Below are 113,474 nucleotides of genomic sequence, written 5' to 3'. Positions count from 1 at the left end.
TTAAAATTTTTAGATACACCTAACATAAATACACTGAAAAAGTATAAAATTTGTAAAAAAAATATTTAAAAAATTTACTAAGTATCAAAAATATAAAAACTAAAAAATAAAAAAAAAATGAAAATTCAGTACATTTTTCATATTCTTGTGTACTAAGTATCAAAAATATAAAAACTAAAAAAAAGAAAAAAAAATAAAATTTAGTACATTTTTCATATTCTTGTGTAGTTATTGATTTTTTAAAATATTTTTTTACAAATATTTTACTCTTTAAATATAAGTAAGGTACATCTAAGGTGAAGTATCAATAAATCCCAAAAAGTGATCTTATGAATTGTTTAGTCTTTCATTTTTTCTTATGAACCCAAAAGCCTTATTAAAGTGAAAATTACACAAAAAAGGTAGTCACTTGCATATTTAGATTTAAATTTTTAAGAATAAAAATGGGTTTCTCTAAATATAAAATTACACATTTGGGCAATTCGCATTATCGAGGTTTTGGATTTTCCCCCTGAAACAAATCCCACATTACAAAAAAAAAATAAAATGTAACACTCTAATGTAACATTATCGTAATATCCAATGCAAAATACTAAAAAAACTATTTGGTATATTTTTTCCAAACGTAACACTCCAATGTAACATAAAAAAAACTCCTTAGTGTATTTTTTTTTTTCTAAACGTAACATTTCAATCAATGTAACACAAAAAAAAAAAAAAAATCCTTAATGTACTTTTTTCCAAACATAACACACTAATGTAACACACAAAAATTCTAAAAAATTCCTTAATGTAATTTTCTAAACGTAACACTCACAATTTGAAATTATAGTTGATCAAAACTTATTAAGGAATTTTTATACTCGTTTTGAAAGGGTTTGAAAAATCTCCCATTCTTTTAGAATTGTTTGAAGAATCTCATATCTTTTTTTGGAGTGTTATATCTAGAAAAAGTACATCAATGAGTTTTTTGGTGTGTTACATTGACATGTTACACTAAGAAATTTTTTTAGAGTATTATATTGAAGTGTTACGTTTAAAAAAAAATACACAAAGAATTTTTTTTTTTAGTGTTACATTAAAGTGTTCCGTTTGAGTGCTATATGGGAGTGTTACAGTTTGAAATTATACATTTATCTAAAGTTTACTAACAGATTTTTGTACTCCTTTTGAAACATTTAAAGAATTCCATATATTTTTGGAGTGTTTGCAGGATCCTATGTTTCAAGTCATTTTTGTACTTCTTTTGAAAGGTTTTCCAAATAAAAAAGATTCCCATATAAAATTCATCCCAAATTTGATTATCATAGATTGTGTACATTACCTTTCTAGCACAAAAGAAAACAAAAAGAAAGAAACATAACAAGAGTATAACTGTAAATTTAATATCTAAATAATATATTAAATCTACATTTCCAAAATTAATGGGATTAATTGATCTATAAGAAGATCCTTCGGAAATGGATTATTATTTCTTAAAACAAAATTTTTAGGTAAATTTTCCGTACATTTAAAAAAATAAAAGAATTATTTTATTTTTTTAAATATTCACTAAATATAAAAAATACCAAAAATAAAAACTCAATTTTTTAAAAATTGAATCTAAATAATTAAACCAAACACAATGAATAATAATGGAGTATTCAACTTGAGATGGCTATTACGGTAGTGTCTCAAGTCTTTTGAAAATGATACTGTGTTCAAAATCGTTACATATATCATGCTTCTTGTTTTGACAGACCCTTGAACGCGACCTCAATCGATATGAGATAATTTGAGAAGTTTGTATGACATATTAAGGGAGATGCTCTTAAGTTTTAGAAGATGGAAGCTTAAGAACATAGAACCTGGACTATCAGCTGATTGAGCTTGAGCTATATATGTTTGTTTCCTCAAACATGAATATATCATCACCACTCATGCATCCCAACAAACACCTTGCAGAAGAACTTGTGATCAGCCATTAAAAACTGGTGATTAGCAAGAACTTCATTCATCCAAGACTAGGGTTTCGACTCTGTTATGCCATAGAACCCACCTGGCTATATTTCGGTCCGTGAAATTCTATCAGCTAACCATTGAAATTGCAGCCTCAAATCAGAGCGAAATGGTTTCATCCCCTTCAGGAATGGATTAAGATCATTGTTACTTATCCCCAATTCATCACTCCCTGCAAACAAATAGCCATCAAAAGTGGAAAACTTGTCATTTGGACAGGTAATCATCACTCTTGGACTGCAACTATAAAGGAATCATCGGGTTAGTGGTCAGGTCACGACTTAAACTTGAGAGCCGAGGATTAACATACTAACCTGACAATTAATTGCCGCTGCCTTTTCTTGGGTATTCAGATCACACATCTAATTGCGGGTAAGTTGGAGATTTTCCGGGGTTTGGGATCCATGGGAGAAACAAAATCCCAGCCTCCCATGGCTAGTGTAATAGCATTTTGCATTTGAAAGAGCATTTTAAATAAACTTGGAACATAACTTGAAAACATCCATTGATCACCTTGTGCATTGTGCTTTCAAATTTTTATTTTTTTTTATTTTTTTTGTGTTTTCAGAAACAAAAATAATGATTTTTTTTTTAAAACATCCATCATTAGCTTTTTTGTGCGAAAACAATATTTGATTGAAACAAAATCTTGATGTTTCCTAAAAAGTTGGGTACTTTCGAAGAATTTAATCAAAAACAGTTTTCACCAACCAATTTATAGATGTCATATAGCATTCTAATCTAATACCTTTCTCCAACCATCCTCCCAAAGGGCTATTCCAAAACTTTATCTTTACAAGATTTTAGATCAAATTTTACCCTAGAAAATTTACATTAAACACCAGATTAACAAATGCTAACACTACAGCACAAAATAGGATGCAAATGAGCAATTTAAAATCTGTAAGTTTCCCAACAAAATGTAATCAAATTCAAATAATAATTTATTACTAAATTATCTCAAAATAGCATGCTGCCTACAAGATGATCCTCACCAGCCTACTAAACACTAGCTCTCTTAAAGTCAAAGCAGCACCTAATCCTACAAAATGAATGTCATCCAACAACAAAGCACATGAAATAACAACATCCAGAGCTAACCAAATAAGGAAATAATAAAAGGTGAGCCTTTTTTATGAAATACAGGTTATTTTAAAACAAATTACCAAAACTGAAAGCAGTTCTAAACTTAATTCTCAAACCCACATTATTGTTTCATGAAATTAGAAGCTTGAGTTTGGAAAATAAGTTTGAAATTGCTTCAATTGGAAATTTTGATTTAAAACAACCTGCATAGCAAAAACTCAGACCAAAGGTACACGATGAGCATTGAGAGCAAGTCTTGCAATACTCTTTTCAAGATTTATTAGTTCTTTGAATCTTTGCTTAACAAGTACTTCTTCAGAACATCCATGACTGCCCCAAAATCCGCCTTCACTTGCACCGGTGGATTAGCAAACCTACAAGCCATGTCCGGTATATCCTTTGAGTGATAATCAATCTTCGACTGCGTAAACTTCAATCCATGTGCTGTACTCACCACCACTGTCCGATCAGTAGGACCAATTACCCCGCTATTCCTCAGCTTAATCAATGCCGTCAATGCAACCCCCGTATGAGGACATATAAACATCCCAGTCGAGTCCGCTTGAGCCATGGCATCCATAAGTTCTTCCTCGGTTGCTTCCTCGACAATCCCATTCGAATTCTTGAGAGCGAAAACCGCTCTGTCTATTGAAACCGGGTCACCAATCTGAATTGCAGATGCAAAAGTAGTACTAGCCCTAACAGCTTTGAAATCTTTCCAACCCGACTTGTAATGGAGATAAAGCGGATTAGCATTCGCAGCTTGAGCACAAACAAGCCTCGGAATTCGATCAACCAAACCCAATTCTCTACACATATGAAAACCCTTATAGAATGCATAGATATTCCCCAAATTCCCACCAGGAACAATCACCCAATCAGGCACTTCCCAATCGAATTGCTGCAAAATCTCAATCGCAGCTGTTTTTTGACCCTCAAGCCTCAAACTATTCAAAGAATTCGCCAAATAAATCGGCAATTCAGCAGTAACTTCCCTAATCAATTGCATACACCCATCAAAATCAGTATCAATACTCAACACAAAAGCCCCATTCGCAATCGGCTGAACCAATTGAGCAAGCGAAATCCGATTCGCAGGAAGGAACACAATCGACGGAATCCCCGCCGAGGCGCAGTAGGCCGACAGCGCGGCCGAGGTGTCTCCGGTGGAAGCACAACCAACTCCGACTACAGGTCGATTCATTTTTCTTAACCGATTCACCTGACTCACCAAAACAGTCATACCCAGATCTTTAAAACTCCCAGTATGACTAATTCCACAGTGTTTTACCCACAAATCATTCATGCCCAGAAACTGCTTGCCAAAACGCTCAGCCCAAAACAGATTCGAATTTCCCTCAAAAGCACTCACAATATCATCACTATCGATCTCTGGAAGTACCCATTCTTTCTTGGACCAAACTCCAGAGCCGTAAGGCCAAGTGGTCTTGCCGATGCGGGAATCGAAGAGGGATTTCCAGTAATCGCCATCGTAGCGCTTGAGGGAGGCCATGTCGTGTTGGACATCGAGGAGGCCGCCGGATCGGCTGCGGTAGACGATCTCGTCGAGGGAGTAGGACTCGGAGTGTTGTGGGTCGGGGTTGAAAGGGACGTACTTGGCGGAGAAGCCTTGGTGGTTGTGGGTGGAGCTGTGGCGGCGAGCTTCTTCGCGGATGTTTTCGTCGGCGGGTCGGCGGTGTTTGAGGTGGGGTTGTGGCGGAGATGGGGTGGAGGGATTGGAGGAGGTGGAGGATTTGATGGGGAAGTATTGGGGGTTGAATCTAGGGTTTTGGGAGGTGGGTTTGGGGTGAGGGTGGGTAGAGAATGGAGGAGATTGGAAAACGTAAGCAGCCGCCATTGTTGAGAGAGAGGTAGTGTGGGTGCTGGGAACTGGCCTGTTGCGTAGTACTATTTGGTTTGGTGAGTTGAAGTGGACTACAAACTTTGGAGAGATCCATTTAGTAGAAAAAAAATAAATAAATAAAATAAAAATAAAAAAAATTATCCAATGTTTTGCTTTTAATTTTTTTAAAATTGATTTTTTATTTTTATATTTTAAACTTTAAATTTTTTTTATTTTTTTAAATGCACCTTACTTAGATATATTTAAAAAATAAATTATTTGATAAAAAATATTTTAAAATTTTAATAAATATACAAGAATAATAAAAATATATATATTGAATTTTCGTATTTTTGTAAATTTTTTTATATTTGGAAATTTTTAAAATATTTTTTTTACAAATATTATACTTTTTAATTGTATTTATGTTAGGTGTATTTTAAAATTAAAAAATTGCTTAGGATATTAAAAAGATTCAGTGAAAACAAAAAAATATGATAAACGAAAAATTTTAATACTCTAAAAAGTGAGTTCTGAAATATAAACCAAACAAGTTGATTATTATTATTTTTTTACATATGCCAAAATATGCTCTTAAAAAAAATAAATTATCAATATATTTTAAAATTTTTCTTAAAATACAAATTATCTCATATAGTTTGAAAAATTATAAATATCCATTATCAGAAAATTTTTATTTAACCGAAGTAATTAAAAAAAAATTAACTATTCCGTTGTACAATAATAAAATTAACTAAATTATTAATAATTGAAATAAATTTATAATATCATTCACTATGCTTGGTTACCATTTTTCAAAAACACTTTTCAGAAAATTCTACATTTTTATTTTCCGTGTTTTTTTTATTTTTACTGAATTTTTTTAATATTTTGAGCAATTTTAAAAAATTTTAGACATAACTAACATAAATATACCTAAAAAGTAAAAAAAAATTGAAAAAAAACCTTTTAAAAATTCACTAAATAACAAAAATACAAAAAAAAAATGCAAGAATTCAGTACATATTTTATATTTTTATGTATTTATTAATTTTTAAAAATATTTTTTCACAATTTTTTTACTTTTTAGATACATCTAAGTAAGGTGCATCTAAAAAAGTAAAAAAAAAATGCTTAAAATTTTGAAAATATTCACTAAAACCAAAAACTCAGTTTTCAAAAAACTTAATTCAAAAAACTCAAACCAAACACACTGATTAAAAACTATTAATTGATTTGATAATTTATTCAAATATTTTTAAGAGGCTATATACATAGAGTAATGCTACACCTATTTAAATAATTACTAACAATCTTATTAAAAATATATATGTCCAAACATCATTGGTGTTTAAATATTATTATTTTTTTGGCAATCAATTACATTTTGTATTTGTTTGGCATGTCAGTTTTTTTGATTTTTTGACTATTTTAGTCATAAAAAAATAAAATATATTTTTTAGCCCAATAACACGAAACAACACATCCAATTTATAATCATTTCATTTTTCTTTTACAAAAGTTAAAAAAATCAAAAAACATATCCCAATACTTTTTAGTCCCAAATTAAAATAGTCAAAAAATTTAAAAATTAACCCACATCCCAAGCCAACCATTGCTCTCATATATTTTCAGTAAGATTGCTAATATATGTAAAATTATTTAGAAAATGATTTTCGGCTCGAATTTTGTCCCCCCGAACAGCTCGAATCCAAAAAAAATCATTTTCCATCTCATCTCATCCCCAACACTCTCTCTCCTCTCTCTCAACTCTTCAAATCCTCCATAGCCGCGATTCAACTGTTTGCAAACCCATATCATTCGAAGAAGCGATTCAACTCGTCTAGGAAACCCGTCTCTCATTTGGAGTTGCGATTCAAGGAATATGTTGTTGATGTGAATGTGGGTATAATATGATCTTCTTAGCTCATTTTCTTTTGAAATATCAGAAGTATTCTGAAAGGGTATTTCCTTCCATTTTGCTCTGCAAACAAGGCAAATTTGGTTTCCATGTTTTACTTTAGAAGTAATGCAGTGGAAGTGGAATGAGTGGGAGCATTCTACAGTGAAACTGGCATGGTCGTGGCCTGGTTTCATGGTTGTTAGGTATATTGCACAAGTCCTCTACAATTAAAAAGAAATGCAAGCGAAAAGAAGATTTGCAAACAGAATCAGGAATAAAAAATGTTACAAATCAAAGAGCTTAAAAGTAAAAATTAAAGGACATAATTAAACTAGCTTTAACATAATCCTAATGCAATTCCACCTATTCAATCAAAACTCCATAACTTAACTGTAGACATTTTAGATATTCATGAAGGGCGAATTGAAATGAACATCTCTTTGTTCTCAATATCATCTCTCCGTAACTTTTCCAAAATAAATGAGATATTTTGATGATGCTTTGATTAGCTAGTATAGTTTGTTTAGAAATAAAATTGAAGCACTGAGGTGGTTAGAAAGAACAGTGACAGGCTTTCAAGTTTTCCTACTGACGGTATATAGAGATTTTCGGATGACGAGCTCCGCAAAGTTTTTCATTGGTCATCGGTGGTCACCCAGGTCAGTAGTGTCAGCATTGGTCGATCTCAGGGGTGGTCACTCTCACTTATTCTTCTTCGACTGGTTCCTCTCTCTTTCTCTCTCCTCTCCTCTCTTTTCTTCTATTTCTCGCGTGTGGTATCAATTGACCAATGTTGCAACTGAGCCAAACATTCAAAAACCACATTTTTCAATTTCAGGAGATTCGGGGGCTCATTTTCGGGCTACATAATGGAGTTGAAATTATTTTATATGGATGTTAGGCTCAAAAGATCTTAATTATAGCCGTTAGTATCATTGACGGTATAAATTGTTAAAAGCATAAAGAAAATTTATTAAATGCATATTTAATGCGTTTCACTATAATAATTAAAAAGAAAATTTTAGGATGAATTATAATTTAACCCTTGTGGTTTACTCAAAAAATACGGAGCACTCCTATAATTTCATGTGTAACGTTTAAACTCCCTGAATTTCACACCAAAGTGCAATTTCAGATGAAACCGTTTGTTTTAACAGAGCGTGTGTTGCACGACCACAAAACCAAAATTTTCCCCCTCAACTACACTGGATAATTCCTTACCTTCTTCTTCTTCCCAAGTTTTTTGAAAACCAAAGACGTTGCTTCTCTCTCTCTCTTATCTCCCTAATTTCTCCATCTTTTCCTTTCATTTTTGTTTCATTATTCTTCTACAATCTATGTCTATCATTCTCTTAACTCGAATAAAGTTAACTTACAAATTAAAATCTATGTCTATCATTCTCTATACGGCAACAACCATCATCCTTCATCTTCTCTTTGTTATTATACATACACATACATTATATACATAGGCATACCCAATTAACTAAGCCAAAACCCAAATTGTAATGGTGGCTACCACCATGGGTGCTGTAAGAGGGGAAAGTGGTGGGTGTTGGTTGAGTGGAGGAAATGGGATGAGCTTGGTTGGTGTTTGCAACTATGGACTATTTATAAAAAGTTATGGTTTTGTTATTGACAATGCATTGCCTTTTCCTATCATTGTTTGATGTTCATTGAAGTTTTTGAAAACTGACTTCACTTTTTGTTTTTAGTTTTGGTGCAAAAAGTTATGGTTTGGGTCTACATTCTAGAGAGAGAGATGAGTGTTTGTTTGGGTCTAAATTCTAGAGGGGGATGAGTGCTTGTTTAGGTTTAAATTCTAGAGAGAAATGAGTATTTGTTTGGGTCTAAATTCTAAATACATATATGTATTTGATGATGGTATGAGAAGTGTATGGTTTGCCATGGATGAGAAAGAAATAAAATAAGAAGAAGAGCAAAAGAATACAATGAGAGAAGAAGAAGAAAATGAAAAGAATACATAAAAATTAAAGAAAAATGGGAGAGGAATATTTTGGTTTATAATGGCACTAAGAAGAAAATTAGGAAAAGAAGTGTCATGACCCGAACCCGCCCCTATGGGTTAAGGACACAACCGGCCAGTAATCCTGAGATTACCTACGGCCTCAGACCAAAAGAGACATAACCTGTCAGAGTAAAGGGGCCAAACGGAAGCAATAAATAAAAACTTTGTCCATTGAGCCGTGCTTATATGCACATCAAACAAACCATACTCAGATACGTTAATAACCCACATCAAAAGTACAGTTTCACAAAATTCATTACAGACAGGATCAACCAAAACGAGTCAACTTGTGACAGACTATTTACAGATATACATAAAGTCCTTGCCGGCAAGACAAAACATAATTACATAGCAAAAAGGCAAGGGTAGGTCTCAAGAGTGAGACGCAAGGCTGACTTCCTCAAAACTCAGATTTTTCCTAGTGGACTTCACTGGGGCTGGGTTTGGACTTCCCTTGGCTCACCTACAAACACATGAATGAGCGTGAGCGATAGCCCAGTGAATAATATCAAATGCAGAAATTACATAACAATGTAGAACAACATGTTCCAAACGGCCTTGGGCCCAATTCATACTCCTATTCATGGCAAAACGGCCTTCGGCCCATTCACTTATGTCGAAACGGCCTTCGGCCCATCCATTTCTGTCAAAATGGCCTTCGGCCCATTCATTTATGTCAAAACGACCTTCGGCCTACTCATTCATGTCAAAACGACCTTCGGCCTACTCATTCATGTCAGAACGACCTTCGGCCTACTCACATGTGTCAAAACGACCTTTGGTCCATTCATTTACATCAGGACGACCTTTGGTCCATTCATTTACATCAGGACGACCTTTGGTCCATTCATTTACATCAAAACGACCTTTGGTCTATTCATTTATATCAAAACGACCTTTGGTCCATTCATTTATATCAAAACGACCTTTGGTCCATCCATTCATTCCTGTCAGACTTTTGTCCACAATCCCAATTAACAACTCATAAAGTTTAAGGGAATAAACAATTGGACATTGACAAGCTTTCGAATAGTTATATTACTCACAGTGATCGGCTTGTGGATTTGCCCTGGAGCTTGACCCTACACATTTCATGAACACAAAAGGGTCATTAATAATTCAATCCGTTCTTTAATTCACATATTCCTCTTTAGGCCTTATTCCTATCTCATTAACTCATTTACAATGCTTAACATACGCCTAAGAGTGCTTACAAGTGAAAGAGAACGGAAAGCGAAACACAGAACGCATGGAGAAAATTCCAGAAAACAGGGTCCCCGCTCGAGCGTCAACTTAGCCGCTCGAGCGGACCCTTAAGGCCTGCAAAAGTACTAGTTGCATGAAAAATGCGCTCGAGCGTGGAATAGAGCGCTCGAGCTGAAGGCCCGTCTACAAAACTCCACGCTCGAGCGTGAGGTATCCCGCTTAAGCGGACATCCAACTCTGCAAAAGTGCTGGGAGCACGATTTTTCCGCTCGAGCGGACCTCAAAAATCTGGGTTTCCCAGATCGTGTTCTTGAGCTCCAATTCGGTTTTCCATCTACATTTCTTGCATGCAATGGCTCAAATTACACACTTACACATGCTAACATGCTACTAATACAAGATTACAACATTAGGAAGCTCAATTTCATGATTTATCTACATGCATGTCCCAAGATATCTCAAACCCATCATCAACATGCTCAAATTCAAACATTCAAGACTTATACTCCCATGATTTGTACATGCATGTGGGAGATGCTCATCATTCTCAACTTAGATGGTACAAATGGTGATTACAACATGAGCTTTAACCAAAACTCTACATGAATCATGTGTTTCAAGCTCAAACATGCAATTTCAAAGTAATTTCTTACATGCATGAGTTCTAAGACTTCAAACTCAACAAAAATCAACTCATTACATGTTCTTGATCACAAACAACCTTTGAACTTACAAATTACAAGTAAGAGTCCATGAATTCACTTACCTAAGAGCTTCAACACTCAAGCTCTAGCCAAATCTTGAGCTAGATCTTCAAGTTCCCAAGTCTTGAGCCCAAATTACACAAATCTCTCCCTTTTTCTCTCCATGGCCGGCCTCTCTCTCACCCTCAATTGTCTAACTCAGATTTTGAGTTTTAAGAGAGCTAAAGGAGAGTGCAATACAAATATACAACAAGCCCCACTAACAAATATTTTTAATATAAAATAATGGGGTACTTAATTTATCAATTTAATCAGTTTAAATTGACCAGAATCAAATTTCAATTAAATTTCACCGTAGGCTCTAAAAATTATGCCAACCACAATGGCGTAAACAATTTCGGGTTCTGTGGCCGATAAGGCCCTCAATTAGTTTTCCAAAGCAGACTACTCAAACAGATATTCCTACGATGAACAGATAAAATTTCAAACCACATATTTTCACATAGTGGAACACCAAATCATATCAAAATACATAATCACATCATGTTAAGGACCAATTAACATATTACGGAACAGGGGTATTACAAGAAGTAAGGGTAATTTAGACTTTTTAAAACTCCTGTTACGTCTATCCAAAATTGTACTTTGGTATTAAGTTTAGGGGCGTTACAAATGAAATTATAGGGGGGGCTCCGTATTTTTTGGATAAACCACAGGGGGTTAAATTATAATTTACCCAAAATTTTAATATACACTCTTCTAAAAATGATACATTATATGCACCTTTAATTATATTATTATTTTTAGTTATAACTATTTTTTTAATTATAGCATTATTTTCATTATGACTCATTAATTCTTTAGTTATGATATATATATATTTTAGTTAAAACAAATAAAATAATTTCATTTTTTTATTTCAATTATAAGATGTATATAGTACAAACCCTTACAGGGTGTGAATTTCCTAATTAAAATGGCACAATACATCATCTCTTTAAACACAACACAAAAATAACCCATTAATAACACTGCATGACAATTTTTTTGCTTCTTCAAATCACTAGTTTCAAAGAAAAATATTTAAGACCACTAATTTAGGAGCTATAGGAAAGCTCTAATTGGTAGGACCCACCTACTGATGTGATGTTTTACCTTCTTTTTTTTTTGGTTTACTTTTCCCTTCACTGCCAGCTCATTAGAGTTGGCAGTAATGCTGTTGATTTAGTGGTACAAATCAAAACCTAGTTTCAAAATGGAAAATGAAATAGGAAGTTAAAAGTTAGACCACCTAAGGGCATCTTCAACAGTGTATTAAAATTTTTATTAGATTTAAATAAAAGGTTTATTTGATATCAAATGCTTTAACAGAGGTTTTTGAAGTTTCATCAGAAAACCAGTTGGCCAGGTGGACAACGGGGTGGATGTCTTTCACAATTTTTTGCCTTGGGGTGGTCATTTGGGGGACATCCGGAGAGACATTCGGTGGTAAGAATCCAACAACTATAAACAATGATTTGATGAAAGACAAATCAATTCTCAATTTGATGAAGAATTTGAGAAATTTTAGATTTGATAAAAGATTTTGTGAACCATTAGAGCAGCAAAAAATAAAATTTTTCATCAAATTTAAATTTAATGAAGCATTTAGTGAACCATTGAAGATGATTTAACAACTTTAATACATAGGCTCAATTTGGAATGTTGGTTATAAGTGGCGTTTTGGCTTTTTGCCAAAATGTAAAAAGTGGTTTTTTTTGGCCATAAATTGATTTGGGATGTTGGTTATAAGAAAAAAAAAAATTTACGAAATTACCCTCCATAGATGGAAAATGAAAAGGTAAAAATGTGTAATTTTCCAATTGGCTAGGGATACATTGGTCATTTCATTATGATTTGACATTATAAACAAATATTAATGAAAAAAATCAAAAGTCACTTTTTACCAACTTTTCAAATTATTTGTCTAAAAAAGCCAAAAGCTTGATTAAAAGACAAAAAGTCATTTTACCATCTTCCCAAAATAAGCCATAGTATATTCTCCATCCATCGTACCCATCATACTTAAAATAAGAAATTATAACATTCACACTATTTAAAGGCCGCATCATATACCTCTATAATTATATCATTTTTGGATTTTAATTTTGATCAATTTTATTAATTAATTATAATATTATTTTAGTTATGACTAGTAAATTATTTAGTTATGCATCATGTTATATTTGATTATGATATTTTAAATTTTTTTTTTTTATAATTTTAAAAATATAAAGTTGTATCAACATTTTTTTAGTTATAAAATATATATATAGTATACACCTATTAAAAGGACATGTACAATAACATTTTTCCCTGAGTTATGAATTCGAGCCCCTTTTTGGAGAGGCTCGGGCATGAACCTCTTTCTCTCACCTCTTTTTTGAATTCTTTAATCTGGGCTATGGTACATTGTTCTCTATCAAACTTGTAGTGAAAAGTGTAATGCGGATACTGTAAATGATATCATTAATTCATAATAAAATTACATAATGTCAATTTTTAATTGTCACATATATCATTAATTCATAATAAAATTACATGATATCAAAAATAAATTATAATTTTTAAGTATTACACATGTTATTAATCCATAATAAAATTACATGATATCAAGAGTAAATTATAATTTTCAGATACTATGCATACGAAGATTAAAAGACAATAAATGATTGGATTGACATGTATCATCGTTGCATTCAATTTGTTGGAGTTTTGAGTTAAAATCTAACCCGACCCAATGGACAGCATCACAATTGGAGTTTGGGTTAAACATCTAACCCGACCATATTGACCCATACCACTTAAACACCCGCCGACTCCGTCTCGGGCCGCTTTTGAATGTCTACAATGTATTGTATAGTACATAACACACAGTACCAAAACATATTGCAGAAATGTATATAAAGCCTTTAAACCCTAAACCCTAGCAGAGGAGAACCAAACGACACTGAAAAAAGGTCTGCTTCGAACCTCAAAACAACACAGCAGAGAGAGAATCGATTCAAGACCTGTCCGATTTCAGGTCAGTTTCCACAGAACAAAGATCAAACAAGAACGAATTGGCACAACAAAACGTAGGGTTTAAGTTTGTTGATTCATAATATAACTTGACTGATAAAATTCTGAACTTTCATTACTGAATCATTAGGTTTCATATTGATCTTTTTTTTTTTTTTAAAATTTTTATTGGGGTTTGTTACAACCCTTTGTTGCTTTGAATCAGACAGTTTCTGGGTTGCAAATTAATTTAGCTGAAAGTTTGTGTTGAGGTTCGAATGGCGATTGATGGAAGTTCTCGTCTTAAATTTGAGCTCAAGAGGTTTCTCTCTCGGTTTCCCAAGCTTGCTTCTGTCTCTCGACTCAATTCGCTTTTAAAAGAGGTAATGAGGTCACTCCCATTCACCAGAAATATTCACTCTGTTTGGTTTTAATGTTTCAAAAACAGTTTTTAAGTTTCAATCCGTATTTTTTATTTTGGTCAAATTTTAGATGCACTTAAAAATAAAAAAATTTTGTGAACAAATCTTTAAAAAATGCAACAAATACAAAAAAATACGAAAATGTATTGAATTTTTGTGTTTTTAAAATACCGATTAAAAACTAAACAATTTTTTGAAAGCTTCAAAATCAATTAACACTCTCTTTGTCTAAAATATGGAATTTGAAGAATTTTGTTTAATGGTATGCAAATGGGTATGTGTAGGGACACTCATTGACAGAAGAAGAAATGGTGAGTGCTTTAGCAGAGCTGTTTCTGCACCCAAATTATACAATCCCATTAATGGGATGTTTCCGTTGTATCGCTCAGCAAATTGTGGAGAGGGCCGTGGCATTGCTTCACTTGGTACCTGATTTAAGGTCCAATTCCGATGGATCCATAGTGGAATTTGATGAAGACAAAATTTTCGGAGATGATGTGGCTGGTGTTATTAATTTTTATGTTAGAAGTGGAAGGGCCTTAATTCTTCACGAGCTTGCCTGTCTGGCCTTCTGCCGAGCCCTTGATTTGGCACCTTTTCTATTGGGGTAAGCCAACATATATAGTTTCTCTCTCCCTCTTTAACCCTTCTCCTACATGCCCATGCACCCACCACAAAAAAAGGACATAAACTCTGGTCACTGGTGCACACATATGCATCTGTGGCCAGTGGCGGAGCCAAGGAATAATTTCCGGAGGGGCAAGTATACTAATCACAATAGCAAGAAAAAAAAAATCATAAACAAAAACTTAATACTTTGCCACAACAACAAGAACTAATATAAAGTTATATTTTATTAACAAAATCGCAAAAAGTGCCAAGTTTCTAATATAAACTTTTACAATTGACCGCTACCAGTTTTCATCTTCTGAAAGTTTTGCATGATAATATCAGTACCAATGCAATCAAAAATATCTTTCTCTATGTAAATAACCAAGCTATCTTAAAAAAAAATGTGTTTTGAAGTTGTAAATGGTTGAAGTAAAATGAAAAAAATAAGACTGGGTTTACGAGAGAGAGAGAGAGAGAGAGAGAGAGAGAGAGAGAGAGAGAGAGAGAGAGAGAGAGAGAGAGAGGCATAGTGAAACATATGGGGGGCATTGCGCATTGGTAAATATTTAGGAGGGGCAAAGTTGAAGAAAAAAAAAATCTTATTATCATGCCCCTCCACTGTAGAGTTTTTGGAAATTTGAGAAGGGGCATCTGCCCCTCCACTGTCTGTGGCTTAAGCCTATTTCAGGACTAAGATGAATAATCTAAGTGAGGCCCTTAAAATTTTTACATTATAACTTTTATTTAAAATTTTTTTTCTTGCATTTTGAGATGCTAAAGTACTAATGATGTTTTATATTCAAGTTTTGCAAATATATCGACTTTAACTGATATTATAGCAGCTAATCCACTTATAATCTTATTATTTCATAAATTTTATTTTTGAAAAACTTTCTTTCTGCAAAAACAATTATTACATTTATTGTTAATAATATACGTAAGTGATGAGTGCATTTAGAAAAAAAATACATTTTCCCATATAATTCTCTCCATGAATTGAAGTCGTTTGTTATTTTAATGTTTATTTATAATTTTTTTCTATTTGCAAAATTTCTTTAAAACTTTGATTTTGAAAAAAAAATCTAAAGCATCAATATCAGAAAAGTTTGATTTTGCTTCCATTTTGTCTACATTTGGTTACTTTTGTCATTTTTCTTTTGTTCATTATTTTGATCATAGCTCTTATGTGTTTAGGGTTATATGTTTAGAGTAAGACAACACAGACACCCACACATATAATTAAACAACAAGAAATATCAAGAATGTGTATTTTAGCATTATGGGGCCCACCAGAGGTATTCTCATTTTTGGTGGTATCCTCATGTTTTCACAAGAGGTGAGCCCCGTATATTTTTGGTACTTTTATGTGTTTTAATTATGTGTATGTAACCATACTTGTAAGTTGTATGCTTGGTATATTAAAACTGGAAAAATGAGGCACAAAGCCCTTGTATATTTTTTGTACTTTTATGTGTTTTAATTATGCGTATGTACATTTACTTGTATGCTTAGTATATTAAAACTGGAAAAAATGAGGCCCTCATTTGTGCCAGGCCATAGGCGATCACCTTAGCTGCCTATTGGTTGAGCTGTTACTACACATGCAATCATCTAGGCCTCCTTTGTTAGGGTGGTAAAGAGGTTTGATACTATTTGGTTTTTGCACTAAAGATGCACTTTCACATCCTTTTTTTTGGGGGTGGGGTGGGGTGTCAAAGCAACTTGGTTATTGCTTGCTGAAAAATGCTTTTAGGCAACTAACCTCCAGGGGGAGGGGAAATCCTAAGTTGACCTGGGATGCGGTAGTGAAAATGATATGAATTTACTTAATTTAACTGAACATATAGCCCTTGATAGAGTTGAATGGACAAAAAGGATTCATATAGCCGACCTAACCCCAATTGGTTGGGACACAATTTCGTTTGGTTAGTTTGCGTTTCTAAACATTTCATGTATTTTCAACCTTTTTTCTCTTTCGAAACATTTATGAAATGTGTTTGTTTCCATGCTAGCCGAAACGATGCAACAAAATGAAATTGTATTCATTGATTATCTTAATCAAAAAAGGAAAGGAAGATGTTGGTTGCCTAACCAAGGTCACCTTTGTGGTGTATTGGTATGAAGCCATCCATGGTTTGCCAATCTTGGGTTCCACAAGTAGAGTAACTGAACTAAGTCCAGACTGTCAGTTCTGTTGTCACCTTGGTTCCATTATTTTCAGCCTTGTGTACAAGGTTCGATGCAGTGATGTATGAGAAATGATCTGATCTTGATTATTGAGGTGACTATCTGCATCTTTAAACAAGCAATATGTTAAAGCTTGTATGCAGCTTTCACATGTTATTCTATATTGGGGTAACTTTTTGCTGCTTTTATGTTATTTTTGGTTTCGTCATATCCTCAAAAAATTTGCCATCACCTAAAACCAGAAGTATGAAATGGTGAACTTGATAGGTTGTTTTGTGTTTTTGGAGCATTGTTGAACATAATATATTAGGACACGCTGGCTTTAATTTAATTTGCAATGTAATTTTCTGACTGACACGTCTCTTCATGCTGATAGAAGTCACTGCCCAAGTGTTTAATGTTCTTAGGTACTGTGTGCTTGCTCATTGAGAAGCTTGTGATTGATTTGAATCCTTTTCTGTATGATAACTCGAGTAATGTGTATTGTTTATTCTGTGCAGGTCTGTGTTAAGCTATTTTAAATTTGCTCCTTCTCCTTTTGAACGGATTATGCAGAGAAAATATGTTTCTGAGTTATCAACAATGGTATGCTAATTGTATTCCAACCCTTATGGTGTTTATAATGATTTTGTTTCTTTGCCTATTAAAACATAAGAGATGCCTTTCTTCTTATCCTCGTCTTTGGGTTTCATTCTTCATTTGTTTATTTATTTTTTAATGAAATTATACGGTATAGTAATAATATTATCCATTATTTTTTAGTTTTTCATATGTTGCCTTGTTGGTCCTTTTTGTTTTTGTTTATTTTATTTTATTTTTATAAATTTTGTGGCTTACTCTTTATTTCACTTTAACTATTGCAAAATTTGAGCAAGGGATTTCTTAGTTTTTGGTGGATTTCGTTCAACTAATTTTATTTCTCCTGGTAGATTGTAATTGCAATCATTACTGTTACCATTGTTCTTTCAGTTTCTTTTTATTTATTTATAGGAAATTGGGGATCTACTCTTTCTTTTTGGCCAATATTTTAATTACCTTTATGTTTTATCAGGTGGGAACCCAGTATTTATTAAATGTTATCCGAGCATCATACCGCCTTCTTTTGGCTCAGTCTGAAGTTTTTGCCACACTCTGGGACTGGTCCTGTTTTTTAGATGTTGTACAGCATACTGCAGATTTTGACCCAGGTGATAATGCAGAGATGTTGAGGAATGTTTCAGACATGAGATGGTGTGGGATACAGATCCTGTCAATAGTTCTCAAAATAAGTGATAGAGCAACTGCCAACTTTGGTCTTGGGCCTGATGAGGCATTTTCATGTTTTTTGCGGTTGGCCACCTCCCTTTTCTTGTTGGGCTACAATTACATTCCTTTAATGATTTGTAGTGGTCTTCCTTTTGCTTTTTCAAACTTTTGTTATGTTTTGGCATTTGCAGCTGGCAGGAATTTTGTCAAGATGTATCATTAGAAAAGGCTGGGTGGCATCTTGAAGCATTTGATCATGAAAAGTCTGATACTGTGGACGGAAATATTGATTTCAATCAAGAATATAGTCTTCGTACTTTTGCTCCTGCTTCACCGGCTCTTTCCTTTTCAAAGTTTCATGAGATTGAGCCGTCAAATAAGAATAGAAGGTTGGCAACACGGTAAGCGTTTACTAAAATTAATAGTTCAGCCATGTAATGATGTTGTATACACTAGCAACTTGGTTGTAATGACAAAGGAGTGAGCTGATGGAAGTGTATCTTTGTAGGGATGGGTGGTGCAGTGGTACCACAATGACTTACCATTCCCCTCTCCCCCCAAATGAGGAAAAAAATATTTTTTCTTTAAATGACATTTACCATGTTTCATTTGGCTTCATATTATGCTGTCTTTATCTCTTGGCTCTTTCAATATATCTTCAGGAATGTGACATCCATGCAAAATCCTTTCGTTTTGACATCTGCTATGAAGAAAAGTTTTGAGATAGTTCGGTTGGCAGTGAGCCAAAAGTGGCCTGTTCTTCTGTATGGTCCTGCTGGCATGGGGAAAACAAAACTAATTAGCAAGTTAGCTATGGATAGTGGAAGTCAAGGTACGCATTCCTTGTTTTATTCAATTTTAATATACGGGTTGTCAGTAAAGGGAGGAAAATGCCAAAAGTTAGAATTTCATTTTTTTTTAACACATTACGTATGTTTCTATATATTTTTAACACTATTAACGACAACCCTATGGTAGGTCGTAGCATTTTCCTTCATATATTTGATACATATGTTTTGTTTTGTTTTGTTTTAATTAATTTTTTTGCAGCAAGGCAATTTCTTAGGATCGATTATCACAACGGTTGGGGAGATTGGAGTGGATGTGGTTCATAGAGTCAAGGCGGGGTGGCTTAAGTGGAGGAGTGCGTCTGGGGAACTGTGCGATAAACGAGTATCTGGTAGACTAAAAGAGAAGTTTTATAGAACTGCTATTAGACTAGTGATGTCGTATGTGACGAAATGTTGGGCAATTAAGAAACAACATTTAGATAAGATGAGTGTTGATGAGATGAGGATATTAAGGCGGATGTGTGGCAAGATTAGAAAAAACAAAGTTAGGAATGGGTATATTCGAGAATGGGTAGGAGTAGTATCGATAAAAGATAAGTTGAGAGAGAATAAATTGAGATGGTTTGGTCATATACAACGGAGATCAACATAAATAGTAGTGAAGAGATACGATACAGTGACGGTACATGGAAGTGTTGGGGGAAGGGGTAGACCTAGATTAACGTGGGTTAGTGTAGTAAATAAAGATATGAATCACCTTAATTTGACTAACAAAATGGCATTAGATAGAGTCGAATGGAGAAGAATCCTGTAACCGATCCCATTTGATGGGACTTAAGGCTAGGCTTGGCTTGGTTTGGTTTGAGGCAATTTCTTACACCTAACACTATGATCTATGAAGCACATGTGTGGGTGCGGGTGCGGGTGCGGGTGCGGGTATGGATACAGGTACGCGTATAGGTACGCCAATACGACAAATTCTTAAAAAAGGAGGGTACAGGTACCGGTACGGCGGGGATACGTCAATTTTATTTTTATTTTTTAAATTTATAGCTAAACATCCATCATACAAATCAAAGTTTTAATATCAAAACTAAAAAGAGAACAATTTGTCTAAAAAGTTATATAATTCTTTCTTTTTCTTTTTTGATTGCCTAAAATAGGATGTAAAAGAGAGCAAAACCATGACTTATGGGTAAAGGGTGTTGGAAATAAATTACTTGATATTTTCAAAATTGAAAGAAGAATAATAAAGGTTGCAACAAATTCTAGCAGCTGCAAAAAAAGAAAAAAAAAAAACCTCGCCGTACTGGTGTCGTACTTATGTTGTATCCACGATGTACCCAAATGTAGTTGCCATACATGGCATGTATTCGGCGTGCCCAGTATGCGTACTGCTGTACCAGTACGCGTACCCGCACTCGGTAAGTGCCTGGTACTCGTACGGTACCATTTTTGGATTGCCCATGCTTCATAGTCTATGATATATTTTAAACTTATAATGCATGTTTCAAGTAGAAAAAATAGAGGGAATAACGTTTCTTTTTTTGATTTCGATTTATTTATTTTTTAAAATCTGGAGAGTAGATCAAAACCAAGGCACCAGGATTAAGTTGAGTATAGCATGGCGGTAGTTGTCACACCAAGATTAGAAGTAGTCTATACACAGAAGTAGTCCAAGGTTGTGTTCTTTGTTTGAACAACAATGGATGGTAAGATACTAACTGCTGACAACTTTATTTGAAGGAAACAAGTGCTTGTCCATTGGTGTTGTTTGCGAAAGAGGGATGGTGAATTGGTGGACCACCTTCTCAATCCTTGTTTGGTGGCTAGGGAGTTGTGGTCTTTGTTGCTTCTGTTGTTTGATGTGGTTAGGTGTTCTCGTCTAGTGTGCAGGGCTTATTGCACTTTTGGAGGGGAGTTCTGGTTGGCAAAAGAAAAAAAGTGGCCGGGAATTTTGATCCTTGGTGATGTGAAGCATTTGGACAGAGTGGAATAGAAGATCTTTTGATGAAGTTGAGACCCCTATTTTTTATAGAAAAGAAAATTTTCAATTATTTTATGTTGTTTCCCGGGCAGTGTGGACCCATCATTGAACCGATTTTTTGATTTTGTAGAGAATCTTGAATAGCTTCTAGTATAGGTGTTTTTTTCCCTCTTTTTTTTCTTGGCCTTATGTTTAATGATTTGGTACAACTACGTAAAGTATTTTAGGAAAATGATCATATACCTTGGACATATTGCTTTATTGCCAATATTTACTGTAGGCTGAGAAGGGCAAAATTGTGAGTAAAATTGTCTGCTCTCCTCTTTTTTCCTTCCCTCTCCTTTGCACTTTTGGTAATCTTCGACATTCTCTATCTATTGATAATATTATAGTTTCCATTTTCTCTCTTCCTTTCTTATTTTATTTTATTTTGATCAATTGTGAATAAATATGGGCTTTTTGTTGGCGTCGGTTGACTTAGAACTGTAAGAGGAAAGAGGGCCAGTTTGACGGGTGATGGATACTGTTATTGAAACTGGATTTGGCATCTTATGCTCTCGGGAGACGATTATGAAAGACTAGAAGTGTGGGTTGCTGCCTGTATGATTGTTTATCTTGTTAACACTGCATAGTTATATGTATTTATATATGAATGCCTTGACATTTTCATTTGATGGATTATATCTCTTGTTTTGTAAGTTTCTTGTTTACGCTGGCTATAACTCTATTCTTTCAATACTCTGTTTTTTCATGTCTTATTGCAGTTCTATCCATTCACATGGATGAACAAATTGATGGAAAAACATTGATAGGAAGTTATGTGTGTACGGAGAAACCTGGTGAATTTAGATGGCAGCCTGGTTCTCTTACACAGGTTTGTCCATCTTCGGAGAATAATTGTTGTTGTTTGTATTCTTTGTGGTCATAATATATCTAAACTTTCTACGTACAGGCTGTTCTCAATGGATTTTGGGTTGTCTTTGAGGATATTGATAAAGCACCCTCTGATGTACAATCCATCTTGTTACCTTTGTTGGAAGGTGCAAGTTCATTTTTTACTGGTCATGGGGAGGTATTTACCTTACATTCTCTTTCAGAAAGTATTTTATTAGCACATCTATTTCTGAATTGAAGTTTTCCATATATGTGTTGTGTTTCTTGGTCTTGAGGAGTTTTCTCAGTTGTATTGTATCATCATTTGGTTATGTTTGAATATTTTATCATTTGAAATGCAGTTAAGTATTTCATTATGAAGCCTGAGCAAATGTATGCTCTTTGAAGGTCATTTTTTCTGGAAATTGTTGGTGTTCAGCTTACACCTCACTGTTTTCGAACAAATGTTTTTCCTCTGCTTTGTATTTATATTTATTAACATTAAGCATTTTTTTTTTGTACAGTCATATGCTGCTTGTTTACCTTTTAATTTTTCTGCTTGACGAACAATTTGAATTGGATTGAACATTTGCAGGCAATTAGGGTGGCAGAAGGTTTTCAATTATTTTCCACAATATCAAGCATAAATCTTAATATATCTCATGCTATAGAAGGTATGTAAATGCAATTGAACTTCAGTGGTTGCACTCTATGAATCTGGTTTTTGGATATGTGAACCAGGTGTGTTTGCTCAAAAAAGTGCCCCTCTCCCCTGCACAGGGGAAAAAGATAGAAGAAAGCGAAAAAAGAACTGTTTCTGTTATATGTCTAGTTGATATTTTAAGTGTTTATAGATTTAGTGTTTATACATAGACTGAAAAGCAACAAGCTCTTCTGAGAATGGTTCTCGACTTGGAACCATTGTCATGTGTATTTGGGTGCTATTTGTTTTATGATTCTATTGGATCCTTGGTAACTTATTTTATTTCTTTGCTTATTTAAATTGTTTCACACCTTGTTTTTCGAGTAATTTTTTCTATACATTCAATCAACTGGAAAATTTGGTTCTTATGCCTGGGTGAATGGTTTAGTTAGTTTTTGATCTGTCCATCTTCCAGATTAGTGGGTTACATTTGTAGTGGTGTAATTAGCATTAAAATGCTACAGATTCTTTCATATTCTAGATTTTGTATATGCAGCAGAAGCCAATTCTTTGTGGCTCAAATCTAAAGTTTTTTATTTTGCTTGGGTTTTCAGAGCTAGAAATTTTGGCATCCTCAAAAGTTGGTCTTCATTTTTGGTATAGAGTACTATTTTTCTTCTGCATTTTCTTTCTTTTTTATTTTCTTTATCACATTTGATTAATAGGTCGGAACGCTCTTGGTGCTCTTTGGAGGAGAGTGATGATTGGACCCCCAAGTAATGATGACTTGATAAGCATAGTGAAAGCACAGTATCCAGATTTGGAGCATCTTGCTGAAAAACTCATCGGTACGCTAGATCTAAATGGTTTTAATTCTGGACTTGAGACTTACCTAAAATTGATTTTTTCTTCTCTTTCTGTTCTGTTCTGTTTTTGTTTTTTGTTTTTTCTGGCAGAGACCTTTGAAAGAGTTAATCAGCTGGCAAGCTTTCAGTTTGGAACTTCTGCTTCTTGCAGTTCTCTCGGCAGATTCTCCTTAAGGTGGTTATCTTGTTGCAGTTGTTGATATGCAAGTTTGGTTGGATGTTATTAGTTTATATTTATTCGTCTGCAATTGTAGGGATCTGTTGAAATGGTGCAAGAGAATTGCTGCTTTGGGTTTTAGCTTTGGTGTGGATGGGTTTTCAAGTTCTGTGTGTAGTAGCATTTATCAAGAGGTTTGATACAGTTGTTTCAACTCCTTTCTGGTTTCATTTGATGAACATTTTCTGGACGTAGTACTGGTAACATGAATTTTGGCAATGGTTTTTCAGGCTGTAGATATTTTCGCATCTTTCACAACCTCTGCCAATAATCGTCTGACTATCATGAAATATATTGCAAAGACGTGGGCAGTGCCAATTTCTGCTGCAGAGACTTTATATCCTGTTAATAAACCTGTTATCCAGGTTTTCATTATTCACATTGGATGCCTTATTTTTATGACAACTTGTTAACTTATCGCAGTTTTTCATAGTTGCAACTTTCTTTCAGGAATTGCATTCTGATTTACATATTGGACGAATTACCCTCCATCGTGCTGAGAGCACAGTGAGTGCATGCAGCTGACTTTGTATTGCTTGAGCATTGTTATGATTTTAGCTTCTTTCCTGAAGTTTTGCTATTTGTTCTTTGTCAGTTTCGATATGAAAGAAAACCCTTTGTTGAAATTCGTAGTTCAATACATGTCCTTGAGAGGATAGCTTGCTCTGTTAAGTTCAATGAGCCTGTTCTTTTGGTTGGTGAAACTGGCACTGGGAAGACCACTCTTGTACAGAGTCTGGCCTTGAGACTTGGTCAGAAACTTACTGTTTTGGTACGTTCATCATGGAGCTCTGTATGCTCACATGTCTATACCAGTATTCTGAGTATTTTCATGATGCTGATTCATTAACAATTTGTTTTTGGACAGAACTTAAGCCAGCAAAGTGATGTTGCTGATTTGCTAGGAGGATTTAAACCTATGAATGCACAGTTTCTATGCATTCCTCTTTATATGGAGTTTGAGAATCTTTTCACCACTACATTTTCTTCAAAGGTACTTTTCTTTTTGATAATGTTTTATACTTCTCCTTTACTTATTCTCAGTTGGCACGACCAACTTATGTTATTGGTTGTTGACATTCAGGATAATGAGGATTTTCTTGTTCGTTTGAAGAAATTTGTGAACGACAAGAATTGGAAGAAGTTATTAAGTGGATTTCGAAAGGGTGTCCAGAAGATACTTGAAATAGGAAGATCTGGGTCTGGTACCAAGCGAAAGAGACCTTTAAGGGAAGAATTACTGAAAGCTTGGGAGGATTTTTCTTTGAAACTTGAAAGTGCTCGTGCGCAAATCAATGATTCATCCGGAATGATATTTTCATTTGTAGAGGGAGCTTTTGTAACTGCTCTTCGAAATGGTGAGTGGATTTTGCTTGATGAGATGAATTTGGCTCCTCCAGAGACCTTACAGAGAGTTATTGGCGTTCTTGAAGAAGAGAATGGTTCACTTTGTTTAGCTGAAAGAGGGGATGCTGATTATATCTACAGACATCCCAACTTCCGTATATTTGCTTGCATGAATCCTGCCACTGATGCTGGGAAGAGAGATTTGCCCTACTTGTTACGTAGTAGATTTACTGAATACTTTGTTGATGATGTGCTAGATGATGAAGATTTAATTCTGTTTATAAATCAGTTTGTGGATGATGGCCATTCGAATATTGAGCTAGTAAAGAAAATAGTCCATTTTTATAAAGCTGCTAAGAAGAAATCTGAAGAAAGGCTGCAAGATGGGGCCAATCAGAAGCCCCAATATAGTTTAAGATCTCTTTACCGTGCGCTAGAGTACACAAAGAAGGCGAGAAGACATTTTGGATTTCAGAAGGCCCTTTATGATGGATTTTGTATGTTTTTCTTGACTTTATTAGATGAACCTAGTGCTAAGTTAATGAACCAAATGATATCATCATATTTGTTAGGGGGAAATATACCGCCACCTGTCTCTTTTGATGGTTACCTGATGAAAAGAGGAAACTCAACATTGGATAATTTATTGGAGAACTATGTTCTGACTAAAAGCGTTAAGGAGCACCTCAGGAACTTGGCACGAGCTATATTTGTTGGAAGATATCCTGTTCTTCTACAAGGGCCTACGTCTAGCGGGAAGACTAGCCTTGTTCAGTATCTTGCTGCAATAACTGGTCATGAATTTGTGCGGATCAATAATCATGAACACACAGATCTGCAGGAATATCTAGGTTCTTACATCACTGATGCTAGTGGGAGGCTCGCATTCCATGAAGGTGTGTTGGTTAAGGCTGTTAGGAATGGACATTGGATAGTTCTGGATGAGCTTAACCTGGCTCCATCTGATGTGCTGGAAGCATTGAACCGGTTGCTAGACGACAATAGGGAACTATTTGTACCTGAATTACAGGAAACTGTTCGTGCTCATCCTGATTTTATGCTGTTTGCTACTCAAAATCCACCTACTTTTTATGGTGGGCGTAAAATGCTTTCTCGAGCATTTCGCAACCGTTTTGTGGAGATCCATGTTGATGAAATTCCTGAAGCAGAGTTAAGTGAAATATTGGAGAAGAGGTGCAAAATTCCTGCAAGCTATGCCAGGAAAATGGTTGAAAAAGTCATGAAGGAGTTGCAGTTGCAGAGGCAGAGTAGTAAAGTTTTTTCTGGGAAACATGGATTTATTACCCCACGTGACTTGTTTCGGTGGGCTGATCGTTTCAGGACATTTGGGAAAACCTATGAAGATTTAGCCAGAGACGGTTATTTTTTGTTGGCAGAGAGGCTGAGAGATGATTGTGAGAAAACTGTGGTTCAAGAAGTTCTGCAGAGACAGCTCGGCGTTAAACTTGACAGGGATGACTTGTACAAGCAGGTCTATCTACCGTCTCTATGTGTATCTCTCTCCATGTCTGCATGCATAGTTCGCTGTGTAACTAGACGATGATTGAACCATGTCACCTAGATTTCTCTGGAGTTGCATTAACATCTAAAACCTAAAACAAGTGCCTGGACATTTTATGTTTCTTTTACCAATCTCTTAATTGTCTCAATTGAAACATGTGTCTGAAGAATTTTTAAATTTGATAAGAGCAGCTGTCATGTCAGATTGAACAATGTTGGCCTGGATTTCTGTGGAAGCAACTAAAAATTGCTCTGGTATTAACTTCAAAATAAAGAACTGCTATGGCTTTAAAAATTTCTTTGCAAAAGCTGATCACTGCTCCATCGAAATATGTACCCCACATAGCATCCTGTAGTTTAATTCAAGTGCAAATTTTGTTTATGTGATGGCATAATTTGGTGCATAATTTCCTCCATTGCTTGCTGATGTTCGTTTACTCATAAGGCATTGTAACTATAGATGCTGATATATAATCATGCATATTATGCGTGCATATTTTTAAACAGTCTTCTCTTATTTTTACTTGATTAAATGGCTAATGGATTGTGTGTGCTAGTGTTGGATGACATAGGTATGCATTTACAGTTCTATGGGTCCACATAGGCAATGTAATTAGCAGATGCTTGTTTATTTGTCAGGGCTAGATAACACTGTTATATACGGGTGCCTTGGAAATTGTGTCACGGAACTTCCACATTCAGAATGGTTGAATAGTGTTTGTTATGTGATTCAGGATCCAGCAGAAAGGGAAAAGTTTTTGAACCTATGTGAATCTTCAGGAGTTTCTCAGTATCTTGGAAAGTATGCATCTGTCTCGTATTATGTGTATTGTGTTGATAGGTGTGCCTGTGCGTAACGTTCTGAGTTTGTTTTTTGCCCTTTCTTGTTTATTGCAGAATTGCGTGGACTGAAAGTATGTGGAGGTTGTACTTTCTTATAGAGCGTTGTTACAAGATGCATGAGCCTGTCCTCCTCATTGGTGAAACTGGTTGTGGGAAGACAACTGTTTGCCAGTTACTTAGCATCGTGTTAGGCTCCAAATTACACATTTTGAATTGCCATCAGTACACGGAAACATCTGATTTCCTTGGGGTTTGTGGTCTTCTATTTTAGTTTTAGCTTCTTTGCTTGTTTTTGTATCTCTGCTTCTTTTATTTAGATTGGTTGTTCTAGCATTCTACAAAAGTACATGACAAGTTTCATTTTACACAAGTCTATGAAGAATAAAAAAATGTATTGATGAATCATTTAACAGGGGTTTTATCCTGTACGAGAGAGATCAAGACTTGCTTCGGAGTTCAAAAATCTATGTGAACAATTAATGCTGTCGAAGGCTTTTGTTCACTTCCCTGGTACTGCTGTATGTTCCTTTCTGTTTGTCTTACAACTTGATTACTCGAGGTTTTTCACATTCTCGTACAATATTTATGGCTCTTATGTTGAATGTTTTTTGCCTGCAGAAAATATCTACAGATATTGGTCAAGCCACTTCAACTATTGATCAGCTAGGTGTAATTATAAATAGTTATAGACAGGGTCTGGTCTCTCATCCTGATGCTACTCCACAAGATCTTGATTCACTTGAACAACTGAATCTGGACCTAGCTCAGCTACAGCAGAAGTGGCAGACCATTTTTATGTGGCAAGATGGACCGCTTGTTGAAGCAATGAGGAACGGCGATCTCTTTCTCGTGGATGAAATTTCTTTGGCAGATGACAGTGTACTCGAAAGATTAAACAGCGTCTTGGAGCCGGAAAGGAAACTGGTGGGTAATGTTATCAGAATATCTGGTTTTTTTGATATGCGTTGATATCAATTGCATAGCTGTTTGAGTTAGTGCTGACATGTGTCTTTGCTTCATTATCGTGTAATTATAGTATAACTTTGGAAGTTGGGTGCCAGAATTCCACTGCTTTCTGAAATATGTGAACTGCTTGATATGATGTACGATACTGTCTTACAGTTGAAAGAAAAAGTATAAATTGGGGCCACCTTTTTGACTATGTCCTATTGGAAGTCCTATCTGTACTTGATGAATTTTCATTCCTTTTAGAAATGCATGATGTGATTTTTAGATAATTAGTTTTACAAATGTGAAGGTGCATATACATGATATGCTGTTCATTTTATTCTGTCAAGCATATTGTAATGATGTCTGCATACTTTAATGGTGTGAAGATGTGTTTCTTTCTGTCTATAAAGAATTAAAAACACACCTTTCTGTGGTTTCGAACCATCTTCTTTACCTAATCACCATGTTGACTGTTGAGCCAACATTTTTCACCTATTTGACTACTAGCTGCTTTTTCTGAACTTGTTTCTACTCTAAACTGGTGTTGGTTGACGTCTACTTAGTACTATTTGCACATCAAATTGTTTCCCTGCTGCTGTGTACCCTGTTAGTTGTTTGCCCCTTGCTTGTTTTCCTCGAGGTGAATGGTGTGTAGACAGTCTTCACCTGGTCAATTTCTGTTTCTTCTTCTTCTTCTTTTTTTTTTTTTTTCACAGCCATCTCCAGGTTGTATAATGTAACTTTCAAGGGGGTATTTATGGCCTCTGCTCCTTGTTCACTTCTAGTTTACTTGGTTAATGTTTGGGTGGATTTTCCAAATTTGTTTGCCAGTTTATATTTTATTGATTTGACAATTTTCCCTTCTGTCCTACAGTCTTTGGCTGAGAAAGGAGGTTCTGATCTTGAGAAAATAACTGCTCATCCGAACTTTTTCCTTCTTGCAACAATGAATCCTGGTGGTGATTTTGGTAAGAAGGAACTATCTCCTGCCCTTCGCAATCGGTTTACTGAGATATGGGTTCCTCCTGTCAATGCCGTAAATGAGCTCAGAACTATAGCTCTACGGAGGTATGTGAACCATCAAAAGCATAGTTAAATGTAAGTTCATTATTGAATTTGTTCGCTTAATCTTTTTTCTCCATTTTTGCAGAATTTCGAACCCAGACCTATCATGCGTTGTAGATCCTATGCTGAATTTCTGGGAGGTATCTTCTATTGCAACTGCTCATGGATATTACTATTTCTCTCCCCGCTCTCTTTATACTACAAGTTGCTGAAGATGTTTTTAGCAAGTGGCTGCAGTTTCTGTATAAATGCATAGAAATGCTGATTTCTTCATCTTGATTGGCTAGTCTTTAATATCCACTTTTTTGAAGTTGAACTCTCAAAGCAAGTTAACTTAGTTCTTTTTTTTGTTGGAACGATTTCAGTAAATAATTTTTCATGGAGTCACAACGTTACCCTTGGCTTGATTATTTTGTGTTATCCAGGAGGAGCAAATGAAATCCTTTTCATCTCTCAATTCTCTCCCTGTTCAGTTATGATTTTTGGCTGACCTTTTGCAATGCTATTTGTGTTAATTTGTAACTTCAGATATTATTTCCTGTGCTTGGTATTCTATTCGAGGGTTTTTTGAATGGGGAGAGAGCTAGATTTATGGTCACGATGGTTTTCTTAGTGATCATTTGTATTGTGAGAGTCGTAGAACTTTTAGTAGTTAAAAATGAGAAGAAACGGCTCCTTGGGGAAAAGTGTGCTTTTAGCACCTCCTTTTTGGTGGGTTGTCTCGTCTCCAAAGAATTTGGAGCAGTACCTTTGAAATTAATTTTGATGTTTGAAAAGCAGTAAATTATTTTAGAGAGGTTAGTGGTTAATTAAATATTATTGGATCTTTTGCTGGATGATGGAAAAAAACTTGATGTCGTGGAAACGGTAGAGGAAACAAAGGAGAAGAAGGAGAAAAGAAGAGAGGAAAAGGAGAGAGAGAGATCCAACGCTCTCAATTTCAATTGTGCCAAAAAATCTGATCTATTCAGTACATCAACCATTAATAATATAAGTAAAATCCTAAATAAACTCTAAAATCATAAATCATTAAAATCCCCAAGTAAAATAAAATCTTATTTGTTGCTGCTCCACAGATTCCATCACCTGAAATCTCAGAACGGGCTAGAGCGAGGGAAACTTTTTTGCTTTTTTTGAAGTCTTCAGGAAGCCTTAGAATCAATATTAAATTTTCAGCCATTACAGCCCGATCATGTCAGTCTCACTAGCTTCCATTGCTATATTGACACCGACACTTAAGAAATGTGAGGTCAACTTGTATGTGGAAAGTATCATATTATTTCAGTAATTGCCGGCTGAAACATCATCACTTCGTGTTACTACCGCTACATCTTACAATATTGACTTTATTTTGCTGCGGTTACAGACACATGTTTTAATAATTGAATTTATTTTTTAGTTCTCTTAGAAACTTGATTAAAATATAGACAAATGGAATGAGTGGTCAGAACTTTAAAATTTGTGCAGATATGATTAGAAAAATAATTTGTATCCAAATCTCTATTTCTGTTTCTGAAGGAAATTTCATTTTCAATTGGAAATGCCATGAACTCTCCTTTGAGGATCTTTGAGATTGTTGAAGTACCTTTGCTTGTGAATAAACTTGTTAATCCAAAAATTCGAAGTCCACAAATTTTGCATGTTTCACTGCCACTGTTAGCATGAATATTTAGTTTGGGATGTTATATTGTTGTCTTTCTTCTTCTTCCTCTTATTTATTATTATTGTTATTATTATTGTACTGCTATTAATATTGGCATTCCCTTGATTCTCATTGAACTACTAGTACTTCTATGTGAAACTATTTTGGGTTTCTTTATTGTGTCAGTCTTGTCTGTGTTTGGCTGACAGTGTGGCTACTACTGATTTTGGTGTATTTGTATGTTTCTTTTGCATTGCTTTCCGTCTTGCAGTGGTTCAATCAGTTACAAACAGGGAGAATGCTTACTGTCAGAGATCTTTTGTCCTGGATAGCTTTTATCAATGCAACTGAGGGAAATTTACAACCCGCAGATGCATTCTTACAAGGGGCTTTCCTTGTTTTGCTTGATGGACTAAGTTTAGGTACATCCTCATTTTCTTCATGAGGCACATGTTTCTGTATTGCTGACTAAATAAGTTATTCTCCACAAATTAATTGATCTTGCGAAATAGTTTTAGATGCAATCTCTATAATCAGATTTTGTCTTGGGGGTTGTTTTCATGATTGGAGAACTGATACTTTCTGTCAAGAACCAAACCTGTCCCTATAGGTTTAGCGTCATGACCGGTCAGTAATCATAGATTACCTACGGCCTCCAAACAAATAAACCTTTTAAGATAAAGTATGGGACTTAGCGGAAGTCTAAAATAACATAAAAATTATCCATTGAGCCATGCGTACATGAAGAGAACCAATATAATAAGCAAAATTTGTTCCAAAAGTACATTTATCACAATTGTACAAAATTCATGTCTTACAAATATACAAACCCCCAACAATGCACAAACACAAAATCACTGAACAACAAAATGGGGTCCCACTAGTATGGCTCCACCTGAGCCTGATGACTTCGCTTGGAAACTCCTCGAAAGGCTGACCTGGGTAGACTCAAGGCTTACCTAACTCTATTGTTCAGCTTGCCCATCTACGTATATATAAATAAATAGTGAGCTAGGGCCCAGTGAGTAATAACAGAATAAAGAGGTTATGTGAATGAAGTTCGATAATATGCTAATCAAAATCTTGTTTCAGTTCTCAATATCCAATAGATTCATGGTCGATGTCATTCAATATCAATTTAAGGGGCTCATTCATGAACAATAATAATACTCCAATCATAGTGAAGTGTAAACCAATGGACCACGAAGGGTCAAACCAATGGCCGTGGTATTGTTACCTCCAGGCAAGGGCTTATGGGTCAAACCAATGGACCGCAGAGGCTCAAACCAATGGCCGTGGTATTGCTACCCCAGGCAGGGCTTATAATCAGTGGATGCCACACCACAGTTTCATAAGTGAACTTCATTCATCAAAGTAACATTTTAATTAACCAATCAATCAACATGTTACGAATTCAGAAACAATAATTAATTCGAAAATAAATATACTTTGAAGATATCTTTATAAGGTTATTACTCACAGTGGTTTGAGTTGCCATTAAGCCTCGGACGTCCACCTAACAAAACACATAACAGAAGCACAATTGAAGCACCAATTCATTTTAATTCAATTCTTCTCATGTGTTTCTAACTCATTCTATGATTATATGAGTTCAATTGGTGCCCAAGAGTACTTGAAATGACATGAGGATGCAAATATGCACCTAAAAGAGTTAGTCAAATTTTGCTGAAAACAGGGTTTCCGCTCAAGCACAACTTCCTTTGCTCAAGCGGGGGTTCAAAAACAAAGGTGGTCGCTCGAGCGTAACTTTCGTCACTCGAGCGGTCTGCAAACTTGGCAAAAGTAGAGGTTGCATGAAGTTCCCGCTCAATGGTCGCTCGAGCGGAAGACTGAGTAAAAAGGGTCCTCGCTCGAGCGTCACTTGGGTCCTCGCTCGAGCGTCACTTTGGTCGCTCGAGCGATTTGTAAAATTTTATAAAACTTCCGAGAGCTCGACTTTCACGCTCGAGCGGACAAGCCAAATTCTGGAATTTCTAGAACTGTGTTTGAAGTTCAAATATGATATTCAAAGCCTCAAAACTTGTATTTTTGGTACAAAAACATAGAGAATCATTATATAATTTAAAAACATTTCCAATTAGAAATCATTTACTCAAAATCATGATCCCTTTTGACAACCAAAAGCTTGAACTCTATATTATGAATCATGCATACATCATATTGAATATATATATGTTCCTATATCCTCCCAAAACTTGATCAACCCACATGATAAGTTTGAAAACATGATAAAACACTCAAATTAAGTTACAAAATTGCCATGCATGTGAGAATTTCATAGATTCTTACTCAAAATGCACATGCATGTATGCAATTCAACTCTTTTACACTCAATTCATGGAAATCTAACACATAACTCTAAATTACATGCAAAAGAGTGTTGGAGCTGGTTGAATTAAACTTCTTCATGCAATATTTCCAAGAATTAAAGATGGATTTCATACCTAGTGTTGAATACAAGTGTTGGCCTAGCTCAATTCACCAAAATTCTAGAAATTCTCTTCAAATCTCCTCTTTCTCTCTCTAAAGTGTTGAGTTCTTCCTCTCCCTTCCTCAAAATCTCAGCCAAAGGATGTAAATATGAGCCTATAAGCTTAATTAGAGCTATTTATATGGCGTGATTAGCTTAGCCTAATCAAGTATGATTAAGGTTAAGTAATTTAGGCTCAATTCTAATTAATTCAATCAGTTTATTCTAATTATTTTGATCCAAATCAATTTTCAATTAAAGTTACCATAAAATTCCAAATATTCTAATTAGTCTATTACGCTATTCAATTTCAGTTTCTGAAGCCGTCTAGGCTATCATTTTCTGTCTCTAAGTTGTCAATACGAATAGATATTTCATGTGACAACAGATAGCTACAAAACTAAGCATGTAATCACACAATCAGGCACACAATCATGCAATTAAACTTATTAGAATAATATAATATACTAGTCCGGAGGTCGGGGTCGTCACACTTTCAGTCATGCATTTTTTTTTTTTGGATCAACAACAAATTTTATTGATTAATCAAAAAGAAGAAATGGGGATAAGGCATCCTCTACACGAAAAATAAAGGAAAAAAAAAAACATAACCCAAACAAACGGCTACAAACTACAAACATAACCCAAACAAATGACTGAATGACTTTCAGTCGTGCATTTTCCCAGGCCAGTCTTAAAAGGCATGCTTTCTTGTAATATTTCATTAAGCAGCTGTGGTTTAACTAACTTTATGTTTGTTAAAAGTTATGCATTTATTCTTGCTAGGTTTTTCTTCAAATTTTTTTTTTATAAATTTTTTGAAGGATTTTTTAGACTGGTTTTTCAACGAATATTATGCTAACCACTTCCTGTTAATTGGTGATATCAAGTCTACATTTGTTTTTCTGGTTTTTGGTAATGTGGATTATCAACATGGTTGTTTTTGTGTACTTGCAGAACCTTTCTTGTTTGCATTTTTTTTTTTTTCCGCTCTAGTAAATTATTTTCCTGCAATCTTTTCCAGGTACGGGTATTTTGAAAAGTGATGCCGGAGAGTTGAGGGAGAGATGCTTGTCCTTTCTTCTGGAACAACTAAAGGTGTTGTTGCTTGTTTTCACGAACTGTGGTTTCACTGTTTATCTTGATCACCACATTATGAAAATGGTGAATATGCTGTTTGCTTTCCTTGCCTTGGGAACTATTTGAGAATTTTCCGAAGTGGCCAGATTTGGTCCACTTTATAATGCAATCTTTGTTTCCTTACAAACCGACATGATGTTATTTATGAATTGGGTGTTGTGTTTCAGCAGAAACCACCATGAAGTCAGTTATGAGTTGGGTGTCTTGTAGTTATGTTTTTGAAACAGAGCTAACCTTCTGACTAAATTCTTTATACTTACCAGGCTAGAAAACTATAAATATGATGACTGTGTAAGCTGTAAACTATCAGTCAATTTTCTAAGTTCCTGAAATGGGCCCATACCTTGTTGGGTTTTTGTACTGAGCTTAGGAGTGTATATGTTATCTTTGTTTGGTTCCAGTGAAAATCCAAACAGACTGTGTTCTTTGTGTCCGCTAGGTATAGCATTCCTATGATCGATTGAGAAAGAAAAGAAATGGATTTAATAGGAACTGTCATCGACCTACTTAATACTTGGTATGTAATAAAGTTCATGTCATGTACGGCAGGGTAAAAACAGATATAAAGGGTGATGTTGCCTTAGCAGTCTGAGATACATGAATTCGTCTATTTGCATGCCCATACAAAATCTAAGAGGTTTGCTTTCAAGGAAATTCTTTCCATTGATTAAAAAAGTTGATCAAGTCATAATATTTCTCGTCATCAATCTGTGGAAAATAGAAAGTATTTCTCTCATGTTAAATCTTCAAGAAGTATTAGTATTGTTAGAAATGTTCCTCCACAGCCTCCACTCAACTTTTTGTTCATACTGGTGTAAGGAAATAGGAGTTTGAATAAGCACAAATTGTTAGAATGTAATATGTAAAATGTTGCTTTAATAATTAGGTTAGTATAATAATTAGTATGCTTTAATAATGTACCTTTAATAATGTTGTTTGGTTTGTGCTTCTACTTTCGGTTTGTAATTGTTCTCCCTCTCCTCTATAAAGGAGAGAGCTCAACACGCCATTATAAACATCTATCAATAATACATATAATTTATTCTCTCTCTATTTCTCTTTATACATTAAATTTTACATGGTATCAGAGCAAGGTTAACAACCTAGTCATTCCGCTTCACCGGCGGGCGGCAGCCTTGCCTTGGCCGTCCGCCGGACCTCTACACATACCTTCACTCCGCTGCCACATTTCTAGCTGCCGTGAACCATTACTATTTCTTGCTGTAGCTTTGTTACAACATAGATCTTACCCACGTCGTCGAGCACTCCGTCGGCCCACACGATAGCCACCGACGCCGTGATCTGGCCAACGCCGACCACGCCACCTGTCATAATAATCCATCCCTTTCGCTCCTTTCCCGGTTTCTCTTTTTCACCAGAAAATGTTCTCATCCATCCTCTGTTATTGTTGACAGTGAAATCCGATGGGAGGTATTGTGATCTAGCGTTCCGGTCGGCGCTAAACTTGCAGCTGAAAACCGGCTGCCGGATGTTCCTCTGTATTTGGAAAACCACCGGACTACACTCTGGTTCGCCACCGAACTGGCACACAAACCTCGGGTCTGGTTCAGACCGACCCGTCAAATGCAGCCGAGTCGTCGGCTTCTCCTGTTCACTCCCGAGCTTGGTCTCCGACACTTACCCTGGTGAACTATCCTACCAGAAGCGCTCAATTGTGGCAGATACTTATCAGACAGACCTTTTTGTTTCATAACAGTCAATATTTTAGTCTGCCTCTGAACTTGATACCACAACTTCATATCTTCCCATGCCGGTTCCATCTGAGAAGGATGTGAACCAATATACAGAAACAGATCATTTCCCGGATCTTCAACAGGAGATGCAATATAAGTCCATTATTTGGACGGATTCCTCCTGTACTTCAACAATTTCAGGAGAAACACTGCGCTGCTGAAACTGGAACAACCCGTTTCCATTCACCCGGGTATCACCCAACTGTCTTTCGGATCTTCTTGTTTGGAGACGACAACTGTGGTCGGCAGCTAAATCTTCAACCGAGTTCTTGGGCATTCCGGCATATCCTCCGCTACCGCGGCTTCGACGGCGCAAAGGCCGACGCCTGCATCCAAAAGGGCCCTCTCTCTCTCGGCTAGAAGAGGAGGGGAATAAAATAAAATCAGAGGCAAGGGGGTGAGAGGATGAACAAGTGGTGATCTGCAAAGATGGATATACAAAAATAAATAAAGACACAGGAGGGACTTGACCCTCTTCTCTCTCTCTCCACTTTCTCACATGGGTTTTGTCCCCCTCTTTTCGTTTCTTTTTATTTTACTATTATCTACCCACTCTTCTTTTCTTTAAACATAAAACCCTCTCTCCCCTCATTCATTTTATTATTATTATGCACACACTCCGAATCCAAAATCCATGTGCTCGTTGACCCTTTTTATCCATCCTTCCCCCCCCCCCCCCCCACACACACATATAGATTTTGCTTTCTTTTCATTAGTTTATACATTTTGCTTCCTTTTTCATTCGTGGTAGGACCCGCCCACACAAAACACTCTCCCATTTTTTTTTACCAATTTGAATATCACCTTTCTTTTTTTCTTTTTTTTATTCCTTTACCATTCACATACAAAAAAAAAAAAAAACACACAAAAAAAAAAAAAAACCAAAAACCAAAAACCAAAAAAAAAAAAGAAGATGACCTGCACACCAAACTCCTTTTATTCATGTCGGGGCTCACCCCGATCACCATTTTACATTCCAAAGAAAAAAAAAAAAAAAAAAAAACAAACAAACAAACAAACACAAACAAAACACCCACACCCACAGTGGGATTTTTCCCTTCTCTACTCTGCTGCCGGTCTCTTCTTCTTGCCTCCGTCTTGGGCGGCCCTTGACGATGTTGCCTCCGTGTTTCCCACTCCACTGGGCACGATCACTACTCCCTGCTCCTCCACTGCAGCATATGGCGGCCCTCCAAATCAGAACATCACGGTGGCCTTCCGCTTCAGCTCCTTGTTTTCCGCCTTTAGCACACTTATCTCTGCTCGCGCATCCTTATACATGCGCTGGAGCAGAGCCAGTTGGGCGTTTAACTGCTGCACCTCATTTGTCCTACTCTGCAGCCGGTGCGACAGGTTTGTGACCGCCATCATGGTCTCCACACATGACTTCAAAGTATACTGATTGGCCTCAATATCAGTTTGCACCGCCATTTTTTGCTCCACCGACCGCATCGGAAAGTTCAACGGAGCAAAACCAGAGGCGCTTGGTTGAGGTTCACTGGCCACCGCACCAGTTATCTCTCTTGTTGACTCGTTGAGGTCGGGAAAGAGAGTGAGCAGACCACGGGACGAAGAGGCCATATTCTGGGTAGCTGAACGGGAAGACGAGGCCATGTTATGGGTTGCTGAGTGTTTCAGAGAAGGGTTGGTTACAGAGTGTTTCAAGATTTGCAGCTCTTAGCGACAAGCTCTCAGAGAACGAAGAGGTTTCAACTGGTTTGTTATGCTTCCAAGCCTCAGCCTCCGCTTCGGTTTATAAAGACCATGATGAAGAGGCAGACACGCGCATCATGCGCCGCTCGGCGCTAGACGACAACATGGACGCGCCTTTTGATGGCACGCCTTTTTATGGATTGGGCACGCCTTTTGAAAGATTGGGCACACCTTTTGAGGGTGCGACTTTTACAACGGTCCGACATGACCCCATAAACTGTCCCGACATTTGATTCCGGTTAGCTTTTCCAAGGGTCCGACAAGACTCTGTAAACTTTCCCGACATTGATTCCGGTTAGCTCCTTCATGGGTCCGACAAGACTCTGTAAACTGTCCCGACATTAATTCCGGTTAGCTCCTTCATGGGTCCGACAAGACTCTGTAAACTCTCCCGACATTGATTCCGGTTAGCTTTTACATGGGTCCGGCAAGACTCCATAAACTGTCCTGACATTAATTCCGGTTAGCTGCTACAACGGTCCGACACGACTATACAGTGTCTTCTACAACGGTCTGACACGACCATACAGTGTCTCATATCCTATTTTTATTTTATTTTTCTGTTTTGTTACTCTCTCCAAACTCAAGTTGGTTGGTTCCTATCCTCCTTCCTTGAGTTTGAGGGGGCTGTTAGAATATAATATGTAAAATGTTGCTTTAATAATTAGGTTAGTATAATAATTAGTATGCTTTAATAATGTACCTTTAATAATGTTGTTTGGTTTGTGCTTCTACTTTCGGTTTGTAATTGTTCTCCCTCTCCTCTATAAAGGAGAGAGCTCAACACACCATTATAAACATCTATCAATAATACATATAATTTATTCTCTCTCTATTTCTCTTTATACATTAAATTTTACACAAATGCCCCAAGGTTTTGCTTAGTGTAGATGCACTTTCATACGCTTTTTATATTTTCCATGCTCGAAACGAATGAAATTTTTATCGCTCTTTTGTAAGTTGGTTTGAGCATGGAAGTATCCATTTTTGTTGTTACAGATGGTTGTGTGATATAATTCAAATTATGGTAAGCAGCTTGTTTAGGAAGAAGGAATATATGGGGAGTGACTGAGTATTTGGGGCCCTCTTTTTTTTTTGAATAAATAAATAAAATTAATTACGAAAAGCATCAAGAAGATGCTAAGGAATACAAAACTGGAACCCCACCGAAAAAAGGGCTACACCTAACCAATCAAATCATCTACAAAATCCAAAAAGTCAAACAAAACCGGATCCACCCTCCCCAACACCCAACTATACAAAACACCAAAAAGCCGACTCTCAAGCCAAGATAGTGGCTGAGCATCCCCCTGAAAAATAGGCCGATTCCGCTCTAACCAAATCAACCACATCAAACATAGAGGAGCCAAAGCCTAAGCCTTCCTACGCCTCTTCCCAACCCTACCCCCTCCCCAACTCCAAAGCAACTCCATCACCCTTTTCGATTGGACCCACACTAAAAACGTAGAAAAAATAAGAGTCCAAAGCTGAGCAGCCACCGAACAATGAATAAGCAAATGATCCACTGACTTTGCATTCGCACGACACATACAACACCGATTAACCAAAATATGATGACGACGAATCAAATTATCAATGGTAGGAATCCTACCAAACGCTGCTGTCCACACGAAAAATGCCACCTTCGATGGAACACTTGTAACCCACACACGACGCCACGGGAACTCCACCGCCATATCCCCACACAAACTCCGATAGTATGACTAGACTGAGAAAACACCTTTTGATCCCAAACCCCTCCACACCAAAGCATCCTCTCCCACCTCCCTGACCTTTAACTACATCTGTTTGGGAGAGTGGTCTCTAGCCTAGCACTAAATTTTTAAGTTCATAGAAGGATACCTGGAACGTGTCATGTGAACCCCTTAATTTTAGAATTGCAACCTGTTATTTACATACTGAACAAGTCACTAAGAAATGCATTCTTTTTTGCTGCAACAGATGGCCAATTCTACTTCGGGTAACTCAAACCTTCTCATAATGGAAAACTCTGGTTGGGGTGATGTCGGAATTTCTACAGATATTTCATGCGGTTATAACATGCAATGTGACAATCTCTTTGGAATCCATCCTTTCTACATTGCAAAAGGTAAATGTTATGTTTTTCTTTTAATTATACTGAAATAGAACTTCAAAATGGCAGATGTGATTGCCATGAGAATTGAATGACAATGTATGCCCTTGTCGATTCATGTTGGGGGCTTGTTATACATTGCAGCATGATATGTAAAATAGTTACCCACAATCACTGCTAATACTGATAGTTGCTATGCTATTCTGCCCAAGCCTGGACGTGTAAGAGTTATGGGGCATTAAAAAAAGCTGATAGGCCAGACATACTATGTGTAAGGATTCTATGATTAATGATATATCTCAAATACGTCTATCCATACATATCTAGAGATTTAGTGAGAGAGGATATGGATTGGGAATGGCAATTTAGTGGAAAAATAGTGATTTGAAGTGGTAGTGACTAAATTGAGTCTCATGGTGGTGCGATGACAATTTTCAAAATATATATATAGGTCTAGAGAGAAAAGATGATGATCATAACAATGTTCTGGTGGTGTTGGGGTGAACCTGCTGATGGTGCATTGACAGCTTGGTAACCTGGGCAGGGTGATTGTGTGTGGTTATTTAAGAAAATAGTGCCATGGCTACATGATGATTTGGGAGATTTGTAGTGTAAGGTTGAGTCTTGATGGTTGGGATACGGTGAGTTAATTAGGGAGGGGGTTTCATTTGCCCAATAAATAGTTATACTTTCTGTAGAAGTCCGTTTCGTTTTGTTTTCTTCTATTTTCATGGGTTAATATATCTTATTTGATAAGTTTGTCAACCTTTGTTCTTTATTTTTTATTTTTATGAATATTCAAATAATCATTATCATTAAGGATTTTAATTGGATGATTTGACAAGTGTGTAAAAAGAATGTTCCTTTGCAAATGTGGACAATATTTTAAGTTCCAACTCAAACATTAACTAATGACATCATGTAATTTGGTTTCTGGTTGAAATGTGGCCACTTTCTTATTATATCTGAGTTTGCACTCTCTATGTAATTAGAGGCAATCATTCATTTCTTAATTCTGTTTATTGATATTCAGGTGATGATCCTTTTGAGATTGAGCAGTTTGAGTTTTTGGCGCCAACCACTCGCAAAAATGCCATGCGGGTTCTGCGGGCTTTGCAGCTTCCAAAGCCTGGTATCGTGCTTTTAAAGCTTATTTTTCAAACTTTTATTATATGTGTGTGGATATATATATATATATATATATGATAAATTCACACAATTCATTCACCACTGAAAATATTTAGAAAAACACCTAGCACCTTGAAACTTTTTTGACCTCTTAAATTGTGTCTATGTTTTTAGTTTTGTTGGAGGGAAGTCCAGGCGTTGGAAAAACAAGTTTAATTGTAGCCCTTGGCAAATTTTCTGGGCATACGGTTGTACGGATAAACTTATCTGAGCAGGTCATGATCATCTATATTCTTTTCCTGTGACTTTTTTAAGGGCTGCGCTCCACTTTCTTTGGTCACTTTACATCTGTGCGTCTTCACAGTGCTAATAACGATTTATTTGCTGATCTTGTACAGACTGACATAATGGATTTATTGGGCTCAGACTTACCAGTTGAGAGTGACGAAGGAATACAGTTTGCATGGCATGATGGAATCCTTCTGCAGGTTTAAAATGTTTGATCTTGGCATTCTTTTCTTTTCAAATGGAGTATGAGTTTCATTCAGCTTTTTCGTTGTTGTTCTTCAGGCTCTAAAGAAGGGATCTTGGGTTCTGCTGGATGAACTTAATCTTGCTCCACAATCTGTTTTAGAGGTATTGTCTTGTTCTTGTTAATGTTGTCCTGCATATGCTTGTTAATATATCTCTTGTAATTATATATAGCCATCTCCTAACATATTTATCCACATTAGGGTTTAAATGCAATCTTAGACCATCGAGCTGAGGTTTTCATCCCGGAGTTGGGTGTTACTTTTAAGTGCCCATCATCATTCAGAGTTTTTGCATGTCAGAATCCTTCTTATCAGGGTGGAGGCCGTAAAGGGCTTCCAAAGTCCTTCCTTAACCGTTTTACGAAGGTATTTCCTTTTCATCCCTTGTATGTAACTCTTTTATTTTTATATTTTTTTTAATCTTGTTGACAGCAAGCTCAATATGGATACATAACATTAGTAGTGATATGGTGCCCTGTTATTTGTTTCAGGTTTATGTGGACGAGTTGACCGAGGATGACTATCTTTTCATCTGTAGTTCACTCTATTCCTCAATTCCAAAGCCCTTGCTTTCCAAGTTAATTTTATTTAATAAGCGACTACATGAGGACATTATGTTATATCATAAATTCGCTCAAGTGGGTTCCCCTTGGGAGTTTAACCTACGAGATGTGATTCGTTCTTGCCAAATTATACAAGGTTATTGCCTTTGTTTTTGTTTTTATTTTTTTTTCTTTGAAAGTAAGCTTACATTCTTCAAATAAAGCTGGCTTCCTAATCTGTTTGGCTATGTGTTTAGGTGCACCTGAAAGATCAAAAATTGACTGTTTCCTCAACACTATATATGTTCAAAGAATGCGTACAGCAGCTGACCGTAGAAAAGTTGTCCAACTTTATGAGGAAGTATTTGGACAAGTGCCATTTTTGACTCCCTACCCACGAGTGCAACTCAATCCTCAGTATTTGGTTGTTGGCAACACTCACATCAGAAGGAATCATTTTCAGTCATCTAAAAACAGTGAGCTTAAAATTTTGCCTGGAATACGGCATAGCTTGGAGGCTGCTGCACTTTGTGTACAGAATGAATGGTTGTGCATATTGGTTGGTCCTTCATCTTCTGGCAAGACTTCATTGATAAGGTTGCTTGCCCAGCTTACTGGCAATGTACTAAATGAGATAAATCTTTCGTCTGCATCAGACATATCTGAGTTACTTGGATGCTTTGAGCAATATAATGCCTTCCGCCATTATCAATTTGCTGTTACTCGAATTGAGTGTTATGTGAATGAGTACTGCAGCTTGCAACTGGAATCTTCAGTGAAGGAATTCATAGAGAGAAGAAAAGATGTAATTACCTGTTGGCTTGCCTTCCTATCAAGCATTGGTAGAGGTCCCATGACTACTACTTCTTCCTCATACACTGATAATTGTAAGTCAAGGACCTTTGGTTCTATTCATTTGTTAGTTGAGATAATTGAGCATCTAGAGTTGGACATGGAGTCAAACAGATTGCCCGTATCATGGTCATGCAAGGATCTGGATAGAATTCTGAAAATTATAAAGTTGCACGAGGAACACAGCCAAAGGCTATATTCAGCAAAATTTGAATGGGTAACCGGAGTACTGGTAAAGGCTGTTGAAAATGGTGAATGGATTGTTTTAGAGAATGCAAATCTTTGCAATCCCACGGTATGTAGATATTTTTTTGTTGGTTTGGGGAGTTTATGTTGTTTCTCTATTTTGTGCCCATTTTAGCGTCAACTTGTAAACAAAGTTTTACATTTGCCTCTCTTATGATGAATACAGGTTCTTGATAGGATCAACTCTTTGGTTGAACCGCGTGGATCAATCACAATTAATGAGTGTGGAAGTGTAGATGGCAAGCCATTGGTTCTTCATCCCCATCCCCAATTTCGGATGTTTCTCACAGTTGACCCTAGCTATGGTGAAGTGTCCCGGGCAATGCGAAATAGAGGGGTTGAAATATATATGATGCAGCCATGCTGGCTGCTTGATGGTGGAGGTGGTGACCGTTGTGTTGAGAGTGAACTTAAAGATGTGAAAAGATTTCTCATTCTCTCAGGTATTCCTATGGGTATGATGGTTGATTCGATGGCCAAAGCCCACATCTATGCTAGAGTTGAAGGATTGCGCCTTGATATTAAGATTACATATCTTGAGCTTGCGCGTTGGGTGCAGTTATTCCAGCGGCTTCTCACCAATGGGAATTGGCCTGAATGTAGCCTCCAAATAAGTTGGGAACATACATATCTTTCATCTCTCGGTGAGGCTGAAGGAAAAGATATTGTTAGTCATGTGATAATTTCTTATCTATCAATGGATGAACTCTACAAATTTGAGTCGTCTCCAGGACGTTCATTGTGTCTACCGGGAGGATGGCCAACTCCGTTGAAACTAAGAGATTATGTATGTTACTCAAAAGAAGTTTCTGTCAAACAAAATTGCTTGTATCTGGAGTTTTTGGGGTCTCAGAATGCATCTCATATATTTCATTCTGCTTGGGATCGGAGCCCAGTGGAACAAGCTCTAAGTGCGATTGGATCTATGGGGCCTTACTTGATGGATATGAAGATATTGCATGTTATGATGTTTCCAAACTTTGCACATGAGTTTACTTCTAAGTATGGTGGGCAGATAGAAATTGATTCGGCACTTGCTGGAAAAAAGCTTTTGTTTGCTGCCAACTGGACAATTGAACAGGCCACTGAAAATGATTTAGAGTTATACCTTCTCTGGTTTAGTTGGTTTGCTTCTCAGGTACAGCCTTTTTGCAAGTTCTTTAGTTCTTTTCTGAATCTACTTAAACAGGAGCTCAAGCATCCTATCTGGAATTGTATTGTGCGTTGCCGCCATGAGCTTCTGTCTCATAATCAAGTAAATTTAGACTCCAGGCCAATACCAATGCTTTCCACGGAAGTAGTTGATTTATTTGCATCAAATGACATGTCAAAATCCTCCAGTGAACTTCTCTGTAAAGCGATTAACTGTGCAGGCCTATTAAGGGCTAGCTTTCAACAATGGAATGCTGAGAGTGAACATGACTACTGTGATGAAAATCAGTGTTTTATATCTGTTTTGGAATCTCTAAGAAGGGTGGAAGAGAAAGTGCTTGATATACTGGTTGAGTCGCCTTCTTTCGATTTGCTTTTTCAAATATACACAGACCTCCTTGAAGATCACATATCATTTTGGAATGGCATCACCTTGTCACAGTTTGAGATGTCTTTAATTTCTTGGCGTTCTTTGACAAAGAATGCATCAAAATTGCAGAAATTCTGTCCAAAAGAAGTTACAGGTTTACAGGTTTGCTTGTTTGATACACCCACTCTCTTTCTTTACTTTACTTGTTATACTAGGGTACTTCAAGGTGAGTACATATGAATATTGTGCAATATAGGTGGAAGGCAAGAATTTGGGTAGTGTTTCATCTTGGTGTCTCCATTCACAAAAGTCCTTGCTATGGGTTCATGGAGGCCATCCATTTTTGCCTTCTTCTGCTGATTTATATCAGAAGCAGCGACAGATTTTAAACCTTTGTGAATTGCTTTGGCCGAGAAACACAAAATCGTTGAGGCAGGGTGGGTCTTTGATTTTTCTTCTATTGTGGTTGCTATGCTTATTATTATTTTTATAATTTTTTCTGACCATTTTTTTGTTTTAAATTGATTTTTTTTTTTTTTACAGTAGCTGTGAATGGTTCTATTATTGAGGCTGCTGTATCATCAAATACTGAACTTCGCTCCCTTGCAATGCAAGGTATAATCTTCACATTCTTTAGAAACTATTCTCACTCATTTGACTTAGTGAACTCCCACTGCTATTTGTAAGTTTGTGACTTATTTGCTCATTGTAATTCTTGTCTCATATATGGAACAAAATGTCCTATCCGGTTGGTCGTAGAGCTATTTACGAAGGCATTGCAAGATTAATTTTTTTTTTAATTGTTGTCATATTCACCATTATAGTTATTGTAGAAAATTTAATGTATAAAGAGAAATAGAGAATTGTATTATTGATTGATTTATGTTTGTTGTATCTATTACAATGATTCATGATTCCTATATATAGAAGAGGGTGAGTGTGTAGTAGGTAAGGAGTAGGTAAAGTGGAGGTGGTAGGTAGTATTATTGATTGATTTATGTTATTGATATCTATTACAATGATTCATGATTCCTATATATAGAAGAGGGTGAGTGTGTAGTAGGTAAGGAGTAGGTAAAGTGGAGGTGGTAGTGGTGTAGTGGGTTAGGTTTAGTGGAGTAGGTGAGGTGGTAGTGGTGTAGTGGGTTAGGTTTAGTGGAGTAGGTTTAAGTGGGTGAAGTAGGTGGAGAGTAGGTGGATTTTAACAGCCCCCCGCAAACTCAAGGGGGATAGGAACTAACCAACTTGAGTTTGGAGAGAGTAACAAAACAAGAAAATACATAAAAATAAAAGAGGATAAGAGACACTGTATGGTCGTGTCAGACCATTGGTGAAGACACTGGATGGTGGTGTCATAACGTTGTAGAGGACACTGTATGGGGGTGTCATAACCATGTAGAGGACACTGTATGGTGGTGTCATAACGGTGTAGAGGACACTGGATGGCGGTGTCAGACCGATGTAGAAGACAGTTTATGGGTCATGTCGGACCGTTGTAGCAGACAATGTTGTGACAGTTTACGGAGTCTTGCTGGACCCTTGTAGAAACTAACCGGAATCAATGTCGGGACAGTTTATAGAGTCTTGTCGGACCCATGAAGGAGCTAACCGGAATCAATGTCGGGACAGTTTACAGAGTCTTGTCGGACCCATGAAGGAGCTAACCGGACTCAATGTCGGGACAGTTTACAGAGTCTTGTCGGACCCATGTAGAAGACAGTTTATGGGGTCATGTCGGACCGCTGTAGAAGACTGTTTACGGGGTCATGTCGGACCGATGTAGAAGACACTGTATGAGTGTGTATATAGGCTGCCCAAAAGATATACATGTAGATATATATATCGAGCCCGCAAAAGTCGCGCCCTCAAAAGGCGCGCCTACTTTATCAAAAGATGTGCCCGACAGAAATCATCGAGCGGCGAGCCATCAAAAGGCGCGCCAGACACGCGGCGATGCACGTGATCGACAGAACGCGTGTCGGCCTCTTCGTCAGGGTCTTTATAAACCGAAGCGGAGGCTGAGGCTTGGAAGCATAACAAACCAGTTGAAACCTCTGCATTCTCAGAGAGCTTGTCTCGAAGAGTTGCAAATCTTGAAACACTCTGTAACCAACCCTGTCTGATAGTACCAATCGGTAATCGCTGCTTCTCTGAAACACTTAGCAACCCAAAAAACATGGCCTCTTCTTCCCGTCCAGCTACCCAGAACATGGCCTCTTCTTCCCGTGGTCTGCTTACTCTCTTTCCCGACCTCAACGAGTCCACAAGAGAGATAACCGGTGCGGTTGCCCTTGAACCTCAACCAAACGCCCCTGAGTTTGCTCCGTTGACCTTTCCTATGCGGTCTGTGGAGCAAAGAATGGCAGCGCAATCAGATATTGAGGCGAATCAGTATACTTTGAAGTCATGTGTGGAAACCATGACTGCGGTCACAAACTTGTCGCACCGGCTGCAGAGTAGGACAAATGAGGTGCAGCAGCTAAACGCCCAACTGGCTTTGCTCTAACGCATGTATAAGGATGCGCGAGCAGAGATAAGTGTGCTAAAGGCAGAAAATAAGGAATTGAAGCGGAAGGCCACCGTTATGTTCCGATTTGGAGGTCCGCCATATGCTGCAGTGGAGGAGCAGGGAGGAGGTAACTTGCTTGGTGGTCTAGGAAGCACGGAGGCAACACCGTCAAGGGCCTTCCAAGACAGAGGCAAGAAGAAGAGACCGGCTGCAGAGTGAGAAGAAAAATCCCACTGTGGGTGTGGTTGTTTTGTTGTTTTTGTTTTTTTTTTTTTGATGTAAAATGGGGATCGGGGTGAGCCCCGACATGAATAAAATGAGTTTGTGGAATGATGAATTTTTTTTTTTTTTTTTTTTTTTTTTATGTAAAATGGGGATCGGGGTGAGCCCCGACATGAATAAAATGAGTTTGTGGAATGATGAATTTTTTTTTTTTTTTTTTTTTTTTTTTTTTGAAAAGTAAGGGAATCGAATAATAAAAAAAATATGGAGATAGTGATGAAATGATAAGCATGGTGATGATGAATATTAATAATGAATAAAAATAGAGCACCAATTAAGGTTTATAATAAAAAATAAAATTTGGGCGGTGGGACAAAAAGATGGTTTATAATAAAAGTGCACATGGGTTGGTTCCAGAGTTATATTGGTCTCTTCAACCCCTACCTCTGTCTCTTTGAAAAGTGAAAAGCTAGTCATCTCTCTCTCTCTCTCTGCATGAACTGGTTTGGAGATGAAGAGATCACACGCATACACACATGCATCTCTCTCTCTCTCTCTAGATCCATGAGTCTCTTCGGTCTGGGCAGGAACCAAAGGACATTTCGCCCGGAGTAAGGGGGCACAGCTGAGAAAGCACATTGATGCAACATTAGGGAGTGGAAATCTGAGAGAAGCAGTAAGACTTCCTCCAGGGGAGGACGCTAATGAAGGGCTGGCTGTCAACACTGTGGACTTCTTCAACCAGGTGAACTTGCTGTATGGTACCCTGCTGGAAATTGTGTTCATGCATATAATATGATAGTGGTGTTGGTGGTAGATAGTGGCGTTGGTGGTAGATAGTGGCATGTATAGAATATGATAGTGGTGTTGGTGGTAGATAGTGGTATGTATAGAATATGATAGTGGTGTTGGTTGTAGATAGTGGCATGCATAGAATATGATAGTGGTGTTGGTGGTAGATAGTGGCATGTATATAATATGATAGTGGTAGATAGTGGTAATATATAATATGTAAGTGGCATATAATGGGTTATGATGATGTTTGTAATATCTCCTATATAAGGAGTGTCATTTGGTCTTGTAAGATAAGAAGTTTTGAATATAACAGAAATATATTCCTTCTTCCTCATATTTTCGGAGTTCTTCTTCTTCATATTTTCTAAGTTGGTATCAGAGCAACAAAAAACACAGCAGCCCTAAAACCGTCATAGACATGTCGGAAGTCACGTCCGGAACCACTTCAACCCCTGCCGCTGCCATTCCGGTGAAAACGTCCAACTCTCACTCTGTCCAAATCACCACCATCCGCCTAAATGGTGATAATTTTCTCCGCTGGTCACAATCTGTCCGGATGTATATCCGTGGGCAAGGAAAGATCGGTTACATCACTGGTGACAAGAAGGCTCCTGCTGTTAATGATCCGCTGTTCGACAATTGGGACGCTGAAAACTCCATGGTTATGACATGGTTGGTCAATTCCATGGAGGAGGATATAAGCTCTAATTACATGTGCTATACTACTGCACAAGAATTGTGGGATAATGTTAGTCAGATGTATTCTGACCTAGGAAATCAATCTCAAGTTTTCGAATTAACTTTGAAGTTGGGAGAGATTCGTCAAGGAGATGATTCCGTCACCAAATATTTCAATTCGTTGAAAAGGTTGTGGCAGGATCTTGACATCTTCAACACATACGAATGGAAATCGGTTGACGACTGCAACCACCACAAGAAAACTGTGGAAGACAGCCGTATTTACAAGTTTCTTGCCGGCCTCAACATTGAGTTCGATGAAGTGCGAGGAAGAATTATTGGCAGACCTCCTCTCCCATCCATTGGCGAAGTATTTGCCGAAGTCAGAAGGGAAGAGAGCCGAAGGAGCGTCATGCTTAAGAAAAAAGGTAATGGTGAATCAATTGAAATTTCTGCATTCATTAGCGATGCTGCGGCCAACAAGGCTGCAAATTACCAGCGCAGGTTTGATGATAAGCCACGGGTCTGGTGTGATTTTTGCAACAAGCCTCGCCATACACGCGAAACGTGTTGGAAGATTCATGGCAAACCTGTCAACTGGAAAAGCAGCAAACAAGGAGAGAAGAATCGTGGCTTTCCTACCGCTAATGAAGCCGATTCAGGTCCCTTCAACAAAGAGCAGATTGATCAACTCTTAAAGCTGATAAAATCCAACTCCTCAACCGGTACTCCTAGTGTTTTGTTGGCACAAACAGGTAGAAATCCTAAAGCCTTCTCTTGCCTAAACTTCTCTCCGTGGATCATAGATTCCGGTGCCTCCGATCACATGACTAGTTTTTCCCATTTATTTAGTACCTATTTCCCTTGTTCTGGTCATGACAAAATCAGAATAGCCGATGGTAGTTTTTCACCTATTGCAGGAAAAGGATTTATTAAACTAACTGAGAAAATTAATCTCAATGCTGTTCTTCACGTCCCCAACTTAGCCTGTAACCTTTTGTCTGTCAGTAAACTATCTAAGGATTCTAATTGTCGTGTTACATTTTTTGAATCCCATTGTGAATTTCAGGACCAGAACTCGGGGATGATGATTGGGCGTGCTAGGATGCTTGAAGGTCTTTACTACTTTGATGAAGTACCTGTTAGTAATAAAAAAGCTCAGAGCTTTAATAGTACCAGTTCAATCTCTGTTCGAGAAAAAATAATGATATGGCACTATAGGCTAGGACATCCTAGTTTTCTTTATCTGAAACATTTATTTCCAGAATTATTTAAAGGGATTGATTGTTCTTCTTTTCATTGTGAAAGTTGCATTTTTGCAAAATTTCATCGCTCTACTTATTTGCCAAAACCTTACCAGGCTTCAAAACCTTTTTATTTGATTCATAGTGATGTTTGGGGCCCTTCTAAAATCACTACTCTTTCTGGTAAAAGATGGTTTGTTACATTTATTGATGACCATACCCGCTTATGTTGGATTTATTTGATGAATAAAAAATCTGACGTGAAAAATTTATTCACAAATTTTTACAATATGATTGAAAACCAATTTCAAACCAAAATTGGTATTTTACATTCTGATAATGGAACAGAATATTTCAATGAGCAGTTGGGTGAGTTTTTGGAAAAAAAGGGGATTTTTCATCAATCTACATGTCGGGATACCCCTCAACAAAATGGCATTGCAGAACGAAAAAATAAACATCTACTTGAAGTAGCACGTGCTATAATGTTTTACATGCATGTTCCTAAATATTTATGGGGTGAAGCAATTTTAACAGCCTCTTATTTGATAAACAGGATGCCTACAAAGGTGTTAACATACAAAACACCTTTTGATTGTCTCAAAACTTTTTTTCCTGACACGAGGTTGTTTTCTGATTTACCCGCCAAAGTTTTTGGATGTACTGCCTATGTTCATGTTCCTAGTCAATTTCGTTCAAAACTTGACCCCCGTGCTATAAAATGTGTTTTTTTGGGTTATTCCTCAAACAAAAAGGGGTATAAGTGCTTCGATCCTCAAAACAAGAAATTTCATGTGAGTATGGATGTGTCATTTGTGGAAACAAAATCCTATTTCCCCAACACTTCTCTTCAGGGGGAGACAAGTGGAGTAGAAGACCGTTTTTGGGATATTTCTATCCCGCTCCCCAATGTCATTTATCCTACACAAAAACCACATCTGTCTGATAATGATCACTTAGGAGAACCAAGTTCTATGGTGCCTAGTCAAGAAGATTCTTGTTTAGGGGGAGAAGTACTACAAAATGATCTAAATCCTGAGCTTCAGGTTTATACTAGGAAGCGATTTCATCTGAGGAATAATGACCCGAACGTCCATCCTAATGACCCGAATGTCCACCCGAGTTCTGGCATCGAAATTTTAGGTAATCCTATTCCTTCTATTTCCGACCTTGATGTACCTATAGCAATTAGGAAAGGTGTCCGAAATTGCATTAAACATCCTATTGCAAATTACCTCTCCTATCAAAGACTGTCTAAAAACCATAGAGCTTTCACATCTAGGATTTCACACTTGTTTGTTCCAAGGAATATACAGGAAGCATTGGATGATCCGAATTGGAAATTAGCAGTCATGGAGGAGATGAATGCTTTAAGGAGAAGTGGTACTTGGGAGATAGTTGATCTACCCAAAGACAAGAAAACAGTTGGGTGTAAATGGGTGTTTACGATAAAATGTAACGCAGATGGAAGCGTTGAGAGATACAAGGCGAGACTGGTAGCTAAAGGCTTCACTCAAACTTATGGGATCGACTATCAGGAGACGTTTGCTCCTGTTGCTAAAATAAATTCCATCAGAGTACTGTTATCTCTTGCAGTAAATTCAGATTGGCCTCTACATCAACTTGACATTAAAAATGCATTTCTCAATGGTGATCTTGAAGAGGAGGTGTTCATGAGCCTACCGCCGGGATTTGAGCAGAGACTTGGAAGTGACAGAGTATGCAGATTGAACAAGTCATTATACGGACTCAAACAATCACCAAGAGCGTGGTTTGAACGCTTTGGGAAGGCAGTTATCAGTTGTGGCTTCTCGCAGAGTCAAGCAGATCACACAATATTTTATAAACATTCAAAAAACAGTAAAATTGCAATTTTGATTGTTTATGTTGATGACATCATTTTAACTGGTAATGATGAAGCAGAGTTAGCAGCCCTCAAAGAGAAACTCGCAAAAGAATTTCACATTAAGGATCTGGGAGCCCTCAAGTATTTCCTCGGAATGGAATTTGCAAGATCCAAGGAAGGTATATTCGTTAATCAGAGAAAATATGTTCTTGATCTCCTTGGAGAAACAGGTATGCTTGGTTGTAAGATGGCGGAGACTCCGATCGAGCCTAACTTGAAGTTACAAGCTGCTAAGGCTGAAGAAGTCAAAGAGAGAGAACAATATCAGCGACTTGTAGGGAAATTGATTTACTTGTCTCATACGCGGCCTGATATTGCCTTTGCAGTCAGCATGGTAAGTCAGTTCATGCACTCACCAGGGGCAGAGCACTTTGAGGCCGTTTATAAGATCTTAAGATATTTGAAAGGAACTCCAGGGAGAGGCTTACTATTCAAGAAACATGGACATCTTCAAGTTGAAGTATACACAGATGCAGACTGGGCAGGAAGTGTTACAGACAGGAGATCAACATCCGGATACTGCTCCTTTGTAGGTGGGAACCTAGTTACATGGCGGAGTAAAAAACAGAATGTGGTAGCTAGAAGTAGTGCAGAAGCAGAGTTCAGAGCTGTTGCCCATGGAATCTGTGAAGTAATGTGGATTAAAAGAATTCTTGAAGAATTAAAGCTTTCTCACCCGACACCTATGAAGGTCTATTGTGACAACAAAGCAGCTATATCTATAGCTCATAATCCAGTTCTACATGATCGCACAAAACATATAGAAGTGGATAAACATTTCATCAAGGAGAAAATCAATGCTGGCATAATCTGTATGACCTACCTTCCAACAGGTGAACAATTAGCTGATGTGCTAACGAAGGGACTACACAAGAAGCAATTTGATAAGCTGACTAGTAAGCTGGCTATGGAAGATATCTTCAAACCAGCTTGAGGGGGAGTGCTGGAAATTGTGTTCATGCATATAATATGATAGTGGTGTTGGTGGTAGATAGTGGCGTTGGTGGTAGATAGTGGCATGTATAGAATATGATAGTGGTGTTGGTGGTAGATAGTGGTATGTATAGAATATGATAGTGGTGTTGGTTGTAGATAGTGGCATGCATAGAATATGATAGTGGTGTTGGTGGTAGATAGTGGCATGTATATAATATGATAGTGGTAGATAGTGGTAATATATAATATGTAAGTGGCATATAATGGGTTATGATGATGTTTGTAATATCTCCTATATAAGGAGTGTCATTTGGTCTTGTAAGATAAGAAGTTTTGAATATAACAGAAATATATTCCTTCTTCCTCATATTTTCGGAGTTCTTCTTCTTCATATTTTCTAAGTTACCCTCACAGAGTTCTGCACTCCAGAAAACTGTCCTACAATGACTGCAGGCCCCAAGTATGAGTACAGATGGGCAGATGGTGTACAAATCAAGAAACCAATTGAAGTTTCAGCGCCAAAATATGTTGAATATATTGAAAACAGGGAAAGGAAAATGGAGGAAAAGATTGATGTGGATGGTGGAAATAATAGAGTGGATGATTCTCCGAGCCCAACCCCGAGAGAGAGAGATATCAAGCATCTCTGGGTATATGAGCTGGTCTGTGGTCTGTGTGGAGGATGGGTCTGGAAAAGCTTGGTCTTCGTTGGCAGCCATTGTAAAGGCAGAGAAGAGCTTAATTATGGAAGAAGGTATGTGTAAAAAAAACAAGCAGACTAGGTTGAGGTCCGGCGGGCGGCTAAGGTGAGGTTGCCGCCCGCCGGGAAGCGAAAATACTAGATTCTTAAACCTGCTCTGATACCATGTAGAAAATTTAATGTATAAAGAGAAATAGAGAATTGTATTATTGATTGATTTATGTTTGTTGTATCTATTACAATGATTCATGATTCCTATATATAGAAGAGGGTGAGTGTGTAGTAGGTAAGGAGTAGGTAAAGTGGAGGTGGTAGGTAGTATTATTGATTGATTTATGTTATTGATATCTATTACAATGATTCATGATTCCTATATATAGAAGAGGGTGAGTGTGTAGTAGGTAAGGAGTAGGTAAAGTGGAGGTGGTAGGTAGTATTATTGATTGATTTATGTTATTGGGTAGTGGTGTAGTGGGTTAGGTTTAGTGGAGTAGGTGAGGTGGTAGTGGTGTAGTGGGTTAGGTTTAGTGGAGTAGGTTTAAGTGGGTGAAGTAGGTGGAGAGTAGGTGGATTTTAACAGTTATAATATGATGTGTTACCTTTATCAACTAATAGTACAGGAATCAGCTTGTCCAAAACAATACATAGGGTAAGGCTGCCTACCTACTTCCTCTCCCAGTCCCTGTTGTACAACGGGAGCATTGTACACTCGGTACAACCTGTACCAACTACCATTCACATCCTGTTACCGCTCATATTTTTCAGTTCTTTTCATAATTTTGTAATGTGACGTGTATGCATGCATATATTGCCTACTTTACATGGAAATATGAGTTGTTTCGTGACACAAGCAAATATCAATTGCTGTAATGATGAGTCAGAAAATTAGGAGTTAGATATGACATAATGTTGTTGCCTAATCTGTATACTTCTCAATTCCCTGGTGCATTGTGCATTTTGGTGTGATGCAACATTTATCTGTGTGCTAGGTGTTTGCATGTCATCATATATTATGGGCAAAGTTCATGACGACGAGCTCCATGTTGTTCAGCAGTTGGAGGAGATTTATCAGGTTTGCCTTCATGAGGTTTCGAAATTGTATTTTCTTCACACAAGTTTATCTTAACATTTTTAATGGAAACATATCCTTTTTTTTTCTAGATGCTTTTGAGAAGGTTTGAACATGAAAAGCAAAAGTTGGAAGCTGTTATACAGACCACTAAGCATCCATTTCCACTCACAAATTCAGCTGCTTGCTGCATTTTCTCCACTGATGTATTGTGTAGAAGGTCTGGCTTTGATAGTTGGCAGGGCACTATTCCTATAATTGACAACACAAGTGTTTTCTTGGATATGGAGCTACTTCAAGAGCTATCACAGATTGTTTTGGTTGATGCAGAAGAATTGCAACTGGTATGATCACTTATTCCCATTTATTCGTTGATTTGTCTAGTTGCGCTGAAATCATCTAATACATCTCTGCTCACAAATTTCTTGAGTAAGCTGTAATAGCAATGTGTACTCAGTGTAAGATTCCTTAATTTGATGGTTTTCCTAGAGTAGACACGTGCTTTGCCTCAAACTATATGTGGTTACTTTGCTGATGGTACTGGTTTACTTTTGGAGGAAAATGGTATTACATTTTTAATTCATATTTGTTTCAGTACCTGATCTTTTTCTAATGTAGAGGTTTTTAAATTGTGGTTTTTGGAAAGTTTTATATGCTTCCCAGCTGAATATGATGTAATATTTTTGTAACTTGCTAATTTGTTTGGCTAGAATTGCAAAAAAGGGGAAAAGAAATCTAAGATAAATATTGTTTGCACTGCACTTTTTGATACATTACAAATACATGCTGATCATGAGATGTCAAAGGTAGTTGGGTGAGAGGTCACAGCTTGTTAAAATTTAATTTACCATCACCTACCACCAATTTACCATCACCTACCACCACCTACTCCTCACCTACTACACTCACCCTCTCCTATATAATGAGCCACTCACCATTTGTAATGAAAACACAACAACATATATCAATCAATAATACATAAATTCTTACATGGTATCAGAGCAAGGTTAAGAATTTAATATTTTTCGCTTCACCGGCAGGCGGCAACCTCGCCTTGGCCGCCCGCCGGACCTCAACCAATTTGAGACCTCCATCAACTCGCAAGACCTCTCTCACACTTTCTCTCTCTAGCAGAGCATTTGTCAAAATAGACAGCAACAAAATGCAGAAAGAAAAAAAAAGCAGGAGTCCTTCAGTTCCTGAGACCGATGCCCAGCAGTCAACAAAATCTCCTAAGCAGATGCATTAATAAATGCTCTTCCAGGTTGACGGTTTGCCAAAGGTCCATGGCACCCAAGAAGCTTGGCATTGACACCATCTCAGTTCCTCCAGCTACGGCTCCGACGACACCAACTGTTCCAGCTCCTGTATCATCCACGCCAGCTGTTTCTCTGGCCACCGCGCCAGCTGTTGCTCCTCCAGTGCCGGCTTCTTCTCCTCCGGCTGTGGCTGTTCCATCGCCAGCTCCGAGCAAGAAGAAGACTAAGAAGAAGCCCAATAGGAGCCGTTGCTATATGTTTTTCCTTCATCATCAAGCTCGAGACGCGGCAGCTGCCTTAAGAACGGGTTCATGTCATCCATTTCTCTCTGATAATCTATTGGTCTTAAATCAGAGTCACAATAATCAGTCTGGAGAAAAGGGTCATCAAGATACACCTCTCTCTATCTCTCTCTCTCTTTTTTTTTACTTTCCAACCCATGTGCATTTTTTTTTATTCTACTTTTTGACAACCCATAGGGTCCCAAGTCTCTCTCTTCTTTTTTCCAACATAATCATCTCTCCCAGAGCATCATACACACAAACCCATGAGACAATTAATGTTGGAACAGACATTGCTGCTAAAGCAATTGCCCCACATGGGCATGTCCCTCCGCCATATGCTGCTAAAGCAATTTGGTATGTTCTATTATAATATATTATATTATTATAGTATGATATATTACATTGGCCATTAGGTATCCAGCTGGTTTTGCCCACACCCATACTCTTTTTTTATTTTTAAATCAATCTTCACCTTTTTTTTTTTTCTTCTCTTTTCATCCACTTTACACCATGCCGTCTGATCTCACTATTCCTTTTATTTATTTTATTTTATCTTCTTTCTTTCACAAAAAAAAATAAAAAATAAAAAATAAAAAATAAAACAATTCACACATTCTCACCCCTTTTTTTTTCTGCATGTCCTTCCTACCATTCGGGTTTGCACAACACATTTATTTTATTCATATCCGGGGATCAACCCCGATCACAATTTTACACCAAAAAAAAAAAAAAACAAAAAAAAAAAAAAGAACAAACAAACACACCCACACACACAACAACCTCATCCACAGGCGGGTTTTTTCTTCTCTACTCTGCCGTCGGTCTTTTCTTCTTGCCTCCGTCCTGGGCGGCCCTTGCTGTTGTTGCCTCCGTGTTTCCCACTCCATTGGGCATGATCACTACTCCCTGCTCCTCCACTGCAGCATATGGCGGCCCTCCGAATCGGAACATCACGGTGGCCTTCCGCTTCAGCTCCTTGTTTTCCGCCTTCAGCACACTTATCTCTGCTCGCGCATCCTTATACATGCGCTGGAGCAGAGCCAGTTGGCCGTTTAAATGCTGCACCTCATTTGTCCTACTCTGCAGCCGGTGCGACAAATTTGTGACTGCCGTCATCGTCTCCACACAGGACTTCAAAGTATACTGATTGGCTTCAATGTCAGTTTGCACTGCCATTTTTTGCTCCACAGACCGCATAGGAAAGTTCAACGGAGCAAACCCTGGGGCGCTTGGTTGAGGTTCACTGGCCCCCGCACCAGTTATCTCTCTTGTTGACTCGTTAAGGTCTGGAAAGAGAGTGAGCAGACCACGGGAAGACGAAGCCATTTTCTGGACAACAGAGTGTTACAGAGTGTCTCTCTCAGAAATCTCTCTCAGAAAACAGAGTGTTACCGAGTATCTCTCTCAGAAATCTCTCTCAGAAAATGAAGAGTTTTTTCAGAGTTTTTCTAGCAGGTTTTTGTCTCTGCTTCCAAGCCTCAGCCTCCGCTTCGGTTTATAAAGACCATGACAAAGAGGCCGACACGCGTTCTGTCGATCACGTGCATCGCCGTGTGTCTGGCGCACCTTTTGATGGCACGCCTTTTGAAAACATGGGCACGCCTTTTGATGGCACGCCTTTTTATGGATTGGGCACGCTTTTTGATGGCACGCCTTTTGAAAGATTGGGCACACCTTTTGAGGATGCGACTTTTTAAAGGTCCGACAAGACTCTGTAAACTGTCCCGACATTGATTCCGGTTAGCTCCTTCATGGGTCCGACAAGACTCTGTAAACTGTCCCGACATTGATTCCGGTTAGCTCCTTTATGGGTCCGACAAGACTCTGCAAACTGTCTCGACATTGATTCCGGTTAGTTTCTACAAGGGTCCAGCAAGACTCCGTAAACTGTCACAACAACTGTCACAACAGTGTCTGTTACAACGGTCCGACATGACCCCGTAAACTGTCTTCTACATCGGTCCGACATGACCCCATCAACTGTCTTCTACATCGGTCTGACACGACCACACAGTGTCTGCTACAACGGTCCGACATGACCCCATAAACTGTCTTCTACATCGGTCTGACACCCCCATCCAGTGTCCTCTACACCGTTATGACACCACCATACAGTGTCCTCTACATGGTTATGACACCCCCATACAGTGTCTCCTATTCTCTTTTATTTTTATGTATTTTCTTGTTTTGTTACTCTCTCCAAACTCAAGTTGGTTAGTTTCTATCCTCCTTGAGTTTGCGGGGGGCTGTTAAAATTTACCATCACCTACCACCAATTTACCATCACCTACCACCACCTACTCCTCACCTACTCCTCACCTACTCCTCACCTACTACACTCACCCTCTCCTATATAATGAGCCATTCACCATTTGTAATGAAAACACAACAACATATATCAATCAATAATACATAAATTCTTACACAGCTGAATAAGCCTTGATACATTGCAAAAAAGGGGAAAAAGAAATCTAAGGTAAATATTGTTTGCACTTCACTTTTTGATACAATTACATGCTGATCATGAGATGCCAAAGGTAGTTGGGTGAGAGGTCACAGCTGAATAAGCCTTGATATAGCAGAATCAGAATACAACATAATCATTATTATTATTAAATTTTTTTTGTTTTTGTTTTTGATAATGTTACAGCAGAATTTTAGGGGAGAGACCTAATCTCTCTGAATTAATATTGATAAAGAGATGCACCTGAACTATTTTTAGGGATATTTCTTGTCATTAACTTTCTTCAGGGAGTAGGATTCACCTTGAAGTTTATTAAAATATCATTCTCTGTGCATAGCTAAATATTTGAATTACATGTATTTTGTGTGCACATATGTAACCCAAGTTATTCCTTGCTATGTTTTAGTTCTTTTAGTTTTTGATGATATTCATCTTGGTTTGTTCTCTTTTCTGTTATTGCAGGATTTGTCCAATTTGTCCGTCCTTTTGGAACCAACCTTGAATTTTTCATTGAGCTTCTCATCAAGACCTCCGACTGACTTTTTACCTCATCAAAAAATTTTATGGACACTGGATGCATGGACATCAGTTAGTGCAGGTCTGTTAAATACTTTTTTAATTGTAGGCGTATGTAGTATTTTTTTAAATGCTAAATTGCTTACTCCACTTGTGTTACAGGAAATGCAAAAATTGCTAGTTTTTTGCTTGAGATGTGGTTTAGTTGGCACTCTTCTTTGTGGATCATTCAGCCTGTTTTGCTCAAGGTATATATATATATATATATCACAATGTAGCAAATTTTACTTGTTCATGACTTTGAAATTTGTTACCAGACTCCCTGTTGGTTGTCTTTGTATTCATCTTGCAGAACTTTTCAAGGATGGATGATTTTGAAATGAAACTACCTCATATGTTTTTCCAGCCTGTGAGAATGGCAACTGTTGACCACATTCTGTAAGATAATTGGTTTTAGATGTTCATTGTTGGTTCTTTTTTTCATTTAATCTACTTATTTTTTATTTTATTCTTTTATTTTTGTTTATTTGACAGAAGATCCAGTGGTTAACTGTTTGATGTCTGGTTGGTTTTTTTTATATTTTTTATCAAGGTTGAATATATTTTGTGATTGATAAATTCAACCTAGTAAATGGGAACTTATAAGCCATCCTTATTTGTGGATTATGGTTTATTGTCTAATGGTTTTTGTCATATTGAATTATCTGCACTTTGTGAAAGTGCTCATTCTGTGTCCTCTTAAGTGGCTGTTATGTTTTGTCACCATGAAATTTTGAAGGACAGAAGCTGGATTATTTAATTGAGATGTTTGTCATGATGTGGTGTTGATATGTTGCTTGCTCTTGTGGATAACTTATTAAACAGTGAAACTAGTAGACAATGTTTTCTCTAGTCATATATATTTTCTTGTTATTGAATTTTGTGCAAGGATTTTCTGTTGATTTAAAATGTGTTGCAGTGTCGAACTTCTTTTGTTCTCATTTCTCTTCCATCTTTAAAATCAGGCAAAGTACATCTGCTATCAAGGATTATCCCATGCACTGCTTAAAAATTAGAGTTGCTTCATGTAATTTGTGGCAAAGTTGTCCACCTGTTACAAATGTACAAGCTTTTCTTTTATCTGTGGCTCGGTCTCTCTTCCAACAGGTAGCTTTCCTTCTTCAGTCAGATATATCTTCATTGGTGTGAACAGAAATATTGAATTTCATTCTCATGATGTTCTTCTGCTTCCAGATTATATATGCTCACAGAAAATCATTTGAAGCTGATAAGTATGCTGTGATTAAGTCTCTTCTTGGTTCCTTTCAGAAAAATATGATAACGGTATGCAAGTACTTTCAAGTCTTTCGAATTCAGTAAAAATTATACAGTATGTGAAATGCCTACAATAAGATTTTGCAGCATACCTATGGATGTTTGTTTACTGCATTTACGTTTCTATCCTAGACAAGTATTGTAAGACACTATTGCACGTATTTGTAATGAAATTATAACATATTTATAGAGTTTATTAGTCTCTAGTTTGAATGATTGGTAAAAGCATTTTTTCTTACTCTCATTTGGTCAAAATTTTTGTTGGTCAACTGTTTGATTCTTTTTAACTCTGTTTACAGGTAGACAACATAAATGATGTGCTTTCCATGCTTGCATCATCAAACCACCTTGGATTAGCTTCCTTGGTGAATTCCTTCATTAAGCCAGTGCTTGGGGAACTGTATCTTCAATGCTCGTCTACTGGTGAGTTTGTGGTCTGTCTTTTAAACTATTTTTTGTTTAGAAAATAATTATATTTTGTACGGGACTAGTATTACTTGACTCTTTAGTTGTTGATGATGTTTGACATTTCGACATTTTTATCATCTGTCTCTTTTGTAGACCTGGTATATAATCTAGGGTGTGCATGGTTAAGATTGGGAGGCTTACGTTATCATCTCTTGATTACCTTTGATGATCTGGATCCTGCCATGAAATACTCTTGCAAGCACTTGAGGTTGGTCGAAAAGATTGGGTTGCTTGAACTTGAAAATGAGGTATGTTTTCCCTCTACAGTTTCCTGTTTTACATAAGCATGTGATCAAATTAGTCTAATTCTGTCTCATATATGTTTCTGCTGCGAAAATTTGGATTGCCCTTTTCTATTGCGGTGGAAACATGTGTGCTGTGGAAGTGAAGAACAAACAGGGTCATCATTAAAACAAAAGTTGATGGTGTGTAAGCATGCATTATGGCATTTATGGATTAGGATTTCTAATATGGAGTGCTTCTGTGTAATGTGGAAATGGTTGAAAAAAGTAATTTCTTTATTTATGCGTATGCATGTTTGTGCATGTGCTTTGGAAAGGAGTGGAGAACATATATGTATGCTTATTCAAATTTTGTACCTCCACTTTTTCAATTAGCAAGGCTTTCTTTTAGTGTTTCTTGATGCCATGAGAATGTTACAATTTCTGAATATAAATGTTTGAGCCATGCATGAACTTTTGCTTTTCCCATATTTCTTTGATAACCAATTGGTGCCCTACTAGTAGACTTTGAAAGGGAAAATTAATCCTAGTCCTTGCTCGAAGTTCTTGTATTATAATTAGGGGTTAGTTGGTTTGTTGAGGGGGTAAATTATTGGCAGAGGCACTTGCTGCTTGCTTCTTGTTGCATATGCCAACTTTCTTCCTTTGTGGCATGTGCATTTGGAAGCTTACACATGCATGCATTCCAGCTAAAATGAAACATGATTTCCTCTTGCTGTCATAAGTCAATGTTTGAAGATGGCAATAACACTTGTCATGTCATTTCTTGCAGGTACGGAAAGAGAGTGCCTATTTAGCTGGATGGGTTTCATGGGGTGAGGCTGACAAACAAAGAACAATGGCATTGGAAAACCTCAAAGCTGATTGTAAAAATCTTAAACGAAAGGTTCAGTGACTTCTAGCCCAACCTCTGTCTCTCTGTAAATATATTATATCTTATAGATTAGTGGTATTGGGGCCATAAAGTTTAGATATTTACACTCCAATTGATATGGGGATCCAATTCTGGAAAGTCTAGCTATTTTCCTTGATTTTTAGTGTGAACTAATGTGTTGTAGTAATTGGCTGCATGATAATGCTATAAATTTTTTTAATATAGAACTCTTGTAGCTTTAATTTTTTTTTTTCTTTATCCTTATCTTCTTTTTTTATTTTTTTCACACCCTCTTAATGAGTTTTGTTTCGTCACGCAGATTGTGTTCCGCTCTGATCCTAGGAAATTTGTAAAGTTAAAATATGAATGTGAAGAGTTTCTTAAAATGGTTGTAACTTCTGTTGGTCTGATCAAAGATGTTGATAGCATGGACAAACAACAGATTAGTGACCAAGTGTGCAATTGGCAGGTATAAATTAGCTGTTTTTGACTGAATTCTCATTTTTAACTATTTGATTGTACTTTTAGATGAATTGGTTATTACATGGGCCTTTTACTTTTTCCTTAATGCAATTGTATCCTTTCAAATTATTATGCTGTTCAGTTAATAAGCTATAAAATTTTACAAATATGATTCATGACATCCATTTTATCTTTTGATCTATCAGGAAACAGCAACCCGTTTCATTGATCGGCTATCAAATGAATATTCTGCATACGTCGATATAATTCAACCAGTTCAAGTTGCAATATATGAAATGAAACTAGGTTTATCGTTGGTTCTATCAAGTGCCATTCAGAAAAAAATTCTGGATACAGTTGGACAGGATGATATGGACATAGTTCTGGTACTACACGTCATTCTTGGTGGTAGTGGTTGTTTTTGTTATTGTTGTTTTAATTGCTAAATTTGAAAACTACCTGGCAGGAGACAATTTATTCATTTATGAGATTTCCTAGAGGCTTTGCATCTGATGCTGTTTCTGTCAGGATCAACTGTGGGTTGGCCAAGTTTCCTTCATTTGATATAGATTTCCCTATGAACACAAAGGCAATGGATATGAATTTGCTGGAAAGTTTGGTTACTTCGACAAGAGATGTCAATTCTGATAAGATGGTCTGTGACTCCTTTGATTTAATTTCTTGCCTGTATACATGTTCTGATTTAATTTGACTCATGAGCATATTGTCTTTGTATCTCATGGTTCTTCTATTTCCCATGTGCTTGACTTTTATCTGAATTGATGAGAAGCTGTGTATTCAAATACTTCCCATTGATAACAGGTCTCAGACTTGCAACTGAAAGCTTCCATACATCACAACATTCTTCTCCGTGTAGCGCATTCTATTGCTGAGGCCCAATTAATGGATAATGCATCTTTTGTTGTAAGAATTACTCCTCTGTAGGATTTCAAACAAAAGTATTCCAGAAATTTATTTGCATCAAGGCTTTTAACTAATATGGTGTATTTATCAATCAGCTCTTGGATAAGACATTTGATGAGTTTGCTAGCCTTTGGATGAATATGAAAGTTGAAGTAAAGACCAAAGAAGATCATGAAGCTCGACAATTCAAGTTCAAGCCTCGTGCATTTAAGATAGAGAACATAATGGAAATTGACATATCAACTCTTGGTGGTTCATTAGAAAATGAGATACTTTCAGAATGGCAGGAATTGCTTTCTGATGAAAAAGTTGCTGAAAAGGTAATTATAACTTGTGTTTGTGCTGTGTGTGTATAGTTGTTTTTCTAACAGTGTCTTTTCATCCATAAAGAAAGCTGAAGAGGAAGATGATACTCTGGAGGAGGAATGGAACTTAATGAAGGACTCCATCTTGAACAATATGGTGCACATTCACAATCAACTATTTGGGTCCATGGATCTTGTTGAAACAGTATGTTCTCTCAATCATCATATGAAGCAATCATACTTGCATGTTGCTGATGCTTTGAACTCATTAATACTGTGAAGGGTGTTTTGTAGTTTAGTAGTTACGTATAAATGGAAGACCATGCATTGGGCAGATGGCAAATAGAAGAGTAAAAGTAGAGTCCCCTATGGCCCTCAGACTAGAGTTGCCAACAAATAATTTGTAAGATGACAAGTATGTTACAGTGCTGGTTTCTTTTGATTGCTGACTGAATAGTTAGACTTGAGTTGCACAAACATATATGTTAGTATGGTAGCCTGGTAGTTTGTACGCCCAAACTCTGATCCTTCACTTGCATTGGTTGCATTTGTCACTTCTAAGGAAATTTTTTTACAAATTTGGAAGGTCTTTTGATTTTTGTGTTGAGAATCTAATACGGTGAACATGTTTCTTGCACTGAGTTTATCATTTTTGTAACAGAGGATATTAATTCTAATTTGATATAAACGTCAAATCAAATATATCTGCCACTTACCTTTTGTTTGCTATTTCTATGCTAGCTATATATATTCAGATCTTAGTTTTGTTGCTTCTATCATTGTAGCCTTCTAAAACTTACGCCACGTTCAGTTCTTTTATTTCTTTGCATGTGCTTGTGTGTTCTGTATTCAAACTGAGGTTTATACCATGCACTATTTTTATTCTAATTTCTGGTCCCCAAAGCAGCCTGGAATTCTAAAGGTCTCTGAAGCAGATCGGTTGTCATCCTTCATAGACTCCTACGGACTGGGAATAAGAATGATTAATGGTGATTAATTTTAAAACTTTCATCTGAGTGATATGCGGTAATTTGTTCATACGATAACATATTTCATATGATGTCTTTTTGTCCAGGTTTAGAGGGATTACTATTGTCCAGTTTGGATGCTAAACTTGCTCCTGAACACTTGTTCCGCCTTTGTTTGGAGCATGAACAGAAATTAAATTCATCTCATAAATCAGCTCATGCATATAATTTTTACAAGGTTTTCCAAGCTTTATTTCTATGTATTTTACAATTTACTTTTTAAACTCGTTTGGTCCTTAACCTTTTTTTTCCTTTTTTAATTGTGTCTAGGATTCAAATGCTCCTGTGATGGTTAAGATGGTGGAGCTGGTCACAATTCTTCAACAGAGAATTGTATTTCTTTTGAATGAATGGGATGATCATCCTGCTCTTCAGAAAATCGTGGATGTGATAGAAATGATTTTAGCTATTCCTCTAAGCACCCCGCTGGCTAAGGTAGTATATTTGACTAAGTTTGCATGGTTATTAGGACCAATTTGCTTAATGGCAGTGGTTTTAGACCACAAGTTAATCTGGAGTTCAAAATATAATAGCAAGAACAATTGTGAAAAAGCAAATACTGATAAATTGGGAAATCCACATAAGATACCATCTGATGAAAATAGGTAATGTTAGTTGTTCCCATTTCTTTAGTCTTATAATGCACTGTTAAAATTCACCCACTACACCACTACCACCTCACCTACTCCACTAAACCTAACCCACTACACCACTATCACCTCCACTTCACCTACTCCACTAAACCTAACCCACTACACCACTACCATCTCCACTTCACCTACTCCACCTACCACCTACTACCACCTACTCTTCTATATATAGGAATCATTGTAACATATCTATATATCAAAAATTAATAATACAATCAATATCTATACAATTCTCTATTTCTCTTTACATTATATTTCTACATGGTATCAGAGCCATAAGATTTAGGCCTATATTCCTTTCTTTCCGGCGGGCAGCCGGCTGGCAACCATGCCTTCGCTGCCTGCTGGAGTTTTTCAACACCTCGCCGAAGCAAACCCATTTGTTAATTTCAGTCTTCAATGGCTGATTCATCTTCAACTCCTCTTTTTCTAAACAATATTTTTTGTACCACCTCCCTCAAAAGAATGGTTACTTCACTTTTCCACCACCTCCCTCATCCGCTGTTGCTGTTGTCTGGTGTGGGAACTAATGCCATTGGATACGACCTCTCTCCCGAGTCTTCATTTGCCCGTTACATGTGTGGTCAAGGATTTGACACATGGGTCCTTGAGGTTAGAGATGCTGGGTTGAGCATGCAGGGATCAGATTCGAAAGAAATTGAGAGGTCTGCCCATACAATATCTGATATGATGGAAGCTACTGCTGTGACTGCAACTGATGGAGTTTTTCCTGCAGAACAGCAGTCAACCAATATCTCCAGTGCAAAGGCAGACTCTGATATCTCTGTTGTCAAAGGGGACCCAAGAGGGATGGCAACTGTATGGGATGAATCAAGACTAGTGACAGAGTTGACAGAAACTTTTATGCGTCTGTCGGAAAGACTCTCTGGCTTTCTCAGTGAAGGCCAATCAAAAATTATGTATGCAAAACTTTTCGATCAAATATCAAGACTCTTGGAGGACTTTTTTCTATATGAACGCTTTAACGAGATAAGAGGAAAACTTCCAAGTTTGTTAGAAGCAAGGCAAACTTCTGCTGTGGCTAGCCAAATCAGGGATCTGAGTCAAAAGCTTGTAAATATTATTGAAGAAAGTCAGCGTTCTGTTTCACCTCAGTTGTTTAATCTACAAGAGCGGTTTTTCACAACAATTGAAGATTTCCAGAAGCAACTTGACTTAATGGTCCAGTATGATTGGGACTTTGATCACTACCTGGAAGAGGACATTCCTGCCGCGCTGGAATATATAAGGGCAACCAAACCGAAGGATGGTAAATTGCTTGCAATTGGACACTCCAAGATACCCATTTTATTATTATTATTACTCCGGGTTACCTCCCTTTCCTCAACTATCTTTTATTTTCTATATATATCTATCTATATGTCCATTCCAACCACTTCTGATTTTTCCAAATTTTCTTTTATTTTTATTCCACAAAAAAAAAAAAAAAAAAAAAAAAAAACAAAACACTTTATTCAAAAAAAAAAAAAAAAAAAAAAAAAAAACACAACAACCCACACAAACACCCATCCACAGGCGGGATTTTTTCCTTATCCCTTCTCTACTCTGCTGCCGGTCTCTTCTTCTTGCCTCCGTCCTGGGCGGCCCTTGCCGGTGTTGCCTCCGTGTTTCCCACTCCACTGGCCATGATCACTACACCCTGCTCCTCCACTGCAGCATATGGCGGACCTCCAAAACGGAACATCACGGTGGCCTTCCGCTTCAGCTCCTTGTTTTCCGCCTTCAGCACACTTATCTCTGCTCGCGCATCCTTATACATGCGTTGAAGCAGAGCCAGTTGGGCGTTTAACTGCTGCACCTCATTTGTCCTACTCTGCAGCCGGTTCGACAAGTTTGTGACCGCAGTCATGGTTTCCACACATGACTTCAAAGTATACTGATTGGCCTCTACATCTGACTGCACTGCCATTCTTTGCTCCACCGACCGCATCGGAAAGTTCAACGGAGCAAACTCCGGGGCGCTTGGTTGAGGTTCCAGTGCCACCGCACCAGTTCTCTCTCTTGTTGACTCATTGAGGTCGGGAAAGAGAGTGAGCAGACCACGGGAAGATGAGGCCATGTTCTGGGTAGCTGAACGGGAAGAAGAGGCCATGTTTTTTGGGTTGCTGAGTGTTTCCGAGAAGGGTTGGATACAGAGTATTTACAGATTGTTTCAGAATGACAAGTTCAGAGGTTTCAGTCTGGTTTGGTTTCCACCGCCTCCGCATTGGTTTATATTGACACTGACGACGCGGCCGACACGCCGCTCTGTCGCTCACGTGCCTCGCCGCGTCTCTGGCTCACCTTTTGATGGCTCGACGCTTTCTGTCGGGCACGACTTTTGATGAAGTGGGCGCGCCTTTTGAGGGCTCAACTTTTTGATGGCACGCCTTTTTATGGATTGGACACGCCTTTTGATGGCACGCCTTTTTTGACAGATTGGGCACACCTTTTGAGGGTGCGACTTTTTAGGGGTCCGACAAGACTCTGTAAACTGTCCCGACATTGATTCCGGTTAGCTCCTTCATGGGTCCGACAAGACTCTGTAAACTGTCCCGACATTGATTCCGGTTAGTTTTTACAAGGGTCCAGCAAGACTCCGTAAACTGTCACAACATTGTCTGCTACAACGGTCCAACATGACCCCATAAACTGTCTTCTACATCGGTCTGACACCGCCATCCAGTGTCCTCTACACCGTTATGACACCACCATACAGTGTCCTCTACAACGTTATGACACCACCATCCAGCGTCTTCACCAATGGTCTGACACGACCATACAGTGTCTCCTATCCTCTTTTATTTTTATGTATTTTCTTGTTTTGTTACTCTCTCCAAACTCAAGTTGGTTAGTTCCTATCCCCCTTGAGTTTGCGGGGGGCTGTTAAAATCCACCCACTACACCACTACCACCTCACCTACTCCACTAAACCTAACCCACTACACCACTATCACCTCCACTTCACCTACTCCACTAAACCTAACCCACTACACCACTACCACCTCCACTTCACCTACTCCACCTACCACCTACTCTTCTATATATAGGAATCATTGTAACATATCTATATATCAAAAATTAATAATACAATCAATATCTATACAATTCTCTATTTCTCTTTACATTATATTTCTACATGCACAATGAGCAATGTTGCTGTTACACCATGTGCTTAAAACATTAGGCATTACCAATTGGCTCAGGCTCCCTGCCCCCTCTGTTCTTTTAAAAAAAGAAAGCTTGTGCGTATTAAAGGTACAGTAACATCTGTCTGCTTAAATTTGGGTTTTCTTTGCTGCTTTCTTCTTTGAAGGCTCTTTCAGGTTTGCAGTTCCTGCTTAATAGGGTGCGGGTGCTACAGGAAACTGTTTCAAAATTCCCGCTCTCTGGTAAGCATTTAAATTTGGTAAGCATGAGTTCTTTTGTGGTTGTGCTATCAATTTTCTTCTCTCTTCACTCTCTCCTTTTTTTGACTCAGCTGAACTGGATCCGATTTTTAGCCTGGTATCCTCATGGCAAAAGTTGGAATTTGAGTCTTGGCCTGCCTTGCTTGATGATGTTCAAATTCAATTTGAGATTAATGCTGCGAAGGTATGTTATTTGCTCCTTTATTTTATTTTATTTTATTATTATTATTTTTTTTAAGAATATATAGTTAGTTTCTAGTGAAAACACTCAAAAAGCGTTTAGACCTTACTCGAAATATTCATATCAAATTTGTGAGGATGATCTAGAAATCGATTTCAAAACTTCAACAATATGACAAAGCATCAGGCCAGGAAAGTTCAACAATTAAAAGTTGAGACAGGAAGCTAATCAGCGGATTGAATTCTGTACTAAAAAAGTGCTAGCACCTGTTTGCAGTTCCAAAAACATGCATTTGTAATAAATCCTACTTAAGAGCTGAAAATTTGCTATTATATCTTAGACACCAAAATAACTATTGTAATAGCCTGGAACCATGCCACCGCTAGTAAAGGTTTTCTCATGATTTGAAACACAGGAATCATGCTACCACTAGTGAAGGTTAAGTACTGACACATAATTTGGGGAAACTGACACTGTATGATGATAAACTCATTTCTTTTCCTCTTGATGAATATTTAAAGACGTTTTAGTGGAAGGTTCAATCTACCCTTTTGAGTGGAATATAAGCTCCTAAGTGTGCCTTCATCATTGAAAACAGCAAGTTTTTGAGGAAATAATCAAGCTGCTGTGTTCTTCTTGTTTCTCTTATTGCACCGTTAATAGATTTTGCAAATTTGCTTAATTAACTTCTAATTTTTATCTTCTTGCAGTTATGGTTTCCTTTGTATTCAGTTCTACAGCGTAGACATTCTGCTGATATTGCTGAATATAATAGATGTACTATCCAAAGGCATGTGCTTAGTTGAGATCTATCTTGAATTTGAGTTGAACTAGAATTCACTATGTTTCAAGCAATAAATGATAATTTAACCTGCAGTTTGGAGGAGTTCATTCAAACATCCACTGTTGGTGAATTTAGAAAACGTCTTCAACTTCTTTTTGCTTTCCATGGCCAAATCAGCACTGGTATATACTGGGGGTCTTACTTAAGGTACAGATTCCAGAATCAAAGTATGGCAGCAGCTGTTTAAATAGGAAACCATATAAAGAGAACTTCTAAGAAATATATATGTACTTCAAGCATATTTTGTTTTTTTGGTTTTGGTTTTTGTGATAGTACAATGGTGCCATTGTGCTCTGTTATAATCTGTTGCCTGCTAGACTTTTATGAAATCCTTTCTCTTTCAGCCAGTGATTTAATTGGTATTCCATTATGCAGTACTTGCCATACGGAAAGTGTGAGGATTTTATACAATATATTTGGCTTCTATGTGCAATATTTGCCAACGTACGTTCTCTGTCACTATTTTCCAACTTTTAAGATTTATTTCCAAGTGAAAAGCTTTTTAAATATTTTGGTGGTGACGTCTTGTTCAGAATTTTGGAACATATAGAAGATAAGAGAAGAAGTATCGAGAAGGAATTGAAAGAACTTTTGAAGCTATGCCGGTGGGAGCTACCTGAGAGTTATGTTTCCATAGAAAGTTCAAAAAGGACCAGGCAGAAACTTAGGAAGCTCATACAAAAATACACTGTAAGTATCGGTATCATATTGGATATGTTTTGTTCATTCTCATCATTCAATTATTACGTGCATTAATATAGATATACTCAGCTAATCTTATGGTACCGTGTTTGTGTGACCTTCAAGTTAAGGGTGGTACAGGCAAAAAATTCTAAACATGCATGCTTTGAATTTGCTTTATCTTTAGAATTTTAGTGGATTTATTGCCCTATTTGTATTATTTGAAAAATGTATCAATATAGTTACACATAATTATAATGGGTTTGGCTTCTCTCAAGTTGTCATCTTAACTTGAGAGAGCGTTCTGGCTTAGTAAGTCTATTTTGGAACTGATTTCGCTGATCCGAACCGTTCACTTTTTAGGACTCGTTGAGTAGAATATTCATACAAAAAATTAAGATGATTGGATATCAGTAGCTATATATTTGAATCATATTTGTTTTAAAAAAATGGACGACAAATATAATTTCAATAATAGCCATCTATTTTTTATAATACAAATTTAATTCAAACATATGGCTACCGATATTTGACCTTCTTGATTTTTTGCATGAATATTCTACTCAATGAATCCTAAAAAGTGAACAGTTCAGATCATTGAAGTTGGTTCCAAAAGCAACCTACCAAACACAAACACTCTCTCAACTTGAGATGGCCAACATGAGAGAAGCCTATCCCAATTATAATTTGCTGCCTCCGCCACTGATGTTTATGTTCATCAGAGTTTCTTTTGATATCTGTCATCACTTTGTTCTTGTGAATTTTCAATATGAAAGTTTAAGTGCTTAACCAGCCTAGTTGCATACAGATATCCTTGGTTTATTGATTTAATTGGTACAGGATTTACTGGAACAACCCATAATGCTTATTATCAATAAAGATGCTCCACAAAAAGGGATAAAAGCGCAATCTGTGCCACAAGGTCCAAAACTTCACACTGATTCTTTTGACAAGAATAGGGTGATGCTGAATGTTGCATGTGATCAGATTCTATCCAGAGATAAGGACAGGTGTGCTTTATCTGTTTTGCAATTCTGTATTTTGCAGTGCTGTTAAATTCTCTTGCTGAACTTTGTCTGATTTCTTCTCTGCAGGTCCACATGGTTTATAGATTGGAGGAAGAAAGTAGATTATGCTTTGCAGAACTTGCACCTTGAGAGGACACCTGAGTCTACATGCATTGCATACCAGGAAGAAAGCAAGCAAGTGTGGTGTACCATTGAGAATATTAGCAGAACTGCAATTGATTGTTCTGACCTTTGGAAGGAAGAAAACAAGAGTTTGGGAAAGAGGAGGGCATTGGCTGACCTTCTGAAGCTTTTAGAAAATTGTGGCTTGTCTAAGCACAGGTCTACAAATTTTGAGGTACATGAGCATACTCAATCTATGGATTTTAGTCTTAAATTTGACGAGAACTTTATTTCCAACGATCTTTTTGAATCTTCAAGCTCAGTCCTTCATATTTCTTGTAAGCTGTCATGTTTTTTGTCCATTGTTTGCTTGTTTCAAGTCTGATGATTGCTTTTTCTGTGTTGGATGGCATTGTATAGGATCAATTCCAATCCAACCAATCAAATTGGTGGATTCTTAAGTCTTCATATGATAGGAAGCATTTACTGATGAAACAAGGTGGTCCGTCTTCCAAGGATTTGTTTGCTGCTCTGTGCCAGCAGCATCTGGGTTTGCCCCTTGAAAGTTTGGACAGGGAATGGGAAACAGCAAACCAATACTACTTTCGGAGCATGGCATCGGTCCACCTTCTGCAGCAGATTTGCCTGAACTTCCATAAAGACTTTACTCTTGAACAGGTACATCTTTTATTTGAAGGGCATGGTTTCGTTAGACTAGACTCATTATTCAACCCCAACCTAATTCTAGTGGGAGCAAAATTTAAAGCTCAAGATGGTTTTGATGGACACGGGGCTCCTATAGTTCTTGTCCGCAGTTGGTTTGTCATGAATTTTGGATGGAATATATGTGTAATTTTTTATTGTTTGAGTGTGTGCGTGCTCGCAAGTAGCTTTTTATTTTATGCTATTATTTTTGATAAGCAACAAAAAGATTTTATTAAAAATGAAAAAGAAGGTACATGTTTGTGCGGAGCTTCTATATTGCATGCATGTTTCACTTGTTGATTGGGCATTTTATGGCACCAAGTTTTGGGGACTAGCCAACTAGGTTTTGCCCGGTGAATGTTATTTCGCTTATATGTTTTTGCTGGGAATCTGATGGGGTTTGGAAGAGAATTGCAGCCCTTACTAGTGAGAATTGTTGGGACCTCGGTAATCTTGTCAGATAGGGATGCCCTTAATTTTCACTGCTGGACCAGTCCTTTGTCTGCACTCCACACTTACGAATTCCACTCAAGTCAATAAGCCTTTGCACTTCACACTAGCAGAAAATGTTGACAGTGTCTTTATTTTGAGTTCAATGTATTGATCTAAATTCGGATGTCATCATATCATGTCTGAAAAGCATCTATATTGAGATTATAATATCTGGTAAGATTGTACTTGACACGCATGTACATTTCATGTTTTATGCAGGTTAACAGATCAGGTTCTTTCCTTGACCATCTTATGGTAATACAACAAGATCAACGGGCTGCTGCATACAGTTTTGCGGAGCATCTTGGGTGCTTAAGGAAATGTGTCTCACTTTTTGAAAATTTATTGTCTGGCTCCCTTGCTTCTGATACTGTAAGTAGTAGCGAGTTCTCTTTTGCCCAGAACCAGCATGCCACGTTTAATTGCATGTGGCAACAAAAGGTAGGCTTTCTCTTCGAATTGGAAATGGTGTCTTATGGAATTTCACCTTCTAGAGCCTGCGATGGCAACACTAACGATACTTTTTAATATTGCAGCAACTATTAGATAGTTTGTGTTCTACGTTGCTTGAAGAATGTTTGCTGCTAAAAGCAGTTGAAAGTAATCATCTGAACAATTGTCAAAGTGTCAAAGCTGCAGCAAATAGGGTTCGCGTTTTCCTTGAGAAATTTATTCCCGACTTTCAGAAATCTAAGGTGCTGATTTCGTTCATTGTGGCACTCTATTGTTTTAACTTTTTCTTTTTATTTTGGTTGGTGGGTTTGTTTGTTTTTTTTTCTTTTATTCTTTTTTTTTGGTGGTGCGTTTTTCTTACTTATGGAAACTTTTCAACAGGATTTACTGGATTGTTACCTCATTGGCCTTGATAGAGTTGTAACCTCACTGGCAATATCTTTGCATCCTTGTGTTGTTTCGAAACAAATGGAACAGTTAGTCTTTCAGAATTTTCGTATGATAAAGGAGTTTGAGGAGAACCTTGGTGCTTTCCTACGGCAAGATGAGGATAGAAGATCAGTTAAAATGGTTCTGCTTGGCCGTTTTGAAGATATATTGAAGAAGGTAGTAGATTCATACATGTATTTTCGAAGAAGAGTTTTCATTTTGTTTCTCCAACTCGAAAAGACGTACTACAATGAATAGTTTACTTCAGAATCCAATGCAGTCTTTCTTTATCTAGCTAAACAATTTGTTGAGCTTTATTTAGGCATACAAAATAGCTTCTTACAACCTTTGATTTAACATTGATGGAAGTTCTTGATTTAACATTGCAGGTTAACTTGATAGCAGAGGGTTATAATTGTGCTGTGCAATCAAACAATGAGGATGAAGTCACCAGTTTTCCCACAGAAAAAACTTTTGAACTTGAAACTGAGTTTAGTGAAGCCCTCAAAGAAACGTATAAGCATATTGTGGATGCATTGCATAAGATAGTTTGTTGGAATAGCAGTGACACTGCTGTCGAGTCACTTGGTAATATTACTATGTGGAAGATTCAATTTGAATCACATGTAGCAGATCTACATTTAGACGTCATATGTGATGCAGTAGTCCAGGCAATTATTTGTGCAGTAAGTTATATTTTTGTGCTGTTTTTGGGAGAGAACTTTGTTTGGAGTCCCCAAAAAAAAAAAAAAAAAGCTCTCTTTTTTGATTTACTCTTTCGTCTGGTGTGTTTTTCTTAGGGGAAGATCGTGAACCATTGTGGTAAAGGAAACCCTCATCTCTGTGTTCAAGTTGAAGCACATTTAAAGCATCTTTATTCATTGTTGGACTTAATGTTGACCTTCAGCAATAGTCTTCTGCATGATTTTCTAGTCGTTCATAGAATGGTAAGTTGGCTCACCTCTAAATCTGCTCTTCACTTTATATGAAGTTAAATTTAGTTTGACATAGTTATATGAATTAAACCAATGTCTTGGACAGTGCGTACAATTCTATGATTTTTCAGTTTTACACGGAGTGCCTAAATTTTATTATTTGAAAGTCTTTTTTGGCTTGGTTTTCTTTGTTTTACTTAGCTTGTTAGATTCTCTCTCTCTCTGCTTGCCCACCACAAACAAGGAAACAAAACACTTTTATTGATTATTTCCTCTGTTATCAGAATCTTACGATTCGCGATTCGATTCACGATTCGATACGCAATTTTTGCAAAATCGATACGAATCTATGAGTGAATCTATTTTGGAAGTGAATCTCTAGTGAATCACACGATTCACAATCGATTCACGATTCGATTCACTTTTTACGATTCATGCAATTTTTGAAATTATTGTTTTCGACTCATTTTTTCCATCTTTTTAGTGAAAATGACATAATACAACTTCTAATAACATTTAATACCAAAATAACCAACATGTATATATGATTTGTTGTTATTTTAGTGATCATGGAGTTTTTTATAGGATTCAATCAGATTCAGTCAGACCTAACATATTTTTAACTTTTCTTCTCATTTTTTTCCCCTTCAAAAAATTGTAATATATCTTCTAAAGATATTTAAGATTAAAGTTACACTATGAATTATCTATTACTATTTTATTAAATTGAATATTACATGTGTGAGGTCAGCTATACTTTTTAAAATGTTTTAGGCTTTAAAATAAAATATCCTAAATAATTCTTTCTTATTATTTGTTCACTCTTACTTAGAAAAGTATATATACTTATTGTCCAAATATCAATATCGTTGTAAACTATTGTTACTTTAGAAATTAATAATTTGTCTATTTGGTTATTATTTTTATTAAGAATGGTTGATAAAAAATATCTAAAAAATAAAAAAAAAGGTAAGATAGTGATTTTACATAGGAACCTTTGTTAACTTCTTACCTATTAAATTACGCGATTATCATTCAAAATAACATTTTTGTTGATTTAAGTATAAATATTTTATATTCATAAGATATATTTAACATTTAAATGTGTAGTTATATGTTTTTAAGTAATTTAGAAAAAGTGACCGAATCTTTACGATTCACGATTCGATTCGATTCGATTCGCGATTCGGTACGAGGCCATTTCAATTCACGATACGAATCCCGATTTGACAACTATGATTATTTCTATCGTTGTCATGATTCTGTTCTTATTTACTACTGAATTACAATTATCTGTTGTATTTAAACATTTCTGACTTCCGGGCATCTCTGTCTAAATTTAATAACAGGTCTCTGCAGTAACTCATGTGCTTGCGAACATTTTTGCTTCATTATATTCCAAAGGATTTGGGATCTGTAATGAAGAAGAGGAATCTAAGGATGATAAAACTGAAGATGCAAAAGGAACGGGTATGGGTGAGGGTGCAGGGCTGAATGATGTTAGTGATCAGATAGATGACGAAGCTCAGCTCCTTGGGACTTCTGAAAAGGTATGGATTCAGACTACATAGCAGATATAAATTTTAGCAATATATCTTCTAACTGATAAATGAAGACATGGTTCATAAATCATAATCATTTTTTTTTTAATGCTTCTGCAGCCGAATGATGAACAAGATGACTTAAATGAAGTTCCAGGCAAAGATGCTAAAGGTATAGAGATGGAACAGGATTTTGCTGCTGATACATTCAGTGTTAGCGAGGAATCTGGAGATGATAACAATGAAGATGATGAGGATGGGCAGCTGGAGTCTGCAATGGGGGAAACTGGCGATGATGGTGAAATCATTGATGAGAAACTTTGGGATAAGGATGATGAAGAAAACCCTAATAATGCAAAAGAGAAATATGAATCTGGTCCATCAGTTAGAGACACAGATTCTAGTGGTAGAGAGCTTAGAGCAAAGGAAGATTCTGATTCTGCCACTCCTGCTGATGAAGCTGGAGAGCTTAATCCCAATGAACTCGACAAGCAAGAAGCTGAGAATGAAAATCAAGATGATCTTGACAATTCTGAGAATGTGGAAGATATGAACATGGACAAAGAAGAAGCTTTTGCAGATCAAATGGGGTTGAAGGTTGATGAGCCTAATCAAGGATCTGAAGATATGGAGATGGATGAACAGGAAGGCGCAGATACCATGGAAGATGATGGCCCAGAAGAGCTTGATGAGTCTGATGAAAATAAGAATGGTGAGGAAGAGAAGCACGAGTCACTGGATGAAGGTCTGGAAGAGGCAGAAACTGAACAACCTGGTGGAAATGCTGAAGGGGATGATGTGGGGAATACTAAAGAAGAGGCTACAGCGATGGACTTGGCGATGGCAAAAAAAGATGTGTTCGAACCATCTACTTCTGACCTTTCTATTGACCATGTGCCACCAAATGCTGAATCTGCTACACAGCCAAAGGGTGACTCACTTGCAGCAGATTTAAGAGATGTTGCATCCAAATCCGAAGAAGCAAAGTGGTCTAATACAAGTGACAGTCAGAATGACCTTGCTCCTATGAGAGGCCTACAAAATGCATCCGAGATTGAAATCAAAGTAAATGACTCTTCACAGAGTGGGAAAATAAGTGATGATCAACCACAAAGTCAGTTGCCTCAATATGATCCTTCATCATCTCAGAAAACCCAACCAAACCCTTGTCGTAATGTTGGTGATGCCCTTGAGGAATGGAAAGAAAGAGTCAAAGTGACTGTTGATCTTCAGGAAAACAACAAAGAATCTCTAGATGATATGCTAGATGAGGATGCAGATGAGTATGGATATGCTGCGGAGTTTGATAAGGGAACAGCTCAGGCATTGGGATCTGCAACATCTGAACAGATGGACAAGAACATCAATGGTGACAAGCCTGATGAAGACGGCAAAACCATGGGTAGAGAAGACCTTACTGAGATGGAAGTTGAAAAGCAGGATTCTGAAACGCGCCCTATTAGAACTTTGGTCACGAATCGTACAGAAAAGATTGAGGGGCAGGTGGAGATCCATGACTCAGAGGAGCCACCGGAGGAATCCCAAGAAATTCACGGCCATGACAAGAGTGATCATTCCCTATCAGGCAGCTTGGTGTCCTTGAAGAGATCATACATGGCTGAGGACATAGACCAACTTGATAAACTTTCCCTGCACGACAAGGAGCTAGGGAAATCTCACAATCTTGAGGCAATACCTAATGATGTGAGAGATAATGCCACTGTTCTCTGGAGAAGCTATGAACTGCGCACAACCAGGTTGTCTCAAGAGTTGTCTGAACAGTTGCGTCTGGTCATGGAACCCACTCTAGCTAGCAAGCTCCAAGGGGATTACAAGACTGGAAAAAGGATTAACATGAAGAAGGTAAGCAAAAAAACATTATTATTATTATTTTATCATTCAGTTACGGGCTTCACTGTTTTTTAAAGAAAAAAGAATAATTGTAAGTTCATAATTGGCAATTGCCAGGTGATTCCGTACATTGCAAGCCATTATCGGAAAGATAAGATATGGCTAAGGCGTACCCGGCCCAACAAACGTGATTACCAAGTTGTCATTGCTGTGGATGATTCCCGCAGCATGTCAGAGTTTCATTGTGGAGATGTTGCTGTTGAAGCTTTGGTGACGGTATGCCGTGCCATGTCTCAATTGGAAGTGGGAAATGTGGCTGTTGCACGCTTTGGAACGAAGGGAAACATTAGGTTACTCCATGAGTTTGATCGGCCTTTCACTGGAGAGGTTGGGGTCAAGGTTAGTATATTCTTCAGAACATCAAGTGAATATATATGAGAAATGTTTGAGACTCACAATTTATCCTACAATGACATGATAAGGGGAGTTGGGCCTTACATGGTTGAGTTTGTGGCAAATCAAAAGTTGACACATAACGTGTCATGTCATTGTAGGTAAAATTGTGGGTCTGAATTTTTTTCCAATATATATATATACATGTACATATATAAGTTGCCTAAGGCATCTGGAATATACATGTATCTTGTTTTCTTTATTGACATGAACTGTTCCATGCGATTAATTTTTTTTTTAAAGATGAATGTCTGAGATTTGATTAACTGTTACACAGATGGTCTCAAGCTTGACTTTTAAGCAAGAAAATACCATCGCGGATGAACCCATGGTTGATCTCTTGAAGTACGTGAACAATATGCTGGATGTTGCAGTGGCAAATGCACGACTCCCTTCCGGACAGAATCCTCTACAACAGCTTGTTTTGATCATCTCTGATGGTCGGTTCCATGAAAAGGTACTTCTTTTTGTCAAATTGTCAACATGCTATATGGATTCTTCAAAATAAATCAAATACCTATGTTTGACACTTGACACTTGGACAAGGGTGTGGGATGTGTCTGATGCCTTCCATCTGACACTTATCTATTTGTATTTAACACTATCATTTTATGTATAGATTGTTATATAATTGCTATAAAATGAGTAATATGCCTTTTGATACTGTATGTTACCTAACTACCATTTTATGTTACATAAAAAATATGAAAATGTGACCCATTGTCCAACCTCTAGATACGAACCCGTACCTAAGGCCATGTAACATAGGTCGACAGTAATTAAAGGTCACTACCTCCTGCTATGGTTTGAACTTGTTTGTACTTTTTCACTGGTTCTTATATTTCTTCAAATCAAATTACAGGAAAATTTGAAGCGCTGTGTTAGGGATGTCTTGACTAGAAAGCGTATGGTAGCATTTCTGCTTCTGGATAGCCCTCAGGAGTCCATAATGGACCTCGTGGTATATATCCTTATTTATCCTATTGTATTGTTTGTGTTCGTCTACTTTTTGAGCAAATCTTGTGCCATAAAATTTAATTATGCTTTTTTGGGCCTCCAGGAAGCATCATTTGAGGGTGGTAATATAAAATCTTTGAAGTATCTAGACTCATTCCCGTTCCCATTCTACATTGTCCTGAGGGACATCGAAGCACTTCCTAGAACCCTTGCTGATTTATTGAGACAAGTAAGTTTCTGCAGTGCTCAAATATATTGCAGGTTATTGTGTTGCCTTATTGTAGATTTTGATGTTCCTTTTGTATAATACTGATGCAATGTTTTTGGTCTTTCATTTACCTACTGCAGTGGTTTGAGCTAATGCAATCTTCTAGAGACTAATTGCATGACAGAGCTCTAGTCGACTTGGTTGATTTTTCCGCGCTGAGTGAAATACAATGTGTGTGTGTGTGAGAGAGAGAGAGAGAGAGAGAGAGAGAGATGAGATTACGGACAAATAGCAGAGCGGGGAGAATAAGATCATTGTATAGCTGTTTCTGAATTTTGTACATATTACAGTTATTATCAATATAAATAGGCTATGTGCCACATTTTTGGTGAATCTGGTGCGTTTTTCAAGTATAGATTTCTCATGTGAATTTGGGTCTTCGTGAGTTTTGCATATTTTGTGTAAAAGATATTAATGTATATCTTGTGCATTATCTATGATTTTTGGGAATTTTTGATGGAATGTAAGCTTACTTTGTGTAAAAGCACAAAATTTAGATGGAAGTGAGAGTGCATAGCGCAAATCTGAGAGCATGACTGGCCGTGAACTATGTGTCTTGGTCTTGGTCTTGGCCCACAGTGCACTAAACCTTTACAACTCATTCACAACGTCAAAATAGCCATAATAAAAAGAAACACAAAATTTGTTTTTAGTCTTAATCACGGGTCATAAAAAGACATTTTACACCAAATGGTAACTAATTGTAACATGTATACGAGGCTCAATATTTTAATGATGGAATCTCATTATTAATAAATAATTATACAAATTGAATAAATGTATGGACATCTTAAGGAGGTCGAGACACAATCAGTTTTTCTCAAACAGCTCACCTGAAAAATATTAATGAATGAAATGAGATAATGTGTAATATAATAATACATTTAAACAAGTAATGACAATTTGAAAAATAATTATTTAAGAATTTCATTTTGCATTTGAAAATAAGAGCACAAAGAAAATCTCATTTCCAAAATTCTTAATTTTCGGTACCAAATGGTAGTAACAACATAACCATCATGCAGTTCCAAAAAAAAAAAAAAAAAAACGTAACCATCATTCTATATATGTGAACAATAATCATGATCTCAATTATCAATTCTAAACATATATACTCAAGGCAACAAGGGTCGGTGGATTTGGTTTCGAATTTTTTTTTATCGGTGAAAGTCAGTTGTTAATTGTTAAATTAACACTTATGAGAGTTAGTCTCTTTACCTTTTAGTTTCGAACTTAGGATTACGATGGGGTGGCGCTTGAGCCTTTTCTGAAGTCAATCTAGTTGAAGTCACTCGAATGCATCAAGACTCTTTTAAATCATTGAGAATTACAGTTATTATTGTCTTTCTAATATCTTTTCTTTAGTGGCCAGAATCACTCCGCACAAAATATATTCCCTAAAATAAAGTACAAAATAATCATTATAAGAGGTCAGGGTCACTTTGCACAAAAAAAAGAAAAAAATATTTTCTAAAATTTTGTTCCATATATATCATAGGACAAAGTTTTATTATACCAAAATGGTGTTTAAAAGTCGTATTTTAAAAGCAATTATAAAACATGTATCATGTGATGATGTTTGAAAAGAAAGAATTCTCATATTTATAAAAATGTGAAATTTATTTTATCTCTCTATGATTTGATCGTGTTGTATTTTATCCTTTTTTTATTATTTCTTTTTATTATAAAGAATAGTTACATAATTCTCATGTAATTTTGAACTAAATTGCAATACTACCTTCGTTAACTGTAATGATATAAAGACGATTATACTCTTCCTATTCTTTCTCTACATCTAATTCTATTTATAAAAGATCAAACTAAAAATAAAAAAATCTAAATCAAATACTTTCAGTTACGCAACTTTGATTTTTTTCTTAATCTTTAAAATTTTAACCTACTTACTAATTTAATCAAATATTAAATTATAAATTATTTACATACATATATAATTATATATGCACATGTAATATGTATGAACAAAATAGTAGATTCACATATATATATATATATATATATGTGTGTGTGTGTGTGTGTGTATTAAGAATGGATGGTCGATTTTAGTTATTGTTTATTAACCTTTTAATGTAATTATATTTTAGATCAAATTAATCATAAATATTTAATTATTTGTTGTAATTCTTAATATTTTAATCTTATTTTAATCTAATTATATTTTAGATTAATCTTTAATTATTATTTATTTTATATTTTAATCTAATTATTTTTAAATCAATTACTCCACTAATTATATTTTATTTGTTATATCAATTCTTAATTATATTTTATATGTTAGATTAGTTCTTAATTACATTTTTATTTTATTTTAATTAACATCTTAACATACAGGGTCATTTGTGTCTTTTTCAAAGTTAGTTTTGGAGGGAAATTCTATTTCCACATACCTAATTATCTCAATGCACACACTTAATGAAATATTGTCAATTATACCCTTAATTAAAATGACCGTAATGGACATCTACTAACACCCATAATATTATATGAAAATATTATTTGTACACATCTTTTAAAGGGGTTTTTTTTTTTTTAAGGTCCCTCGTATTAAGATTTTATAGCATAAAGGACATCTAATATTTTCATAATGTCTAAGGTCCCTCAAGTTGATCCAGAGAAAATTGGTCCAGAGAAAATTAGTCCAGAGAAATTTGGCCTCCTTAGCCTTTCATGGACTCTCCAGAGAAATTTCAAATTTCTCTGCCTTCTATATACTTCCCACTCTCCAGAGAAATTTCTCTGTGGCTTCTTTATCTCATTATTAAGATTGTTTGGTGAAATATTACCCATGTTCCAAAGCTAATCCATCTTGACTTGAATTTTACTGTTATTAGGTTTGTGATTTTGGATTGTCTTGAATGAAACACAACACATTTCTTTCTTCAAGGTCAACTGCAGGGACGGTAAGAAGTACTTGTAAATTTGTAATTTAGTCCTATTCCTCTGCTGCATGCTAACCTAAGCTGCTCCCCACCACCACCATCTCACACTTCTGCTGCGTTAAGAAAAGTCCCTTCAGGTTGGTAACCGAGTCTACTATTCCTCTTTTTTCTTCGAGGGGCAATACAAATTGAAAATTGTTTCAAGCAACATAACACAATGAAGATGTACAATGTAGAGAAAATAACTTCTAATGGGGATACATAATATAGAGGAAACAACTTTCTTCATAACATAAGAAAGAAAGATTGAAAATTCTTAGACAATGCAATAAATGTAAATTATAAATGTCATAGATAGACTTCTTCTACGGAATGTTGAAATTTGTCCCTAGAGTTGCAAGATCATTTGGAAAGCTTTCACCAGCTACTTGGGTTGTGGCCATTATGCACCATCATAGCCATGTCTTCTAAGATATCCTAGGGCCCCTGTTCTTTGAACTCTAGCTCATCTGCTTCGACTTTCTTTCTAAAGATCTTCTTAAGCGTCCGACACTTTTCTGTAGGATGTCCTAGCTAGAGATCGGTGGAAAATACAATAATTAGGGCCCTCCCGATCCTTCTTTGGCAAAAGCTCGTCGATACGAGGCAACTTCAGTTCTCCGTCTGCCACCCATTCTTTAACTAAGGCCTTCACCTCCTCAACACTACATGGAAAAGGAGTGTCATCTTCACAGTTTTTTCTCTTCTGACCTCTGAATTCCTCCCCCTGCGACTTTCGTGTAGAAGACGCGGAAGCCGTAGTGACAGAAGGTCCTTGGGATGCCTTGAAGCGGGTTTTAATAACTAGTCTCGAACCCGATCTCCTGAGATTGAGGTACGTTGATGTTTCGAGATGCTTCAATTAGTGTTAAGAAGGTGGGTAGCTTGTGATTAACAAGAAGCATCTTGTACCCGTTCAATGCCCCTTCAACACAGATTTGGACCAAGTAGCTTTCCTCCACAGCCTCATGACAGTCCATGGCTTTGTCTTGGAACCTCTTTACATATTCGAGAATGTCTTCACCCTCCTGCTGCTTTTCCTTACACAAGGTAAGTGCGGTCACTTTCTCGGCCACTTGAAAGAATTTGGTGTGGAATTTGTTGACCATCTCCTCCCAACTTCGAACAGAGTTTGGGGCCAAGTTAACGTACCAACTATATGCTCGGTCGGTGAGGGACTTGGAGAATTCTCTCAGTCGGAGGACATGATTTGAACCATGAATCCCTAAAGTCTCGATGAACCGAACAACATGTTCTCGAGCATTTCCTTGCTTGCCATTGAATTTGATGAACTTGGGCACCGTGTACCCCTCCAGGTATGGATAACTCAACATGTCGATAGGGTATGGTGGCTTGACATCCGGATTAGGCAAAGAGGGTAAAGTCTTCTTGCCTCGTTTGAGATCGAACATGGCTTGCACATCGGTGATAGTGAGAAATTGTTGAGGGAGAGAACTTGATGGTTGTATTCCCGGAACCAGACTTGTAGACCCGAAGATTGAGCTTGGAGCAACCTGGCCATTTGGGTGTTGAGAATTCATCATCAGTGAAGACACATGACAATATTGGCCATCGGCACCTATGGACATGCCATTCGGTGATGGGACGTTGCATTGGGTCCCATAAAGTCCATTGTACGCCACGGCTATATCGGGTTGGGCTTGCAAACTCGACATCGGAGCCAAAGGAGAGCCACTCGGTATATGAGTAGAATTTACAATCGGTGAAACAAAATTAGGCATGGATGGAGCACCATTTTGTAGAGAAAGTTCTGAATGAGCAAGTGGATGCTCCCCAACTTGATCCAAAAGGACATGGACTTGAAAATGGGAGCTCTTTGAGTGATTTGGTAAGATAATTATAGTTGCAGCATATGGAACCTGCAGCTACTAAAGGTTTTGAGATGTGTCAGCCCAAAAGTAGTCTTATTGCTTCTTTGCTACAATTTTTTTTTTTTGTTCTTTTTAAATTTATTTATTTTCTGTTGGCATAGTATTTGTCTGTGCTAATTTTTGCAGTTCATCCATGAATTTCTTTGATTATATGCATAAGGATCAATATCACCCTATTTGGGGCCATATTGAGAACTATACTGCTGGAAGAGAAAAGCAGAAGCAGCTACTTTTGATGTTATGCCAACATGAAGCCGATAGGCTTGAAGTTTGGGCACAACCTGTTAACTCAAAGTAATCATCATCAAATTAACAGTTGTTTACTTATTGTGTCAATCTTCTGGTTAAGGATAATGATATGATTTTGACATTCATTATATGTTATTGCATTCACATCTGTATAAGGGAAAATACATCAGAGAAATGGATTGAATATGCCAGAATTGCATTTTCTGTTGATCCACAGATAGCACTATCCTTGGCCTCGAGATTCCCTACAAATACTTTCTTGAAGGCTAAAATGACTCAGCTGGTTCAGGTCTGTTATTCTTGCCTTAATTGGTGGAATTTGGAAATCCAAAAAAAATAGAACTTTATAACTATTCTTATTAGGAGGAGCAAGCAAGTGACAAATATTTGAAGTAAGCTTTGATGTAGGAAAATTGTGGGGGTTGTCAGCATGAAAAAAAAAATTTAAGTTAGGGAAAAATGTGTGAGAATTGAGTGCATTTAAAAAAACATGTAGAAAACTATTTGAAAATAGATAAGATTTGAGTTAATTTGTGGAGCAATTTTGACTATTCTATGTAGCTAAAGTTTGGTGTCTGGGCAACTCTACCAGTAGAGTTCATATCTCACTTTGAGGGCAACTCTACAGTTGCTATACATTGTGCTGTTGCTAAAATTTAGCAAGATGGAAACAAAAAGGGGGGAAAAAAAATCAACTCTAGCAGTGTGCTATCATTGTGCCAAATTTAGCATGATGCTATCCACATCATTGTATTTTTAATATAAATTCAATAACTTAATTTAATTATTTTTTTAAGATAACCGTTATATTAAATATTTAGAATTTGAAAGAATTCCATCGGCCATATTATTAAATTTTATTTAATGCAAGTATGAATAAAGCTAAATGAATTGAAGTTTTAGATATATCAATTACTGAATTATAAGTTTAGTTTAACAATACTAGAATACATATAATTTGGCACATGTGGTAGAAATTAAATCATGATAAAAAAATAGCATTTGGACTGCTAGAGTGGGTTTCTCGAAACATAGGATTTGGTTGATATGATGCAACTTTTCACAGCCATGTAACTGGATGTTGCTGTGAATGCAGAGAAAGGGTGAGGAGGTTGCTTCATATTTAAATGGTCACTGTATATTTCTTGTTGGTGAGTTTTCTTTTGAGAATTGTCTTCCATAATTGTACTTCAAGTTATTTTTGTGATTGAACTCTATGGAACGTGGAATCCAGGAATGATGGGCTCCGGAAAGACTACAGTGGGCAATGTTTTGTCTGAAGCACTAGCTTATTCCTTTTTTGACAAGTTAGTGTGTTAACTTTAATGTGTTTGTTCTGTTTTTTGATGAGTGCAATATTTTATAGACCAAAAAACACCATAAGGGGATGAACCCTGAACAATACCAAGCAAAAACTATACATCACAGTTGGGATTACTTAGCATGGAGGTCATTTAGTTTGTCGCCATTAATTGGTTCTGAAAGGCGTATTGTATATAGGTTCTGGAATTAAGTTTGGAATTTGAAAAAAGTACGGAGTGGGTGGATTTAGACAATTTAAAAAATATGTTCCCCCCCTCCCCCAATTGATATGGTAGAATGCTGCTAATTTTTAAGGTACTTCGACTCATAAAAACAATGTCTATTGGTGCATAGAAGATATGCAGAACTGAATATTAAATTGGTTAGGTTTGAGTTTATGGGATTTAAATTGAGCTTAGGCATTTTGAAACTTGATTTGTATACTTTTCACCAAGCTTCAGGTTTTTAACCAGCCTAATCGAACATACATATATTGCCATTTCATAGCATACTAGTAGAATTAGTGATTGGAAGTTGCAGGCATACTGCACTTGCTTACTCTATTGCCCATGAAACTGCAATGGCTTTGTTGTATTTGTCAGAATCTTTCACTTTGAATCAAGCTTAGTGATGTTCAACTTGGCTTGTTAGGTCCCTAGAAAGATGGCAAATAGGGGGATGAAAAGAGACTGTTTTATCTTTAAAATGTTCCAGATTTCAGATTTTTTGTCTTTATTTTACACTTTCACATGACAACATTTCATGTACAAATTGGATTGAAAGTTTCTTTTTAAACTTGTAAATAATATAGACTCTAATTTGACTTGGACTCTTTATTTTGCAACTTACAATGGTAATGGATAAAACCTATACAAACCTAAACCTCATACATAGAGATCCTTTAACATAATTATGCAAGTTCCAAGTAGGTGTTGCATTGAAGTAGATTAATTCCACCTCTTCCTCTTTTTAAATTTGATTTTTCTCTTGATCTTCTTATGGCCTGGATTTAGTAGCAAACTATTGAGATCTTGGATTTTTGCTAATTTTTCATTATGACATTACTTTTATGGGGCCATTGAATTATCTTATTAATTTTAGAAATGTTTTGTTGATGTTTTAAAATTTCTTGATCATTTTTTAATACCTCAAGAAATAATTGTTCTTGAGTCGTTGGTTTTTGTACTTATGTGAAGTTTCCTTTTCCATATAAACGAGAAATGCAACAGGGTTAGTTGCTCCAACTATTGCCACTGGTTCAGGTGCCTTAACACATACATTGGGCACCCTCGTCCCTGTGATAAGAGCAAGTGGATTTGCTACAGCTGCAGCTGCAACTGCTATAGGAACTGTTATTGGTAGTTTTAGATAATCTCTTAATAGTTGTCGATATGTTTAGAAAGTTAGATATGCATAGTTTTGGATAGTTTAAACTTTTTGTACAGTTTAGAATTTAAAGATATAGTTTTCGAATGTTTGGAATGTATAGAATATTGTTGAATGTTTATAATTTATGGATATAGTTTCTTTTTGATATTTTAAATAATATTTAGGTGGTTGATTGATGTTTTGTGATACTTGTTTGTAATATTTATTAGATTGTACAAAATTGGTCAAATAGAACCTACTGCATTAAAAAAAAAAAAAGAAAAAAAGAAAAAAAGTCATATTCTACGGCAAGCATAATAAGTCATTGTATTACATATTTTACGGCGCACAATCAGTGTCGTTATTTGTCTCACCAATTAACGGTGTGCAAAAGTAATCGTAGAAAAAGTAACAATGATGTACAAAATTTACTGTTAAATAGTTTTTGACGGCATACTATAACATGTCGTAGAAAAAGTAACATTGACGCACAAAATCTGCCGTTAAATAGTTTTTAACGGCGTACGAAGCATGTTGTTGAAAATGAATGACTTTCCATGATTGATCAACATCTTTTTTTCCAAATGCTAATCCAACTTTGCATAGCTTTCATTTCTGTTGCCTCCCACCGTACAATTCTTGGCTCATTTTCTTTTCTCTCCCCAAATTGTCTGCTCACCGGATTCTATTCAAGTCTAACTAGGTGAGAATGACTTTGACGCTAATGATCATAACCATCTTAGATGAATCATCAAGGAAAATGAGTTCTTTGTACTTACGTTGAAAGTCTTATGATTTATTGTGAAAGTCTTATGGTTTTGGATAGTCCATTTTTCCCCTTGTCACAATAACACTAAAATTTCAATCACCCTTTTTGACTTGCCAGTTTCATGTAATAATGAATGATACAATTTCTATGTGACTATGAGTAATTTGTGTCTCTAAACTTATGGAGCATCACCTACATCTACTTAATCATTTCTGTTCAAGATTTTAGGAATCGGTAGGCATGTAAGAAAGTGGAGTTTTTGCATCTGAACGTGTGTAGAAAAATTGTATTAATAGGTAGAAAGTTAGAATTATTAATTTTATAATTGTTATAATTTGTGGAGTATAATATATCAGAATTATTGCTTTTATAATTGTTATAATTTAAAATGTCAATTTTATTGAATAAGTACTAATGGTTAACTTTTATTTTTGTTTTTATTTTATTTATTTATTTATTTATTTTTACAGATTGCTTTTGTATGGGCTATAGTAGATATTTATTTTTGTGTACGAATAACATTTTTTCTGTATATGGACGACATTTATTTTTGCAAAATCCTCTATTTTGGAAATCCAAGTGTTTTGTATGTAATATTTAATTTAGATGGATTATATTTTGTATGGATTTATATGATATTTGAAATATGATGTTATAAGTTAAAGTTTTTGGATAGTTGATAATGAAATGAGTATTATTGATAATGGATTTAGATTATAATTGATAGATGTATTATTCTGTATATATACAGGTTACAAGTTGCATTAATAATGGAATGCATATAATTTAGAAATTAATGAAAAATATTCAATTTGTGCATTTTAAAAAAATTAATGAATAGAGTTTTTGCCGACTAAATATTTAGTAGCCAAAAAATAAAAAGGGAACTTGTTGGCGACTAAACAGTTAGTAGCCAAAAAAAAAAAAAATGAAAGTTTTTGGCTACTAAACAATTAGTCGCTAAAAAGGAGCACCATGATTTTAGCGACTAAAAAATTGGTAGCCAAAAAGGAGTGTCACGTTTTTAGCGACTAAAAAACTGAAGATGAAAAATATTTTCTTTTGGGCGACTAGATTTTGAGTCGCCAATTGGTGACTTTCGGCGACTAAAAACAAATTAATCGCCAATTCTTTTGCCAACAATTAGTCAACGACCAAACGGGCGACCAAAAATTTTAGTCTGCAAAAATCTTTGGTGACTAAAAAATGACTTTTGGCAACTATAAATTTAGTCGCCAAAAGTGTAATTTGTTGTAGTGCTACCCTTCAACTACTTAACATATTAAAATAAATTACACTTATTGTATATGTGAGCACATGACTTGGTGTCTAATAGTGTGGTGGCTTCTCCATTTGCCATGTGGCAAATTTTCCTATCCTAAAATAAAAAAATATTATTCAAAGACGTAAATAAGATTTGAACTCAAGATCTTAGGTTTCATTAAGAACACTCTTACCATTTAGACAACATACATATTATGATATTAATTTCTTTATTATTTATTTTTATGCTTACTTATTTGAATTGTACACATATTGCGTGTGCTACCCACTAGTATATATATACAAGTGGTCTCTTTTCTTTTCGAAAACCATAGGGCACCAACTATAAAATCGTTTGCTCGTGAATGACTTGTAGCACTTGGCCAAATAACAAATTCAAGGGGATTATAGCTGTAAATGTGTAATGCTGCTATCAAATGGACACGTTTTGATGGGTCAGTGGACCTTACTTGAGAATGCCATTTTGTTCTATGCTTGACGGGTTCAACTCAACAAGTGGTCTCTTTTCTTTCCTAAAACCATAGGGCACCAACTATAAAATTGTTTGCTCATGAATGACTTGTGGCACTTGGCCAAATAACAAATTGAATGGGATCATAGCCCTAAATGTGTAATGTTGCTATCAAATGGACAAGTTTTGATGGGTCAATGGACCCTAATTGAGAATGCCATTTTGTTTTATGCTTCACGGACTCAACTCAACTTTGTTGAAAAATTACCCCTTCTGGATGTTCACACACTTTCTAACTCTATTATGACATTTTTATTTTTTGCAAAACATGGCATGTTAACTTTAGTTGAAATCACAATCTCATAATGTTTTAATTCCATGACATAGTTTAATGGGTATTAAACAAAAATAAGTTAAATTAAAAAACTATATTTACGATTAAATATAAATATATTTTATTTTATGAGTTTTGTAATTTTAGTTTATCCTATGTTAGAGTTGATATGATAAATCATATTCGTCAGTGTATTAATTACCCTTGTTTATTTAGTAAAACATAAAATTTGTTTACTAAAGTATAAAAATATATAAGAATTGGCTTCTGAAATTAAAATTGGGCTTGACATTAAAAGTGGTATAGATCTTTACATCCACTTGATCCTAACCTAATCATTAAAAAATTGTCATTAGTCTATACTCAACCCATGGACCAATTGACCCATTTATTAAATTAGCAAAAAACATAGCTCTTATTTTTTATAATAAAATAAGAATATGTACATGTTTATACATATTGATTACAATTTATAAATTTATATATTATGGTTAAAACTATTACAGGAATAGTTTGATATATTTATATACAAAATAACTATTTAATAAAATCGAGTCGGCCTAAACTATGGGTCATGTTCTAATCCAAGCCTCACGCCTGATATAAAAAATTGAATGGCTAATTAGTTGAAATATTTGGTAATAATAAATTTAAAATTTATATTTAAATTATATCATAAATTCTGAAGTTGTGATGGATATAAGTTAGAGAGAAAGTGCAAACATTGGATTAAACACTAAAAGTAACCTAAAAATTGAATTTGAGTAAACTTTTATGCCAATAATCCTTGGCTCAAGTTCAATTCTTAGGCAGAGTTTGTTTAGGATGAAAGTGTTAAAAAGTGATGGAAAGATATAAAAAATATATATATTATGAATTTGTTTAGTATGAAAGTGGTAAATATAGTTAAAAGATATGTTAAAATCAAATCTAATTTTAAGCACAATGAATGTAAATTTAGACGTTGCATAAAAATATGCACAACACATTAAATTTTCTCTGACATGTATATGTGAAATTTCTTTTTTAATTAAAAAACTGGTTGTAAATATTTAATTGCCTAAATTTTTGAAATTTTTTCACATGATACTTGTAATTTTTAGTTCTAAAAAATAAAATAAAAATTAATTTATATTTTGAAATTATATAAGACTAAAGTTACATTTAAACAATTCTTTTAAAATTTTTAAATTTTAAATTAAATATGAGTTATATATGGCTCATTTTATTTTTTATTTTTTACTTTTTATATAAAGATTTTTAAATTCCAAAATTATAGATATGGTTAGATGTGCTAATATTTTTATGTTAGGTATATTTCTTGACTTTCAAAATTAAAAAAAAAAATAGAAAATTTAGATTAATACTTTAAAGTTTATAGAGCCTTATGCTATTAAAATATATAGATATAGATATAAATTATGTACTAAATTTTTAGGACAATTTATTGATTGAGTTTAGTTTTGACATAATTATTGAGATTTGCCTGGTCTAATTATTAATATTGATATATAATATGTAAATTATACTATGTAGTGTGTATTCCTAATAGGAATATCAAATAAATTATTAAAATTGACATAAATCAATATATACATAAATAATATATTAGGTTAGAGAGAATAGATTGGAGAGAAGATATAATGTGAATATTTCTAATTTAAAAGCCGTAAATCATGCATTTTGAAATCCATAAATCAAGAGATAATTACCCTTTAAATAATTAATAAAATAGATTGGCCAATAGGCTTTTTTGTAATCTATTTAGTAAACTAAAAATTCAACAATTTTAGGATAAAACTTTGAAGCTCTCATAGGTCTCCTTATTAGAAACTCCATTTTACTTATATAATATGTAGATAGATGGATAGATAGATGATGATGATGATAATAATAATAATAATAATAATAATAATAATAATAATAATAATAGTTATAGCGACCCCGGTTTTTCTCCATTGTATATTGTGTTCCGGACTTAGGTTCCATAGTGTTGGTTGTTGTTTATATCTTGTTCCCGTCCTTTAAATCCTTTGCATTTGAGTTTTGGGACGTGTTGGATGAGTTTGGTTTAGGTTAGTTGTAAGTTGGAACAAGTGGTTGTTGTCCAGAATTTTGGTCTTCCGCTCGAGCGGGTCTTCTTGCGCTCGAGCGGGGTTTGCAATCCTTCAGTACTTTGTACGCCTGCGAAAATATTGCAGAAGTGTTTTTCACGCTCGAGCGGGGTTTATTACGCTCAAGCGGCTCTGAGCTCGAGCGGTCTCTTTGGCGCTCGAGCGGCTGTTTGAAATCTGAAATACTAGAAGTGTGTATTCTACCCTCGAGCGAGTCTCTTTGCACTCGAGCGGGTTGTGCCTCGCTGTCGTGTGTTGGCGCTCGAGCGGCCTTTATTGAGTTCGAGCGGGTCAAAACTTTTGTGTCTGACGCTCGAGCGTCAAACTATCCGCTCGAGCAGACTGCGCATCTATCAGATCGCATAAGTGATATTTTAAATCACTTTTTCGGTCCTTTCTCTCTCTAAAACTTTCCAAAACCCTAAGTTGAGAGCTTCTCACTCTAAAATACTCTCTCTCTCTACATTTTAGCCTAGATCTAGTGATCTTTTCACCCTCCTTCCTTCATTAAAAAGCTTGAGCTCTTCAAGATCTCCATTTTCATCCGAGTGGAAGTTGATTTCGCCATCTTTAGAGTTCATTTCTTACTTGACTCGTCTTTTCTTCTTGAGGTAGGGATAAACTACTCCTTCTTATGAGTTTTAACATAAACTCCAGTCATTTTGTATAAATGGTGAGTTATGGAAATTTTGGGGAGTTAGGGTTTTGAAATTGAAATTATAAAAGAGGGGTTTGTTAATGTGGAGTTCCATGTGTGTATAAGACCTTGGAAAATGGGGTTATTGTTGTAGGATTGATGAAATTGAGCCTTAGGGCCAAAGTTGAGAAAAGGGAAAAAATGTCCTAATTTAATATGATTGATTAATTTGTATAATTAATTTGGAGAAATATGGAAATATGAAATTGAGTTGAAAATCATGAAATTGGAAAATTATGAGATTTGATGGTGCAGTTGGATTGATTAATCACTCACCTATGAAAATATATTAATTTATCTATTTGATAAATTTAATTATCTGTTTAGAAATAATTGTTTTGGGCTATCGGTGGAGGATAGTCATGATTGTTGTAGAATTGCATGATGATTAGGTAAATTGAAACTAATCGATTGGGTTATGTCATTGAATATGACGGTTGGATTAACACATTGTATATGTGCTTTAAATTGATTATTGTATATGACAAACGTTTAAATACATTGCATATGTATTTTGTTTGGGAGGAGATAGGGGATGTACTCCATCGTTTGGGAGAAGATATGAGATGTACTTCCAAACCTGTGTGGGAGGAGATAGGGGATAGACTCCATTGATAATTAAGTTGGCCGGAGTGTCCAGGGTGAAAGTCTCGAAATCCTAATTACGTTTGCATAACGTAGATGAATTGAAGTATTGAAGTGGTAATAATATGAGTTGTAGTCTCATTATAAATTGATTATGATTGAAGTGGTAATAGTATGAGTTGTAATCTCATTTTGAACTATTCGGATAAGCAATGAACCATATCTATGAATTGGATTGAATAATGAAACGGAAAGGGATTGGAACATAGTTGTGACTATGGATTGGTTATGAAAGAGATGTACGTTGATTTATATGAGTTAAACATTTATCCAATGCTAATGTTTTAGTTAATGCTCATATTATGTTTAGCGTATCTTTACTGGGTTTTGGCTCACCCTATATGGGACATCATTTTTCAGGTACAGGTGATATGTCGCCTTCAAGGATGTAACTTGAGAGGTTTAGAAGCTGAAGGCTTATTTTTGTAGTTATCTTTTGTATTACATGTAATTCAAGCCAAGGGCTTAATCTGTTAAGAGTTAGAACTCTCTTTTGTTGAAACCAAGTGTTGACTTAGAAAGTTTGTAAGCCCGTAGGGCATTTACTTTTGTTGTCAACATGTAATACTTTTGGTAAAGAATACTCTGATAAATAAATATATGTTTATTTCTACTATGTCTATGGATATCATGAATGATTGGTTTATGTACTTAAATTTGAGGGTGTTACAACTTGGTATCAGAGCGTACCGGGTTTGAATACTTTGGGTACGTGGGAAGTGATTAGTACCACAATGGGTTTGTCTCACTTGTTAGAGACTTATGCATGATGTTATGTGCTTATGTGATAACATATTTATGTGACAATGAGATTTAGTTTCTAGGATATTGATTGGATCCTTGGGTTCCTGGGAGTCCTGTTGGAAAGGCACTTAGTCACTGCCGTTTCTGATTGGAACTCTAGCAGCGCCACGGGATGGTCATTATCCGAAAATGAAATTCGTAAGTGCTTATGTGATTATGTGCTTATGTGGAATGAATTACAGTTGTCCATCGTATTAGGACGCGAGTGAAATAGCTTCAGCACATTTTTGAATCTGGTAATCCTTTTGTTACCTTTATTAGGATGTCAAGACGAGGACGTGGTGGAAGGCGTGGTAGGCCTAGGAAGTAGAAGATGCCTATACCAGATGATATCCCAGCGCAGGAGGAGGGTGTTGGTCAGGCCAATGTGGCCGAGCCAGTAGGTCAGCAGGCCATGGGCGCCTTAGCCCGTGAGATGACAGAAGCATTGAGGGAATCCATGGACATTCTCAGGCTGAGAATCAAGTCCAGGCTCATGTAGCTGAGGCAGGGCCGTCTTTTCTGAAGAGAGAGTTTTTCCGGTCGAATCCAGATGAGTTTTTGGGTGATCCAAAGGAGCCACTGAAGGCTGACGAGTGGTTAGAGCAGATGACGAAGACGTTTGAGATACTTGGCATCGAAGACGGAGGTTCACGAGTGACCTTGGCGTCCTTTTAGTTGAAGGGAAACGCGGGTCAGTGGTGAAAGTTTGTATGAGGGCGTATTGGAGGAACTTGGGAGGCTTTCGTTGATGCCTTTCAAGAGAAGTTCTTGCCTCCCACTGTTAGGGAAAAATTGAGGGATCAATTCTGTCAGTTTAAGCAGCTGAATACACCTGTGGTCGAGTTTGAGGCCACTTTTACTAGCTTATTGAGGTTTGCACCAGAGTTGGTGGCGACCGAGGAGCATAGATGCCTGGAGTTTGAGAAGAAGTTGAGGACCGAACTCATGTTTCGAGTGGCCGGGTCCATGACTAGGGAGTATGGGCGCCTCGTGCAGGCTGCAGCCCATCTTGAGACCATTATGCAAGCGGAGGAGGAGAGGATGAGGGGTTCCAAGAGGAGTCAGGAAGGTCAGGGGGACGCTAAGAGGCAGAGAGGTTCTAACTCTCAGCAGCCCTAGGGAGCATATTCTAGATCTACCTTTCTAGCCCCAGGTACTTATATGGTGGATTAGGAAAATTATAGAATAGTTTCGGAGTACCATGTAATCATACTTTTTTATCAATCATTATTTATTATGCCTTTTTATATTCTTCAATCATCTGATACAAATAATTAATATCTCATTTTCTACACCAATCATACCATTATAAAATACCACGTGACCATACTCCTAGACTACCCAACAATCACCAAGTGAATTACGGCGGTTCAATGCACCAAGTCTTGGAATTTTCAAGTCCTTGCAACTTGGTCTTTTTGTCGAGCCAAAAACTTGGAATTTTATGTGTGGACCATGCGAGAGAGGTTAGGAATATGGAAAATTTTCTAATGGGCATTTTAAAAATATTGATATTTCATATTTTCAGTTATGATTTTTGTGATTTTTAATTATAAATAATTGTGATTTTGTTATAATTTATTATATTGTGTGTTATAATTTAATTATGAGTTTTTTTAATTATTATTTTGGTTACAATTGAAGAGTGTCTTTGATTATGTGTCAAGAGAGTTGTTTGATTACGATTTATTATGGTATTAATTATAATTTATTGTGATTATTATTTTAATTATAAGCAATAAATTTAATTATGTTTTAAGTAATATTTGGTTATGACGCATTGTGTTTATTTCAATTATGACTAAAAGTGATTATTTACTATACAAAAATGATATATATAGAACTCACTTTCTAGATCTATTTTAACACTTAGTGATATGTAAAATAGAAGATTAAAGAAAATATGTGTGTGTGTGTGTGTGTGTGTGTGTGTGTGTGTGTGTGTGTGTGTGTGTGTGTGTGTGTGTGTGTGTGTGTGTGAGAGAGAGAGAGAGAGAGAGAGAGAGAGAGAGTTGTTTTAGATATTCTCATAGACTGCCATATCAATAAGTTTAAAAAGTGAATCTAATTTTGTCACGGCCCGTATTTTATTACTCGGATAACATTACCAATATTCATTAATCAAATCCATTTACAAATAACATTTCATCTTTGGATAAAATGATAAATAATTAAATATACATATTCTCTCTCGTTATACAACAATGACATTTACATACAAATAAAAGGAATGTCCCGAGGCTTACAATAAAAGAGAGGACAATACTCTCTACAAAAAGATAGCACTCAGCCAAACAAACAAATGAAATAATACAATTCATCACTACATTACACTTATGAAATGGTAAAGCCCATTGTTTGATCTTTAAATCCGAAAAGCATTCCTTGTATATATATACAGGCAGGGGGTGAGCAACCACTAGCTCACCAAAAAATCTCATATTAAAACATTAAAAGATATGCGGGTACCAAAATACTCATACATATACGTGAAATCATATCATGTTAAAACCATATAATTTTATTACATAATCTCTTAAATTCAATTTATTTAATTAATCACAACAAGTTAACTTAAATAAATAAATATGTTTCAATAGCAACATGACATCCTTTTTAATTCATTCAATTATCTCATTATCAATTGAATCAAATAATTAAACAATTAATCAAATCCATTTTATACAGTCTTATAAGATGAATGCATATGCCATGTCATATTCAAAATATTTTTCTCATCTTTTGAAAATCTTATGCACAATGCCATTTTGAAAACACATTAATTCAACAATTTCAATAAAATTCCAAGATGACAAATATGACTTAGGTAATCCGTAGGCTGGTGTTTGCAAGTAGACTATACAAGTATTATCAATTTGTCATTTTTACCAGTATTAATCGGAATGCTCGACACCTGTAATCTGTCATTTTTACCAATATTAACTGAAAAGCTCGACACTTATCATCTACACCACCTTTCAAGACCTACCACTGTATTTACCCTAAAATCATTTTATGAAAACTTATTTTCCAACATTCATTTCTCAATGCAAAGTTTTAAAATCAAATTTTAAAGCTCGTCATTATCAAATGAATAAATCTTAACAATCACCCATTATATGATCACCATTCAAACACATAATAAAAATTAATTTTGTAAAAAAAAAATAAATGTCTAAAAGATTTATCAATTTTACATAATTTTATCTTTGGTTGGTAGAAATAATTTTTAAAAATTTAAAAATATTTTTTTGACGTATGTTTTTGTCAAATTAGTTTATATTTTATCAAATTGACAATTTTACTCTTAAATTAAGCAAAGGTATCTTCAATTATTTTTATTTGAAACAAGATTCAAAATTTAAGATCAAATATATTACAATTGAAAAGTCAAAAACTAAAATAATACGACCCCAAACTATAAAAACTGTTAATATAATTCGCCCATTAAATTAAAATAGAATTTAAAACGACGGTAAATCATCGCATCATGAGCAGCAACCCCGGTCCCATACAAAAGGTAAATGGTGGATTACAGTTGTCCACTGCACCACCTTAATTTACAAAAATTATTTAATATTTTCGGAATATTACGTATTTGTATTCCTTAATCAATCATTATTTAATATGTCCTCTCATATTTTCTAATTACTTAATACAATATTCTACTTATCTACATTCTTCACTAATAATAATATTATGAAATATCATGTGTTAATACTTCAAAATTATTAAATAATTATCTTTAATTTAAGTCTTGGTCTTGGCAATTTGGTCTTTTGTGGAGCCAAAACATGGAACTTTATACGTGAAAAATTTTATAATGCACATTTTAAAAATAAATCAACATGTTTGGTTTTAGTGTTTTGAAAGCACTTTTTAAAAAATTATACTTTCTTTTTTTTATATTTTTATGTTTTTACTAAATTTTTTAATATTTTAAATAATTTTTTTAATTGTGAGACACACCTAACATAAATACACTTAAAAAGTAAAATATTTTAAAAAATACAAAAATAGTATATTTTCATATTTTTGTGTATTTATTAATTTTTTAAAATATTATTTCACAAACAATTTACTTTTTAGACATATCTAAGTAAGGTGCATCTAAAAAAAATATTTAAAAAATGTTTAAAATTTTAAAAATATTCATTAAAAACAAAAAAAATAAGAAAATAATTATCATTTTATTATAATGTTGTTACGATTTATTATATTTTGTGTTATAATTTAATTATGAGTTTTTTAGTTATTATTTTAATTACAATTGAATAATGTCTTTGATTATGTGTCAAGAGATGTGTTTCATTACAATTTATCATGCTATTAGTTATAATCTATGGTGACTATTATTTTGGTTATAATCAAAAAAATTAATTATGCTTATTTTAATTATAACTAAAAGCGATTATTTACAATACGAAAATGATTTAGAACTCACTTTGTAGACCTATTGATGTGTAAAATAAATAATTAAAGAAAGTATGATAGATAAAAAGAGTTACTTTTAATATTCTAATAAACTGTCACATCATTAAGTTTAAAATTTCTATTAAAAAAAAATCAAATTATGTGTGAAATACATAATATATTTATTGAATTTTTAAAATAATGACACTTGTCATTAATCGTTTTAGGATAACAATATTCTTGTTTAGTGATTTTATTTACATTTTATCTTAGTGATAAAGTGTTGACAGAATTACCAAAAACAAATGTGCAAATAGGTTATAATTTAAGAAAGTTTCCTGTAATTTACCAAAAAGAAAAGAAATGTTTATTTTAGAAGGAAATATATTTGTAGGGGTTTTGTTTGGGCAAACCGGTGCATTACATTAGTTTAACTTTGATTTCCATACTATATATAAAGCACGAAGGAATACCTGCGGACGAAAATTTCGGCCTCGCCGAAATTACCACATTGCCCCTTTGCTTATATGATAATCACCATCTCTCATCGTAATCATCATGCCATATGCAATGGTCTCATCATACATTAGTTTTAACTTAAATAATGCTTAGGCCATTTTTTATCATCTCATCACCAATAATTTGTTATCATCGATTATCAATAATTCGTTAATTGTATGAATAAAAAAAATAATTTTATCGTATTATCTTTGTTTATTTTATTTATTTTTATTTATGTCATTATCTACCTACCATTGACATTACTTTTGATTGATTTAATCATACAAAAAGGAAGATTAATATGATTATGTAAAAAATGTAAGGCCAGTTATATTTAATTTAATTATGTTATGTCAAAAGTGTGACATTGTATTTTTTTCCAAACCTCAAAGGTAGTGAATATAATAGGTATGACTCCTCTCTATACTCTTATCCTCCACACTTTCTCATACTTCATTTTTTGGGCTCCATTCTAGGCCCACAGTGAAGACTATCTGTGTAAAAAATCAGCTTTATCGATGAATACATAAACAAATCACTTTTTTATTTTATAGAATGAAAGGTTTAAATTTAAATTCACAATTATTGTTCATTTTAAGAGATAGGGGTGTTGTGTAGCATAATATTTCTCAAAATAAGTATTGGTAAAAGTATTATAAGGTAAAATAACTAAAATTAATTTGTACATAACTACAAGGCTGTGTTTAGAATTTTTTTTAATGTGTTTGGTGTCTCTCATGTTACAGATCCAATCTAAGAGGGTATTTGGGTTTAGTAGGCCCATTATGAGCCAAATCTCAGTGATTCAAATCGTTCACTTTTTAATACTCATTGCGAAAAATATTCACACAAAAACCAACATGATTGAATTTTGATAGTTATATGCTTGAATCACATTTATGTTTGAATTTTTATAGTGTTAATTTTCTTTTAAAGCTTTTTTTTTTCTTTGCCATAGCTATATTTTCCTTTTTTCTTCTTTTGGTTTAGATAGCACTTATATTTATAGTTTACATTGATTTCTTTACCTTATCTTATCGTTTACATTTTTAATCTTTAAGTTAAAATTTAATATCAAAATTTGGGTTTTGACTCCTCTACTACAAATGTATATTTATATATAAAATAAAAAATAAAAATTGAATAATTGTTTTAAATATTTTAAGAAAATAAATTATTTTACCCATTTGTTGTTTGAGTCACGAGCATTTTATTCTCCTATGATTCAAATATTGTCAAAAAGTTTTTATATGATTTTGGACCAAAGTACAATTGTTAACTCTATTAATTACAATTGTGAAATGTCTAAAATACCCTTAAACCCCATCCTTTTTTTTTTTGTGTGCTTATTTTCCTTTTCTCTCATCTCACATGCACATAATTTCTAATGTTTAATATCAATTCAATTAATCATAAATTCTTAATTATTTATTATAATTCCTCTATTTAATCTAATTTTAAATTATTATTTATTTTTTATTTTAAATTAACTTTTAATTATATTTTATATTTTACATCAATCTTTAATTGTATTTTATTTCTATTATCATCTTAATCTCGTTTTACGTTTACAGAAAATGGAGGTAAGTATATATTTTTGTTTAATGGTAACCATGGCACCCTTGTAATGACAAAAAAAAAAAAAAAATGTGTGTTTGTTCATTTTTTTTTGTCTTGCTTTATTTTTGAAAAAAAAAATTCCAAAAAGATTTTCTTAATATTGTTTTGCAAACTTGAAATTTTTGAGTGGTCCTTGGTGCATATTGGAATTGATGAGAATATCCATTACATGTTAATATGTGTGTGCTTTCTGTGGTCATTACTCGTTTTGGAGTGTGTGTTTTTTGATTAGTATGTCTCATTCTGTACACACTCTTGGATTAGCAAATTTTGGAGTTTTCCGCCTTAGTGGTTATATTTTTATGGACTTCTGGCATTGTATCTTTTGCTTTTCTAGAGGAATTGACCTATACTAGCATATATTGGGTGATGTTGAGTCTCTTAACCATCCTCCATCTTTTTGCATCTCCACGGCTTTTTTCTTAATTCTTTGCAGTCTAGCCATGAGGAAAAGGCTACCTCAGAGTCACCAACCAGGCCATCTTTATTATATTTATGCTTCTCTGGTTCGGTTTCCATACTCTTAAGCGTGTCAGCCGCCAATGAGTGTGCAAACGATAAAGAAAAAGAGAAAGAAAAAGAAAAAGAAAAAGAAAGAGAAGAAGAAAAAATATGCAAAAGAAAGAAAAAATGTGCAAAAGAAAGAAAGAAAAAAAAAAAGGAGAAAAGATTCATTGATTGAGGGAGAGCCTCCGCCTTTACTCACCAAATACCCTTGATTCCTAGTGGTTTGACTTTCCGTAGTTGTGCTTAGATCCTCTTGCCAGAAGATCAACTTTCAGATCACTACTAGGATTGAATCTAGTGTTTGTCGAACTCCAAGAGTCACACACACACTTTTACCATGAGATCTATGCTTTTCACATAATGCACCGCTTTCTTTCATGAGGAATCTTCTACAGACTGTGCACATTGTGTTTTCTTGTAATGGTGCTTCTTGGATAATCTTATGTGTTTCAAGGTACAAATATGAAATTTCTTACTTGCTCCACCATAGTATTTTTGTCGTTTTATTCTTGTTCACTGGTTTTCAGTGTTTGTAGTTGATTTTAGTGAGGGGGAGTTTGGTTCATCTTGATTTGGGTTGGTAAGGGAGTTTGGTTTATCGTTGCAAGAGTTTGTTAGCATGAACACTTTGATTTGTTTGGTAAGAGACATTGGCGATAGTTGTTTTGCATGTTTCTTTGCACTGTTTGCAAATTATTTCCTTTTTGCATACCCTTGAGTTTTACGTCGTCATATCATTGCTTGTGTGGTTTATGATCTTGTTTTTGTTGTTTGAGAGTTATTTTTCATGAGTCTTAGTTTTCATCTATTCATGTTTTCCATCTCATGTTTCAAGATAATCGTGTCATATGTTTCTTGCTTTTTCATATACTCTTGTGGGACTAATAGTTATTTTGGAGATTGTGGCACTAATAACTGTTTTGCAGATTATGACCTTGAGAAAGAAGTTGGCTTTTGTTGGCTGTAATGGGTTGGAGTGTTTAGGATTTTATTTGTTAGGTGTATTTTGTCACGGCATTGCCAAAGGGGGAGATTGTTAGGTTTTATTCTTGGCAATCCCGTTTGACAAAACTCTTTTCAGTTGTATTTATTTTCGCACTTTTATTTCAGTGAGGCTATGAGTGTTTAGATGCGAATCCAACCTGAATTATGCCTTTCAGAGAAGTTTGTGATGATAAAGCTTTCAAGATTGCCACTTCGCTGATTATGACGGGGATCGAGCTGCCCGGTCAGCTCGCGGGGGTCGAGGGGGTAGCGCCCCTTGGCGGGTCTGGGGCAGCGCCACAGCAGGGTCGAGGGGCAGCACCCCCAAAGAAAAATGCAAAAATGCATTCTAAGTTGCCTGTTCGCTCAAGCGAACATGACCTCGCTCGAGCGGAGAATCCCTGGTTCCAGCAGTTTTGGTCGCCTGTAAAAATACTGAGATGTGTGATTTCGCGCTCGAGCGGGTTCTCTAGCGCTCGAGCGGACCTCTGTTTTGTCATACGCATATTTTGCTAAAGACGCTCGAGCGGGATGTTGGGCGCTCGAGCGGACCGCGCGAACACAGTTTTCCGGATTTCAATAAGGATTGGGTTTTCTTCCAAATCTAGGATTACTTTTGGTTTTCTATAAGTAGTTGGTTTTCTCCCAATACTTGGATAACTACTCCAGATCTTCTTTTTGGGTTCTAGGATTTATATCTGGGGATACTTTGTGAGTCTTCTTTGATGTTTTGATTGAGTATTCAACTGATGGTTTAAATAGTATACATCAAAGGTTTTGTTTGTTCTACAAAGGAGAGAGTTGTTCTTCGGTGGATTCTAAAGAATTCGAGTCTGAAGCTTTGGTGGATTCCGGGGTGGCTCATCGTAAAGACAATTTCGAGGTGAAGACAGGTTGGAAGAGGCACATAGAGGTTGGTTCAATTAGGCGTGGATTCGCTAAATAATTGAGAGTATACCTGTGTAATTCCTTTATATCTTCTTAGTGGATTGTTTTGTGGCTGTTGTCCGTGATTTTTTTTATTACAATTGGAGGTGTCCAATTGTGATTTTTTTACGTAAAATCGTTGTGTTGTTTTGTCTTGATTGTTTGATTGGGATTGTTATATATTGCTTAAAATTGATACATAATCACAAATCAATATCTAGAGGATTTCTAGATTTTTCAACAATTGAGGGTATTTGGTGTCTCTAGAAATCCTCTAGATATTGATTTGTGATTATGTAACAATTTTAAGCAGTATATAATAATCCCAATCAAACAATCAGGACAAATCAACACAACGATTTTAACGTGAAAAAACCACAATTGGACACCTTTGAGTTCTTTCTCTTTCTTGATCATTAGTTCTTCCAAAGCAACTAGAGACATCTCGAGAGTTTCAATTTTTTCTTCATATGTTGCATAGATTTACTGAAGCTCATTCCTCTCTGTCTCACAAGTCAAGAGTTTTGCACAAAGGGCTTGTCAATCATTAGCTATCTTGATGGCATCAAGCCTAGCCTCGGAAATCTCCTCATTCAGTTTGACATTCTCACTTTCACATGCTTTGAGTTTCTTTGTGAGTTTGTCATTCAATTTGAATAAGTTAAGAGACCCCTTATACAACTTTTCATAAGTTTGCTCAAGCTCTTCATGATCACTCTCCGATGATTCATCATCAGTGGTATTCTCAACTGACCTCTTCGAAGACTCTGTATGTCCTTCAGTTTCAGAAGCCGCCATGAAAGCAAGGAATTGTTTATACCCCTCTTCGCCTTGATCTTCGTTGTCACTTTCATCTTCATCAGATTCTGATTCATCATCCCAAGTGATGGCGAGGGCTTTTTTCTTCCTCAAACGAGTGGGGCATTTTGAAGCAAAGTGGCCAAATCCTTGGCATTCATAGCATTGGAGTCTTTCAGAGTTCCCTTGTATCTTTCCTTTCTCCTTCTTGGCTATAGAGTTAATTTTGAGTTTATCTTTGCCTTTAGATTTATGAGAATGAGTAGATTCCAAAAGATTATGATTCTTTTTCAAAAAAGATTTTTTAAATTGTTTAACAAAAGCAGCCGTAATCTTGGAATCTATCTCACAATCCTCATCAGAATCCTCTACCACTTTATAAGCACTACTATAAGCAATAGTATCTTTTTGTTTCTTTTTGAAATTCCTGTGTGCCTCATAAGTTTGGAGATTTCCAACCAACTGATCTAGCTTGAGGTTGTCAACATCTTGAGCCTCCTCAATTGTTGAAAAATCTAGAAATTCCCTAGATGTTGATTTGTGATTATGTATCAATTTTAAGCAATATATAACAATCCTAATCAAACAATCAAGGCAAAACAACACAACGATTTTACGTGAAAAAATCACAATTGGACACCTCCAATTGTGATAAAAAAATCATGGGCAACAGCCACAAAACAATCCACTAAGAAGATATAAAGGAATTACACTTGTATACTCTCAATTACCTAGCGAATCCACGCCTAATTGAACCAACCTCTATGTGCCTCTTCCAACCCGTCTTCACATCGGAATTGTCTTTACGATGAGCCATCCTGAAATCCACCAAAGTTTCAGGCTCGAATTCTTCAGAATCCACCGAAGAACAACTCTCTCTTTTGTAGAACAAACAAAACCTTTGATGCATACTTTTTAAATCATGAGTTGAATACTTAATCAAAACATCAAAGAAGACTCACAAAGTATCCCCAGATATAAACCCTAGAACCCAAAAAGAAGATCTGGAATAGTTATCCAAGTATTGGGAGAAAACCAATTACTTATAGAAAACCAAAAGTAATCCTAGATTTGGGAGAAAACCCAATCCTTATTGAAATCCAGAAAACTGTGTTCACGTGGTCCGCTTGAGCGCCCAACATCCCGCTCGAGCGTCTTCAACAAAATATGCGTGTGACAAAACAGAGGTTCGCTCGAGCGCTAGAGAACCCGCTCGAGCGCGAAATCACACATCTCAGTATTTTTATAGGCGTCCAAAACTGCTGGAACCAGGGATTCTTCGCTCGAGCAGGGTCATGTCCGCTCGAGCGGACAGGCAACTTGGAATGCATTTTTGCATTTTGCTTCTGGGGCGCTGCCCCTCGACCCCACCGTGGCGCTGCCCCGGACCCGCCAAGGGGCGCTGCCTCCTGGACCCCCGCGAGCTGACCGGGCAGCTCGATCCCCGTCATAATCAGCGAAGTGGCAATCTTGAAAGCTTTATCATCACAAACTTCTCTGAAAGGCACAATTCAGGTTGGATTCGCATCTAAACACTCATAGCCTCACTGAAATAAAAGTGCGAAAATAAATACAACTGAAAGGAGTTTTGTCAAACGGGATTGCCAAGAATAAAACCTAATAGTTAATTTCACTTTATATTTTCATAAAATCAAGTTCGGTCTACAAAATAATGAGTGTGATATACCTTTTATTAGTTTAGACGGAAAAACTAATAGTATCTCTTTAGTCCAAAACTATATGGAGATTACGTGGGTGTTTTGTTTGAAGCCACCCAATGAGGGCGTTCTGAATGTTTCGTTCTGCCGTGAACATTATGTGTGGTATTCCGACAAGTTTTGATAAGGCAATTGGGTACAACGAATTGTGGAAAGATTTGATGATTCATATTAGTTATTATATGTTTCCGAAGTATGCTTTAATTATGTGAAGGAAGTTATATTGTTTTGTTAAGTTATGGATCTCATTTATTTAACCTCTTTACATCGAGATTATTCACTGGGCTCCAGCTCACTGTATTATTTATGTATGTAGGTGATCAGGCGCGTGACCAAGCCTAGAACTTCTGCTTGGACTCTGTCCTGCCAACCAACCTATGTGCCTCCCGTAGAGGTTCCGAATATGTCAAATGGTCAAAGCCATGTGATTAAAGTTTAAATTTCGTTTATTCTATATTTAGGGATAAGTCCCTTTTTGTTAAGTCGATATATATGATCATGTGATATATATGTATATTCAAAAAAAAAAAAAAAAAAACAAACAAACAAACAAAGTTAAATTTTTTTTTTTTTTTTTGTCTCATGTAAGTCTGCACAGCTCAATGGACATTGTATATATATATATATATATATATATTTTTTTTTTGCTTCTGCTAGCCCCTAATAATTTGTTTTCTATTTAAGAGGCCTTCGGTAATCTACATATTACTGGCTGGTTACGATACTAAACCCATGGGGGCGGGTTTGAGTTGTGATAAGTAGGGATTTTTCACACATTCTTATGGTTTTTAACAAAGTTATTGGTAGTTGTGTAACTATGGTGGGCTTTGGATGTATTATGGACAAACCTAGGGTTTGGGTGTGAAATAAAAAAGGGGGGGTTTTCATGTGTATGTTGTGAAAATGGTTATGAGGTTAAATATAAGGTTGTATGATGGCAAAATGGTTGATTTTGGCACTTGGAGTGATATTTGGGAAAAAAGGGAGTTTGCCTTAGAATGATCCCAATAGTTATTTTGTATGAATGAATGAATGGAATTGGTATTGTGAATTTGAAATTGATTGGACACATAGATAAATGTTGAAACTAAATATGTATTATCTCTCACCTGTAGAATTTTGAATAATTTATTTGTCCTGAGATTGAATATCTATTTAGAAATATCTGTATTGAGCTATCGGTGGAAGATAGTTATGATTGTTATAGAAGTTGCATAAGAATTAGGCGAATTGTCATAAAGGAGACTTTATAGCTATATTTGAATTATAAATGGGTAAAACACTCCAGTCTTAAATCATAGAGGTAATATGAATTTTGCTTATGTTTTTAAATTTGTAAATGATTTCAGACCCAACAAATGAATATGTTCAAAAAAACTAATATTAAAAAAAAAAAGAGTTTGGTTATTTATAATTTATATTTAAACTAATATTTAACTCAACTAATATTTTTTTTTAACAAATATTTTTTTATTTTAAATTGATTTTTTCAATTGAGTTGTGACCAATAGTTTTTACTCATAAATTTTGAATGTTTAAAAGACCTTACAAATAGAATTTTATTTAAAACAAAAATTGATGGTTAGTTTGGGAATAGACTATTTTAGTAATTTTTTGACTAAAATATAAGATGAAAAATTAGTATGTTTGGAATGATTTTTAAATTTTTACAAAATAAAATTAAAAAATGGAGAGAGAATAAAATCTTTTACTTTTGTATCTTTGGCTTTTTAATATTTTTAGTGATTTTTTTTTTGAATTTTTAACTATCTTTTTGTTTCAAAAATAAATAAAATAAATGATCAATAAAAAATATATCTAATTATATCACTCACTCATTTTGAATTATACATTTTTGTAATGGGCATCATTTGCGCGCACCACATCCACTAGTTTTAGAGCAAGGATCTTCTAGAGTGATTTTTTTCTAAAGTTTGTGGTTGAGATTTACTGGCAAGTCACATCAATTTTTCTGATGTGACTTGCCAATAAATCTCAACCACACAATATAACACTCTAAGAAACTTTAAAAAAATTTCACTCTAGAGGATCTTTGGAGCTAGTTTTAAACCAAAAGATCGAAGCTGAAGCTGAGAGAGAGAGAGAGAGAGAGAGAGAGAAAAGCTATGGATAGAAGGCTTTATGAAGCATCCCTAAGTGGGAGTGTCGCAGATTTAGAAAATTTGGAGGGAGAAGATCCACTGATCCTGGACAGAGTCTCTCTCACCTGCTTCGACCAAACTCCGTTGCACATAGCAGCATGGCGAGGTCACTCCGATTTCACCAGAGCGCTTCTGAGTCGAAAACCCAGACTCGCTTCCGAGCTCAACTCGGCTCGGTGCTCGCCTCTCCACTTGGCTTCCGCCGAGGGCCACCACGAGATCGTACAACACTTGTTGGATGTGAACGACGACGTTTGCGAGGTTCACGACGAAGATGGTAGAACCCCACTCCACTTGGCAGCCATGAAAGGCCGAGTCGAGGTCATAGAACTGTTAACTAGGGCTCGGCCTGAGTCAATTCGTCAGAAACTCGGCAGAGGAGGAGAGACTGTTCTGCACATGTGTGTGAAGTACAACCGTTTGGAGGCTTTGAAGACTTTGGTTGACGAATTCCAAAACGACGCCGGGTTTGTGAATTCTGAAGACCAAGATGGTAACACCATCTTGCATCTTGCTGCAGCTCTCAAACAACTAGACGTAAGCGTATCGATATATCCATATCTATATATACATATAATATACATTGATGCTCAAAAGGTTTCATGGCTAACTTTTTTTTTTTATATATAAAATAAGGTAAATTACACCGATTTTTCCTGCATTTTGCTCTTTATGTCACTTTTAATTAGCTCAGTCTGATCATAAATTTTAGGATAAATTACACTGATAATTTTTATATTTTTGGCCATTTTGCATTAGATACTGATTCACATACAAATTAATTTTGAATCCTTTGGCAATGCCAAAAAAAAAAAAAAAAAAAAAAAAAAAGGGTTCGCTGCCTTGTTTGTGACGAAATCAAACAGATGATTTATCGATGAAGAAGTTCACCCTTTCGATTCTGAAGTAGATCTGGAAAATTCAAGTTACTTCACTTCGGGTGTTTTTAGCAGATTTGACCAAAGACATAAAAACACCAGTTCTAAAAATCTTAGAAGTTTCATGAATCTCAATATAGAATATGGGTCAAATTTGTAAGCAATGAATCAATCATCAAACAATAAAACAACAAAAAAAAAAACATGAGTTTTTTAAGTAAGACACCAACAAATCAAGTTCTGTTTATGAGCTAAAGTTTATCGTGATCAACTTCTAAATATCCACAAAAACTTAGGCCTCGTTTGGGATGCTACCTTTTTAGTCAATTAGCCAAAAAGTTACTAAATTAACCAATTAGCTAATTAGTCATACCAAAAAGTCAACAATTACGGCTTTTCTCTACTTTTTGCACAGCTTTTCGTAATTAGTCAAAAAGTCAATCCCAAACATACAAGTTTTTTTTACCTACCTTTTTAGCCAATTAGTCAAAAAGTTACTAAATTAGCCTGTTCCCAAACGAGGCCTTAGTATGACAATCTAGCCATTTCGATGTGAAAATTTAAAAACCTTTGAAATATTAATTTGTAATTATGATTCAATTTTAAACAATGAATAATAATCTTAATCAAATAATCAACAATAAATCGACACAACGATTTACGCTGTGTTTGGTTGAGGGATTTAGGGAGGGATTTAGAAAGGAAAAGGAAAAATGTGTGTGAAACTAGGTGAAATATAAGTATGTTTTATTAACATTTCACCTACTTTTTTTCATTTTTCTTTCCAAATCCCTTCTCAAATCCCCCAACCAAACACAACATTAATGTAAAAAAATCACAATTTGACTCCTCCAATTGTGATAGAAAAAACTATGGGCCAAAGTCACAAAAAATCTACTAAGAAGACAAAAAGAAATTACATACGAGATCCCTCAATTACCTAGCAAATCAACACCCAAATTGAACCAAACCCGATGTGCCTCTTCCACCACCGTCTTCACCTCGGAATTGTTTTGTCTAATATTGAATCCACAACACCGATGTCGAATTCACGACGATAAGCCACTCCGAAATCTACCAAAGTTTCAGGCTCAAGTTTTTCGGAATCCACCAATGAACACCTCAATCTTTGTGTGAATAAAAGAACAAAACTAACACTTGATGTTTGTTAATATGTAATTTGTTGATTAATCAATCACTATACATCAAGGAAACTTATATATAAACACTCTCCAACATAGAACACTTTGTTTTTTACTCCTATTTGAGAATCTGGATGGGTTCAACCTTAAAAATAAGAAACGGTGTATTTTATACTAAACAGAGCTGCTAAGACTACTCGAGTGCTCAATTTACCGCTCAAACGATGTGACTAAATGCGGTGCTCACATATAGGCCAGCCGCTCAAGCATATCATCTGCCGCTCGAGCAGTAAAACATGTTTTTCAAAAACTCCTCATGCTTAGTCAACGAAGTGACAAATAAAGAATGTTCAAGTCAATATACGAAATGTCAGCACAAACTTCTCTATATAGGCACAATTAGAGTTTGATTCGCATCTAAACTCTCATAACTCATAAATGTAATAGAGCGAATAAAAATGCAACTCAATAGAATTTTATCTAATGAAATTGTTAATTATAAAAATCTAATAAGATGGAACAGAGTAGGCACAACACTGCTTAATAAATTCTAGTGTAACAGCCCTACAACTTTAATACATGTAATTAAATGATGATATCAATGCCAATAACATGAAAAGAAAAGAAACATGAATTTCCAGTAGCAATAATAAACTCAAATTTATTGACACAAGATAATTTACATGTAAGGAACAAAATGGTACAATGAAATATGTAGAGATTACACGTATAATTTATCCTATAATATTTGACAACCATTGATACACAAAGATAAAAATAAAAAGAGGTATAAGAACTTCTAGTCAAAATAAAAATAAAAATAAATGTATAGAGTAAAAGAAATTGTAATAAATGTTAGTAGTCAGAAGTTAGTAATCAATAGTCTTTATTTGTCCTCTAAGTTATATGTCTAGCACACAAGTGTCCAGCAAAGGTAAATAATCCACAAATTATATGTTCAGTATGGGTATCTCCTTTCTGTATCATAATATCAATTTTGTTTTTTTTTTAAGTTGTTTTTTTTCAAGTTTATATTTTTCCTACAAAAAGAAGCTAAACTCAATTTATTTTTTTATTATTTTTTTGCTTTATAAATAAATCTCTAAATTAAATATTCTATTTTAATTAAAAAAAAATAAACAAAATAAAATAAATATATTAAGATTTCAAATCTACCACTAACCTCATAATTGGAAGTAATTGTACTTAGTCTTTAGAAAATCATTGATTTGGATACTATGATGTAAGTTGATCAGAAATACATCGTCAAGAGAATTTATATATCAAAACTAGAAAGCCACGAATCATCTTCGCTTAGCACAGACTGTCGCCACTAAATTACGGTTTGATGCACAACTCGTCTTATCAGATATGACTCGTCTAACAATTCTAATATAATTCTAATATACAATAGTGAAAATCATTGTATAACATGATTTGAATAAAATATTTATTGCACAAAAATATCTAAAAGTCATACAATTGTATCCAAATCAAATCAAAACTAAAAATATTAAATACAACTTACCCTAATTATTTGGTTAGGGTTTCTTCTCTATCTTAAGATAGAAAAATAATTTCACACACTAATATTTACAAACTAAACACTATCACTTTCCCTTTCTTTCTATTTTTCTCTCTTTCTCTCTTCCTCCCATGGGCCGAAGCCATCTGCTCCGCTGAGCTCCCTCTCTCCCCCTTTCCTTTCTTCCCTTCTTTTTCTTCTTTTATAACATTCAAAATGCAAAAGAAATTTTTTTTTATAAATAAATCTCTAAATTAAATATTCTATTTTAATTAAACAAAATTAAACTAATTAATTAAAAATAAATATCTTAAGATTTCAAATCTACCCCTAACCTCATAATTGGGAGTAATTTTACTTAACCTTTTGAAAATCATTGATTTGGATACTGTAATATAAGTTGATCAGAAATTTATCATCACGAGAATTTGTATAGCAAAGCTAGAAAATCACGAATCATCTTCGCTTAGCATGGACTCTTACCACTAAACTATGATTTGATGCATGACTCGTCTTATTAGGTATGACTCATCTAACAATTTTAATATACAACAGTGAAAATCATTGTATAACATGATTTGAATAAAACACTTATTGCACACAAATATGTAAAAGTTATTCAATTGTATCCACACTATTAGTCTCCAAAGGTCACTTTTTTAGTCGCCAAAACCAATTAGCGACTAAAAAATTACACTCTGCTCTTGTGGGGATTCGAACCATCAACCTCCCACACTATAAACCTTACACAACACCCTCTTTCCACTACACCTCCATAACACCATATTATTATATATGCAACATATATTATTTATATAGTACATAGACCCGTATTAATATAAAAGTATATATATAAAGATAATTATTTTTTATTGAACATAATTTATGTAAAAATAAATTATTTATTAGGGAAAAAAAAGAGACCACTTTTGGCCAATTCTATACTTTTGGCTACTGATAATTTTTTAGTCGTTAAAAATAAAATTCTCGCGCTAAAATTACTACTTTTGGCGACTAAACTTCTTTTTAGTCGCCGAATGCCTCACTTTTGGCTAATAAATTTTTTTTAGTCGCCAAAGGGCCTAACTTTTGGCTGCCAAAATTTTTTCAGTTAGTAAAAGCCTCATTTTTGGCGACCAAACATCAATTTAGTCGCCGAATGCCTCACTTTTGGCTACTAATTTTTTTTAGTCGCCAAAGGGCCTAACTTTTGGCTACTAAAATTTTTTTAGTCAGTAAAAGCCATATATCGGCAAC

The 113,474-nt window shown here is 35.7% G+C and overlaps 4 protein-coding genes across 13 annotated transcripts in view; 3 read left to right on the top strand and 1 right to left on the bottom strand.

Annotated features, from left to right (window-relative positions):
• Nucleotides 1-2,921: 2,921 nt before the first annotated feature.
• Nucleotides 2,922-5,037, bottom strand: LOC114296639 (threonine synthase, chloroplastic). The gene has a single exon (XM_028240951.2). It carries the CDS (start codon nt 4,940-4,942, stop codon nt 3,365-3,367), a length of 1,578 nt encoding a protein of 525 aa, XP_028096752.2. The 5' UTR covers nt 4,943-5,037; the 3' UTR covers nt 2,922-3,364.
• Nucleotides 5,038-13,696: 8,659 nt separating this feature from the next.
• On the top strand, nt 13,697-80,548 carry LOC114296624 (midasin-like protein). Of its 9 annotated transcripts, none has more exons than XM_082908912.1 (77): nt 13,697-13,833; nt 14,035-14,191; nt 14,515-14,837; nt 17,530-17,614; nt 18,081-18,358; nt 18,466-18,675; nt 18,937-19,106; nt 21,817-21,926; nt 22,005-22,124; nt 22,521-22,599; nt 23,294-23,416; nt 23,525-23,609; nt 23,689-23,785; nt 23,882-24,016; nt 24,102-24,158; nt 24,247-24,423; nt 24,520-24,645; nt 24,736-26,490; nt 27,254-27,321; nt 27,417-27,612; nt 27,776-27,880; nt 27,981-28,286; nt 29,188-29,381; nt 29,464-29,518; nt 31,292-31,442; nt 34,536-34,609; nt 40,081-40,228; nt 41,247-41,345; nt 41,516-41,616; nt 41,740-41,829; nt 41,912-41,977; nt 42,076-42,240; nt 42,366-42,573; nt 42,674-43,563; nt 43,681-45,198; nt 45,293-45,473; nt 45,580-45,651; nt 55,016-55,098; nt 55,188-55,439; nt 59,565-59,700; nt 59,781-59,866; nt 59,971-60,056; nt 60,623-60,764; nt 60,852-60,941; nt 61,232-61,355; nt 61,494-61,648; nt 62,415-62,528; nt 62,836-62,985; nt 63,185-63,364; nt 63,445-63,633; nt 63,801-63,902; nt 63,998-64,222; nt 64,293-64,412; nt 65,115-65,196; nt 65,283-65,413; nt 65,506-65,670; nt 69,202-69,277; nt 69,367-69,479; nt 70,187-70,266; nt 70,354-70,467; nt 70,696-70,764; nt 70,854-71,010; nt 71,842-72,011; nt 72,096-72,366; nt 72,552-72,809; nt 73,548-73,769; nt 73,865-74,023; nt 74,163-74,387; nt 74,600-74,896; nt 75,011-75,157; nt 76,495-76,695; nt 76,807-78,549; nt 78,655-78,936; nt 79,268-79,447; nt 79,853-79,951; nt 80,051-80,176; nt 80,296-80,548. In XM_082908912.1, exons 2-77 carry the CDS (start codon nt 14,087-14,089, stop codon nt 80,326-80,328), a joined length of 16,356 nt encoding a protein of 5,451 aa, XP_082765038.1. In that variant the 5' UTR covers nt 13,697-13,833; nt 14,035-14,086; the 3' UTR covers nt 80,329-80,548. The 9 variants fall into 9 exon arrangements, with proteins under 9 accessions (XP_082765038.1, XP_082765036.1, XP_082765035.1 ...); XM_082908910.1 differs by having other exon boundaries at nt 65,112-65,196; XM_082908909.1 differs by having other exon boundaries at nt 34,536-34,675.
• On the top strand, nt 65,887-67,664 carry LOC145813470 (uncharacterized). The gene has a single exon (XM_082908915.1). It carries the CDS (start codon nt 66,285-66,287, stop codon nt 67,533-67,535), a length of 1,251 nt encoding a protein of 416 aa, XP_082765041.1. The 5' UTR covers nt 65,887-66,284; the 3' UTR covers nt 67,536-67,664.
• Nucleotides 80,549-108,565: 28,017 nt separating the features above from the next.
• Nucleotides 108,566-113,474, top strand: part of LOC114296616 (uncharacterized) — a 7,378-nt gene continuing 2,469 nt past the window's right edge. For both annotated transcript variants that reach the window (XM_028240918.2, XM_028240919.2), the window contains exon 1: nt 108,566-109,209. In XM_028240918.2, coding sequence (XP_028096719.2) covers nt 108,637-109,209 — 573 coding nt within the window. In that variant the 5' untranslated portion in view covers nt 108,566-108,636. The remainder of the gene's footprint in view (nt 109,210-113,474) is intronic.

The sequence above is a fragment of the Camellia sinensis genome, chromosome 15, assembly GCF_055761805.1.
Source record: "Camellia sinensis isolate YWXY chromosome 15, ASM5576180v1, whole genome shotgun sequence".
Taxonomy (NCBI): Eukaryota; Viridiplantae; Streptophyta; class Magnoliopsida; order Ericales; family Theaceae; genus Camellia; species Camellia sinensis.
Note: the sequence above shows the minus strand (reverse complement) of the source record. Positions and strands in the feature narration are given on the sequence as shown.

Bases quoted from the DNA above. Each gene is read 5' to 3' on its own strand.
- LOC114296624 (XM_082908905.1), top strand. From the start codon at position 14,087: ATGGCGATTGATGGAAGTTCTCGTCTTAAATTTGAGCTCAAGAGGTTT. The intron at 29,519-31,291 runs GTATCTTCTATT...TCCGTCTTGCAG, and splicing joins CTATGCTGAATTTCTGGGAG to TGGTTCAATCAGTTACAAAC. The intron at 45,474-45,579 runs GTGGGTCTTTGA...TTTTTTTTACAG, and splicing joins CACAAAATCGTTGAGGCAGG to TAGCTGTGAATGGTTCTATT.
- LOC145813470 (XM_082908915.1), top strand. From the start codon at position 66,285: ATGGCTGATTCATCTTCAACTCCTCTTTTTCTAAACAATATTTTTTGT.
- LOC114296639 (XM_028240951.2), bottom strand. From the start codon at position 4,942: ATGGCGGCTGCTTACGTTTTCCAATCTCCTCCATTCTCTACCCACCCT.